Source organism: Leptosomus discolor, chromosome 7, assembly GCF_034619465.1.
Source record: "Leptosomus discolor isolate bLepDis1 chromosome 7, bLepDis1.hap2, whole genome shotgun sequence".
In the NCBI taxonomy this organism is placed as follows: Eukaryota; Metazoa; Chordata; class Aves; order Leptosomiformes; family Leptosomidae; genus Leptosomus; species Leptosomus discolor.
This window is the reverse complement of record NC_141397.1, coordinates 19,593,863-19,738,041: the sequence shown is the minus strand read 5'-3', so window position 1 is coordinate 19,738,041 and position 144,179 is coordinate 19,593,863. Positions and strand designations below refer to the sequence as shown.

General features: G+C 42.8%; 2 protein-coding genes across 7 annotated transcripts; one reads left to right on the top strand and one right to left on the bottom strand.

Annotated features, from left to right (window-relative positions):
• Positions 1 to 40,903: 40,903 nt before the first annotated feature.
• On the top strand, positions 40,904 to 97,739 carry TRIM71 (tripartite motif containing 71). The gene is made up of 4 exons (XM_086468398.1): positions 40,904 to 41,797; positions 82,456 to 82,623; positions 93,354 to 93,488; positions 96,288 to 97,739. Exons 1-4 carry the CDS (start codon positions 40,904 to 40,906, stop codon positions 97,737 to 97,739), a joined length of 2,649 nt encoding a protein of 882 aa, XP_086324524.1.
• Positions 97,740 to 107,018: 9,279 nt separating this feature from the next.
• Positions 107,019 to 143,812, bottom strand: CNOT10 (CCR4-NOT transcription complex subunit 10). Of its 6 annotated transcripts, none has more exons than XM_086467667.1 (20): positions 143,777 to 143,812; positions 142,237 to 142,290; positions 138,307 to 138,398; positions 135,377 to 135,538; positions 134,697 to 134,847; positions 133,517 to 133,662; positions 132,942 to 133,028; positions 132,162 to 132,245; positions 131,054 to 131,171; positions 129,168 to 129,317; positions 127,825 to 128,027; positions 121,764 to 121,885; positions 120,949 to 121,125; positions 118,307 to 118,387; positions 113,115 to 113,228; positions 111,121 to 111,251; positions 110,305 to 110,340; positions 110,079 to 110,206; positions 108,707 to 108,782; positions 107,019 to 107,324 (listed from the first exon to the last, which is right to left on the bottom strand). In XM_086467667.1, exons 1-20 carry the CDS (start codon positions 143,796 to 143,798, stop codon positions 107,170 to 107,172), a joined length of 2,289 nt encoding a protein of 762 aa, XP_086323793.1. In that variant the 5' UTR covers positions 143,799 to 143,812; the 3' UTR covers positions 107,019 to 107,169. The 6 variants fall into 6 exon arrangements, with proteins under 6 accessions (XP_086323793.1, XP_086323792.1, XP_086323794.1 ...); XM_086467666.1 differs by lacking the exon at positions 143,777 to 143,812 and adding an exon at positions 143,150 to 143,228; XM_086467668.1 differs by lacking the exon at positions 142,237 to 142,290.
• Between the last annotated feature and the right edge of the window lie 367 nt (positions 143,813 to 144,179).

Sequence of the window (144,179 nt, the reverse complement as noted above, 5' to 3'; positions counted from 1 at the left end):
ATGTTCATAATGAATCTTGAGAAAGACTTAAAAAGGGAAAATCTTGCAGAAGATTAGAGCTGATGTATCAAAGCATCAGAACTTTTCATGGAGAACATAAATCTCATCTAGCTTGCATATGTTACAGCTAAAAAGGAAACTCTGAAATTTTAGAGCTTATTAATTTAAAGTTGTCTTTCTGAGTATAGTATGTGCCTGAACAGAGTTATTTCTGTGATTCCTTGGACATATGCATGTACTGTATGTGGTTAATAGATGCATCCAAAGATGAGACTTTCCTAATATTTCTTTATAAGCTTAACAGTATACAGATTTGTAACAAAGCAGGGCAGTTTTAAAAAAAAAAAAGGCAGCCTAGCTGAGGAAGAGGAAAAAGAACATAGCTGTAAATACAGTAAAAATCGTAATCTGAAAAGTTCAGAGATGGAGATGATGCTTTTCTGTGGCATATAAATAGTAATTTGACTTAAAAATATGAGATTAAAAGCTGTGCATGGAAAAAATGTTTAGATATCTCCCTAGAAGGACCTGTTAAAATTACAGTATGAACAAGCAACAGAAAAATGATCTCATTTTGCAGTTTGTCCTTTTCAGCTACATATTCCTTACACGATTGCTTAAATGCTGAATAATTTAGTACTTCGTTTTTGCTAAGTCCTCCGATGGGGCACTGTGTGTCTATGTAGCCAGACTGATTTATTATGATCTCAATGATGTCTTTAAAACAAAAAAGCTTTTGAAGATATTTTATTTAGTAGAGCTGAAATTTAATATTTTCTTGCCAGCTTTTATATTCTGAAAGTGTCTTTTCTGTGATCTTCTATTTCCAGAACTTTGAGCTATTGTGTGGCTCCATATTTTCACAAGTTTAAATATTTTTTAACCCTTTTGCTTTCACTAACATGTTTACCAAAAGAACATAGGATAAATTAGCCCCATCTATGCTGTATCTAGTGCTGACTACAGACCCACCAAACATGCCTGAAATTGAACTGCTTAACCTCCTTGTAAACATCTCTTGGATTTTAACAGAGAGTAAGATTTCAGAAAAGTGAGAGTGGCCAGAGTTTGTGCCAAATGTAACTGCTGCAATGACAACATGAAATGGTGTTTAACTTCGAGGTTAGATAAAAAGAGCAGGGTTATAATTTTCTTCTTAATTTAGTTCTGACATCCCTACCTAGCTGCTTGGGAGAACACAAGGCAATTTGATGCAGCTTAAGATACCAGTCAGCTTTAATTTCTTTTTGATTGTTTCTCTTTAATCGTCTGCTTTGTCATTTGATTTTTATATGTTGCAGGGGCATAGTTGAGCAGTCAGCTAATGCCTGGGGTAGCTGTGTGCAGCCTCGCTCTGTAACGGGATATTCTGGGACCATTTACTAAAAGCAGCAATCGGATGAGAACCTGATGTCCTCCCTCAAGACTGCTCTGTGATCTGGCGGCCACAGTTCAAGATCAAGGTGTTGCCTTGACAGTGCTCTGTCCAACCCACACGTTATTTTACCCATTCGTTTGTCATGCTCCTGGGAACCTCGTTCTGGGGTGGTTTTTTAATGAGATGTTTCAGGTTCATTGAGTCAGTGGGGTCATAGTTGTAGACTTGAGTTTTTAAATCCTGCTTGTGTTATAGTCCAAGGGCATGGGTAATTCCCGTTTTCAGCTTGCATCGATTTCAGACAGTCCATCGAGATAGAGCTGTAACTTCTACCCAATCACACAGAAAATTAAATGCAAATCTCTCAATTTCACACTTAATTAAAATTACTAGAAAATACTTAACAAGAAGCACTGGATCTAACTTTCTTTTGATCTGCAGCCAGGGCAGTGTTGTACAGAGTCTGCATGATTTGAGGCTCACCCTGCTAGCAGGGATCTGTGAATGTGATGTTGGCTCAGAGAAGCAGACCAAAGGTGAGTCAGTGCTGTCTTCATGAGGACTGCCTGTGCAGCCTGAGGGAAGGACATCTGATCGCAGCAGCCTCTCTGGTGGTGTGGCCTGAGGAGCTCTGCTCATTTAAAAAAAAAAAAAAAAAATCCCCAAACCAACCAACTAAACAAAAAAAAATTCCCCAAAACCAAAAGTGAGGAATGGCCTTTCCGAAACTGCTACCTGGTTTTGTAGCAGTGTTGAGAGAGTAACAGCTCATGGTGTTATGAGCCAATTCTCTGGGGCAGTTTTGCACATTTCAAATAAGTGAAGATTCCTGGAGGAGGAGGATGCTGTCTTCAAGATGGACAATCCCTTTAGCCAGGTGATATTTAAACATAGGGCCACTGGTGTTTTGCATGATCAGATGCACATTCCTCTCTGTTTAATCTTTGAGCTTGTGAGACCTTTCTCCAAAGGTCACAAAGCGTTAATCTAAATGTGACTAACCAGTTTGGAAAGGTTTTAGCAACAGGGAATCTTGTCTTGGTCAGTGTTTATGCAATGCCTGGAATAGCTGGGTCTCTTGCACTCTGTATTACCACCCAAAAAATCAAATTAATTAATCAGAATTTAAAAGCCTGTATGGTTGCAAATGTTTTTTCACTGCTCAGATCTTTGCTGTCTTGGTATGACAAACTTTGGAGGGAAAACAAGCTGTGCTGTGAATTGGGGGATGTACGTGCATTCTGGTTTTAGCAGAAATCTGTGCTGTAGCCCAAGATCCCCATCTCGATTTTGAGATGGTGGAAACTGGGTGGGACAAAAGGCCCTGCAGGTCTGAACCCCTCCTGGCCAAGATCAGGACTTAAAAATATATAAATATATATATATATGCATATATATATGTGTGTGTATGTATCTGTCTCTATGTATCTTTCTTGCTACTGTATGTTTGTTTCCATCTTTGCTGGGTATGGAAACCATAACTGTAATATTCTGGCAAGAACCACGTTTTATCTACAGTTTATGCTTTGGTCTGAGAATGAGGAAAAGGAAAAACAAGCTTTAGGATTGCTGCAGCTTGACAACTTAGAGTTTCTGCCCACCTCCTTCCTAATGCAGTTTGTCATGGCCAATACTGACTAGCACACCTTAGGCGCAGGTTTCAGCTGAGATTTCTAGGTATAATTTAGAAGCATATCACTACCTGGGTGTCTGCCCTTTGAAAGGCATGGAGACCTTACTGCCTTTGCAGGTATCTTCATTACTGCCTTTGCAGGTATCTTCATTACTGCCTTTGCAGGTATCTTCAGGCGTCTTTAACAAGACCTAAGAGACTGTCTCAGCTCACAGGTCTCTCTTTGAAGCCTTGAAAATTAATTATGTCTTAATTTGAAAAATCGCTTGTGAAAAGATACTGTCTCATTCAAGTAAGGCCGTATATAAAAACTTCATTGGGCACAGGCTGTCACTCTGTGTCTTAAACCCTCATGCTCCATCATAGCATTACAAAATGCACTCTGCCTGCATTCCAGTACGTTCCAGCATGCTGCTCATCTCGGCAGTGGTCCGTAGAGATTCTATACAAATACTGAGTCATCCTTGGCACTGGATATTTGGTAACTCTTATGTTCTTTTTTGATTTAAAGTTTGTGCTGGTTTTTGTTATTCTTTTATTGTTACCTTCTTTTATTGTGTTCATTTATTCCAAAGATAAACCAGCGTTTCTTGAGGACAGAGTTAATAATAGGTGAAACAGTATTATGCAGCGATTAATGGAAGCCTAAGTGCAGTTAGCAATTACATAAAATGGGCTGGATTTCCTAATGATTACTTTGTTCTGTGCAAACTTATTTTGCAGACATCTTATTATACTGAATTCTTCTTGGATAATGAATTTGTGAAGCATTTTCAGCACCGCCCTGAGGCACTAGCAAAAATTGCCTCCTCACTGACCATGTATGATAAATAACTAAAATGGATAGGATCTTGCATGGACCCTGCACACTTGAAAGGCCTGCACAATTCCTAGCTTCTGGAGGGGGGAAAAAAAAAGGTGGCTATATAAGTGAGGAGAACTGTACTGGAGAATCTGAGCGTTGCCATCATGGTGCACTGTCTTAAAGTCCTGGCATATGTCTTTAGGTAAGAGGCATAAACAAATGATATGTGAAAAATGAATTGGAGTAGCTGTAAGCTCTCCTAATGTTTCCCTTTCTGCTTTATTATTCATTGTAAACCTCCTGCTACCTGGTTTATAACCTTGGGATTATTCTTTATACAATGAGCATATTTAGAGTGAAATTTTGTGTCCCATAACTTTAACCATAGCATATGTTATTAAAAATTAATTTAATGGTCCTCTAGGATCCAACTCTAGAGGTAGCAAACAAGCATCTCGGTTATATATTGTCTTCAATTATTCATTAAGAACTATGGGGATTTTGTAGAACATATCTCTAGTGAAGCTCAAAGCTGTTCTACTAATGCCAGCAACAAAGCTCTGCTACTTAATTTAACAGAAATGGACATGATTTCCCTGTTGGGTCTCTGTTTGAACTGTGTAATATTTTATTGCATTTAATAAAGTTTATTACAAACACAATTTGGTATGAGAAAAATCCTGGTGGGGAGGCTAAAGCATCATTTAATGGACATTTTGCCAACAAGAATTTTAATGTATCACCATGTGTGTCAGCACAATACATAGTTTAACACACACATTACACAGCATCAGTATGAATAATTTTCTTGTACACTAGAGCTGTTTTCTCACATTTTGCACTCCCAGTTGTGTTTCTTCTATCTTCAATGTAATTCTGGTTTGGACTTCGTAGTTGTTGCCAATTCTTTTTTAACTGTTCCAAAAGTGAGTTCCCAGTGAAAAATTACACCAGTTACCATAAGTTAAATGTATGCTTACAATGCTATCATTTTTGTGATGACAAGCCCTTGTGTGGCTTCAGTGAAGCTGTTTCTGATTTACACCGCAGCTGATGTGTTTTTAAAACATTTCCCCATTCCTAAAGGATTACATTGGGGTTTGGTGTTTCTGTAATCCCTGTTGGATGCTTAGCATCCAGAAATTGCTGTTCAAACAATAGTGTGCCAAGTGCCCTGGATTTCTTTTTGTAGATTTTTAATTGGTATGATGCAAGACAACCCACATCACCTCCTCCCATATGCATCTTTTTAGATTGGAAAGAAGTTTTTAATCTTCCCGGCCAGACTGTGTCCCTTCCAGCTTTAGAAATGCTCCTGCCCTTTGTATAGGGACACTTACCACCACCTGGGATTGTAAATGTCCTGCTAATGATAGTTCCTGTACTTGCTTTACTTGTGACTAATTCATTAACCCATTTTGAGATAAAACCAACAATTTTAGACCAAGTGGACCATCCAAAGTACTGGTTTTCCATCCACATATTTTCCAGATGTGCCTTTATATACCAGGCATGAGTGAATATGTGTGTATTTATTTGCTAATCGTACCTTACAAAGCCGTACAACCAGGGCAATGTATGTGTGCAGCATGCTCCTATCACTTGAGGTGAGGAAATCTGCTGAGCAGTCTCTGTGGGGACAACAGGGCTGTGCTGGGACTGTGGGGACCCCCAATCCTCCTTCCCTGGCACCACCTCTATTCTTGCTGCAAGGCAAAGGTTTTGATGATCCTTCAGTCTGGTCCTTGTGGGAGGACATTCATGCATATTATTAGGTTTCCCAGTCTCCATCATCTCTGCCACCTCTGGGAACAGCATGAACCAGCATCTGAAGGACCCACTGATCTGCACAGAAAAATCAAGAAAGCAAAGGCATTGCTGGTGGTTTCTGACCATCGTTCAGGTCATGAGCTCTGAGGAGAAACAGCGCTTGGTCCTATGACATACATACGGGGGAGACCAGGTAAGGATCAGAGTCTGTCTGCAGGACTTGCGGAGACCTCAGCGAAAGAAGACTCTTTCAGTCATCACTGCAGCATTTTGCTGGCATATTCCCTTCAGACAGCCTGGCTGTGAGGGACGGTGCTGCTCGCTGGTCATCTTGGTCATCTGCAACTCAAACACTACATCTGATGTTGCATCTGCTGCTGCTGAGGGTCACAGGCCAGCAATGCCTGGGGGAGCATGAGAGCACAGGGACCTGCAGTGAACAGGTATGTCTTGGTGAGGTGAGAGGTTGGCTGGTGCAAAACCTCTAACCCAGAGCCAAGGCTCCCCATGTGGGGGAAAACGTTTGTCTTCTGTGGTGAGCCCAGCCAGGAGAGCTGGAGGCTGCCTGGAGATGAGGCAAGGGCCACCGTGCGCAGGGAGCGCAGCACGGCTGGGGAGGGCTGCAGGCGGCTGCTTTGCACCCTGCTGTGTGAGTGGGAGAGCTGCAGCCCTGATGAAGCTGAGGGCTGTGGACTGCTGCCAGGGATGCCGATCCCTTTCTAGGGTGATTCAGGGCACATGGGGTGGCCAGGCCCCTCCTGCTCACTGCTTATAAAAACCACGTGTCAGTCTCCTGGCAATGCTTCTTATAATGGAAATGCTTAGGTTTGGTATGGGATAACTATGAGAATTGTAGCCATCCCGGTATGGAGGGGGTCACACCTGAAAAGACCACGCAGTCCCCACCAGCCTGAAGCTACCCCGAGCTCTAGGGATGGGGCTGCTCATGGGGCAGAGTTGGGTAAGCAGGCCCCCCCCATTCACTCACACTTGGTCTCCATCGGTTTGCCTTAACTCCAGGCCTTACAGGGTGCTTTTCCTTCCTGAGTGAGGGCAGTGATAGGCAGCAAGCAGCATCCCTAAGGTGCTACCAGTGGAAGACAAAAGGGTTTCAGAGAAAGCGTGCTGTAGCAGCAATGCTGGCTGTAGAGACCCTGCCACACTTCTTCACTGCCCATCAGGCTCCTCTCCGGACAGGCTGAATACCCCACCTCTCTGTCATCACCACGTACTGCTCTCCTTAAACGCGAGGCAGCTGCTCCCCGGTGCTTTCTGGGGCACAGATACCAACACCTTCTCGCACTGAGACTGCCCCATCCCCCAGGGAGCATGGCCGGGCCCCTCGGATCCAGTCCTTTAAGTTGCAGTGCAGAACGTGCTGTTTTGGGCTCCGTTAGCTGATAAAATTATTTATATTCTGTCTTTTTTTTTATGGCACATTCAAAGACACAAATATCCAGGTTATTTGTATATCCTGGGGGTTGTGGTCAGTCTGTCTGTCCAGGTGAACTCTTTGGGTCTTCTTTTTAATACAAAATAGGAAATGACTATTTTTAACTTATTTATTTTAAAGAGAAATCTACTGTGAGGTGTGATCTAATGCAGAATGAATCTCTAAAATATTTTAACAAAGGGGAGGAGGGTGTGTGAGACCTGGAGCTCTGTCCTGCCAGAGGAGCAGCCCTGCCAGCGCGATGAAAGATATTCCACCAGGGGATTTCTGACACACGCTGCCTCTACATTTCTGGTATTTATTATAGAGGGAAGGGAAAGACAAAAGCTCAAGGGAAAACAAAAATCTAGGTCTGCCTCAGGTTATTATAAACTGAGAATTGATAGGCAGTCTCAATTGCCTGTTGCTAAGCAGCCAAGAGAATTGGTTGACCATACTCTGGGCCTTTAAAAAAAAAAAAAAGGCAGAAAGCTCTGTGTGTGTGTGTGTCAGGGGTATATGAAATAACATGTAGATATCATATTAGCATACAGAGCCCAAATATTTTGTTGTTGTTGAATGTGTTCGTGAGATGCTGCTGCATGGGTAATGTGAAACAAGTCAGACCTTGTGTGGACAGGATAACCTTTGCTTTAAAATGAAAGAGAGGGAGAAAGAGAGAGGTTCTGCCATGTCAGCAAGGCCAAGCATCACTTCCTTGAGTTTTGAAGGGTCCTTTTAGGGCACGATCTTGTGTCCTTCTGAAAAGCTGCGTGCTGAGGTCAACAGGGACTGATTCCTGGGAATCCAAGTCCCTCCTCTCCCAGCCACTGTCACCAAAGTGGCCTTCAGCATTCGCCTTTTCAAAATGCCATTGTATAAAACAGTAAAAAACACTGGATAGGCTCCACCCCTCATTCCCACCAGCGCTGGTGCTGGCTTGCTTTTGACCAGAGCTGTGGGGAAGGCAGGATGCAAAATTCATACTGGGTGAAGTAACACCCACACACCAGGTGCTGGCAGCCCCCACTGCTGCCTCCAGCAGGGAAGGGGAGCCCAGCCCCACCTGGGGACACCCCCCACACTGACAGGTCCGACTCAGCTCCTGGCTTTCCCCCTTGCGCTCCTGGCAGACAGGTAGCTGGAGCGGGAGAAAACTGATGTCTGCCTGGCAAAATAGTCTGCCAGAAGGTTATGGGAGGTTTTTTGTTATATTCGTATTGTTCAATTAAGCAAAAATGGTAAAATAAAATAGTCATTCTGCTTCATGAAGGGGGTGTTGTCTTGGGTGACAGCTTTGCTGTCACCACCCATGATTATTTCACCCTCTTTTCCTTGTTTCTGAAAGTGTGATTTTGCCCATCTTAAAGAGAAAAAACCCAGAGCCTATGGGTGGTTTGCAATAATCAGTCTCTAAATCGATGATCTCTGTGTTCTGCCTCTGACATCCCCAAGTCCCTCCTCTGCTCTGGTACCTTCCTGGCAATCTCTCACTCACCAGCAGTGCACACGTGGTTATCTCAATACGGAATGGGCACCTGGCAGTGGGCCGTGCTCCTTCTCACCAAACCTTGTCTTTTCCCACCACCACCCAGAACGGATACCCTTGGAAGCTGCTTGTGGCCGGGTGCCACTCCCTGTCTGAACCAGCAGACGGGGTGTACATCAGTCTGCAGGGAATTTGGGGTAGTGAAAGTGCCCTGGTACTAAACTCAGCTCACTTGGCAACTCAGAGCGCACATGAGCACATGGGGCCATTGCTGCAACATGCAAACAGGGGCACGCACGGGGGCGGGAAAGCAGTGGAGCTGCGCTATCGGGCAGGGTCAGGCCACCACTGCCCCCCTCCTTCCCCAAGCACGGGCCTAAAAATAGATGTAATCAGGTTTCAAAGAGGAAAAGAAATGAAAAGGTCAAGTGTCACGACCTTAGACATGCTCTGAGGCTGTTTTTCTCCCCTCGTGGCTTGCCTTCGCTGGGCCTCCCGCCAGCATTTCCGGACCAGGAGCAGCCAGGGTGTGCGCCCTAGGCACGGCCATCAGCTGTGGCCTCTGGTCGGGGCGGGGGGTTCCCTCCTTTTTTTCCCTCCCCATCCACCTTCCTGCTGCCTGCGATCGGCTCTTTCCTTGCCTGGGGAAAAGCACTAGCAGGCGCCTGGGGCTCCATCCCTGTCTCTTTGCTGTGGGTGCCTCAGGGGGCCGACCCGCTCCACTGGGGCCTCTGCCAGAGCCACATTGATTTTGGGGTGCTTGAGCCCTCCCCGTGCTGGGTGGGCTGAGGGAGGCGCCCAGTGTTTTCGCTTCATGAGCCCACAGGCGTTGGGTTTCCATGGCCAGTCCACGTGGCTGCACTGCTTCGTCTGATTTTGTTCAAATCATAATAGAATAACGTGGTGCGCTTCATGCTGGGAACTCAAGACCCAGAGCGGGGAAGGGAGAGGATATGGTGTCTTTTTAATTACGGTCTCATTTTTCCCAGCTGGTGGGAAATCCCTCCATCCTCCTTTGCTTTTGCCCTGCTCACATAACTTACAAAAATGTTGGATAATGGTTTTTAATGCATATGTGCTCCGTGCTGGCATGAGCCAGGACTTCATACTTTGTCTTGTATTTCCTTTTGGAGAAGTGAGGAACAAACATCCTTACTCCAGGTCAAACCAAAGAGCCACTTAGAGCATCCTCTGTCCCTGCCAGCAGCAAGTCTGCATTTATGAAAGCTGCAGCAGAAGATACCATATTTCACCATTTATCAGTGTGTACCAGTACGGTAACAAAAACCTGCACTGTGTTCTCCGTTTGCAGATCTTCATGTTTCCTATGGGGAACATTTCACTCAATGGTTTGCTTTTCTTGCAGCAGGAGAATGTAATAGCACAGCAAACCCAATCCTTGGGTGCTTTCAGCTCGGTGCATCCTGGGTACAGACAAAATCTTGGCCCAGTGCCTGTGGATGCAAGAGCTGGTGAAGCGGGATCACTGCAGGCAAAGCTCCAATAACACATTTCTTTGGCAGAGGGGAAGTGGGGCGGGTCTGGGTGTCTGGGGATGCCACACAGGCAGCATCGGCATGGGAGGAGAGCCCCTCACTCTCTGCTAGGCATGCAAAGCGCCACTGCTCCTTCCTCTCCAGGGCTAGGGGCAAGAGGGAAAAAAAAATGACATATTAAATAAAGCCTCAACATTTCTGTGGTGTGAATGGTTATTCTAACCACTTGAAATATTTAGCACTGTAGTACTCTGTCTTCAGAGTGCTTCAGAGTACTTTGTTGTCCCCTTGCTTTGTCCTTGTCCCCTGCTTTTATCCCCAAAACCTCCAGCTGCTGCGTTCCCAGCTCTTCCCTCCTGCTTGCCGGTGGCTCAAACCCTCCTCCTGCATCCTGCATACCTGGGATCCTTCCTCATAAAGTGCAGCAGAGTATTTCAAAGCCAGTTGTCTCCATACCAGTCCACCCAACCTTGCCCAAAATAACCGTGGCACACAGGGAGGTGGTGGCTCTCATATAGAAAATGAGTGTTTTCCAGGAGCAGAGTGGCCGTTTGCAAACTTTGCACAAGCCATCCTGCCAGCAGACAGTGTCCCGGACAGATGCACAGGCATCTCACTGAATTTCCCCTTTTGCTTGCTCCTGCTAGGGCTCAGCTCTCTGCACAAATCCCTTTCCCCCCACTGAGGTCTCAGCTCCACTTTTGCATTCTACACAGCTGCCCCCATCCTCTCCTGCCATTCTGCTAAAGCTGAATGAAGTTCTGCGTAAGTTTATAATGAAAATAAGTAAATAAAACAGTTATCTCGTGTAAGAAAAGGCAGTGGAAAACAAGCCAAAAGAGTGAAGCTGACAAGTTACAACTGAATTTGTGGCTGATGAGCACAGGATTGGTGTGTTCTGCTTTTGAACTAAATATTTTTATTATATTGATGAAATAGATCAATACATCGATATAAATATATATTATACATCAACAATATAGGTGATACTTGTTTAAAATCCAAAATATTAATACTAGAAAATCACTCTGAAAGGGTATATTCAGAATAATACTCATTTTTCTTTACACAAGAAGAAATATCTACTAGAGAGGCATATTCGCTGCTTTAAAATGTTCATTAGTTCTGATTTTTCTGCTTCTGTACATTTCAAATCTATTCTGGGCACGTGCCTTCCTCTGTAATGACATGGAAAACCTGATGTATGTCATTTTACTGGTTATTTGCTCTATATGCCATACCAGAATCCACCATTTGAGGCTGGATTTGCCTCAGGATTCTTAAAAAAGCTCGGCAAATTAATCAAAGAATTCCTTTAAAAAAATTAAACCCAAGCCCTTACAGTAGGAAGTTTCCCTGTCCCAGAGGGGATCTGCAATGCAAACTGATAAAAACATTTCTGTATGAGACTGTCACAGCCAGGCTGGTGGTGCCAGGTGGTACCCGGAGATGTCAGGTGTTGCATGAGCTCTTGGCAATCCCAGTTAAGCTCAAGACAATTCATGGCCATGGGCGTCCTCAGACCTATAAGATGTCTCCAGAAAGCAAGTACCCATGCTTAAGGTCCAAAAGGATGGGTGTGGTCCATTGTCTCCAAAACATCCTATGTGACCTGGTGGAGGAAAGGCGAGACAGTGTTACAGGACCACAGGTTTAATGCGCTCGGTCCCTCTTGACCTGCGTTTTGTAAAATGGGATCCATCGATCATTTTTTTGTTCTTCATATTGATGAATTCTTGCTAGAGATATAGATGCCAATGCACCTTCCCCTTGCTCCCTCAGATTCACCTCTGGGACATCAGAAATAAAACCAGACCGCACGCAGCCCCAGGGAAGGAGAGGGAGGCTCAAGGGGGCTGTTCCCATGGCGCTCGCACAGCCTGTGCCTCAGCTGATGGGGACACTGGCAGCAAGATCCTTGCGGGCTCCCAGGGCTCCCCAGGGACAGCAGTGCTCTGAAGACTTTGATGACTGGTTTTATGGTCTTGAGCACTGCATATGCTGGCTTAGCACACCCTGGCACAGAAGCCCCACGCTGCTGATGAGTGGGGAATGCTGTTTGGGGGATTGAAATCTTGCTTTTACTGAGCTGGGGAGGCCTGTCACAGACGCAGTCTTCCCACCAGAGTCACAAGGTGGGGTGATCCACCAAACTGCATCTCATCAGCCAAATGATTGCTGAAGTGTGTGGGGCTGTGTCAGTGCTGGGAGTCACAGGATTACCTTGTGTCCAGTCCAAAAAAAAATCTATAAATTTGTATGAGCATAGATTGCAACTTCTCCTGAAAGTTGATGAAAACTTTTCCCAAATACTGACTTGTTTGTGTAAGGAAAACTTGACATCCATCTTGCTTGAGCAGCTTGACCAGGGGCACGAAGCCTACCCAAGGAGGCTGGACCAAAACCTTGTGATGTGCAACGTGACCTTTCCAGGCAGATGAAGAGCCACACTGGTGAGCCAAGCTCCAGATGTTTTTCTTGATTTTTTTTTTTTTCCACAATGTTGGCTGACCTTGGCTAGACCCTCAGGCATTTACCCACAAGCTGCAGCGGCGACATTGCAGAATACATGGCAGGGGAACAAGAAGATGGCAGCGTGTGGTGCAGTGGGTTCTGGTACACGAAGCATGTGCCAACGGCATGCACCAGCGTAAAACCTGTGTCAGGGCTTCTGACACATTCAACAGAAGCCAAACATGCTTGTGCCCCATCTGCTTCGAATTTCCGCTCCAAGTGGCACAACTACACACAGACAGGATCTGTGGCCTGAGCTATGAATTGGCTCCATGTACCCTGAAGCTCAGCCCAGGGCCTGTACCATGAGATTGTCCCCCCTCCTCTTACTAGCCCTGTGAAGAAAAATGTGGGCTGGAAATAAAAACTTCCTGAGAGGGGCCTGGTTTAGACAAGACTGAAATTACTGAGGGATAAATCACACTGGCTAAAGGAGAATTGGGCTCACTTCAAACTATTTCTCGTGAAAAACACTGATTCTGCATGGCATTTTGGCATGAGCTCCTTAAGCTCCATCAGCTTCCGAAACTAAGAGTTTTTCATCGTCTGTCCTTGAAAAACTTCATAGCCCAGCAGCCCAGTTGTGCTCCACAGTGTATGGCTGTTGCTGTCATAGATGGAGTTCAATTAGTTGATGTGTTGCAATCACAATTTTCAGGCTCCTGCTGCCTCGCACCTTGAGCAGGAGGAGGGTCAGGAGCCATCAGCCTGGGTGCAGTTTCCCTACTGAACTGTTTGCACTTGTAGAACAGCAAATTACAGGCATATCTCTGCAGCCAGAGATTTGTCTTCCGAGGCTATGACTACACAAAGAGCGGTGACCAGTTGAATTTCTCCTGGCTTGTCAATCATGCTACTAATCCCTCTATGCCTGATTTTACCCATAGCAAATATAAAGTATCATTCTTCCCAGTCTCTGGCTAGATTGGTTTTCTCCCTGGAGGGTGTATGAGACATGTCCATGGGTAGTCATCAGGCAGTGATAATCTGCACAGGTAGCTGAGCCATGTTTCATGCCTTCAGCTTTCTCATGTACCTAGACCTTTGCTCAGTAAATTAAAATGTGACTTGGTGTACTTAGTTCCTCATGTTGGATCACTGGTCAGAGGCTGGAAAGGATCTGGTAGTGAACTCTGCTTAAAGAGGAACCAGGGCCAAACATCCATTTTGTATGGGTAACTCTTCCCAATGCTTGATGGGAGGAATGTGATACTTTTGAAATATGGAGCTCACGCTTCTTTCTGCTGCTTTGCCATTTGGCTTAGACATGAGGGGACTTTCTTCCAGTCTGCAGAACTGGGATTATCTTCCCTAATGTCAGGCACCCAGAGGACAGCACTGGTTACCTGAGATCACAAAACAGTGGAGGAATCTGCTCTTTCAAGATGTGATTCCTCAGGACCTGACACCTTTGCTAAAGTTGAGAGCCAAAGCAGGGTCATCATGCTCTGGCTTTTTAATGCAGGCATGTTTGTAATCCAGGATGCAGCGAAGTAATGCCTCCAAAGTGTAGTCAATCCAGCCTGACATATTTTAACAAAAGATTTTTAATTACCCTCTGGGAAATGCTGATGAATTATCAAGAGGAAAACTCAGAACATGCAGAGCAGCTCCCAAGGAAAGTGTCAGATGAGCCTTGCTGGACTGTTCAAAGTCAGCTGGGGTTAAAAAAATGAACACTACACAGCAGAAAGAAAAAGAATGACGACAGTGGGTCAGATCTGGTGTGTATCCTCATCCCAAACCTCCCTCTAGCAACAACGAGTAGCAGATGTTCAAGATGAGAAACAGGGTAAACGCAAAGTGATCTTCTCCTTATACGTCTTCCTGGCTTTCAGCACACAGTGGTTTTGACGCATCTGTAATTCCCAGGGAAAGACAATATATGAGATACTTTTTCATTCTTATTTCTGCGATACATGACTATGGGATTTTTGTCCTGAATCCACATGAGCTCACTCAGCCACTGAACAGGCTTTTCAGAAAGATGGCATTATCGCAACAGCCAGATCTTCTCCGTGGCTTTCCACATGACTGCTGTGGAAGGGCAGCCTGCCAGGCTATCTAAATCCAGCCAGGGAGCCTACCAAATACCACTCAACAAGTCACGTCAACTCCAGTTTCCTGGTGGTTACATTATGGTTGCAGCACTGACCACAGGGGGAATAGTGTGTGCGGCATGAAAGCCAAGGCCATAATGTTTTATTGCTCAGTCCTCCAGGGCTAAAGGGCATTAAGGTCTGCCAGGATGGCTGCAGATTTCTCTGCAGCTTGGTGGAACATCCCAAAGGTTTTGTGAAGAAAGGAAATGCCTAAAAACTTTTTTTTTTCCTAGGGAAAGAGCATTTGGTTTGTGCAGGGGGCTCTACCCATGGTCTGATGGATGGGTTTTGAATAAAAGCTCCTGGGAGCCAGTTAATGTCCACTCCGCACCAGGAGCAGGGAGGACCGGTTTACAAAATGCTCCATTTTGGCCCCAGGCTTTGCATGGCAGAGGACAGAGTGGGCTGTGAGTGTAACCCCAAGGACCTCCTGTCCTTGTGCCCTCAGGGCATCCCGGGCCACCTCAAGATGCTTGGAGAGGCAGCAGTGCTCCAGGTCAAGGAGAGGACATGGCCACCCTGAGGGGCAGTCCCAGGCTGTAACCCACACTGGAGACCGCCCGCTTCCACAGGCTGAGCTGGTGGTAGGAGAAAAAGGGATAACTTGGGGCAGCCTAATCCAGCATTAAAGTCCTCACTAATTTGCTCCTTCCTGAGGACACCTGAGCTGTGGGCTTGGCTGGTGGCTGCCATGCCAGTTGGCTTGAGCAGCTGCAGCCATCTACAGTACTTGTCTCTGGCAAGGTATGGTTCTGCACAATGGACGCCCCAGGGTTGGATTTCTGCTCCTCAGGAGTCACTCCAGACCTGGAGAGAGAGGGATACAGCTTTCTAGACAAAAGGAGAGGGGATATGTCACATAAATATCTCTGGTGCCAGGTAGGAGATGCTAAACCTCTGTGTTTCTCCAGTAGCGTTGCTTGGGAGGAGGAGAAGTGGCTGCATGGAAGAGAGCTCTCCTCTTACACTGGTAGTCTGACTTGCTGGGAGCCAGGAGAAACACAGATGCTGTATGGAAAACTCTGCAAACAGCAGGCAGAGAGAAGGTGGGGAAGTCTATCCTATGGGTGGAATAGGGCTGGTTGTGTTGTAAGCAGTTCATTTAGAGATTTTGTCCCCAGTTGCTGCCAGCAACAACAGAAATTTTGGAGTCTGTGAAAAGGTGAGATGAAAAAACTCAAAGTGGTTCTTAAATGTATGTTTATAAAGTAGCAATGACCTGTGAGTTGTGGCTTTCCAGCTTTGCCTCTTTATAATGTGTGACACACCCAGAACCAAACTAACAATAATATAAACAGATCTGAAAAAAATTCGGACTGATGCAAACCCTAAAAAGGAGAAAAGATACAACGTGCTTCACATTTCCCTGTCCTCTTGGCTCGTTAGACCCACTGAGGCTGAAGAAACTTTCAAAAAGCATAAACAAATCAAAGAACTAAAAATAACACTATTAACTCATTCAGGTGTATATTCACAAGTGATGCTTACTTTTAAAATGAAAGGATCAAGATTGTATTTTTAAAATCTTTGCTACATTATTTAAGTACACCATAGACTGTGGTGACTATACATATCTATACGCTTCATCGACTTTGCTTTCTACCCTTCACACTGATTTTTTTTTTTCTTCTCTTTATTTTCTGCTGCTTGGAGAATGAAATCAGCCCAGCCAAAGAAGCTTTCTAGTTCTTCTGCCCTTGCACAAAGCATCTGGGCCAGTCTTCACCAGGGCATGAACATCCATCTGGGGGCTCTCATCAGCCGAAGGGGCAGGGGGTGAGGTCCAGCCTGGAGGACGCTGGCACAGGGCAAGGAAGGTAAGCATGGCATGGGAGTGACTCCCACGAGCTTCAGCACTGGCTCAAATGCAGTACTGCTGAGTGCCCTCGAGGAGGTCCTGGGCTGAGTCCTCGGTCACAGTCCCACATCTGTAAAATGGTAATAATGTTTTCAAAGCTTACATGGCTTTCAGGAGGGTTGTGACTATTAATGGGCATGAAAAGCTCCACTATGGCAGAGATGTGGCCCTTATAAGGGCTGCTGTTTCTCTCCTGAGAGAAAAGGCTTAATTCAAATCAGCTGTTCCCCACTGGTATCAAAATTGTTATCACCGTTCGTCTTTTGGCTGTCTTGGTGCAATCTTTCTCCTTTTAGAACTAAAACTGTATTTGAAAGCTTTAAACTGCAATTTGACCTCCACAGCTTGGACAGATTCCTTGAAAATAGGGGTTGGAGCTTGGGTTTTGATTTTCTTCTCACATTCCTGGCCATGGCTGGGCTTGAAAACATAAATAGCAGCCATCAGCATTCAAATAAAAATCATTCTGGAGTCTGAGGAAAAATGGTACCATTATTTGGAAGCTGCACTACAAAATACCGGCTACCCTCCTTCATAGAGATAAAACATGGATAGTTTTAGTGAAGAATCAGAACTAGTTCCTGAGTTTCTGTCCTGAGTTTCCTACCTCTGACTGCTATTCCAGAGTGCAGTTTAATTCAGCTGTTTATATGAAGATGCCCTATTGGGATAAGGCAGTGAATCTAGCCAATGTTGCAGAGATGAATGCCTTTATTCTTCTTGAAATAAAAATGGTGTCATGGGATCTTCCATGCCTCCCTGCAGACAGAAGCTTGATTTAAAATGTCATCTGAGGAATCACATCACTAGAAGCACATATTATTTCCTAGCTTGGTACTAGGGTGTTGACAGAAAGCAATGAAGTGTCCTCAGCCATGACGCGCAGTTAGATATTGCACTCAGAAGTGCAGCTCAGCACCGGGGCACCTACGCCACAGCAAGGGTCAACTGGGCTCTTTGGTCCCTCAAACATGATGGCAGGATTGCACCCCTTCACTGGAGATATTTTTCTATTCAATTTGGTATAAGTATGGCTTTGTAAGGAGCTAATGAACTTGAAACATCTGTGCTGCAGCATTTACTTAGCTCGGCTTTTGACAATGTAATTTATTTTTCCCCATCCACACTGCTATTTTCAGACATAGTTAATACTAGCATTTCAAGCGCAAAGATCCTTGCTAAGCACAAACTTCCCCATAATTTATCTATTATTTAAACCACTCCTTGAAATGTGTTTGCTTAACAGTGAGAGCAACTTCCAGCTGACATCACTGGACATCATGGACCCTCATCACCCCTTGAGGAGGGATGTGGGATGGAGAAACAAAGGTAGCTGCTCCTGCCATCAACCAGGAAAGATGGAGAAGTAGGCACCACCACGCCTTCATGCACCCGTCGCTGCAGGGCCATCTCTCAGTTCAAGCCTCCCGACAGAGCAAAGAGCTACAAAATCTCCAGGGGTCAGTTGGTCTTGCCACAGTCCCCACAGAGCTTCTCAATGGGGGGGAGAAGGGAAGCGTTTTGCAGTTAAGGAGGTAAAAGAGGGAGCGTGCAAAGGAGCAAGGCTTCACTGGCTGGAGTGGGATTGCCCACATCGCAGGTCTGTGATGGGCAGCCAGACAATGCCTGGAGGTAGAGGGCAGCCCAGATGTGGCCTGCTTGGAGAAGCGCTTTGAGATGAAAAGTGCCTCTGTTAGTGGTTCTGTGACTCCCCAGGCTTTGGAAAACAGCCAGCCTGGAGGAATGGAGTGCATTGAGTGGCCAGGTACACTTGCAGAAGCAGTGACATTTTCACTGAATTTGCTAAAATATGATTTTTGAGCCTGGCTTGGTGTCCTGCCCCTCCCATTGCCCAGCATGTTTAGGAGAGGCAGGCAACAGGCTGGAGGGCATTGGTTAACAAACACTTGGCCATGAGGAAAAAACTACTTTAGCCATGACATGGAAATCTTGACTGCACTGAGGTTGCTACCAGGAGTAGTGCTGTCTCTCCCCACCACCACCACCACACAGCATCTTGGCTTTCTGCACTGGGAGCCCATGTCCTCCAGAGCAAACCTCTTCTCTGCTCCTGCATCCATCCCCAGCCTCCTTGTAGGAATTTGCTGTGTTGAACACCAGCCTGGGGCTAATTTTTTGGCATGGGGCCTCAGGGTCAGCTCTGCTCTGTGATGGCTTCCTCAGGAGTCCCCCAGAGAGATAAATTCTCCTGAAAAAAAAAAAAAAAAAAGATTTGCTGTCTTTACGAAGAAGTCAAGAAGTAAATAAGATAAGCAAATAGGCGTATTTGTGAGGCCATTAATCTGAGAGGGAAGAAGTTGAGCTGATGGGGGAGTGACAACTCTGCAAGCGTTTCTCATGTGAAAGGGTTTAATGGCGTGGCACTGGCTCCTCAGAACACGAAATCTGCTTCAGTTTTTGCCCTGCTCAAATCGCTGTGCTGGTAGACACTGGCCTGCATCACTGCTGGCCATTGCTGCAAGCAGAGAAAACTTCTGGGCAACAAACTTGCATGTTTGTCTGCAGCTAGGCTAAGGGACAACTTTCATGCCTCTGCCTGCGCCTGCAGAGCATCGCTTGGTCTGAGGAGTAAAAGGGCAGCTTTTCCCCCAGGTCTGGTCCCAGGAACAGCTTCTGAGTCCACTTCCAGAAACAAGTCAGTGCTGGCAGAGGCCAGCCGAGGTGGCAGGCTCCCCTCTTGCAGTCCTGCAACTGCTGCTGCTGCTGAAACACAACCCTCATTTTAAATCAGCTGCAGTGAAACGGAAGGCTTTGAGAAAACAAACTCCCTCCAAACATATCTTTAACTTCATTTCCTCTGGTGGCCCTCCTTCTTTCTGGGCTAGGTTTCATGGGTCACTTTGTATTTTTTTTCTTCTTCTCCTTCTAATTGTAATTCTTGTCCCACCAGGGGTTGTTCGTTCATAGGATCCCAACCACAAATTCTCAGATGGCAATGAGAGCTGAGACAGGGACTTGCCTGTGTTCTCTCCGCTTTTTTCTTTTCTCTTTTTTCTAGGTTTTAAGCTGAGCTCTAACATATCCCATATTTTATTCATTTAGGAGGATTCTTTTATACCACAAGAAAAGCAGATTGTCTGCCTGGTCTATAATCATGCTAAAAAGATTAAAACCAATGATAAATACAGGTTTTTTCTTAAAATATTGTTTCCACCAAACTCCATTTCTATTAATGCAGCCATTTGAGCACCATTTACTTATCACATTTCCAAAACCACAGTTGGATCATCCTTATCAACAGTCTCTTCTTACAAAGACAGCAATGTTCAACACCCTAAACAGGGGTAGGGTTAAGATCTGCTCGCTCTAGGAGTTCAGCTGGAGTAAAACTTGCAGAGCCTGTCACTGTTTCTCTTGGAGCTGTCTTCTGGATCAGACGTGGAGGATGTGAGTGACGGGCTGGTCCTGCTGTTTGCTTTCTCCTGGCTGCGCTTGGTGGCCCGTGGGCTCCCATGGCTGCATTGCAGCAGACACCACCCGTGCTTGCTGTGGGCTTGGAGGTTGGTTCACCTGAGCATGCAGACCATTACTTGCTAGGCACAATTAACTAGGCAATGGATTAAATTATTTTTGCCAAAAGTCTGTTCTTAAGTGCTCTGGCAGGCTCAGCAACTCTACAGAAACACCACTGACTGGGACTGGAGTTAAGTCTGATGGATTCTCATCTCCTCTTAGCAGAGAAAGTTGAGGTTTGTCTCATGCAACCCAGCCCTGGAGCACCGCTGTCCCGTCTTGGGAGGACTCCCTCAGGACAAAACTGGTGGATGGAGAAACCCTGCTCCCTGATATTTGTCACAGCAAGAAAGGTCCCAAAGGGTGCAGCTCCCTTTCTCCCCCCGCCCCCCGCACAGCAGCAGCAAGCCCGGACCTTCCCTCCGGCTTCCTCAGGCCTCTGCCTCTCCTTCGTGTGGGTGTGTTTTATTAAAAAAAAATAATAATAATAAAATAAAATAAGCCGTTTCCAAGACCTTCCCAAGGCCGGGGAGCGGGTGGAGGGGAGCACCCCTGTGATGGAGTCACCAGCCGCTGGGTGCCACTCTTGTCCTGCCAAACCCCGCCGAAACCGCCGCCGAGGAGGAGCCGCTGCCGGGGCCGCTGCCGGGGCCGCCCTGCCCGGGGCTACGGGAGCGGATCCCCCCCCCCCCGCCCGCCTCCACCTCAGCAAACCGACCTGCGAAACGGGGACGCAAGCAGCCCCTCTCCTCGGGGGGGTGCACGGAGGAGCGCTTGCGATGCGGGCGGGTGTTCCCGCTGGCCGCCGCCCGAGGGCTTCGCCAGGCTCACGCCTCCTGTTTGCCTCTGATTTCTGCCTCCTAAGCGAGCCCGAGCTCCCTGCGGTCACTGACCTGCCCCGTGGTGGAGCCCACGATCTCCCAGCCCCACCCTCGGGGACAGGCGCAGGGGGCTCAGCCCAAAGAGCTGCGGCGGCGGCGGCCCCCGGTTTCCCACCGCTTCCCCGCCAGAAACGCCGGCTATGGCGCTAGGCAGTGCTGACCGGGCGGGAGTCACGCCGTGTGCCGGGGCTCTCACTGGGGTTGGGCGCAATGCAAGCTAGAGACCCTCACAGCGAGCTTCTGTCGTAGTGCTTAGGTGCTTCAGTCCCTTAGGATTCAATGAGAGTTTGAAACTCAAATATCCTGGTGGATCCAAGTGTTAGATTACACTAATAAAAGGCAAAAGAGCAAGAGAAGTCGGCTGACGCAGGTTTTGTAGCTCTTAATTTGGCAGCAACATTTTATGGCGTATTTTCGTGAAGTGAGTTCGTTTCATCCCTCTGGTAACGCTAGCCACTGTGGGTTTTTTCACGGTTTTTTATTGAAAGGAATCAACTTTTAGATGGAAAACACTGAATTGTTTAGCATCAGGATAATACTCTACTATCTTTTCATATTACTTGTGGATGTTTATTTTTAAGCTGGCAAAGAGCAGATGGGCAACTATCAACAAACACGGGATAGTGGCAAGAGCAGCTGGACAATGCATTAGCTCATCTCTATTTAAAAGAACATAATTGGGCCTTCAATATCAGAAGTCACTTAAAAATGGGAAACATGATCTTACTGCAAACATCAAACATTTTCCTTCACTCATCATTGGTGAAGTTCAGCAACCGGCTCTACTCATGGACATTTCAGTCTATTTAGAATATTTATACTGACAAGTTTCCAAAGACAAGAAGAATCAGGACATGGGAACGGCTCAGTAAGCACAGACTTCAGATGTAACATCTACTGAAAAATTTATTAATTACCTACCTATCCACCTATTGGTTTGACCTCAGGCCCATTAATCCTGGAGTGAAAGCTCTGACAGCTACCTCTTGGTGTGGGCTTTCGGAGAGGGCTGTCTTCCTGGTCCACATGGTCCCCCTACAAAGGAAGCCCCCATCCCACACACGCACAGCAGCAATGTCCCCATGTCACTTTTATATCCACTGGAGATTGATTGACCTAGGTCTCCACTGACTTGTGGCCATTAAGCTCTGAGATACCTTTCTGTGTGGCTGCCAACTATGTTCAGTCAGAGGAATTCCTCCTGGAAATGTGTATATTGAGGGCATGTGGATGTATGGGATTTTATATGCTGTAGGATTAACCTTTACTCAGCCTGTATGCTGGGGAGGAAGATTTAAGTGATGTGCTGGAAAACATTCCCTGAAGATACTAATCTTTTTCCCTTCTTTCTTATTTCACTTTAAGCCTTCTTCAGGAAATTGCTTCTGCTTTAAAGGTGAGATCTCTGATCTACCAGCAAATACATCTCCCAGGGGCCCAAATCTGCATTTCATGCACAAAACCCACTTTAGCCAGCTCAGGTGTCTGTCAAAGCACCAGTGTGTAAACCCCGGTAAAGAAGAGATGCAGAGAACGAAGAAATGTGCTCCTGGAGCCACGGCAGATGAAAGAGCCTGTATCCAGGACTCAGCAGGAGCTCTGACACTAGCGAAACAGTTTGATCGGCCAAAGAAACAATTATTTACCTGAATGAAAAATTGTTGAAGGTTAGTTATGCCTTTTCTTGAGCAAAACTGTGTGTTATTTTTTGGGTGGTTTGAATTTCTGAAGGTTGAATTTCCAGTATAGTCCAAATATAGCCTGAGTGGGAGTTCGGCCATTTATCACCCTGGGAATGTAAATCAGACCATGGACTAACCCTAAACTGCTCGTTCTTGTAGGGTAATCATGAATATGAAACAGGTTTATGTGCTTCAAAACTGAGCAGCCAGTACTCAGCATGGCAGGCCAAAGAGCATTTACTATCCCAAATCGTGCAATGAGCTGTAAAGATTTCAGTTGTATCCAAAACATATCATTAGGCCTTCTCCTGATTTTTGGTAATTAGAATCTTCCCAAATATCTCTACGCATTTTCATTACTTCGTAAATTTTCCTCAAATAGTTTAGACAAATTATTTTCAGCAGATGGCTTGTTATGAATAGCTTGTGAATTTTTCACTTTGACATCTGTACTGTGTTTACTGGGTGGTTTAATCAGTTCCTGGGCTGAATGACTGAAATGTTTGCAAGGGAGGAAAAATGAACACAGGATACTAAATAAGAAACAGTGCATTTCAAGGACAAACATATTCAGCTGACTGTACTCACAAACAATTTTGGAGATTTCCCGCGATCACTGACTACCCTGTGGATTCTGGATGCCACGATGTATATATGCCTGCAAATCAAACTTATCTCACTCAGCCAAAAATGTAATTGTGAACTACTACTCATTTTTTTAGCAGCCATGTTTTGTACTCAGAACTCACTAGCAGAATTTTTGCTCCAAAGAGTTATATTTTAACCACATGCCCAATCCTGACTGTCTCGACACTGATGTGGAGGTATTGTTAAGCAAAGCTGCATGTCCAAACAGGCTACTTTTATCTCCTTGCTTTGTATTTCTCGAAATAACATTAGAAGATAAGGTACACTCTTTTCTTTGATCACTAATCTCTGACTCTTGAATGGTGACCACAAAGGATAAGTATGCATTGAACAGAAGTCCTAATGATCAGCACATGATTACAGTTTCAAGGAATGGGAAAATTAAAACAGAAAGCAAAAATCCCAAACACGGGCAATGCTGGAAAGAAGGCAAAAAGGAACAGTATAAAAAAACTTCTAATATCTTCAGCAGAGCAAAACCACAAAACAAACATATGCATTTGCTGATGAGAATCCACATAGTCTTGCTTTAGTGGTGTCCTCTCCTACCTAAAGATAGGTCATTATTAATAAGAGAACTGCAGTAATAGGGAGCAAACCATTGGGATAGGGATCATCTCTGTGGTATGTTCATGTGGTGCACAGTACAAAGGGGTCCTAGCACTGTCATCATGCAAATATTAAATAAAAACAACATTGGGAGGAGTGGCAGGAGGTTGTGAGACTGCAGCACCTGTGGCAAAGCCATTTGCAGCAGCATAGGCTGCAACACGCTCCAGGCTCCAGCCATGCCTTTTCTCAAACCAGATGCTGCTGCACCCACCACCTCAGCTCACCCCTGAGTACCCAGCATGTCTGGCAAGCCATGGAAGGCCTTGGGTTTCTTGAAAGGCTTGTGATTTTCTGTGCTGAGTTGCCAACCAAATGGTAAGTAATAAACACTTTAATAATTCATAACCAGTCAGTAATATCTTAAATAATTTAACAAACAATTTGTCATCTTTCCTTGTGATAGAAGGCGCTGGATGAAGAGCAGCTGAGAAAGGTTTTCTGTCCACCTCCCCCCTTCTCAGGAGAGGGCTTTGCCCCAGCCTGAGCCTATCCAGGAGGATGCTGCCTGCAAGGGAGAAATGGGAGCTCACCCCGACCTTGGGAGGTGTGATCGCAGACCCGCTGGTCAGGGCAACTGAGGGAGCCACATTCAGCAGTCTTCTGTAAATGTTCGTTATGCTCAGAGACGTATTTCTGGAGCCATTCTCCTACTCACTGCCCTCCGTGACAAGATGTTGAATCCCCAGCTCGCCTGTCCCCACATTCAGCTTCTCTGCAGAGCAGCGCAGACCCTGGAAGCCAGAGCTCCTGCTTTGTCACCTAAGCTGCTAAAGGATCGCAGGAGGCCTAAGGCAGGCTGGAGAGTCAAACAGCCCTTCATTCCCATGCGGTTTAAGCAGCAAGTCCCAACAAGGTGGATGTTATCTTCCAAAGGCATGGAGAAGACCTTGGAGCAACACTTAGTTCAGAGAACCACCTCAGAAGATAAAACCCTGAGAGAAATAAGAGATAAAACATTCTTGAGTCAAAAATGGTAGTTTTACCTGGTTAGACTGTAGCGTATGTCTGCAGCATAACTCCGGCATCACATTAAAAACAAACAGCATCCAGTGAAGCCAGCCAAGCTCTCCAAGGGCTGAAAGTCATACAAGTGCCTTAAGATTGTAATTGAGCAAAGCACGTAAGGAACACAAGTGGTGTCAGCTTAGGCATAAGGAATATGTAGTAAGTCACAGAGAAGCACTCTTTTTATGGTATTTTGAAAGAAGTCTGTGCTCTTATTTCCAAGTAGTTCCAACCCTGCTGATGGATATGATGCCCTGCACACAGGCTTTTTTTAGGAGAAGATGCTGTACTGGCTCCAGTGAAGTTATGCTGGCAGAAAAGGTCGTTCCCTGCAATTTAGCTGTTCCACAAAAGGCCCTTTAGCTAAGGCACTTGCCATATCTAAATATGTATTTTCAATTAAGAGGTGTATTTTCCTTTAAGAGGTGTATTTTCCTTTAGTAACATTTAAAATGACCCCAACCTTGCTGTGAACATCCAGCTAGAGCAAACAGGCAGACAGCCCAGTGGAGCCCTGGTGAGCACCGAGAAGGATGGCAAGGGGAGCAGGACAGAGTATCAAAGGGCCGCACTGCCCAAAAACTGCACCAGAAGGAAATGCAGCCTGTTCCTGCCGCTACAACCTCCATGCTGTGCTATGAGGGTGAGACCTCGGGCGTTTTGCAGGGCTTGCTCTCAGGAAATGGCCTAGTCCAGAAAAGCATGAGAAACTCAAGCTGCGTTGTTCTTACCCTGCAAACATGTCTGCGGCTAATTGGCATGGCACAGCATTTTCAAAAGCACCAAAGCAGGGCTTAGGAGCTTTACCGGTTCCTGAACAGGTGTAAACTTCTAAGCATTAAATCACTTTAAAAATTCCCTCTGGGCTTAAAGTCACTTTGATGACTCATGACAGGAGGCTGCTGGGTTTGGGCCTTTTTAATGGCAACCCCAGAAGAAGGGAAAGCAGAGGGAGATAAGCCTTTCCTTGCACAGGAGGGTTCTGGTCCAAAACCTGCAGGGAGTCCCCTCACACTGAGATGTTTTTGCCGAGACCTGGCTGGTCCGGGGGACCCCTGGGCTCCTGGGGACAGCCCCAGCCCAGCAGGAAATGGCTGGAGATGGCAGGCAGCTAGGCTGAAGCAGTCCTGGAGGTTTCTTTGAAACGAAAGACTTGGACTTTACCCTGTAATGCCTTTTCCGTAGTAAGTGACACCTAAATTATCTCTCATAGCAGCTAGTATGTGTGTCAGTGCTAGCTCAGTGCTGGCATTTGCCAAACAAGAAATCTTCTCTGGGAATTTCTAAGTGATCTCATAAATATATGCCCTTGCACACAGGTCTGCTCAGCCACAAACACCAACACAACACTAATTAACTCCCAAGAAGCGCTCTCCTACCCCTCCATTCCTGCTGTCTCTCTCTAGCCCTGCTGATGTTTCTTCTTTGATAGATTTTATTGTGCTCAGGAGAATCCCAACGTTGCAGGTGCTGCATGATGGCAGGGCTATACCAAGAGTCACTCCCATTTGATGGTTGCAATAGATTTTGACTTCTTTTTGAAGTGGTCCTTCCTCTGCCTTACAGGTTTTTTCCCTCAATAACCCCAAAACCTTTTTTTGAAAATATATAAGCTGACACAGTTAGTTGATGTCAGGAAAACTGTCAGTTACTGTATGGGCAGAAATCAGCCTTCTGAGAGATGCAATACATTATTCATCATCTTCTGAAGATCATCTAAAGGTCAGGCTGTTTTGGCCTCAAGGTGGATAAGTTATGCATTCAGCCTTAAGGGCTGGCTAGGGTTCCTGTACCTGGAAGCCTGAGGTATTATGCAAGGCGCTTGCATCAGAAACCTGAAAAGCAAAGACAGCTTCATAGCTTTGCAGATCACTGTCGCTGGGATCAGATAGCTATTTACGGGTTTTTCGGAGACACCCTCAGTCTACCATGTTGGGAAAAAATCAGCACTTTGGGCTTTGCAAAAATGTAGTGCTTTTCTGTTTTGCTGGTGGGGAACTACAGTTTTTACCGGTTTTTCTCCTAACTTTTGGATCTGCGCAGTCAGAGAACAAAAGTCTAACAAAACTTCATCTTAAAAGACAAAGAATTGAATTCAGTTCAGAGAGGCTACCTGCCAGGGCTGACGTGGCAAGGTGCCCAAGGGCAGTCAAGGCAGGGCAGTTGCTCCTCAACTCTCAGCTTGTGCTGTCAGGGTTGAGTGTTTTAATTTTCCTGAGATGCTCAGTTTCCTAGGGGTGCTCAGTGCTCTGGGAGTTTTGTTTTGACAGTCTTGTCATCCCCCGGCCATGCTTTTGGCCAATATGCAAAGTAACTTTGGGAGGTGTTTAACATTACAGGAAGTTTAAAATATTTCTGTCTTAAAATCAAAATATAAATACTCAGGTAGGTGGAAGTTTTTAGGGTGCTGAATCAAGCTACATCAAGAAAAGATACAAAACCAATTTTGAAAATATAGGTTTGCCGTATCCAGGATTTAAAAAGACAATGACTGAAAGACAATCGGTTTCAGCATCCAAGAAATACAAAGCATTCTCTTGTACCTCCAGAAATACCATGGTATTTTCCATCTCCTCTGATGCTGCCTTTGTTTTTACTGGTGAAGACAGCCACATGAGAAAGGCTTAAACTGGACCAGATCCTCATATCCAAATTTCTGCCTCTTATTCACTCTGCAATACACATGCAATTAAAAGAACTAACAAGTACAAGCAGAAACACACCAGGCTACTACCTGTAGCAATGGTGTAGGATAATGTGTCATCTTCTTTCACTTGAACATTTGTAAACCAAATACACTGATTTTTTTTTTCAGTTGTTTGAAAAATAGATTGTAACACCATGGACTGGTCATTGGTCAAAATGCAAACGTTCTGCGATTGTAACTGCAGTCATTAACTGTCACTGTTCTGTGCTGTCCCTCATAAGCAGTATTTCAGGCTTTGCTGGGCTGCTGTTTTCCAAACTGCGCAGTGAGTGGTGGCTTCTACAGCAATAGCAATCACGCTGCACAGGGATCTTCACTTGCTCCTTTTATCTTACTTGAAGGCTGCTTTGTACATCTGTCACCTTCAACCTGGTCTGTGTTTGATCTGCCGATCGATGCCCAACTTGAGGTCTGCCATTAGTGTCAGCTCACGTACCATCCCGTTTGGATTTGGTTGGTGACATGTAAAACATTATATTGCTTCTGCTCTCTGCTTGGGTAAGTACAAAGCACACCTGGCCGTGATGGAAAATACAATACACATACACACACACCACTGGTGGTGAAGGGCATTAATCTGTTCCAAATCCAGACTCAGAAACATGTTGTGGAACATGTGGAATAGCTTGGAGTTATGCTGGGGACCACTCTGCTGTCCCCCACCATCAGGTGCACACAGCAAGACGAGGCTAGGTGCCAGAAGGAGACCTGATGCCAAGTCAGCTTGCAGTCCATATAAACTGAGATGTATTTACTCCCACAGCAGCAGCTTTATTTGCCATCTAGTCAGGCAAGAACTTTAATGAGCTGCTGTGTACTTAAATGACACCTGATTTCTTGGCTTGAATATACAACCCCACCAAGCTGTGATGTGCCCGGGCACACAGCATCCTACCTGGCTGACACCTGACGACAGGCTTGGAGAAGCCTCATTCAGCGCTTTCTTTGCCTCAATTTCATTAGCAAGGTCTCAGTCCAGTTCCACAGACTAGGGGAGAGAGGCACTCCCCGTGCTACAGGAGGGTCAAACTAGAGACCACAGAGGTAAGCTGCATACACCCAAGTCCATGGGAGCAGAGGGGATGCACCTCAGGGTGCTGGGAGTGATGACCAAGGTCTTTGCAAGGCCACATTCTCTCATCTCTGGAAGGTCGTAGCAACCAGGAGTGGTCCCTGATGGCTGGAGAAAGATTCCTGCCTTCAAAAAAAAAAAGTCAGAAAGGAGAATCTGGGGAAGGACTAGCTGGTCAGACTCAACCCACTGCCTGAGAAAATTGTGAAGCAAGTCCTGAGGGACTCTGTGTCCATGTCATGAAGGATGGGAGAGTAACTAGGAATAGCCAGCATGCGTTCTCCAAGGGCAAAGTGTGCCTGACCAGCCTGCCTGCTCTCCTGGTGGAATAAGCAACCTGCTCTGCAGGGGTGAGAAGGGCAGTGAATATTGTTTTCCTTGGCTTTAGCAAGGCTTTCACCATGGTCTGCCATAACCAAACTGAGGCGGGCTGCACGGATGGACTAGAAAGTGGGTTGAAAACTGACTGGATGCCCAGGCTGCGGAGGGAGCGGTCATGGATTCAGAGTCCATCAGGCAGCCTATTATGAGTTGTGCGTTTTGGGGTCAGTACTGAGGCCAGAACTGGTTTACACCAATATCACCCACGACCTGCACAATGGGAGATAACACTTCCTCAGCAAGTTCACAGACTATATCAAAGCAGGAGGAGGTCATTACCCTGGAGAGCAGGCCTGCCATCCAGAGGGACCTGAACAAGCTAGAGAAATAGGGCAACAGGGACCTCATGAAGTTCGGCATGGACAGACATCCTGCACCTCATCTGGAATAACTCCCTGCAACAGTGTGGACCTACCGCCTGGGCAGCAGCTCTGCAGAAAAGGACCTGAGGGTCCCAGTGAGCAATTGGTTCAACAGAAGTCACCAGTGTGCTCCCACAGGGATGAATGCTGATTCCAGACTGGGTTGGATCGGTAAGTGTGTAACCAGCAGGTCAAGGGAAGTGATCCTTCCTCTGTTTTCAGCAGTAGCTAGGCTGCACCTGGGGTATTGTGTCCATTTTGTGGATCCCAGTGCAAGAAAGATATGAATATACCAAACGAAGTGCAGCAGAGGGTCACTAAGATGGTTAGAGGACTGGAGCATGATGTGTAAAGAAAAGCTGAGGAAACTGGATTTATTTAGCCTGAGAAGACTGGAAGGACAAGAAGCAGCAGTCACAAGTCACAGCAAGGGAAATCCTACCTGGACATTATGGAAAAACCTTCTTTGTCCTGAGACATGGGTCAGACACAGAAGTGGGGGCACAGAGAGGCTGGGGAACCTCCATCCCCGAAGATTTTCAAAACCACTCTGGTAGCATTTTCTCTGCCTGCTGCCAGTGCAACAGCCACTCTTGCAGGGACTACAAGAAACAAACATTTTTACCTGGGTTATTCTTAAATGCCTAGCAGGAGCCAGAGCAACAAAAACTACCATACAGAGAGTGAAGATCTGAACTCCTCTTAGGAACAGAGGTGCTGTGGCTGGCCTGAGGGCAGCATAAGGGCAGGAAGGTGAGTGCCTGGGGCTGTGGCAACACTGAGTTCTCATCACCTTGATATGGTACTTCATGAAATAATTAAGAAATCTGCTAGTGGCCGCAGTTTAGTTGGAATTCGGCCTGTAGAGAAGTCAATGAGAAAGAAAAAAACCTCTAACATCAAAGCTTTCCTTTCAGGGTCAATTTACACTCTCAAATTTTCTGTTGTCTGAGTCAATCTAACAGCTCACTGCTGAACAGGGAGGGTTTGCTTACCTCCAAGGACCCCAACCCTCTCCTGCTCATCCAGCTTCCTGGGCCCACCACGTCCTCTGCTCGAGCACTCATCAGCCCCTGCTGTCAACTGCCCAGGGTGTCCAGAAACAAGCAGCAAAGAGCAGGAGCTAGAGGGAAGGAGCAGGACTTGCCCCTTTCTGAAGTGTTGAGCTGTTAGGTTGGCTCAGCCACCTCCTGTCACCTCTTGCCAAAGAGCTGGGTGGGAAGGAGGGAGAAGGAGCTAATGGAGCTGTCTTGCTGCAAAAGAAAATCCTACCATTGGAAATGCACAAGACCAATTTCCCTAACCTAGTGCTGGCAAGATCACTTGAATGGGCTCAGCGTGGAAGTGATTCCCTAGTACGTGGTGGCCGCAGATGTAGTATCAGTGGTCCTCCCCCAACACTCACCCTCTCATGCCACTGGCAATGCAAGGCAGACACTGGCTGCTCTGCTTGGTCTCTGCACAGCGGATTGTGGTGTGCAGAGGGGAAGTCACTGACTGTGTCCCCTCAAGTGCCCAGACAGCCAAAACCATGATTCCCAGGTGGATGTTTTTCCTCTGTCTGCCAGAGGCCAAGGAAGCAGGATCTGCAGCTATCTAATGTTGCCTGGCAGAGAGAATGGCAAGAGAAGATTACTGACTAACCATTTATTTTTATGTAAAAGAAGCTAGCAACATGTATGGGTCAAATTGTCTTTCTGCTTCATGCATCACAACCTAGAAGGCTGCTTTCCTACCACTGCTGCAAATCAATCCTTCAAAAGTTTCCTGGCTTGGTCTCCAAATCACTTACCTTTGATTATTTCCAGTTCCACTGCATAGTCCATTGTGTCTTGAGGCCACGGGACAAAAGCCAGGAGCCCTCCAGTGCAACTGCTCACTTAATTCCTTGGGTGTCTTCCCTGCTGATACATAGCAGAGATTGGCAACTAATCTATATATAGTACAGCACCGCAGCCGAGACACAATGGCTGCATTCAGCGTGCATACATGATGATGTCAGCAATGGCTGTTTAATTGCATCATGGGAAGTGAGGGGAGAAAAGAATTGGAAGAAAAAAAAAAAGAAAGGGGGCCCCTGGCCCCTCCACTTTACATAATTTCCTTCACTGCCAGATGGGAACGCATGGGAATGCTGGCCCCGCACCTTGGGAGCTCCCTCCCCAAAGCCTGGCATGGCCACATCTGTTTCCCTGATTTCCTACGCTTCTGATCTTCTTCACCTGCCCTGCACCCCACCACCTTGGGTGAGTTTCCTGAGATGCTGCTACCGCCATTTGATTTGGCTTCCTGAGGCTCGCTCCCTCCTTCCTTATTTTCACTTCTCTGGCTTGCAGTAGCATCCAAAGGCCGGTAGCTGTGAAACACCGAGGAAGGGTAGGGTCTGCACTGCAGAGACCACACAAGCCACTTGGCTGCTTTTATTTAAACAAATGAGCATCTGTACTGCCAGGCAGTGGTTCACAAAAGAGGCTGTCAGGCTCAACGTAACTCCACTGCTCTGCAACTAGCAAACAGAAGATATACAAACTTTTCTTCCCAGCAGCCATCCATCATCGTAAATGTACGTGGGTTTTATCTGAAAGGAGGGACAACACCCTGCTTTAGCAAAGCAAAAAAAAAAGGGAAAAGATCCTCAGAGTGACAGAGTTCCTCTCTCTAAGACCTACAGCATCTGCCAAATCAACAGCTTTAAAATTTCCCTGAATGCCTGCCTTCCTTTTAAAGTTCCTGCTCCTGCAAACAGTACCCATGGTATCCTCCATTTTAAGAAAGCTTCCCTTTGTCTTATCCTCCAGCCTATTTATAGCTCCATGGCAGAGGTATACTGGGAAGGATTTACACCAGCAGGCGCAGGGCCCTTCTGCGCACAGAGAGGAGGCATGCTGCAAAGGGACATTTAATAGCCTCCAAGAAACATGTGGCTTCTTAGGGCTTATTTTCTGGGAGGAGGCTCTCACCCAAAGGGTTTCAGCTGCCTGTTTTCCCAATGGCACATGAGAGGGGCTTTGGGCTGTGACGTGAGTGATAGGCTGTTTTTGTAAGTCCGCTTTTACGAAGGGACTGTAGGGATGCCATTGGGGTCCCATGTAGGAGAGGAGACAGATGCCTGCTCCCACTGCCAGGGAGAGATGCCCAGGCAAGAGCTTCTTCCTTCTTGGCTCCCTGGTAGAGCAGCAAGGGAGGGAAAGGCCTCTTCACGGGTCACTTCATGTTCCCAGAGACTTTGCAGGGAAGCTGGCATCTGAGACTCCAACCCCTTGCACGTCCTGTGAGCGCACAACAGCCTCATCCTGTAACCTGAGTCCAGTGGAACCTCATGATTCAAGGTAGCAAAAGCTTCCTCCGACTCCATCTTAGAGCTTTCCCTACAGGAAATGCAATTGCAACCACAATAAATATTCTCATGACCCAGAAACTTTGATTATCACCCTGCATGGCTGCTTGCTTGTTCATTCTCTCTCATAAAGGAGTGTATTACATTTGCCTGTGCTGTCCCTATTCAGTGTTGGTTTCCACATATAAACCCCCAAACATTTCAGGTCCAGATTAGCTGAAAGCCTATTTCCTGCTAAGGACAATGCAGAAATACCTCCACTTTTCTCCTCAGCATTTAATTTATACCTTTGTAACTGTCCTGCCTTGATCAGAGCAGCTGTGGGAGACAGCAGCACCGAATGCGGGTCAGGATTAGTGCTGCATGTAACAAAATCATTTGAGGGCATGTGCAGCTTTCAGAGAGTCATGGTTTGCCAGTGCTCAGGGAATTACATTGCAAGGCCCTGAGGTAGACAGTGGTCTGTCCAGGTCCCCCAGCGAGTGAGGAGGAGGCAGAAGGGGATGGGCAGCACTTGGATGTAGATAGCCTTGAGGCAGATGATGTCTCTTTGCAACCAGATGAAGAAATGGAAGGTACTAGTGTCCCTCTGAACAGGCTACACAAGCATTTCACCCTTCCTGACACAAGGTCAGCCATCACGGTGCTGCAGTGCGTTAGGGGACACACACGTCCCGGTTTAGGGACTGAACTGGGGGCTGGTAACAAATAGCTGAGGGTGCCAGGCTTCCCAGCTCCCACAGCCAGATCTGGAGGGGAACAGCTGCCGGCACCCAGAGTTTACACAGCTGTGGGGAAGCATTAGCAGCTGACAAGCCATTCTCCTTAAGCGTTAGCATATACCACCTCTTGCAGTTAAAAGCACTCCCCCAGCTGAGTAAAAGGATCTTGTGGATGTGAACAAGAATGAAGGTAGGGCGGACTTTTGAGTTAAAGCCAAGTTAACTGTGCGGAGAGGATAAATGCAAAGTGAGGTATCGGACCAGCAGCAATGTCAGGAAATGGGAGGCTAATAACAAAACATTTGCAATTATTAGCCCATAATGTTGGCACCTGCTTTCTACCTCCAGCTGCATTTCTTGACCTGCAGAGCATGTTTACAAGACATGTCTATTCTGCCAAGCTTTTCCTGAAGGGGAAAGTGATCTGATGGGACATTTCATTTGAAAGTGTGTTTGAGAGCTTTGATACTACTCTGACATCAGTTTTTGCATAAGTCCAACATCCAGACAGTGAAGTCACTTCCTTGTGGGCCAAAGTCTGGATTCAGACCATTCTTAATGGTAGGCATCACATTTGACAGCTGTGACAGGGTAAGGGTAGTTAGGGAGAGGAGAACAGATATTTGCATCTTCTGGCCTTGAGCCCATCCTGAAGGGCAATAGTCTCACTGTCACCATCAGAGATTAAAGCCAACACAGGTACTTAGTCTAACAAGAAATCTGACTGAACAGATGGTGAATAGAGAGAGATTTGAGACGTCTGGAAGGGGAAACTGGTTTTAGAGATGCAGTCATTGGGAGGTAAAGGTGCTAGAAGTCCTTGTGATGCTAAATCCCACTATGGGTTAGAAACTATTTTCAGTCAGAACTTCTGAAAGGAAGAAGGAATGAATCAGAATGCACAGGGAAAAAAAAGAAAAGAAAGGTGATTTAGCTTCCTCTCAGATGCACACCAAGTAGTAGGAGAGCTAAAGCAAGGCTTAAGCATAAAGGTGCTCTGGGAGACTCCATCGATAGAAGTGAAAAAACTCTTTCTTTACCACATTCAAAAATGAAACCTTTGCATCAGTTGTCTGTAGAGCTCAGCACTGTAATGCAAGACAGCAGGGGTTTGCTTCTCTCTGGGAATGGAGAGTAGAGGATCAATCCCTAAACCCAGTCATGCCTCTGGGGTTAAAAGTAATGTCAGCCATCTGAGTGCAAGATCCCTGCTTCCCAAAGCCAATCCTGGAAGGTTAGAGAGATGCGAAGATGCACACCAACAAGATCTATAGATTTCACTTACACTTGTGTATAGGGGAGGCTATCTCTGCTCCCCTCTGGATCCCATCACATCCTAACAAGCACATCTTTACACTCAAGGTGACCCTGCTGTAGGGGAAATGGATGGGTGGAGGAGGGGTGTCAAGAGCTTGAATTAATATGCTGAGCAAGCCAGTTCCCAATGATTTATACCATGGGGACAACACTTACGCCTCTTTGCTCCCCAACCCTCCACCCTGCTCAAGATCCAGCATACCATACAGGAAGCTCAGCAACACATGCAGAAAGTTGAATTTACTACTGTACTAACTAATGGATCCAATGACAGATACATGGTTGAGAGAGAGTCAGTATGCAAGAGGAGGCATGGCAAATTTGGAATCTGAGGCAAATTTAGAAGTTTGTGCTTGCAAGAGGAAAAATGAGGAAAGAAAAAAAAAAAAAAGAGCACAAATCAGGGCTAAAGTGGCTGGGCTTAAGTGGCACAGTTGTCCATGGAGTACAGTTGTGGTGAAAGCCAAAAAAAAAGATGGATATTCCTCTGAGTGTAATGAATAAGTTGCTAACAGTGAGCTAAAAACCAACAGTGAAACCTTCATCTTCCATTTATCTGGCACTATTTGACACATGTGAAATCCCCGAAGATTACACCAGCATCAAGGTCTTGCGGAAGCCTTTCCCTGTGGATAGACCGGTTGGAAGCGCTCCCTTCATACATTGATTTACTAGTTGAAATCTTGAGTGTGGGAGGCAAAGATCCAAGCAGGATGCAATGCTGTGTCTGTTGCCTCTTTGTTAACAAATAAAGAAGGAAGGGGATTCTCAGGTGCACCAGGACAGGGAGAGTTTTAGGTCTTTATAATCCCTGGAAATTACTATGCAGAACTTGAAGCAATGAACCACTGTCTTGGCTTTTTATGTCCACGGACCTCTTTGGTATATTAATATTGGAGATGGAAATATTTTCTGGGTCCTTAGGTGCAAAATAGCAATGACAACAGGAGTGCAGTCCTATATGTTTATTACCTGTGCACATTCAGGGACTTGCACCAGCTACTCAGTGACTTCTGCTCACAAGCCCTGCCAAGCTTTGAGCTTGCACACTGCCTTCGTGCTCAACATAGCAGGGCAAACAGTATCTGTCCGCTAGACCGTTTCACGCAGGTGGTATAGGGGAGAGTTCCTTATGTGAATGTTTGCCTCTAAAATTACAGTAAAATATCCTGAAACCCACAATTACTGTACCTGGTTCTATTTAACAAAGCTTTTAACCTCCAGACCCCTAGCTTTTCCAGCTGTATTGCTTTTGGCATGAACACCATTCTGTTTGTCCTGTAGTGCTGCTGGCGGAAAGCAGATGCTTTCCTTCAAGCAAACGAAGTTTCCAAGTACAGACAGTGGAAAGCACATCCTGACATTGGAAGCAGATGCTAGAGAATGACTCAGGTGCAGTCTTCTGCCCCAATGTCCTATTTTCCACTGAAATATAAGAGAAAAGGGAAAAAAAAAAAGTATTTTTGATGCGTACTTTAGCTGCAGTGGCTGGGCAGTTAGTCAAGGACAGACAAACGTTGCCAAATAGAGATTTTCCAGCTAGGTGGAAGTTGGCCCATATCTTCTGAGCTATTTGGATGCTCGTTAGGTGTCTCTGAAGATCTGACCAGTCATGCCCAGATTTTAGCATTGTTGGAATGCTTTAACAGTTAATGTTTTAACACAGTTCCGATGTGATCTGGGCATAGTTATGATTTCAACACAGTTTAAATGGTGGGCTTGTCTTTACTACAAACAACACCATTTCAAATTCAGACCAGCAGCAGGGTATGAATGGAGAACAAAAGAAAGATGAGAGAAATGGGTGTGAAAAATACTGGAGGGAAGGGAATAAATGCGAGAAACCTCAGCAGAGCGACACAAAAGAGAACGAGCAGAATGCAGAGAAATGCCTTAGACGCTCACGTAAGCAGTGAGATTTCATTTATTTGGCACAGAGGGACAATAGCCCCACTAACCAGCATAGCTATTGTTCTTTTGTTTTTAAGAAACAAAAAGGGTAAATGTGAAGCATTAGCTTCCCAGGGAAAAATCATAAAAATAAGTTCTCATCCTGCTGTCTACCAAGGAACCAGAAGTGTCTCGTACTTCACCTATCACCCTCACGCTGTTATTCACCCACGTGTTTGTCGACTTAGCAAACAAACAAAATATATTGAAGCCTGGCTCTATCTGAGGAGAGCTGAGGGGTTTGGGTTTTTTTTTTTTTTTATAGCAGAACAAGTTAATTGGATCGAAAACCATCGGGTCAATGCACTAAGCAGAAAAATGCACAATGCTATCTGCTGTGTAGTTGAGCACACAAGTGCTCCAGCATCTAATGTTTTAGAACGGAGTGTAATATTGGCGTATTCCCCTTAGCTTTATTTCAGCATTTTTCATAACAAAGGTGGAAATCAGAGGCATTCCTTTGGCAGTGGTGGAGGGAGAAGAAAAGGAGGATTTTGATTTAGAAAGACAGAGGTGCTCAAATACGAGGGTGACAGCTGGGGAAAAAGGACCCACTGTTCAGGGACAGTGAATTGCTTATAGCCTTTTACAAGCTCAGGGAGGGTGTAAGCTGTAAACGAGGATCAGGAGCTTTGGCACAAACACAGTGGATCCTGTCAGCGAAAAGGACCTTCTGCAGTGTATAGGTAGCCTCATGAACCCCTTAGAGCCATTTGAAACACGGACACACAGAATTCCCCTCTTCAGTCAGTTAGCTGGAAAGCAAACAGCTGTCACTGAGGAAGGCAGGGGTGTCAGATATGCCTGGAGACATGCATCTGGGAATTTCTGCCCAATTAAAATATTTCTGAATGCAAAAGATGACAGTTCCTACCGAAGGAGCTAGTGGAAAGCGTTATCTGGGAAACCCAAACAGATCAACCATGCATGTGTTGTTTGGGGAGTTACCGTTCTTCACAACTAACTGGCTTCACCTGGAAAAGGACAAGCTCTGCAGCATCATAACCCTCTGCAGCAACCACAGGACAAACAAACAGAGCTGAAGCAAGGCTGGAGGATTTTTTAACCTATGCTAGTCAAAGCTGTGGTGGGTTTCACCTGCATGCTCAGATGTGAACATATGGATACGTAATATAAAGAACACAGCCCCCGAGCCAAATCCTTTAGTGATATGTAAGGCAAGTTGCCAGCTGAATATACTACTGAGGGGCATAATAAATATTCATGCTTGTTTACAACTTAATGCACATTAGTTGCCCCATGAACTTCATCAGTGATTCCCATTTCTCGGTCTTGCATAAGGACATCAGCACTCCCGAGTTTCTCCGTCCTCTGCAAGGCTTTTGGTGAGAGATCGTCACAGGCATGGCTCATCGCTGTGCTCAGTACCTGTCAGGAAAAGACAAAAGACATTTTTATTTTTAAGTGGACAATTTAAGCTAGTGTTATTTGTGTGTCTAAGGCCTAAATAGTGTTAGTTATTAGTATGTCTAAGGCCTAAACAGAGGAGGAAAATCATTCAGCGTATTTTAATAGCCAGTTTTCCTTTTCTATGGTGTTTTTGAAAATTTAGTATCATTACTTAACACTAATTTGGTTTGAGTTTATTTTGCTTATTTACAGATGCTTTCAGTCACAAATCTGTCTGCATCTTTTCCTATTTTTATTCCTTTTCCGATTTTTTTTTTTGGCTTTCCAATCCCTAAGGCAGTTTTATGTTTTAAAACTTGCCAGCATTTCAAGTTTCCTTGTTAAGGGTGAAATGCCATGTGCCCTCCCTTGTAGCACAAGCCCCACCAAAGCAGGAGGGTGGCCGCTCCACCGTGCCGCAGCTGAAACTTTCTTGGTAGCAGTTGCTGGTTGCAAGGCGCTTCATTTACACAAAATAATTGTTGCGTTTTCATCGAAGTTCGGTCTCGCAGCTGTGCAAATGGCAATGCCGCTGGTTTTTGCTAGCTTCACCGCGTCAGTTTAGAGGAGAGGAAACGCCGGCCCCTGGCTAGCAGCAAACCCCGGGCTCGCCCTCCCGGGCACAGCAGAGCCGGCAGCGACCGCAACGGTGCGGAAAGGAGCCGGAGATCACCCCGAGACCGGGCGTAAGAAAACAATTAATCGAGCGACTTAATGTTTAAAGCTGCATTAACGCGCCGGTGCTTTCAAAGAAGGAGCCCCGCTCGCATCTCAAACCGAAAAAAGGGCGGGCGGGGGAGGGGGGGGGGGCTGGCAAGTCAAACCCAAGCGGGGGGGGGGGGGGGTGTCCCCAGCGCCGAAACCAGCGATACGGAAAAACCGCGTGGGGTGGGGGGGCGGCGGGGCTGGATGCGGGCGGATGGGGGCAGGTCGGGCAGGAGGAGGGCGAATGTTTCCTGCCCGCCGCCGCCGCCCCCCGGCCGCCCCCCGCAGCCGGGCGGAAGTCAGCCCGCGCCGTCGGAGCTTAAAAGGCTCCCGCACGCCGCGCCGCCCCAGTGCCGGCGGCCGCAGCGGGGCCGGAGCCAGCGCCGCCGCCAGCCCTGCCGGCCACGCCGAGGCGGGCCATGCGCTGCCCCTCTGCGCCCTGAGCTTTCCGCTCCTCGCCCCGAGGGCCGGGGCCGCCCGGCTCTGCCCCTCCGCACCCCGCCAGGCAGGGGGAAGGCGCCCGGCGCGATGGCTCTCCCCGGATCCCACGCCGCCCGGGACGGTGCTGCCGCATCAGTGAGTAATTCCTGCTAATTCACCCCCCGGGGCCAGTGGGCTCCGGCTCGGCAGATCGCGGGGGAGGTGGGCGTTTTAGGGTTTGCTGCTTTTTTCCCCTCCTCCCTCCCCCTCTTCGGGTTTTATATTATTTTTGTTTTCTCAATAAAACACCACGCGAAGAGGCGAGATGACAAAGGAAATGTGATCCTAGGCGCTGCAGGGGCTCGGAGCGAGCGAGAACCGGAGAGGAGGAGGAGGGGGCGAGCGTAGCGCGCTCGGATAGCATTGCACAGCGGCTCCAATTTGTGCAAGCGAATATAATACACCCCCCATGAATAATTCAGGGCGGCCGGCGCGGACCTGCCGCTGCTCCTCTGCCCGGCCGCGGCCGCCGCAGCGTGTGCGAGCCGCGCCGAGCCCCCGGCGCTGACCGGCCCGCCGCCGGCCGGGAGAACCACCCCAGCCGCCGGGAGGGGCACGGCGTGTGGCGGAGCGGCGGCGGGCTCGGGGCTACCCTCCGCGGGGAACCCCGCTTAAAGGAAGGCGTCCGGTGGGAGCCGGGACTCCGTGAGGAGACGGCTCCTCTTAGGCGTCCCCGGCGCCCTTTTCTTCCTCCCTTCCCATCTCCTCCTTCTCCTCTGTGTCCCGCCAGCGTTGAGTCTCTGCCGGTGGGGTGGGCACCAACGCCGCCCTCCATCCCCACCCCCCAGTCATGCGGTGGTGGAGCAGGCGTCGGCGGGGGAGGACTGGAGCTGGAGAAGTCTGCCTGGCCACTGTGTTTCAGTGCCTCTCTCTCTCCTAGAGCTGCTCTGGATTGCAAAAGTGGAGGGGGGAACTGAAACGAAATTTCCCCTTCCCCCCGACAAGCACAGGTTTAAAGGAAAAGAGGAAAAAACCCAACGCCCCAAGAAGAAAGAGCGAAATTTGAGTTAAAGCCCTGCCGCCCCCCACCCGCGTCCACCCCGCCCGGCCAAGAGGGACTTGCACTGCCGCCCCGACCCCGTCCTGCGGCCGTGGGAACCGGAGCCGAGCCTCGGCGGACAGAGGTCCGGTCCCCGCTGGATGCGGTGGGGATCGGGCAATTGGCGCCCATGCACTTTCCGTTTAGGAAGAAGACAAGTAACCAAACCACGTTGTCAAACTGCTGACCCAAGGGGGAAATGAGAAGACTGTGTGAAGTATTGACCGGCCTGGGAATCGATACAATTTGTCTAATGCAACGGGGGATCGGGGGTTAAGTACATGTGAGGGAAGAGAGGATCCATTTGCCGAGAGAGAACGGGACAGCTACACCTTGATACCAAAAATACCCCCGCAGCAGCAAGCCCGGCAGCGGCAGCAGCGAGGTACGAGGCGAGGATCCAGCTCCCTGCAGACCGCCGGATCGATGACACCGTATTTGCAAAACCGGCCAATCGATCCCACTTGGCAAAACGACTGATCGATGCCAGCTTGCTCTTAAGCCGCTTGCAGAACTACCTTCTCCAAACGCCCCACGCCTCCTGTGGTCCCGCCCCCCCCCCCCATTTTTTGTTCGTGAGGAAGGGGAGATACTTTTTTTTTTACACCCCACCCCCCCGTCGGGGAGTCAGGCCCATCGCAAATGGCTTCGTTTCCCGAGTCCGACTTCCAGATCTGCCCGCTGTGCAAGGAGATGTGCGGCTCGCCGGCTCCCCTCTCCTCCAACTCCTCCACCTCCTCGTCCTCCTCGCAGACCTCCAGCTCCTCCGGGGGCGGCGGCGGCGGCTCCTCCTGCGGGGGCCCGCCGCGGCGGCTCCACGTCCTGCCCTGCCTGCACGCCTTCTGCCGCCAGTGCCTGGAGGCGCAGCGGCACCCCGGCGCGGGGGACGCGCTCAAGCTGCGCTGCCCCATCTGCGACCAGAAGGTGGTGATCTCGGAGCCCTCGGGCATGGACGCGCTGCCCTCCTCCAACTTCCTCCTCAGCAACCTGCTGGACGTCGTCGTCGTGGCCGCCGCCGCCGACGAGCAGAAGAACGGCCGCGCCGCCGGGGCCGGCCCCGCCGCCGGCTCCGGCGCGGGAGGGGGCGGCGGCAACAACCGCCACCACGGCCGCCCGCCACCGCCGCACCGCACCGCCGGCTCCTCTCCCGCCGCCGCCGCTTCGGCCGCGCCCTCCTCGACGTCGTCCTCCTCCTCCTCGGGCGGCGGCGGTGGCGGCGGCGGCTCGGCGGCTCTCCTGCTGCGGCGGCCCCACAGCCGGCAGGGCGAGCCCCGCTGCAGCTCCTGCGACGAGGGCAACGCCGCCAGCTCCCGCTGCCTCGACTGCCAGGAGCACCTGTGCGACAACTGCGTGCGGGCCCACCAGCGCGTCCGCCTCACCAAAGACCACTTCATCGAGCGCTTCGCCGCCGCCCCCGCCGCCGCCGGCGGCCCCGCCGCGCCGCTCGCCCTCAGCCCGCCCTACCCCGCCTCGCCCTACAACATCCTCTCCGTCTTCCCCGACCGGGCCAGCTACTGCCAGCACCACGACGACGAGGTGAGCGCGCGCGCGCGGCGCTGCGCTGCGCGGGAGGGGGCGGCTGCGCTCCCGCCCCTCGCCGGCGCCAGAGGGCCCCCGCCCGCCTCGCACCCTCTCGGCGGGCGGGCCGGCCCTGAGGGGCGGGCGGCGGCGGCCGGCCGCGGGGCTTCCTGCGCCCGCGGCGGCGCTGGGGTCTTGCCGCCCCGCGGGGCTCGGGGGTGGGGGCAGGGCCGCTCCTCCAACGGCCGCGGCGGGGGGCGGGAGCCGCTAACGGGCCGGGGGAGGGAGGGAGGGCGGGCGGCGGCATCCCCGGTCCCTCCGGGCGCTGCCGCCCGCGTGGAGGAGGAGGAGGTGAGGCGGGGGGCCCGCCGCGAGGTGCGGGAGCCGCCGTCCCGGGAGGTGGTCGTCGGAGCCTCAGGCTGCCCGTGCGCGGCGGGCAGGCGCTAACGCGGGGGCGGCGGGCCCTGCCTTGTCGAGGGGGCTTGTCGGGCGCGTACTGGGGGGGGGGCGGGGCGGGACCGCGGGGATGCGAGCGGGCAAAGTCTGGGGTCCCCCAAGCCCTTCATGCTTCTGGCGCAAAGTTAAATTACTTCGCGGAGCCTGCGTTGTACCGTCTTCGGCGTGTAACCTCATCGAAGAAAGAAAAAACGAATAAACAGGGAAGGAAGATAACTGTAACGGAGAAGGGACTTTTTTTTAATTGAAGGTAGTCAGAAAGCAGACTTGCCTGTACCAGCTGCATCTCCTGTTCTTTGGTAACGTTTTAGCTGCCTCTGTGGTGCAAACGAGAACTTCACTGATATAAAAATGGGAACTTGCTTTGCGTGGGCTTTATTTAGAACGCTTTGCTCGCAAGTTTTGTTTCTGATGATCCTGAGTATTGTTTCACAGATCTAAAAGAGGCTACGGCTTCTTCAAAAATGTATTGAAAGTGTCTTAAGTTTCACTGGGACATAGTTTCTTGCTGTGATATTTTGAAACTTGACTTTCATCTGAAACTGGAAAATGGCGGTCTGCTGTCCCCCCCCCTTCTGCTCTGGGGGTCAACGCGGGGGATTTTGCTGGAATTTTCCAGTAACCTCAGTGTTGGAGGTAGTTTCCTCGCAGTATGAAATCCGTACAGCACAACAAGCTGCTTCAGGGCTTGTTCTATGCCTGAGGACAGGGTAGAACAAGCATCTAGCGTAGTGAAATGTGGTGATGCCTTTGTTTTCAGTTTGAAGGGATGCTTTTCCTATCTCCTCTAATGCTGCTGTACCTCTGAAATAATTTTCTAGAAAGCTCTGGAAGAGCTTTTCTTGTTTCTTAAAGTTGATAGTGTCAGAAAGTATGAGTTTTGTGGAAAAAGAAAAACCTTAAAATGACATTTGGGGTGGTGGGGGGGGGTGTGCTTGAGGGGCAAGGAAGTTAAAAACCAAAACCCAGATCGACTAATAACAAAAAAACCCTCCAAAAACCAGAAGCCTTCTGGCAGTTAGGCTGCTTACAGCTTTTAGTGTTATCCAAAGTATCTTCCTGTAAGTGGGCTTCCTAAAGAACATATGTAATACTGAACGCAAGAATGAAATGAAGCATGGTGCTCTTAATAAGCTAAAAAACCAATATTTCTACATTCGTTTTGGGGTTTAACTTTGGACTTGTGGTATGGGCTAAAAAGCTTCTAATTCTTGCGTTCTCAGTGTGACAAAAATTCTTGAAGTGTGTTAACAAAAACCCACCAAAAAAAACACCTCACAAAACACAAAAAAAACCAACAATGGAGGGCTGTTGGCCATAGTCTAAAGTATCCAGCTTCTAAAGCAGATGTATTCTCCATCACTTGGTGAAGAGTAGCTGGGACAGGAGCCTCCAAGATGTTTTGTAAACTTAAAAGCTTAAATTGCAAAGGGAAAAAGATACTCTAGCCTTGCTTAAACTGTACAGCTTTTCTAGAAGTAACTTCTAAAAAAGTTCGATAACTTATTTTACATGACTAATTTTATTTTCAACAGTGTGCTTTGAAAAGAGTACATGTCTCAGGATTGGGTTTGGGTGTCCCTGTGTCCTGTAGACCTAGGAATTGTTTTAAAACAAATTAGCATTTTCAAGCCTTCAGCTCCTGTTGAGAAAGGCTTTTATTCTGCAAATTAATGATCTACTACTGTTGTTGATTGGTGAGTTTTGGTGGTTTCTTAGTGTGGGTGTGCCTGATCAGTATTTGCAAGTATTTATTCACTCAAGGGGAAATGTTTGGGAGAATCTGTGACTGTTGGGAACAGTTGATACTGTAAGTCTTTCTCACTTTCACTGAATATGTGGGCGAGGTGTACAATTTTTTTTGAGAAAGGGTGGCTGCAAAACTGTGAGGGTTATTGCTTGTTTAATTCTAAGAATGCTATTTACAGCCTCATAAAAGGAACAATAATAGAAAGGCAGCCTTCCAAGAGAGTACTTAGGTGATGCACTAAGTACTTAGGCTGTCTAATAGTGTCAGAACAAACCTAAAATGCAAGGCAGGAATGGTAGCTTGAAACCTGAATAATAGTAGTTATAAACTTTGGTTCTGCTCGGTGTGTAAGTGGTGAAAAGCTGGTGACAGAGCAGGATATTCCCTCAGACTAATGTCATGCAGGTACATTTATGCACAGGCAGCTCTTGTCTGTAAGATGCTAGAATAGTAGTTCTCTTGGATGCAGAGTTCTCCTTCCCCAGGATGTTTCCTCCTTGCCCTGTTTGAGATCAGTTATAAGGAGTTTGACTCTGACCCTGTCCCTGAGGCTTTTCTTGGCCAAAGCAGCTGGCTCCCTTATTTTCTACCTCCTCACCTAGAACGTGATGCTACTCCTGTCCTTCCAGCATCACTACTTCACTTGTTACTTTTGGTTCTGTTCCTCTCTGGTCTTTCCACCCCTCCTGCTGGGAAGCACTGTCCATTGCCTGTAATTTTCCCTCCTTCCACCCCCATTTTGAGTCCCTCAAGTGAGGAGGGAAATAGCACTGTGGGTGGTTGCTTACTGGGTGTTCCAAGTCTCAGAACAAGAGTACAGATACACATTTGCAAGACAAGATCAATGTAGTTGCTTGTCCTTTCAATGCAGAGCAATGCAGATTTCAGCTCTTCACCTTTCTGCTCTTTCCTGGGATGGCTGGAGCAGGCTCTCTTTCATTCAGTTGTGCTGGTCTCAGTTGAGCTGTTGACTTGTGTAAAACAAGAGTAACCTGTTGTGTGTTGTGAGCACATACAGTCAATGACAACAGAGAACTGACTGATACTGTAATGGGCAAACGTTAAAGAAAGTGCAACTCTGAACGTTGCTTTCAGGGTGGCTAGTGCCTGCAGATACTACAATGATGCTTGAAAGGGGAAAACAAACGTTTCCTACGAACAAACAAAAACCCACAAAAAAAGCAAAAGCCAATCTTTGTCATAGACTGGGTTTCAACAGCAGCTCTGGGTTACCACTTGGAACTCTACTACTGTCTGCAGTAAAATGCTATCAGGGCAGCAAGGGAAATGCTTCATCTCAATCAGATGTTTCAAAGCATTCTACGAATGTAGCAATATTTGTGTTGCAACCCTGAAAATTTTCTTCTGTGTGATGATGTTGGTATGGATAGAAATATCAATGTTGTGGTAGTAACTAGATGTTATTGTCATAAAAGCCACTAGAACAGGACTTTAAACTTGAAATAGGCTTTACCTTAGTCTTATCCATAATTAAATCAAATATGCTAACTGATGTGTCAGAGTGTGCCTGATTGTCTCTTCTCAGACTTAAGGAGCACTTCTATTTTTCTTTTCATAGAATTCTCAGTAATAGGCTGCAAACCAAACCAGATGCTTAGAAAATGTTCTAATGTGTAGGATACTTGACTTGTATAGATAGACTACCTGGCTTCAAATGAGTTTGAGGAAAGTGGAAAAGGCTTCAAATCCCAAGTTAATGTGGGGTTTCCTTTATGCCAACTCTCAGCTGCTACGTGCTTTAGTATCACTTGGTGATAACGGTGGTGGATGGTCAAAACACTTCAATAGCAGACTTCTAACACATTCTAGGGAAAGTGCAGAGTTGCCAAATTCAGTCAACTTAATGGTCTGTGACCCCCTAGTTCTCATATTGCTTTCCAGATTCCATTTTAAAGTGGTTCACAGATTACAAGGCAAAACCCTGTCGCACCGCAGCTCCCTCCACTGCACGAAAGGATTTTAAATTTATTTCTCCCCTAGCCTTTAGCCATGCTGTTTCTTCCTTTTGCTTGTATCAGTTCTGGCTTTGGTTGGATTCTTCACTGATCAGATTAATTCACAAACTCAGAAGCTTCTTGCCTGATTAGTGAGTTGAAATGGCTCATGGGACAGGACTGTCTAAAATTAGACTGCTATAATGAATTCTGGAGTTGCATATGTTCCTGAATTTATTGTCCTTTAAGCTACAAAAAAAAAAGCTACTGAAAAATGCAACTCTTGAAGGCTTGTCGGAGAAGGGGAAGGCATTCCAACACATAACTTTAACTTCAGCTGAACTGAAAGCCTCTTAGCTGGTACCTCAGTTAAATTTGCTGATTGAATTCACACTGATGCTGCTCTAATGTAGCGTAAAGCTCTGGTCTCGCAATAGGGAGTGAGCTGTCTTAACATCTCATGGCTACTCAAAAGAAGGGGATCTGACTTCCTCCTCTGTTCTCACCAGGCTTGGTGTGTGCTCAGGAGATGCTTCTGTGAGCCAATTTAACTGATGTAACATGATAGAAAAGTTTGGGGTTTTTTTCCCTTCTTTTCTAGCATTTGTATAAGTTTATTTGAATTGCAGAGGAATCTGTCCCAAAGTGAATTGGTATGAGGAAAAAGGAAGAATAGTGTGGCTAGGAAGGAAGGGCAGGTTAGATACGGTCCTTTTTGTGTAATGGCTTGCCATCGGTGCCAAACACTGAGCTTTACTCCGTGGTGCTCTTAACACTGTCCACCCACATGTCTCGCTAAAACAGTCGGCTAACACAAAGGGAATATTTCTGTGTCTCTTGCTTGAGAGCTGTTAATATGAAACTGCAGTATATGATACAAGTGTGATGCAGGCTCTTGCTGTTCCTTTTTCTAATAGGGTTTTTTACCTCCGAACAAAATGATTAAAATTTCTAGGAGTGCATCCTTGAGGCACTGGTCTTAGTATGTAATACTTTATTGTGTTGCTGCAGCTGTTGTGGCTGCTATAGCTTCAGCTTTAGAGATAATGTGCACATAAGCTAGAGAAATTCATGCTTGCAGTATATATCAGAAACTGCATATACTTCTTTATACTGATGCATCCCTCATTTATTGTACTTAGTGTGTCTTTTCTCTTCTGATAGGAAATGCACATGCAGGTGCCCAGTCTGAAAACAGGAATTTGTATTCAGTTACTGACATTTGTTTTCCTTTTTAATTTTTTTCCTGGTGAAGAAAGCAGGACAGTGAGTTATTTTGTCATACGTGCTCTGTGTAAGGTGGACTTAACGTCTTTGGAATGATGAAGGGTTTTAATAATCTCTTAATTTCATACTTACAAATAATGTTCAGATATCTGCTGCTAAACAGGTCACTTCTTGGATTACTCTGCTGGTTTCCTTTTAGCTGCCCCTTCCCCAGCATACCTTTAGCTCCTGGCTGTTCCCTGTATGTAAAAGTATTTTATTTAACTGCTTCTTTTGTAAGAGAATGAAAACTTTGGGCTTAGAACAGCTTTAATAACATACCAGACAGAATCAAAGCCTCCCTTCCTTTCCCCTGCTTTGCTGTGACTGATGTTCAAATACTCTCAACATTTTAGGGTAAATACAGCAAAGTTTTGTTGTGGCTTTTTTTTTCTGGAGACAATCTGATATTGTTATACTACTGGCCTAATGAAACATGACTTCAGATAGTTTCCAGTCAGGAAAAAATGGAAGAAACAGAAATGTCTTGTCTGTTCAGGCAACTTTCATGGGCTGCTTTTACTTGGAGAACATCTTTTGAAAAAGCAACAGTATCAGTACAGTAGAAACTTAAATGCTGGAGCATAGACCTCTGAGGTTATAACTTGAGAAGACAGGACTGGAGATGTGCATATAAGAAATAGGCATGAAACTAGTCTACTGTATGCAGAGAACTTAATTTTCTTTAACTTCAGTTTTGCTAAAACTGGTGTCTTGAAGTGTATCTTGTAACTTGGAACAGGGTCTGACTGAATTTTTGCTTCAATTTAGTGATGAAATCTTGCATCATGTGTAGGACTTTCTCCTTTCAGCTAAATCTTCAGAGCATGTAAACATGTTTGCTAGCCCATGCTTCCTTAGAGGAAAACTACCTAGTTCCTCTGTTTTAAAGTTAAGAAGGTATCTTTCCTCTTTCAATACTGTCTTGACCCTGTCTCTTCCTAGTTCTCCTCCCATACTCCCTTCCTTCCTGCAAAGTTGTGTCTTTCCATCAGACAAAGAATGATGATGTGTTGAGAGCACAGATCTTAAGCTGTATGAACAATGCACTGAATGCAAGACTAAAGTTACCACATGTAAGATTTCACAGAAGAGGTTTATTGTCTTTAGCTGCAATCTACTGTAAATAGAGCAGTTCCAAATATAATCTCGGATTATAATTATGTAGTAGATAATTTTAATAAAGCTTTTACCCCATCATACTAAGTCTTACTTAAAGTGTGAAGTACTGGATGGGAACGAGACTATTGCTTGGCAATGCAAGTATTGGTTAATGCAATCAGTGGATGTCCCTGATCCTAAAATACATTAGGCGTATGTCCTTGTTTTAGCTGTTCTCGTCATGGGCTCAGCTGCAGCTACTTCCATGAGTTGTTCTCTGCTTTCCCTGGCTGTGCTGGTTCAAGGGCTATGTGGGTGGGATGGGTTTAGTCATCTTATCTAGCAAATTATGCTTGTGCATCAAATCAGTTTTGAAAGTCACAGGAATAGAACAAAAACATGTTAAAGAATCTGAGCAATACTACCTGCTAATTGTCTTCTAACTTAAATTCAAAAGCTTCTTTACTATGCAGTATCACTTTGGACAACTTTCTCTTCCTCTTTCGTCTTCCCCTTCCCACCTTAAAGAGGAGAAATTGTATGTGGCTAATACAAGAGTAGTACTTCTTGCCTAAAGTTCTTTTGACTCTAAGCTACTTATTTCTTCCTCTTCTTTATCAGCCTTCAACAAAACAAAATTTTCAACTGTGGAGTCCATAGCTAACAATCTTACTTAGGAACTAAAAATGCTGACCAGCTTTTGTTCTAGCTGTTTAGTATGAAAAGGAGGAAAATTCAATACCCACAGATGGGGCTCAGAAAGATATCTTCTGTGTTGTCCTACTGTGCTGCCTCTTGGATATGTGTGCACTACGGACACTTCCTCACAAGAATTAATTCAGTTACATGTTCAGCTGTAAGAAATAAGAGCTCCATTCCTGTTACTTCACTTGAGTGTATAACATGCATTTTTAAAACTTCAGGTGGTGAGCTTGTTGGATAGGATGATGTCTGATCAGCATTTTTCCTACATATGTAGGTGAAATATTTCTGAAGTGACTAAGACTTGAACGGGAAATGTAAATGAGAAGCTTATTGTTTTATGATTCTGTATACTTAGTGCTATATGCCTCTGCACTGGTGCTGATTTGGGAAAAATGGCTTACCTTCCAGCAGTAGATAGGAAGTTGAGGTGATCTCTAAACTTCTCATTAGCAGTTGGTGCAAGTCACTATTCATAATGGAATATTTAAAATTTTGGGGACTGTAAGGTATGTCTTCAATGCTATAGTGGAAATGAGCTCTACTAAACAAAGAAATGTGAAATATCTCCAACTAGTTTCTGAAATGGACAGATCAATCCAACCAAGGGTTGCTGTTGTCTTGTTGTTACCTCAGTAGTAATGTCTTACTCCTGTTGTTACTAGGGTATAATGTTGATTTAAGATCACACAGGTCGTCACCAAGGCTGCTCTCTGTCCCTGTACTTTCCAGGACTGTCAAAATAGCGACTGCCTAGCCTTCGATCTCGGCGCTTTGCAGGGAGAAGAGGGTCCTTTAGCTGTTACCTTTAGCTCACTAAACCTGTGTTGCATAATTTTCCCTTTAATGGTGGTTTCCATGTATAACCAAAATATTTAAAGCTATTTTGTCAAGTTTGCTAAACCGTCTGTTTTCTAGTTGTTTGCTTGTATTACTTATCCATCCCATACATTTTGTGGATTGCCAATGTTATAAATTACCATCTACTGCAAATATTTCTTTTCCCTACTTAAGGTGTTGTAAATATACAGAACTACCAAATGTTGTGTTTGGCTGGATTAAAAGGCTAGCAGGGACCTGAGATTCAGAAATCAAGCTTCAATGGGATTCTTGAATGGTAATGTTGGAGCTTGATGCTGTATCTTCCACTTGTCCCATGTCATCTTGGGTTTTGTGGGTTCTATTTGCATGTTTAGGTACTTGTTGTCCGGAGTGGCAGGCTAGAAGACTAATTTTATACAGCCCTTTGTTCAGCTGCTCTTAGTTAACAAAATGCAAATTATTTAGTTTACGGGAAAACGTTGCCTATTGAACTTAAAATCCTCCCTTTCTCCCTCCCCCTCACTTCAGTGGTTCTTAATACCCATGCTGTTCACACTGTCAGAAAGCTAAGTGTATGATATAAAAATCCCTAGCCTAAATCTTTGGAGCAAGGGAAGCTTGAAAGCTGTCTGCATTATGGATGCCTTTAAGCTTTGTAATCCAACCTAGTGCTGCATCAAGGGGCTAGAGAATGCTGCTGTCTTGTGTGAGGGTTGGTATTGTGTGAGGGTTGGTAGTGTGGTCTGCAAATCGCCAGTGAACTAGTCGGTACTGGTCCCTGTCACCTGACAAGGTTACTTACTATTCCTGATCTTCTGTAACCCTGAGTAATGCCATGTCTGGTGATTGAGGGTGTAAGAGATAACAATAGGGTAGCTTCTAGAGGCTTGCTGCTGCTGTGTCTTCTCTGTGGTTTGGAAGTCAACTATGTAATTCTAACATGTTTTAGTAAGTGCATGCGTATGTGAGGCAGAGTGAGTGTTGAGTTACTTTGAAAAGCTTGTTAGAGAATGGAAAGAATCGTCACTCCTCCAAGCCGCCTTTTTCCTTTCCAGGCAATGCTGGTGAAGAGTTAAATTTCACCCCCTGCAGCACACCCCGCCCCCGCTGCTATATATGGTGTGCCCAAAGGCGCTGGAGATTTAATACACTGAAGTTGGAGCGTGAAGGGGGTCTGCAGGCTGCTAGACAAAGTCACTCAAATTTCAAGAATACTTGATCCATACAAGGATGTTACTTGAGAAAGGCATGACTTCTCAGTAAGAAACTGGTTGCCAAATGAGCTGGCTGAGTGTGTCCTAAACAGTTTTTGTGGCTAGATGAGCAAATTGGAAACCAAATTTATCTTTAATTGATGACTGATAAGCAAGCCAGCTAAAGTTGTTGTGAGAACCATTGCTGTTTGGAGAACAATGGTTATTTGTAGGGGAAAATGAAAACTGTGATTCTCCCACTGAAGTGCTTGCAAATGTAGCAAATAACTACATTATCTATTGTATCATATTGAACTGACTGAACAGTAGACTGAACAAATGGCAAATACAATTTCCCCCCCTCTAAGTTAGTGTAGAAGCAGCTGTAATGTCACAATGGTGTCCCAACACAATGCTTTTGGTGCCAACTTCTGTTAAAGACTTTCAAATGGATGGACAAATATTTTTGGTAAGAGAAGAGACAGTTTATGAAAAAAAATAAAAACAAAAATAAAAAAAATCAGAACTAGAAATGCCAGTCAGTGGTCTGGTGTGGATTCTACCCTGGAAGAAATAACCAAACCAACAACAACAACAAACCATTAGGGAATTGGAGAGGATGAAGTACAAAAGTATTACTGTAACTCTGAGGTCCCAGTCTTCCCAGTGCTGCTCTTGTAATTAATAAAATGGGAAGATGTAATACTCCTCTTGCTTCTTCCCCTCTTGTACTTAATACAATTGTAAGTGAGGGGGTGGATGTAGTAATTTCACTCCCCTCCACCCAATATCATGGAAGCACTGATAAGTTTAGAATGAGATTAGCGTTATAAATGGTGGCTGTTGAGTGTCCCAAAAGGTAACAGCATGCCCTTTCTTTAGAGTGAGGGCATCATCTGCTTCCCGATTCTAGACAACATGTATTTTAATTGACAGTTCTGTTTCATGGTAGTCTTGCTCTCTTCTAGCATTATTTTTTTCAAGGACTGAGCCTCTTACTAGAGCAGAGATAACTAATTGTATGACCCTTGAGCTTTCTGTTGCTGAAGCATGGCTCCCTTACTTGAGTTTTACCCTCCGTGGTTGTTGGTGGGATGGTTAGTCTGGAGGTTAGTAGGCAGTCTAAGCAGGCTGGTGTGAGTGGGAGCAAGCCTTGGAAGGTCTTGAGCTGACTTCCTTTGCATAGCTGTCATGGTACTCTTCCCAATGACAGACTGCGTACAAATGCATACAAATTGGTATAATTCATGGGATAAGTTTTAGACAATTGTGACTTGTCAAAACAAACATGATTTTGTCTTCATGTTACTGCCTTTCTGGCAAAGGTGCTGTTATCCCATCTTTGCATCTTGTCAAAAAGTATAGTTTAGTAAGTACCTCTGAATCTGAACTGTTACTCTAAACAGTAGCAAGCCAGCCTAACTTCCTTGTCTCTGTACCAAAACCAACTGGAAAACCTCTAAGGCAATGTTTATGTGGGCCTTAATGGAGGGGCAGGGGGGCTGCTTCCATTCAGAGTGGCTTACTTGTGAAATTATATTTTTCAGGGAACAATTGTATGCTTTGATTGCTTGTGATGCTGCTAGCTACAATTAAAACTTCTTTATGATCTAGGAAGATGGGCCTTCCAGACAACCACTAAAGAGATTCTTCCAGAAGTTCTGAAGCACTGCAATTAAAATTAACATAGTGTACATTTGCTTCCCCTTGCATGAGCCTTTGGCCTTGACTGGATATAGGTGAGGTCAGCAAGTCTTTGCAAAGACTGGAGCGGTTGGGTTCTCTGGCTGGCCGCGTAAGCTTGTAGTGATGTACTATACACTCAGGCTTGGATTAGATCCAAGCATTCTTTCACCTGAACACTTCCTTGTCCATTCTTTCATTACTTTTCCTATGCCTCTGGGTCAGTGAAGTGAGTTCAAGTAGTATGTGATTACTGACAGTATTTACTGGTGTCCCTATCTTGGTTTCTTGGCAACAATGCCAAAATCTTTTTACATAGAGAGTAGAAATGGAAGAACCTTAATTTAAGAGTGCAAGTGTTAACATGCAGCTTACTTTTACAAACTGGAACAAAAAAAAATCACCTTGAACCATTCTTTCAGTTAATAGTTTAATTTTTATACCTCAGTCCTTAGGTGCTGCAAGCAATTGAATTTTATTTATCTACAGAAAGGACCATAATTTTAATAGTTATTGAAGTCATTTAGGGTGTTAAACCATTCACTAGCTTTACTTTAATTGGTTTCTGATTGGCTCGTCGAGCCACAAACTTTATGTGGAGGGCTTACTCAGCTGGCTCACTTGGCATCCAGTTTCTTACACAGAAGTCATGCCTTTCAAGAAACATCCTTGTAAATACAATTCAGGGTTAGCATGTTCATTCTGTACATCATGTCACTTCTGAAACCTATTCTTAATGCCTGCCTATGCCATTCAGCACAGAGGAGCTGAAGCTGATGAACACCCTCAATGGTGTGGACTTCAGGTGGGGTCCAGGCACAAAAAGTTGCGTTTATTATGGAGCAAGGGAAGTGACATAACATTTGATATGCAGATAGAGCAAGGTGGGTTGCACAAGACCCAGCTAGTTGTCTCACTAGACTTTACATAGGTATTTGTTTCGGCCTCCTTCAGACTGTCTGTGTTCACTGTCTGATCCCTTCACACATCAATTAGCAACAAGTAGCAGGGTGACTTGGCTCAAATCTAAGAGGAAGGAAGCCAATGCCAGCCTGGCTGAAATCATTGGACAATGGAGGTAGCAAAACCCTGCAGCTGAAGTTGCTGTAAGGAAGGAGAAAAAGTACTCAAATTCCCTTTCTTTTGTCCAAACATGTTCTTCTCTTCTCCTTCCCCAGTTCTGCCTTAAATCTAACAACCCAAACTTTGAAAGGGAAATAAATAATTTGGATGCTTTGAATGAATTTTTGGTTGAACATAGTTCCTCTTTTGATTATAAAGCATTCTTGGGACTAAACATCTCACTTAAGTCTTTTTTTTTGCTAGTGGAAGTCACTGTCTAAACATAGAGCATGTGTTCATTCCTCTCAGCTGTTTAGTAATATGCTTTTTCTGTTGCTATTAATTTGTCTTTGTATATTGTCAGCATACCTATATAAACATAATTTTTATATACTACTTATGAGGGTTTGGCTAGCGTAGTAAGACTGCCTTATTTTTTCCTAAATGAAAGATAAATCTTGACAGTTAATCAATCTAGGAATAATGTATTGAACCAGTATCCTGTCAGAACTGCTGTTTGGTCTCACCAATGTTCAATACAGCTGTTTCAGAAAAAATATGGAAAGCTGTATAGTGTATAGTTCTAGAATAACTGGTCCACAAGGTGTTCTTCCATTCTAATTCGTATCTAAAATTATGGGGAAGCCTTGAAGATGTCCTGTCTTATACTTTTAACATTAGTTTTCTAATATGAGCAACAGGAAAAAAAGACATGGTCTCAACTGAAAATACTATATAATGCATGAAAATTAATATCATCTTGGCTAGAGAAGACAGTATTTTCATCTATGTTTTTATTGTTGGAAGTTTAAATTTGTTTTAGTGCCATCCAAGGAGGAAACATAAAAGGAAACACTTCTCGTAAGCTAGGGTACAGATTGGAAAGAGAAAGTGTTGCATATTAAAACAAACACCAAAATAAAGAAGTGATGCCTTCCAGCTGAGATTAATATATGCTGTCCAACTATGCTATCAGCAGGTGAGAGACTTGCTGAAATGGTATGCTGTCTTGGGAAATCTTGTTTACTCTTCCAGGTATTCCTCAGCATATGAGAGAACAGTATTACCTTCTTGCAGAATTCAAGTGCATTTGTGTATGGCTTACCTTGGGATGGAAATCTAATGAACTATTCACAATGAGTATATTGTCATTATAACTCTGTTCTAGTTGTCTGTTCTTGAAGAATAGACACCTTGGTTTATTGCTTGCTTTTAAGAACAATTATCTCATTCTATGTTGTGGCTTTATGATTTTACTACAGAGCTTGCTGGTATGAATTTTCCTAAGGGGTGTGTAAAGAAATAGTTGCCCCCTATATTAATGGATTCTCATTTTGGAAACAGATTGGCAACTTTCCATTTGGCTCCTGTGGCAGAGATACTTTGACAGACAGCTATATAGTCCCTTGCCATAAGGAGGGAAGTAGGGGGAAATAATCCAAGGTGATTTCCACAGCTTTAAATCTAGTAACTTGGTTTGGATGCATGTATTCTAACAGAGTAGCAAATGTTTTTGAGAAGCATGATGTGAAAAGATAAAAAACACTATACTTGTGATCTAAGAAAGGAAACTCCTCTTCAGAGACCCCTGTCTGACCCAGGCAAACTGCTGCCAGGAGTTCACTAGGAGCAAATGGCTGTTGTTGAAAGATACTCTCCTAAGTCAGTGAGAGTCAGAATATCGTGGTGTGTGGGTTGTTTTTCTCCATTTCATGTATCTGTTTTTCTCCAAGCAGGGGAGACATTCCTGCCAAATATGTATGCCATGGCTCTTTTTCCACTACAACTAGGTAGAAATGCTTTCAGAATGAAAGATTTTTATAAATTGAAGTTTAAACAAACAAAGAAACAAAACCAATGGAACAAGTTCTCAAAACATCCAAGTCTCATGTTGAAGAAGCCACTTCTTGGAGTAAGCTGACTTGTTTCATGTTTGATCCCATATGGAGTTACGGAGGGAAACCATTCCTTGAGTGCTTTTGTTAAATAAAGCTGTTGCCATGAATTAAGCAACACTGCCCTGGAATGTTTCTGATCATGGTCTTGCAGAGCTTGTGACCTTTGCACTGAACATGTGAACTGAAACTTCATCTTCCAGTGTTCAATAACCATGTTAAAAATTCAGAGGTGAGGCAGTCTTGGGATTTCCTTAGGCTAGCTTAAATGCCAAGTGAAATTTAAGTACTGATTTATACAGTTACTCTTGGGTTTTTTTGTAAATCTAAGCCAAATTGAAAAAGCTAAAATATTTTATTCTAAAGCTGAGAATTCTTTGAGTTAAAAGAAAATTATCTTATGCTTTCATTTATTGGAGCCTACTAAACCACTAAAATATTGCTATCCTCTTGTCTAGAAACATCCAATTACTGTTAATCTGGATGTTTGTAGTATATACTACTGCTACATAAAGCAATTGCTTTAACCAAGAACTGGATTTAGTGCCTGAAGTTTAACTGGGCTGCAGCTGAACGGGTGAGAGGAGCAGTTTAAAGTCTGTGTGTCTTGCAATATTCTGCCGTTTGATACCAGTGGACTTCCTAACCTAGTAGACTGCTATAAACAAACAGTATTTTTCTTGTTTACCAGATAGAAACACTGCCACCTCTTGGCTATTCATTATCCTGACCTTTTTAAAAATACCTTTTCTAGTTTCTTGTGATGTTTTCTGATGCTGTTTCTGAATAATCAGGTGACTGAGTGGTGAGATTTTGTATAGAAATATTAATAACTCACTGATTCTACCCTGAGACAAAAGGAATAGGGGGTACTATACTTGGTTCAGTGACTCTCAACTCTTTCTGACCCATCCCTAGGCTAAGATGGGTTTCTGTCCTTGCTAGATTAGCTGACCAGACAATTTGGCAACAGTACTGCCATCTGAAAGTAATGTCTGGCAGAAGGGAATTCAGCTAAAAAGTGACTGACAAAATATTTCCTACTGATCTTAGTTTTGACTAAATTTGAATGAACAATGTTGATCAAATACAGAATTCTGAATTCTGCAGAGCTGCAGAAAGAGGGTCGTGTTAGATTCTGACCGTGTTTCTGATAGCAGTTTTAATGAAGCTGGCTTGAGGAGTTGTTTAAAATATTGCAGCTTCAGTATTACCTACATTCTATGTGGTTATAATAATTAACCCTTAATTCCAAAAGACTTCCCAATTGAGAGGGAAGCTATGCTTCTACCCAGATGCCTTTTCTTGCTGTAAGCAGCCTTGTCTTTCCCTATAAACATCCAGTGTTGTGCTGGCTAAATCTTTGGTTGCACAGTGATCCTTATTTCTGGGAATGCATAGAGAAGGGTGAGTTCTTCAGCCCAGTCAACCTGCTAAATACAAAACCAGCTTTGAGGAACACCCCTGATGCTGGCTCTTACTCTAATAAGCCAATCCAATGGAGTGTTGGGAAGACTTCTGCTTAAAACCTGACCAAGTGAGAGAGAGGTCTGGCTTGCCACTTCTCAGAGGACTTTTCCCATAAAACAGCTCTGGGGCAAAGCAGTAACACCCATATCCCAAAGGGCTGTAATACCAGTTATTGCAATCTCCACCACAAGCAGCAAGTTTTGGTGGAATGCAGAAACTTGAGAGAGAGACAAGGTGCTTATAGAACATGAGAGGATTTCAGTAGTAGAGTGGGATTGTCAGGATGCTAACAACATCCTGACTTCTGTATTAGCAAGTGGAATTAATTTCTTGATGTGTAACTCAAGCTCCATGATGGGGATAGAGGATCTGGTTTTCCAGCATGTGTTCAGAAGTTGCAGCTCAAAACCCTTTCCCAAAGGTAGCCTCCTTCTTGTGCTCCTAAACCAGCCCCTTCAAGTGTGGGGGTGGGAGGTCATGGTAAAGTGGCTTTGTTTGGTTGTGTCCCTATTGTATGTACCTCTCAAAAATGAGGCGGGTGTAAATCCAATTTCCTGTGAAAGAATTTTCAAGTCTTAACTTCTGGGATAGTGGTTTGGAGTCTCTTGTGGGAGCTGTTTGACTTTATAGAGCAGAACCTGAGTGGCCCAAGAGAGAGCAAGGATGAGCCTGGCTTCTTCATCCAATCTGTGCTCCAGTGGCTCTTGTTTCATATCACTAAATTCTATATCCTGAGTTTAAAAAAAAAAAAGAGGACTCAGATTCTTGTTTTACTGCAGTACAAACTAGAAAATCAGCTGGAGTTGCTTGAAGACATACTGTAGCCATAGCAAATAAGGTTTCACTGTGCAAGTTGTATGCTTCCTTTTTGCAGATTTTAGAGTGAGGAAATAGAGAAGGGTGAAAGGTACTATACAAGCTTTGTTAAGCCTTCTCTCACATCTTGACTTCTTGTGAGCACCTTAGTTGTCGAGCTTCATGACTCATAAGGTTTAGAAGAGCTCTGAAATACCATTCTTGGATTTAAATGGCAAGTAATATGACTATCCCAGAGGTTCCTAAAATATTTCTGTTTAGCAGCAAAGAACCCCATGTTGTGTTTAGTTTTGATGGCATACAGATTAAAGGTATACTGTGCTGATGCAGTGTCCTTAAAACTGCTATTTGTGTGTTTTCCAGCATCCTTATTATTGTAGAGTCACTCATACTGTATGAGCAGTGGTGACTGAGTTTTAAAATGGAGGCTTGCTGGAAGGAGGGAGTGGCAAATACAGTGCATCTGAAATTTTCAGAAGTATTTTTGTAGTAGCAGGTTCATTAGGATAAAATATTAACTGAATAGTTCTTGCTAATTTGTGGTAAAAGTGAACATAATGGAAACTTCAGAATTGTGTGCAGCTATTATGATGGCTAAGTATTTTGAATGGAAGAACAAAAATGTGTCTTAAGATTTTTTTCAGTCTGTTTGACAAAGCTTAAGAGTTTTTAACATCTCAAAACATGTTTGACCTCCCCACCCTTAAGCCATTTTGACACTCTTTACCATTGCATTTCAACAGGAAAGAAAGATCCTTTTTATAGCCAAATGGCTTCCTCCTCTTCTCCCTCTTTTCCCTTCCATCCCCCACCCCAGAGTGCTTTTCTAGTGCTTGGGCTTCAGCTGCTGCCTGGATACTGGCTACATCTGTCTTTAGATGGTTCTAAGGAAAACCAGCACAGAATGTGACTGTAGGGCCACCAAGAAGATATGTTTCTTTTCAAATTTGAAAGGAAGGCCTGCACTTGCTTCTGCCTGTTTCCCTAAACTGTCTTTAAATCAATCATGGCTAGGGCTGCTAAATGCCTTCTCTTCCCTACCTCCCTGAAATGGTCAAAATCCAAAACATTTGAAAAGTCTAATGAGTTAAATATGGTGGTGTTCACAGGGCTGTTTCTCCTTGTACAGCTTCCAGTTTGATGAAATGAACTCTTTATGGGCTCCTGCTTTGAGACAGCCATTGGGAAAAGTTTCAAAGAGGATAGTGTTGCTCTGGGTGGAATTTGGAGGTTTGCAACTCCATAGAAATGCTTGCACTGACAAGCAGACTGGGCTTTTGTACTTGCATTAAAAGAGACAGCATTAAAAACTGATTTGGGGTCTGAGCAGTGCTTGATGTTTTGTGGGGATTGTGGTGTGAAAGATGGTGACTGTCAAGGAAAGGGTAATTATGTGGGGCAGATAAAGGACAGTGTAGTTTGTATTTTGGGGGGAATTTTCTGATATTTAAGTGCAGGATGAGGGCTGGAACAATGACAGTCTATGCCAGACAAGAATGGTGTTAGAAACTGGTGGGGTAGGGATTCTGTCTTTTTTTTTTAAAGGTTAATCAGCTTTGGATGGGGGTGGGGGAAGCAATGTGACTTGATCCTGTTCATAAAATTCAGCTATAGCTGAAATGGATTTACCCTTGTGACAATATCTTGTTACACACAAAATTGGAGGAGACTGTCTTAAAACATCAGCATGTTCTCATGCATTTACATCACAACCTGTGTGTGTCTGGCTCTTCTGAGGTGCTAGCTTTTGGTTAGCAGTCCCTTTACCACCCCCCCACCTTGGATAATATGTATTATAATGAACTGCAGGGAACAGAAGAGAAACAAGTCGCTGAAGAAATAGCTCTTGTAAGAATTCGTGTTACCTCTTGTTTCAATAATGGTTACTACTATTTTTATCTATTCAAGAACTTATTAGCCATTTCAGTTTTTTAATGGACTTGTACTACAGTGAATGGCTATAGATGTATGAGCTCTATTGTTCATTGTAATGTTGTAGAGAGTCATGGAATAAGGACAAAATAAGTATGTAGGCTTAGGTGATGCAGCCCAAATAGTTTGCATGTTACTGTTGTGATAGTGTTCAAGAACTTGATCCTTTAAAAATTTTGTGGGAACATTGCTAGAGTGAGACTCCGGGTTTCATTTCAGCATTTCCTCTGTAGTAACAGTGCTTGAACTTTGGAATCCACTTTCCCAGCTTTTGTGTGGGGAGGCAGAGCAAAATGGATGTTTGCACTGAACTCGGCATGTGCACTGAGCTTCAGATAACAATTATTTTGCTTTGTAACATCCTTGTATCTGGCATGTTGAACCAGCCTCACAGGGTTGTTCTATGTATTCACCCATGAGGTGCAGAAAGTAATCTGGTCGGCTCACAGGTGCTTTAGCTTTCATTAACCATGTGTTCCTGAAAACTGGCTTGTGATTCTGTGCAGAAATGTAGAACCTAACCCAGCTCTGAGGCTGCTTTGGCTTGCATTGGGGAACAAAGATTCCTAGATCTGTCTAGAGTGTGTTGTAAAGACAGTCTCTACCTCAAGGCAGTCTCTCTCAATACATGTTGCAGAACTTGTAGAATGGGTAGCTTAGGCCTAAAACTAAAGGAATGCTTTTAAAATGTGTTTCCCTATGAAAATGTGGATTAAAGAGGGAAATGGATTTGCAGAAAGTGAATTTAATAACTCTGACTCGATTTCCTCCAGACTTGAAGGGGTAAATGTCAATTTCATTCACTGATTTAATAAAAATTAGTGGCCTAACATCTGTTGATTCTCAGCAGACCTGAAAGAGGTCACAAACTGGAATAGGCTGTGCCTGTGTAACTGTGCCTATACTGGTGGGATTTAACTGCTGGCATAAACTGATATGTAGACTAGATGGATTTTGTCTTAACCAGAAGAGCTGTGGAACCTGCTGAGTCCAAACATGCTTGTAAATAAACTGTAGCTTTGTCTTCTGACAGCTCTTGAGGTGTGGATTTCCCTGGCTGAAAGGACCAGCTCATGCCACGGACCTCCCTGTTTTGAAACCTGTGTATAGTTTTACAGTTTGTGCCTTTCCCTTGCAGAAAAATGGGGGGGTGGGAGAAAGGAATGCAGCTTAATATATATATAAATTATTAGTCTTTGTTTTCATTTTCAATTTAGTAAAAGTTGAGAGATTTTGAGGTTGTGATGCCATTGAGGATTGGTCTCGCTGCCAAAATCCTGCACTTGATCCATAGCTCAGCCAGCTCTCTTTCTCTGGTGTGGGGTTGGAGAGGGGCTCAATGCCCAGGTTACTGGGGAGGTGGACCTGGAGGATAAATATTCACACTGTACACAGAAGTAGGGTAAGACTGGGGGGGGGGGGGGGGGGGAGCGCTGCAGGCACTAACGATAGCCTGGGTTGGCGAGCGCTAATACGAATCTGCCGGTTTTATTCCTGCTCCTTGGAAGCTGATGTTTGGCCTCTCCAGACTGCCCTGAACGCCTCCAGCTCCTCAAAATGGAGGCTGTTTGCTGATACAAAGGCAATCGGCAATGCTGCCGGAGGGCGTGCCCTCCCCACCACTTCGCTCCTTCAGGCTCCGGTTCTGCAGTGGCCCCAGCGAGCGAAGTGCATGCTGCTGCGGGGAGGAGGGGCAGGCCGGCCCCTCTGACTCCCTGGCTGGCTGTTCCCACCACTTGCCTTTACATGGGCACCGGCTTTTACACCTGTAGTAGCATCCTTGTCACTTTCCCGACATCGGTTGGGGTACAATGAGCCATATTAGGGACTGAGCTGACTTGTGAGCAACTTTATTCTTTATAGATTATGGACAAGTTCAGGGTGGTCTTCAGCCAGATCAGTTCTCTGACGGCACTACAAGGTGCTAATGCTGCTTGCATGAGGGAGTTGACCAAACTGGGTGGATGCTGATTGGTATAGTGGCTCTTTAAGATTTGCTTGAGTCAGCCTTGAAGCAGTTGTGAAACCCCCGCTGCATACTTGCAAGCACAAATCTGTGAGGTTGTACTGTGTGCTGCATCATGGAATTGGTAAATGCTTTCTATGTGTTTGTAATCTCTGGAAGCAGAGCTGACTTCCCCTGACTGCTTCCACAGTGCAGCACTGGGGACTTTGTAATGATGAGTTAAACTAGAGGGGAGAAATGGTGTGGGACTGGGACAATTACCTGAAGCTGAGAATATCTCAGGATTGCATTGCTTCTGTTTGGCAGCATGAAACCACAGTACCAAACAGTTATCTCTTACAGTAAACCTTGAACCACATGCTGCCTTCAAGTCCAAAGTATGGCCTGCAGCAAATTTGCTTGTTCTTTTTTCTTTGGCACGTTGAACTATTCTGCTAACAGAAGAGCAGTCTTTATCAAGAAGAGGCATTGGTCCACTGCAGGAGCTGAATGCAAAGTCAGTGTTACAACTGAAATCTGTAATAGTGGGTGCTTCCCTCCTTCCACAGTTTACTGAAGTCTTCTGCTAATACCATCTTAAATGGAGTTCTTAACACTTTCAGAGTTGTTAAGTTGTAATCCTTTGTCTTTCAGATTTGCTGCTTGTCTGGCACCACAACTTTTCACCTGTCTTTTTAATTCAACGCTTGTTTCTTTTTTGTATCTGGCTTTAATGAACAAATGTAACTTTGGGTTAAGGGAAGAATATTCATGTACAGTGTAACTGGGGCTTCTGTTCACTGTAAGGGTCTTTTGACCTGCTTATTAGTGGGGGCATTGTTCTAGTAAGCTGTTCCAGGACCCATCCTGCCAGTCTTCTGCACAGGATTAATCATTTCCTCTTGACCTCCTGCTCTCTTTTCCTAACATGTTGCATTGATCAGAATCCTTAACTCGCAAGTTTGCTCCTGTTTTTAAAAAATGGGAGGAAAGGGAGGGGGGAAGGAATGCAAAGAAATTAGATATAATGTCTGCTGTTAACATTCTTAGTAAGCTTTTTTCCTTCTTGACTCCGCCCTTCTCCCAAGAAAAGAAATCCCTTCCTGGTATGTATTAGCTCCAGATCTCAAGCATCTTGAGTGCCTCTGTTTCACTGGAATTACTTTTTTTTGAGCATGCAACTTCCTGCAAGATCAGCTTTGCTCATAAAGGTCACATTTAAAGCTTTACCTAGCTGAGGCTTTCAGCTACTGATCTACCAGATTAGAGCACTATATTAATCTTTTTGATCTGCAGTGTTTCCATCATAGGTAAGGCAGCATCAAGAATACTGCATGTGACTCTTAATTTCCCTCTTTTTATGCCAACAGAGGAAGGTATTTATGAGATCATACAGGGTACCTCCTAATACAGAAGATTCCATGTTTGTCTTCACTGACAACTTTGTTATGCCTTTAAGGGAGCTGTTGACTTTAAGGTACAAGGGTCTGCTGCCAAGCAGTCCCAGATTATATCAGTTAGCAGAAACAAATACTTGTACTGTTCAAATCACCCATGGGTCCCTGTATTCTCTTACTACCTGTGGCTGGCAGCTGAACGGAACTTCCCAGGAGCAGACCTCTCTAGACTTCAAATTTCACTTCTGCCTGAGCTAGTTATGACCCTGTATGTCCAAGCATGATCTGGCTTTTGAGAAGGCTGCTGCAGCTGGTGCTTCCTCTTCTAAGGTGTTAATGGCAGCTCCAAGGAGAGTTAAGCTGAAGGAAGCCAATGGGATAAAAGCAAGTCTGTTTCCTCTTCTCAAAGAACTTCTTTCTTTGAGGCTGCCTGTCAGAGGTAGTCTTCCACTCTTGTCCCTTGCTTTTCTCCAAGCAGGAAAGAAACCAGCAGTAGGACTTAACATCCTCTGGAAATAAATCATGTAACCTGCTTTGTATCTCTGAACAGAGTGGTGTTGGATGATAAATTGTTCTAGGTTCATGGCCTTGCTCAGATCAGAGGAATGCTAGATGTCTGTGTGTGTTCCCAGGAGCACTTTGTGCTACTCTGGACTACCTGGCGATTCATCTTTGCACACTGGTTTAGGCTTGGAATGGCTCCAAAGAGGACTGAGCCATGTGACTGAAAGCACAGACCTGAACATGCATTTCTGAATGACAGAAATCACAAAGCTAGAAGTGGACCATGAGCTGGAAAGTAAAACTGGATATGGCTCTCCTGTCAAAAGCAAACAGAGTGGCAACTCTACCTCAAGTGAAACTCATAGTCCCATGGAGTGAGAGCTGACTAGAAAGCCCATCCACTAAGCCCATGGAGTCTGAGATTGAGACACAATAGCCCTTTGTTCTTCAAACTGTGAGAGTTATTAAACTTTTAACTACTAATTTGGAGGAATCTCAAAATTCCCTTTTTGTTTCCTGCCCTGAGGTAGGATTATGGGATCATCCTCCCACTAAGAAAACTATGATGTCTAGTAATGTCTTCTCACCTCCCAGAGCAGCACGTTAGGACCAAACAAAAAGACCACATCACAAAAAATGTCTTTTTGTTGTTTTGTGCACATCACAAAGGATTTAGAAGCAAGAGGGCCCTACACAAGAACACCTCTGTGGAGATGGAAGTGGGTCTGTTGCCGGCTTGGTAGTAGACAAAACAAACTACCTACACTGAAGGGGGGATGGTTCAGGCTGATAGTTCTGGCACTATGCATAGGAGGTCTGGGGCTAGGTGAGGGGAGCCATACATCTTTCCTGCTGCTCTTCTCGGACAGTACTGTGGGGTGGGGTTGCTTTCAGCTGTGCCCAAGACTTTGTGTGTAGTTGTTTTTAGTTGCTGTTGGCCACCACACCCGAACATCTAGGCTGGAGTCCCTTGTTTCTGCTGCTGGCTGTTGTGCTCTCCACTGGCTCACTTAGCATCTGGCTCTAGTGATAAAGAGACACAGCAAAGATGAGGAACATGCTGTCATTGAAGGGGGCCTCTTGGTTGCCCCGGTCTAACTCTAAAAGGTCTGTGTTACTTCTCCCCGTCCTTGTAGAATGCTACAAGGTCCCTTATTGTCATTAGGTGGTATCAAATGGGCCCCTTCAATTGGGGTGTGGAGGGGGATAGTGCAGAACACCCTTTTCATGTGCTATATTGATGGACTGTATTGGTGGTTATTACCCTATTCAGTCAAAAAATGGCCTATTGACTTGTTTCTAAAACTTCAGCTGTGTGGGCATACATAGGATTGTTTTCATCAGTGAGACTGGATGCTTGCAAAAATAATTACATTAGTGATTCTCTAGGAGTTTCTTGTGAATGGTATCTATAAAATTTTAGGGTGTTTTTCTTCTTCTGTAAACTTTTAAGTCCTAGCTCTAGTACATGTACAAAGATGAGAATGGAGGTCTAATAGAAAATATTTTTCTCATGTAAGCAGGGAGGATGTTTCTTGGCTTCACCTGGCAGACAGAATAGGGCTGAGGCAAGATCAGGGCTAGTCACCTGGATGATTCCCATCTTGTTCTACTCTCATGCCATCTTCTGTTGAAGAGCAATTGACTACCTGTAGTACTGGTCCAGCATTTCTGACTGCTGGTTATTGTCCAAAGAGTATACTCAAACACCTGAAGAGCTCTAGGGCATAGTCATCTTTTATTTCTAGCTCAAGCAATAAACAGAACTATTTTTTCAGGGAAGAAGGTATAAAACTAGCTGGATTTCATAAGTTTTTGTGATAGAAGCTGTGTCAGTGTAGTATCCAATTCTAGAATACCAAGTTCAGAAATAGCATTATTATCCAGTCTGAAACCAATGAAATTTGATGACTGGCCTGTTTAAGAACTATTTTTTTTACCAGAAGTGGGAGGAATAGCTATTTTTAGCAAGGCCTCTTTTTAGCTTTGTAGATTTTGTGCTCAGCACCATGGAAGGTAGTGCAGTAACAACCATGAGCATTAACAAGTTGTAGCTTACAGATCTGATGCAAGCTTTGGTCTTTCTCTCTGAGCAAAATTTGAAGTGGTAGAACCTATCCTCTATCTAGGAAACATTGAGCACCTGCAGGCTGCATGAAGTGAGCGTAACACTTCCATGGTGTCTCAGTAGTGAGTTTGAGCTTGTGCTAATGTAAGTAAACCGGAATGCTAATGAAGCAAAAAATCAGTTATTTTTTTCTCTGAAAGGTCTTGATGAGGAAGTATGTGTCTCCTGAGTCTCTGTAATAGAAGGCTTCTGATTACTTATTTTGTTCCTTCAATGCTACCTGAGTTCGGTACCTGCAGAAAGGATTAAGGTCAACTGCCCATCTGTATGTACCTCTTAATTTGCCAACTGGATGAACTTTGAAGTTGCTTCCCCTAAGAAATTAGTGGTGTGGTCTTTCAGTGTTCTGTTATTTGTTATTAAAGCAGACTTAAATATTCTTTCACTGGTTTTAGCATTAAAACATGAGGCTCTTTGGAGAGAGAAGTCTTGCTTCTTGTGGTCAGCTCTGTGACCTGTATATAACAGTCTGTGTGTTCAGAATGTGTTATGCATATATTGGCTGTGTGATCCTGAACCTTTCCTAGAAAGAAAGGGTGTGGCAAGAGAGGTGGTTCTGCTCATCTGTATTCACCAAGGTGTTTCAGGGTGGTGTGCTTTTCACCTTCCTGGTGAAAATACAGATTGTATTTAAAAAAAAAAAAACCACGGACAAAACCCACAATAACACACATCTGGGTGGCTAAGCAGCGCAGGGATGTATTCTTAAGTCACTAGTGCCTAATGGCAATTTCCTGAAAATACTCCTACTCTTCCTTCTCCTTCCCCCCATTAAGGGTTATGGATCTGTGATTCAGTCCATATCTGAAGTTGCTGCTGTGACTTTTAATTCTTAGTTTATCAGGTGGAGAGCTGGTAGTGACTAATCCTAGAACACTGGGGCATAGAATGGGGAGGGGGCTCTTCATGTTCTCTTTGTACAATTTGCTGCTCCCTTAAATACAAAGGAAAGCAATAGGTTTTAATTTTTTAAAAGTGTTTACAATAAAGTGTGGGCTGGCTGACCCTTTTAGAGTAAAGAAATTGCTTGAAATTACTTTTTAAAAGTATGGTGTAGAAATTTCTTAGACACAGAAATCTCTTGACAGCTGATTGCATGCAAACTGGTTTTGCATGTGTGCCTGTGCTCAGCTGCTAACAGGGGATCAAACGTGCTCTTCAAATGTACCTTGGTTACATCGGAAGCTCCTTTGATAACTGTGCTGTTCTTTGCCAAGCAGCAGTAAAACCAGCTCCTTTCTAGGAACTTGGAAGCAGCCAGACCAGAACTCGGCACGTACAATGTTCAGCAGGGCAGTTTATAAGGACCAGTTAGGAACTGTTACTAGAGGGCAGTGGCAGATGAAATTTAAGATCGTGGAAGCTCAAGAAAGACAAAATACTGGCCTTTGCTTTCTGTCTTTGCTACCTCAGCTATGTAAATTAGTGATCATTAATGGGGATACAAGTAGACTAAATGCAGTGTTCTGGTCCTTGGTCTGAAGAAGCAAGATCTCTCTCACATTGTTTTAAAAATATGTGACTAAGTAAACTTGAAAGAAGTAACTGTAACTTCTGAAGACTTAAGTCATTCCAGGAAGGAAAGACAATATTCTAGCAGTTTCTAAAGTGCATTCATTGTGTCCTTAAATTCTACTTGATCTCCCTGTTAGATGAATAAAAGCTATTTGAATGATTCAAATGGTTGAGTGTCTTTTGCTTTAAAGTTTGATAATTTCATATTCATTACATGCACTTACAGCTTCAGTGCAAGTTTGGAGAGATTAAAGAGTTTAATCTTTGCCTGCAAGACCATAAACTCCTCCTTCCCTCCTACCCACTCCTTTCAAGGATAATATTCCACTGTGCCAGATTGCCCATACTGCCACCAGAAAATTGCTTGGACCACTTCTTACAAAATCAAAGGTCAACTCCATGCCTTGGTGGCAGCTGGGAAACTAATGATTTAATGCTACTTTGACCTTTGGCTTCGAAGTCCGTTTGAGTCTGACCCAATGTTTTAATTTTCCAATACTGCTGGGCAGTTGGCTTTTGTCTGATTCCAGATGTAACTTGCGTATTGAGGCCTGTTACTGAAGTGAGAACAAAACAACAAAACATCTCAGCCTACAAGGGAAGGAAAAATAACAGCACCTAGATTTTTTTTATGCTACAAAATACAACTGTCCAGTACAAGGTCAGGTTTAGAAGATGTGAATATTTGTCCAGCATTTACATCTAGACTTAAAAGTATTTTAATGGCAGTCTTGCTGAAATGCTGCTTTTTTTACAGACCTGTAAAAATTAACAAAGTAAAACCAGTAGCTCTTTCCCCTTCTGCCCTCAATCTCTCCAAATCAGTATTTTTTTTTTTAATTGGAAAAGTCAGTGTTTGATCTGATACTGTGAAACTTCACAAGAATAACCAATTGGTTCTTGAAAATGCATGTGCCTGCTACTGGTAGGGGAATAGAAGTGTAAAGTGAGACGGAAAGCAGCGGTGGCTTGCAGTTCTAGTGTGATTAGCAAGTTTTTTGTAAAGCACTGCAACATGTGATCAAGGATACTTTTGTCATGGATTTTTGGTGTATATACAAGGTGAATATTGCATTAGGTTTTTGCAATACCGGTAATTTTGCAACCATTGCCAGCACAATTTGAATTGGCCATTAATGGTGTGGTAATGGTGGGGAAAGCACCCGAAGGTGGCTAGGCTTTTCTTAATGAAAAGGCTGCTGATTGTTTGGAAAGATTCTTCTTGAGTGCTGATGCATATGGAAACCCCCCCTTGAGTACTGATGCATATGGAAACTCCTCTTTCCCTGAAAACACAGATATCTTGTTTTGTCTGGTCTATCTGCCCGTCACAAGTACCCATCGGACTTGATTCCTGCCTGAACTACGCCGCAGCTCTCAAAGGTCAGCTCATACCCGGGCTTGTGCGTGAGAGGTTAGTTTTGCAGAGCAGATGGGCTCCTAAAACTTTTATGGTCTCCAGTCAAATCACCTCAAGCTGTAATCTCATTAAATCTTAAGTGAATCAGTGGGTCTGGTTATTACTTGAAAGCAATGTTACAGGAAGCGATGTTCCTGATGCAGCCTTGGGAGTAAGCTACCAGAGGTACTTGGCTGTGTGTGGCTCTTAAAGCTGCTCTGTTACTTTGATAGCAAAGGTGGTATGTGGGGTGCAGCAAGTTAACCTCTTAGCAGAGGACAAAAGTTAAAGATACAGCTTTTCCTGAAATCCTAACTGTGTTAACTTGCATTCCCCCTTGCACTCTCGATCACACACCCATTATTACCCTGTCCCAGTAAGCTATTTGTGTCTTAGAATAAATTAACCTAACTATTTAGGAAACTAGCAGACTGCTTAGCGCTATGCACGTAGTTTCTCAAAGAACTGCATAACGCTGTCCAAAAGCCCGGCCTTCCTCTCTTTTTAATTCAGTATAATTGTCTTTGGGAGTTCCTGTGCTAGAAAACACTACATAAAAGAATATTCTAAAGGCAGGCAGGTCGCTTCCTTGAAAGTCTTTTGACCAAGCAGATGACTCAATAGGTTAATTGTCTTGTGCTTGGAAATCTGGTTAAGCATGTTTTGTTGTTCTGACTGGATTGCAGAAAGTCTTTTTCTGTTTTAGAATAAATGTAATCTATGACCTTCCTAGCAGACAGGAGACATGTAGGACTAGTTTAGCAATACATAAAATTAATGATCATGGCTTAACATGCAAGACCTGTGTGTACACAAGAGTGTTCATAAAAACTTCCTGTTGGTTGTGCAGAGATAATAAAATTTCTTCTGCCTTGCCTACCTGCTTTGTCCCTTGGGTGGGGGTGGGCACCATACCTTGTGTAAACCCGGCCCTTTGGTGAACTGGTATACCTAAACTGCAGTCAAACTCCTGCTGGTGCTTGTCAGAAACAGCATGTTTCTGTTGTAGATGTTCATGGTGCATTTCACATGCTTTTACTGCAGGAGCGGTCTCTTCCTTAGAATTGTATTATAAAATCCACACTATCTTTTTATATATAATAAAGTAGGTGTTTTGTAGTAAGACTAGTGTGCGTTTTTCTCTTAAAAAATTGGCAAAGATTTAACCTTCTTAGCCATCCCTTCTCCCTTCTTTCTTCCTTTGTTAAAGTGAGTCCATTGGACTCTTCCCTTGTAGTTCAGCCTGGATAGCTTCTCCTTCCCTTCACTGATTGAGCAAACCTTCTATATTTACATCTATCCTGATTTAAAGCTCAAACAAGGGTACAGTTAAAGTTTAGGGTAAGGCTAAGTTGCCTGCGCAATATGGAAGCAATCTAAAACTAGTGTTATGTAGAACAGTTGATGCTTCTATTGAAAAGGCCAGGGCTTTCACTGAAGGTTTCAAAGCATTTAAGCATTTTAAAAAATCCAAAATGCTCTCAAATTCTCAAATGATCAACTTATCTGGTGGCTGTAAGAACACATACACTATATACTTGAGAGCCCCATGGAATGGGATAAAAACAAGAGTGTGTATATCAGTTGTAACTTAAACCTTGACTGGGATGGAAGATTGTTCTCACTCTCCCAAAACTGAGCCTACTACTCAATAAAGGTGTCTATGGCACAATGACAAAGCGTAGTTATTAGTGTTTCTTCATTGTCTGTAAGCACCTCAAATTTACCGTGCAGTTTGAAGTAGTAATTCTGCTCTCCTTCAGTTTTCAGTTAGACATTCTCTTCCTACCTCTCCTAAATTCAAAAGGAAAACAATCTTAAGTCCTCTCCACGGGGAGAAGGGCTATAATAGTAGGACACTGTGCAGCACTTAAATCTATGACAAAGGCAGAAAGTTCTTTTTCGGGGTGGAGGGGGTAAAAATAAAAAACAACAAAAAGGACCACTTTGGTGGGAGTGGGGGGGGGTGTGTAAACATTGACTTTAAACTCACATGTACCTCTATTTGGAAATAAGTGAGAGGCAAGCATGATTAATTTGAGTTCTGAAATGTGAGGTCTTGCTTCTGCTCCATTGCCAGAGAGGCAAACAATTAGAGATATATGAAGACACACTTAAATTGTCCATCAGGACTTGTCTTAAGTCTTTGGACAGAAATAAAAATGCCTCTCCTTTTGTGTTAATGGCTTGTAAACAAAGGTTTATCTGTTTTTCTTACTGTTCTATAGTGATGGTGAAAAAATTACTCTGAGTAAACACTTCTGACTTCCCAGAACATATCTCCTTATTCTTGCATATTTATCTTTTGTGATTTACAGTACCTTTTGGGGAGTAACTGCAGAGCTGTGTCATTATGTGATGGACAAGAACTTACTCATTCACTTGCAAGGGATTAAAGAGTAACCTGCAGTAGTTTGTTATATGATTATTGAAATGCCCTGTGGCTGTTAAGACAGCTAGGTCTTCCAAAACAAACACTAAATACTAAAGCTCAGTTGGAAGCGATAGTGCACTAGCACCCATAGGGTAACACTTCATGAGGAATCCTTCATAAAACACGATTGTATAATCCTCCTTAAAATTAAGAGGAACTGTAACAAGCGTGTTAATCTGACAAATCTAGTTTGGCATTCTACTATAAGCAGCAAAGCTTTGATCCTAAAGGACAACATTGTTTCTCTGAGTAAGATGCTCCAGCCTATGTGCCAAGTTCTATGCTGGGAGCAGATAATGATTATTTTTGACATGGATGGTACTATTTAATGGTGGTGGCTGAGGAGCCTTGATGTAGTACATCTGTAATATGCTTTTTAGAAACTACTGCCTGCGTCTGGAGCAAACCAATGTTCTTTCAAGGCAATCCGTTTTGTTTCTTTGTTTAATTAAGATTCCTCATTTATGAAGAATCCCAACTGAAACCTCAACATGTTGTAATTTTTCTTCCTGCTCTGAAACATGTGTACTTAGACTAGTAAAAATTTTACAGTTGCGTAATTTTAGTGGGAGCATTTGAGAGGATGATGGTATAAAGGGAGACTTTGAACGCTTTTTGAAAAGGTACCTTCCAAATGTTCATGTTGGCTATTTTTAGGCTTCAGTGAAGAGAAGTTCCTTCAAAGGCCTTATTCTGTAAGGACTTGGTAAGCGGGTATATAGTTGTTGTAAAAATAGTGTTTGGGACAGAGTAAGGCAAGAGGAGCAGGGAAGGTAAAGAACAGAGTGGGCCAATTCAGTGCTGCCTTTGTGCTTTTGGCCAAAGCTGTTCCACATAAGCAGTAACTAAAAACATTGCAGTATGTTGCAAACCCCACTTTGAATAGGTTTATATGTCAGTTTTTCCCAGACAACCATCTTGCTTGTATTTCCTAATAAAAGACTACAGTTGGTCATATTCACTTAGACCTCAGTTTGATGTGCATATGGCACTGGTGGTAACTGGGCTTGTTTAATAGGCAGGGATTGTTAAAGAAGAAGAAAAAAGTTAACAGCTCCTGCTGAGGGGGGTACAGTACCATGGCTGTTCTTGTTACAGCTTCCTTCTGAAGACAAAAAAGGTGTAAGGCAGAAGCGGGAGGAACAGCAGAACTGTGCTGTTCCCATTAGGCATCCAGGCTGTGGTACTAGCCAGTGCCTAATGCTGGGGTGGTGGTGGGAGAAGGAGAGAAGGATGACATATTTTCTACCTCTCCTCTGCCGGCCTCTCTTGGCCAACTGGGCAGCTTCCCACTGAGAAAATGTGTGTGAGGGAGGAATTCCTTCCCATGATATCCCAGCTGATCAGCTTAATGCATAAATTTCTGTTACTTGTTTTTACTCCACATAGTTTAAAACTGCCATAGGATATGGTTCTGTTTCTAAATTTCAAATGACAGATATTTAATTTTTAGTACATGTAAGAGGCTGTCTTACCACAAGGAGTCATTGCAAGCAGCCTAATCTCTTCAGTAATTGCTATCTCTGTAGGGATATTAGCTTGCATAATACTAGGTAAATCTGGGTTGAAGAGCTGATACTGGAAATGGGGGGAGGGACACTGTCTTGTCTAAGTATGTGGACTGATCTTGCCTACCAGGCTGTTACTCGAACAGGAATTACCAGAGTCCAGTAGTGGTGGTGTTAGATGTCTGAATGGCTTCATTTTGCTGAATGTATGTAAACAACCCTCTTTGTTAAAAGGGCTCTGCAATTTGTTAGTCTAAAAGTGGATATATTTTTTTTCCTTCATCCTAACATAAATCCTCATTTCTAAGAAAGGTATAAAGAGATGCTTTTTAAATTCTATAGAGATTATATAATGTTATTAAAATTATTTTAAACAAACAGTTGTTAGAGACAAACCTCCCCCAAATAGAGTATGCACTTGAAGGTGGAAATTAAAGATGTTGAGCTACCTTATACTTCTGGTTTTATATTAATGATACTTCCATATAAACATGGCTTTATCTGAAGTTTATTACTTCTTGAGCACTGTTCTCTGCTAGTTGTTTTGACTCTGGGCTCTTGTGCTCTTCCCCTATTATGGGCTGTAATGCCACATAAGCAAGGGGAAACAACTAGACAATAAAGCTGCAAAGTGGGCTCAGAGTTCATAATTACTTAATTTTCTAGTACCTAGTTCTCTGGCATTCTCTGGCTACTGCAGTTTCAGTTACAGATTAAATTCATGTGGTGGTTCAACTGTGGGAGTTTTCAAATATGTGCTTTTCAGTCTTTTTTTTTCTTGTAGCAAATAAGTACTTGAAGCATTACACTGTATGAAAGAGTAAGTGCAAACATGTTCTAAAGAATACTTTTCTGAACCGAGATTTCTAGTACTGCTTGAAACAAAAGAAAAAAACCCCAACAAAACCAAACTACCACAAAAACCCACCAATCCAGAATCCCCCATGAAACAAAAAAAAATAAAATGGGTGGAAGCTATCATGAAGTTGAAATGGGTAAAGGCACAGTTTCTCTGGATAAATGCATTCTTTCTCCTCATACTCAGTTTTTCCCTAACAATTGAGCATTATGAATTTAAAATGCCTAGCTTTACAGGCTTTCTGCCCTCCCAGAGACGCCCCCTAAAAATATTAATGGCAATCTGTTGCACCAAAGTAAATTTTCTTGGGTAGTGGTGGTTTGACTACAGGCTAGCTCTGTAAGAAAATTAATCCTACAAAAGGCCTGTTTGTGCTGGGATCAGGAAACCTCTCTGGCAAACTGCATGCAGACCATCAGCTTAAGATGTTGTTTCACAATTGGCTTGTCTTCAGCATGAGGACTAGTTGGCCCTTGAGTGAAATCCAGGAACTTTAGGGTTTGTTTCTATTCCTGCTCACATCCCCCATCAAATCAAAAGATTTGTTTCCAGTATATTAAGAGACAAAACATTTTCTAGCTATTTGTTTGCAAGGCATATAATAGCATACTTGCCGTCAGTTTTCCATGTGAATGTCAATAGTTGCCAAGGACCTGAATGGAGGTACTGTTCTCTGCAGTGGTGTAGGAACAGCCAGGAGTTGAGGAGTATAGATTTTGGGAGGCAAGGCCTGTACTGACATTAGTCACAGAGCAGGACGAAGGAGCCTTGAGTGCACCCTGACTCCTAGTCTAACCTTTCCTGTGCGTAGAAGGAAGAATTTCAAAAGCTCTAATGCTGAGCTCTGCAGCAAAGGGGGAAATGTGTTATGTAAGGAGTATGTAGAGATGCTGATGTTTGGTTCTCTCTAAAAAACAAAATGCCTTGTGCAACTGTCAAGCAATTGTCAACCCATTACAATTTACAGCATCAGTGAAAGAATGGCCAAGTGTTGGCTGAGAACTTTAAGACACTCTAGCTTTCAGAGAGATGAAGAGCTAGGGAGGCTCAGTGAAGGATTTGCAGGGACTTGCAACAGTGACTAGGACAGATGAGCTTGAAAGTAGAACTGGGTGCTGACCCACTCTAATGTCTGCTTCCACAGCAGGCTATTAGCTTGCTTGCTTGAACTGTTGAATATTTAGATTCACCTACTGTCTCCTGTGCCAAGACCACCCTGCTGCTACTCATGTCGTGTAGATTTGGCACAGAAGCTGCATTTAAACAGCTAATGAGTTGCACGTTGAAGCACGGGCTGGTCTGCCCTATTGAAATCTGTAAAAGAGCTGACTCATCACTGATTGAGTAATCTACTAGCTACTGATAGGACTGCATCTTTCCTTCGACTGGGTACTTTACCTGCTTTAGTGGTGAAGCAGGTGCTCTGACTTTTTTTAAAACAAAAGAAATACAGATTTTCTTTCTTTAAAAGAAAATTGTGGAATGTAGACTTACTGTTATGCATTAATTAGACAATAGCTTGCTGTGGGATAATTATACCTGTGCCACCTCAGTATTAAAATTAGAAGAAGATCAAGCCTTGCTTATCCCTGTTTAGGAAGAATTGAAGTGATGAATTAAGGTGGATGGATGGGAGATGTTCTCTTCAGTCCATCAATAACTGGAATTGCTGAGGTGGTGTGTTAGATCATCTGGTAAAGTTAACTTGCACCCAAGAGCTTTTACAAGACTAGCTGATGAGATGGGCAAAGTCCAGGTGAGTGGTGTAGTGCTCTCTCCATATTTAGAGTGGATGAACCCGGGGGGGGGGGGGGTACCGCAGCTGGCAGAGGTGCTGCTGAGAGAAACGCTTGGGATACTGCAGTTCCGGGTGTGTGGCTATAATTAGGAGCTACAGCTATCACATGAAGTTTTATTTACATGATTTTTAACTCAAAACACAGAGGATGCAATTCTTTAGCGTGCTGGAGCCAGCAGATCCTTAAACCAGCTTTGTCAAAGCTGTGACTTCCTGTCTGCTAGCCCCAGTTTGCAGCCTGTTGTCACACCATTATGGTGATGATGTGGCCTTCAGAGTGAAGTGGAACTTGATTTGTCACTTCTAACCAGAGTCCTTTTGAATTTGCAAATTATGTTTGCATTGGCAAAGGCAATTTAAATTGTCTCTGCTCCACTCCCAGCTAACAATACCTGCTGGGTTTTCTGAACTTGATTAATGGAACTATGTGTCTTTCAAAAAAACTTTACTTTTAACCTAGATGGTTTGACTGACCCAATGTTGTCATGGCACCACTGTCTAAAATATACAGCTGTTTTTGCTGGCTTCATGACATCACAGCAGGATTGAAGAAGGTAAACATCAAGAATTTTAAGAGTGTGGTGGTGTGCTTGGTTAAACATAAACAGCCTGTTTAGCTTATCAGACTCAACTCACGTTAAGTACCGTTCTTCCAGTTAGAACTTAAGATGAATGATTGATGAGAGGATTTACACTGATTTCGAGCTGTGAGGTTGGTGAAGTACCAGAGATAAACTGTGGGGCTTAATACTGTAGTTAGCTGATATTTAATAGATAGTTGTCATCAGATGTCTCCATATCCCTGGTCCTGGGTTCTTTTGCCTCCCTTGTGCTGGCCCTACTGCTTTTCTGATCCCAGGGTCAGCTGACAGAAAATAGTTTATTCAAAATTTAGTTTTCATTTAGTTTTCTGCTCCCTGTAAAGATCCCCAAATCTCTTCACTGAGATGGGGGGAGCAGTGAAGAGGGGAAAAAGGCAGGAGGTATAGGGCTTCCTTGTATAGGGTGGCTGTCAGTTTAACTGAAATGACAGCCTTGAGCTGTGTGTGGTTTCACGTTGGGAGCAGTGCTGATTAGATTGGGGGGGGTTATTAGTGAGCTTCCTTCCCCCTCACATGCTGGGCCAAGAGATACCTGTGTGGCTGAGAAAATGGAGCAAGGAACAGCACCCACTGGAGCATATGGGGAAGGAAGGGTGCTGGAAAATATGCATGTGGAATTACAGCTTTATTTCCTACAAACAGGCTTGCATGAGTCTTAAAGCCATCTGTTAGCTGGGCTTTTATTATATTCCAGGTGCGGTAAGGAAATCAGTCTTAATTTAGCAGAAAGGCTGAATGATCCTCTTGCACTTGATAACTTACAAATGGACTAAAACCCACCTCTGTTCATCTAAGTGGCAAAGGAAGGTAGTAAATAGCAAACTGGTTTTACTAATCCTACTTGGTACAACTTTCTGTGCATGTTGCATGCCCTGTGTAGTATAAGGCTGTCATGCTTCAAGGTGCCCATATTCTTGTAGTAATTTTATTATTAGAATATCAGCTTGAATTTTGTGAATTAACTCTTGTCTGTGGAGGAGACCTTCTGGAGTTGGTGTACCATTTCCCAATGCCACTGGTTGCTGTGAGGAAAAGTGGTGTTGGGCCAGAGCATTAAGTAAAAATACAGATTCTAAGAGTAATTTGATCATTAACTGGTACCCAGGAACAGGGGAGGTTTTCAAGTGTCTCTGAAAGCAAAACGTTTCAGGTATACTGGGAAGTAATTTTGATGTGTATTGCATGCCTTGCTTGTATCTTCAGTCTTTATATTGAGCATTTAAGTTTCAAGAGTTGTATCAGTGCAGAAGTTAAGGTTCCTAAAATGCTACTTTGATCGTGGTGTGAAGCAAGTCAATTGTCACAAATTGGTTTTAAAATGGAAATGAAGGACCAGCTCCATACAGAGTAAAAATATTACTTCTTTTCACTTAAACTTGCAACAGTTATCTTCACCGAACTTTGAAACAGTCATTCTGGGTGGTATATTTATATGCTGTTTGTTTGTTGTTTTTTGTTTTTTTTTTTTTTAAAAAAGTGATTGCTGCATGCATGATGCAGGGAAGCAGCTTTCTCCAGTTGTGGGCGGGGGGTCTAAAAACCAAAGCACAGTGCTGAGGGAGGAGGACCAAAATTCATTGGAAAATTAGTTTATACTAAATTCATAGTCATGTAAGTCTTACACACTACCTAACAAAGCCACTGGTGTTTGAGTTATTGTCAAGGGAACTAAATAATAAAACACCTTTAGTAATGGAAAAGTTTAGACTGACTATGGTAAATATGTTTTTTTTTTTTTTTTGGTCGTAAACTAAGTTAACTTACAAATGCCATACTGAAACTTTTCCAGAAGTAGAAACCAAGAGGCTACTGTTTTGTCTGCAGATTTTTTTAATTGTTGATTAAGATTACAGAGTAGCTTTCAGAGTATCAGACTTGTATTTTAAAATACATGTGACCTTATGTGTTGCTGCCTTGTACAAATTCTTAGCGCTGTAGGCTTAAATAAAATTATTGCAAGAGACTGAAATATCATGGCTGAAAACAAATACTTAAACATGGCTAGATTCCACATGTTTTATTGACAACTGCTTGCATATATGTTCCTAAATGTGCTCTGAAGTGAGAGGAATCAAGTGTTGGCAAGCTGGGAGGAGAAGGGCACTGTGAGTATTGCTGAAAGAACATTTATTTAAACACAGGTTAAGGATAAGCCTCCTCAGATGCTGTTTCTGCTGAATTCTCCTCTCTTACGGTGCCTACTACATTCCATTGCTTTTGTCTGGGCTTGGTATTTGGGAAATTTTGGTGAGGGTTGGAAGGTGGGGGTGGGGGGGCACGCTGGAAGCTGGTCAGCAGTAAGGAGGGGAGGGCTGGTGTGGGAATTGTGGAGTGGGGTCAGGGTTTAACTTTAGTGGCCATTCATCAGATGATGATTGATTGCTGTGCAGTCCCAGGGGACGTTTAACAACATCTCCGCCCATCCCCCTGCCCCCTTTGAAAGCAGATGGACCAAAAAATGGGGAGAGCGACACCCAGGAATTCCTGCTGTTGTAAAATGTTTTTACGGTGCACTGTACAGCCTTTCCTGAAGCAATCACATTTATGGCCTTGCTGTTGTATTTCTTGGGCTGCTGTGGCTGTAAAAGATGAATAGCCCTGTAATATGGTTCACTGATTCTGTTTAAATTGAAGTAGGCTCCCTTTATTGTTTTGTGTCTAAAATTGTATGCCACCAATTCAGGAAATATTTCCTGTTTGGGAAATAATCAACCCATAGCTGATTTATTTTAAAATAAATCACTTTTAACCATCTCTAAAACTATTCCCCTCTTGATTCTTGCTTGTCTCTTCATTTAATTTTGGTGGGAATTCTAAAATAGTAATTAATGCAGTGAAGCAGTTCTTTCAAAAAAATTATTACTAAACTTGCCTATGAATATCTTTTCCTCTTACTAGATACCAAAATGGGTGTTGGAAAAACACCCATTCTTATCTTAAAACAGTTGTATTTTTGCTTAAAAACAATTGTGTTTTTACTTAATTACTAGAGAAGGAAATGATTCATTAAATGCAATTTACCTAGTTCTGAGTTTCTTTGAAAAGAGAAATCTGTGTCTGCTTTCTTCTCATTTCTCTCTCTCCTTGCTGCCTATCAGAACAATTGTGTGGTTTGGAAAAACTTAAGTTTGAAGGTTTTTGCTTACAAAACAGGTTTTCACGCATTTGGGAAAATACTGAAGTTAAGAGGACAATAGTTAATGTACAGCTTGATGGATCTGTTGACTGTTATCAACTCTGCTTCTTCAGATAAGGCAAAGGTGGGGAAGTTTTGGGACTTTCTGCAAAGTACTGTGTTTTGGTGTGTGTGGTGTTTTTGTCCTTTTTTTTGGTGTTTGTTTGTTTGTTTTTCAGATGAGTATCATAAGTTGATCTCTGTTATGGAAGACTTAGTGTTATTCTTCCCTTCCTTCCCGCTACCGCTGCCCATCCACATTTCAAGACCAGTCTTGTTATTTGTCGTACAATGAGCATAGAAGGAGCAGTGTGTTGCAGTGCAGCTAAAATAGGATGGCCTTTTCACATGGGAGAAATTGGAAGAAGGGGAGGCTCTGCCAACCTTTTAAGTGCACTGCAAGTGCATCAAATCTGAATTGAGAACACACTTATATATTGTCCTACTTACACTGTTGGTATGAATTTTTTGCAGGGGGGAATTTGGCTTGTTTTCTCCCCCTTCTATTTAGAAACAGGCATAGAAACTTAATCTAGCAGTTTGTGACCTTTGTGGCCATGATCTAGGGACTGGGGTGTGAGCAGGCTTGAGCTTAACAATAAATGTCTGGTTGTGGTTGCAAGCGCAGGCAAGCTGGATGCTATGCTCCAAGCTCTGCTAGCCCGGCTGGCACAAATCCCCCTTGCTGTTGCACCCTGCACAGCTGGGTACTTTCCAGTTTAATTCTCTGGGAGTGTGGCCCCACAGCTGGGTAGAGCTGATGTGCAGCCTGTTAGGTGCTCCTAACACTTGAGTATGCAAGATTGACCACAGGAGAATTGCCCTTCTTGTACTGCTGCCAGGTTTTTGGGGGGTTCTGTTGAAGTCTTTGTTTCCAGAAAGGAGTTTCTGGGGGTTTGCTAGTTCACCTTAAAGCTGGCTGAATCTTCCAGTTCTCTTCTGGTGGCTAGCTCCTTTCCCCACTGAGAGCCATAGGTCTTATGTGTTCGTGCTTTCTCCTGTATTGTGTGTATTTAAGGTAACTTTTAAATAAGTGTAAGGGCGGAGATCAGTCCATCACTGTCTACTTCTTTTTGCCCAGTCCTGTTAATTCTTTTGCTCTAAGAATTAAATCTAGGTTGTTTTCACCATTTTGTTTACTAAGAAACAAATCCGGGGCTATACCAGTGGCTTTGTACTCTTTACCCAAGACTTTCCCCTGCCATGTCCTACATAATCTGAATATTTCGGAAATGAGATTTTTCACTTGTGTCTCTTCATTCTAAAGTCAGGAGTGATGTTTTCTACCACATTGGTGGATGGCAAGAGACAACTGAACAGCTTAAAGTTAGTTTTTCCTCTTTGGTTTGAACGGCTGGGTGACTTTACTGCTATGTTGCAGCAAGAGTGCCTGGGTGACAGGACTTGATCTGTGCTGGTTTACTGAGCTTTTGCTTCTGGTGTTGACTATTTTTGAGCACTAAGAACAGATTTAACTTGCTTCTGGACTTCTGTTCATATGGTGACCATTTTCCTTTCAGCTGCTCTGCTTGATTGAGGCACCAAATCCCTTCTGTATGTTTTTAAAGTATATCAGATTCATATGACTTAACTTGATACCCTGTCTTGGTTTTCATTCTCTCTCAACTTCTCAGTTGTTTAAGTGGAGTCATTCAGCAACATGTAATAAACATTCCCTGTAATTTCAACAGCAAAAGTACAGAACTGCATGAGCAAGTGAACATTGTATACGCATGGATTTAGAGAACTGCAGTGTAAAGACTGGGAACTCTTTAGTTGAGAAAGATGATGCATTTGAATAATGCATTTCAGAGCCAAGGCAGCTTTTTACTTACAAAAGACAGAGAGGATCTGAGACGCTGCCTGAGTGTATTTGAAGAGAAGTAAAACATAACTGTTTCAGTTTCCCTACAGCAAAACTTAACTTAAAAAAAAATCAATTTTAGTAAAATACAACATGTGTGCGCACACACACATACCCCTTTGAGAAATTAATCCACATACCACTTCAGCTGTTGTGCTTATAGGAGCTTAAAATGTCACTTTATGCAGCACAGTCAATCTGAGGGAATCACCTGTCCTGTCCTCCCCCTTCCTTTTGAGGGAGAAGGGAAAGAGATGTTATGCACCCTATCATGAACTGTTAACTGGAATCGGGAGTGGCTGGATGACAGCTGTGAGAAGACAAGCATATCAAACACTTGTCCAATCTTTGTTCTACTTTTACTCCTTGCTCCTTTCTGTAAGGTAGATTTCAAATAGCTGGTGACAGAAAAAAAGTTCGTAGTATGAAACCTCGTTTGCCATTATATAGTGGTTTTTTGACTCTTCCATAGAAATGTAGTTTTTTCTACCATGACACTCATAACAAAAATAGTGTGTAGTTGAGCAAGACTTTGAACACAGAACTTCCTTGTGTTGAAGTGTTACTCTTGCACTAGCATCTTTGAAAACAAAACAGCTGATTTCTGCTTGCCTCTAAGAAGACACACTTCCATGGAAGATGCTATTTCTGTGTGCTGCTTCCCTCTACTGGGTGGAATGGGAACAGTTATGGCTGATGAATGGATCTAACTTCCTAGGCTAACATCTTGGTGTAAGACTTTAATTGTGATTTGAGTATAGGCATTTTAAGTGCTTTGTGAGTAGAATGGGGTTTTAGTGTTACCCACAGTTCATGGTAGCATTCAAATGCTCTGATGGGCATGTCTTGTTTTCCAGCTCAAGCACATCTAAGTATCACTGGCGTAGAAACCCTATGTCATAGCAAAGGATTTTTGCTTAGCTGTTGGGAGTGGTGGGAGAGAATCTTTCCTAATATTGTCACTGCCCTGAACATAAGGGGCTTGCATATTTTAGAAATGCAGAGAATGGTTCTCAGCATGCATAATTTGTTTTCCCCTGCTGGGTGGTGGATGTGCTGGTCCTGCAGTTCTCCAGTGCATTGATTATTAAATGATCTGCTTAAGAGAATGTGGTGTTTGTGTATGCAGGAAAAGTCTTCACCTGAAACTTGTCATAGATGACATCTCCAATCTTCAAGTGTTGGCAGATGGCTTCCGCTCTTAAGAGGAGCTTGATGTGGACACTTTTCCTAGTATTGTATTGCAAAGAAAACAATGACACTTCCATCTAACTGTTGGAATACGATTTGGAGCTTACTGGGAAGGATAGCTCTTCCTCTGTGGAGAAACTATTGTGAAGTCTTTGCCTGTTGCTACTCTCTTTTATAGTTGAGCTGTTTGGGATTTTTTTTGGTGGGAGTTTAAGTCTTCAGTAGATAATGATGCAGACTTTTTTTTTTTCTAGGTACTGCATTTTTACTGTGATACCTGTTCTGTCCCCATATGTCGGGAATGTACCATGGGACGACATGTGGGTCACAGCTGTATCTACCTCCAAGATGCCCTACAGGATTCCAGGACTCTCACCATTCAGCTCCTGGCAGATGCTCAGCAAGGACGACAGGCTATTCAAGTAAGAGACTTCTAACTTGAGTACTTTATTTCCCCCTCCTTCTTCCCCCCGCAGCTTGTCTGTTACAGGGCAAGGTGTCAAGGCAAAAAGCTCTCTGCTTCTGCTGTCAGTCTTCTCACCCCTTCTGTTCTCTCAGATCTCTGACAGAAGTGGCTGTGGAGCTGAAAACAAAGTGTTGTTATATGAGTTTTGTATTCTTGCAGCATAATCCTGTCATCTAACTCACAATATATACGAAGCTCTACACACACATTTGAGCATGAAGCATTTTGAAGAAAGTTCTGATCTTGTGTAGCAGTGCTAAGCCTGGCTTTGTTTTTGCGACTGAGACTTATTTTCATCTTTCATGCCTGTACAGCATCTAACACTGTAACCACCTGTGACACCGGTTATGTCTTCAGTGTTGCCACCAAATGTAAAACACTAATCAGCTGTTGGATTAGTGTGAAACTTCTAACCTGCCTGTGCAGAGGATCTGGAGCTATCTCCATAGAAGGATTACTTTGCACGCACAGGTGCATACTATAACTGCCTGTTATTGCATTCTACCTCAGCTATGTTTTATAATGCAAATAAAAATACCTAGCAAGGACTGGAAGTAAGGTATACAGTGCTTCAAACTACACAAGGAATTTACATAGGGAATTAATGTGCTGGGATATGCAGATACTTACTTTTGCTAAGTAATACCTAGTAGTAACTATTACATGATAGTAGCAGTAGTTTTGCCTGTATAAAGACTTTGAATAGGGAAAGCATAGTGGGAAGCTTCACTCCACACTACTACCTTCTAGTTTTGTTAGCCTCAAGTGCTTTAGATTTGAGCTGGATATTCTGAAACTCAACACTTCTATGTGATTTAGCTAATAAGATTTTTTTTAAAATGTAAACATTGGTAGAATGTAGAAACGTTCTGAACTTAAAGTGCTTTCCTGGCACATGCATGGTACAAAAAATAATAATTAAAAAATCCCTGAACAAACCTGTCATCCACCCATCACTGCTTGTTTCTAGTAGATGAAGAAGTAAGCTTGTTCAATGGTATAGGAGCAGCTAACTCTTCTCTCCTCAAGTCTTCGCACATGTGGAATAAAATAAATATTATGATGGTATAGATAATAAACTGTTGTTGAGGTCTCCCTTTAGTTTGTGATGTTTACTTGTTACAACAGAACAGCAAACATCAGGTTTTTGGAGCTGGATGGCTAATTTAAAACTCTATCTTAAGACAGGATCCTGCAAACCTTAGCTTATTTCCAAGATTTGTTCTAAATTGGATCATAGTGCTCTTCAGCAGTACCCATACTGAAACATTTCATGTGTCCCCAAAGTGAGCAAGGAGGAAGGGATCGTACTAGTTTAAAGAACCTCACTGGTGCAGTATTCTGAATTTCTCCAGGCTATCCTAGACAAGGGCTTGTCTGTTAGTAATTAAATTACTGCTTTTAACCTCCAGGGCTGTTAATTATCTAACTGGTGTGGATAAATTGTCTAAGGAGGGACTGTCTCTTGGAGTAGAAACTAGCAGAATATCACAGAGTACCACTCTGCTACTATTGCATGAATGCTTTTGTGCCTGCTTGCCTCCTACTGGGTTTACTTTGCTCATTCCTCCCCCATTTTCTTCTGGGTTTTATGTTGGAGGCTCCTGCTGTTAGGCTGAGCTTGTTACACTTGACTACTTTATGATGGTACAGGTAGAAGGTAGGTGGTACAGGCTATGCTCATGTAACTTGAACAAGCAGCTGAACTGAACTTAGTATGTACAGTTTTGCCCTGATCTAGCTACAGCCCATCCAGGTTAAGAGGCTACCTTGGAAGTGTTAACTGGGCAGATTGTGTAAAGATTCTGTAAAATGAGCTGTGCTTTTCAAGAACTGAGTTGTTTTATTAGTTTAGTGGGCTTTTTAATCTGGGCTGCTGTACAGAAAAAGGGTAGTGAGTGAGCAGATAAGTGGTAAAGTTGAGGAGGTGGTAATCTGTGTGTGCATATGCAGGAATGGTAAGACTGTACAACTCAAGACAGCTACTACCTAGGCAACATCAGCAACAATTAGAAGAGCAAGTGATGCAGTTGAAAGCAGAGGTGCCCGACTCGGAGGCTGATACAGTGAGCCTGCTGCATAAAAGTTTTCATGGCGCAGAGCCTTCCTTGTTATTGGGATGATAGGGTTGTGAAGCTATGTGTTTATCCTAGGGAGGAGACAGCATGTCATGAATTTTGCAAAAACCCCTCTAAAGTAACTAGACTCTAAATTAAAGAAATTGTCTTCAGTGCTTTTCTTAAAGTTTGGGAACTGTCAACACAATTAAATACCAGTACAAGCTGCCGTATGAGGAACATAAACTGGAGCTCTAAGAGACTTGAAAAGTAATATGGTGTAGTAACACTTCTTAGTGGGACTGATTCGTACTGCTGTACTAGTAATTCTTAATAGGCTCTGAAAGTGGTAGCTCTCTGACATGAGATGTTGAGGATGGATGAGGAGAGGTATTTGAGAGTAAAGGGGAAAAGGTGGAATTCGAAGGGCGTTGTGGGAGAGAGGAAATCAAGCCATGAGTCAACTGGCTGGAGAGTATCTGGTTAACCAAAGTTGAAGGCTTTTAGGAAGAAATGTTTATTTAAACTCTTCCTGCGGCTTTGGAGGAAAGATTGTTTTTCAGACTTGAAAAAAAAAATAATGCTGTGAGTTGGGATACATTTCAGCCTCTTGATCCAATGAAGCCTGATATAGTCTGTCACTCCTGAAAAGTCCAAACCTCACTTCTCAAAGGAGTTGAAGTCCTCTGTAAGAAATAGTAAGCCTGGCAGCAAGAGGCTTGCTGTTTTCCTCAGCGAGGTTCTGCAGTAATGGAAAGGTTCCCCTGCTTTCCCTGCACTGTGGTGGTTGTGGCCTGGATAATGCATTTCTAAGCCTGTCCCTAACACAAGGGCTTGTGCTTGTGTACTTGAGTGGTGAGCTGATCCAGCTGAAAGGGTAACTTCTGTGGGATTACTTTCCAGCTGGGTCAGCCCTCTGGCTGGTTCACTGCAGTGCCACAAGGACTGTTGATGGTGCTGGGCAACAGAGCAGAAACACCCAACTCTGTTGCTTCTAGGACCTCTTTCTTGTCTCAGTGGAAAGCTATTCTCCTTGTTGGGATACTTTTCTAGCCTTTTCAGAGAGATTCACAGATGATATGATAGCCACAGTTGATACGGGATTAATGGGGTAGGGGCAAGCAGGACTGCTACCTTTCTGTATGGGGAGCTTATTCTGCTGCCTTGTTTTACCTCATGAAAGTGGACACTTAGCTGTCATCTTTCAGATTTTTTTCCAAGGACTGGGCCACAAACTGAACGTAAATCTGTTATGATGAAAGATAGATGGCTTCTTCAAAATGTCATGTTCTTAAAATACATCTATACATGTGTAATTGTATATATGTATGTATGTGTGTGTGTAATCTAATGCACTTGCGTAACAGTAAAGCACTGAGTGCTCATTCCCATTTACGGTCAATTTCCAGGTTGGGCATGTTAAAGTACAATTTGATCTGTTCACATCAGTGGTCTTAAAAGTGATTTTATTGGAAAACAAACAAATTCTTTCCTAGATAAACCTATAGTTGCTTTTGCTGGGATGTTTGACAGTGCAGCCTTCCACATTTAAATTAATGCAGTGAGACTGGTCCCGTGCAAAACATAGTGGGAGCACTCTCTTATCTACGAGCATGAAAGGCTTAGGAGTTGGTGGTAAGGCAGGTCAGCCATTAAGGCAATGCCTTTTCTCTCCCAAATTGTGGGGGAGGTGGTATGAAGTAGATTAACACCTTTATTCTAGGGGAGGGGAGGAGGGAGGTACTGTAAGAAACTTGGCTAGCCAGAGGAGGAAGCTGATCCATTGCCTTGAGCCTCTGCCCTTCAGTGGAAGCTTCCCTGTGGGCTGCCATATGGATCTGTGCTGCCGGGAGGCCGATACCTGAGAAGGATGGCACCGCGGTGCTGCAAGGGATCATTCTGGGGTTGTCACATTGAGTTAACTCAGGCACCCTCATGTGTGGCTTTGAAGTCAGGCTTGCAGGTTTGAGAATCTGAAATGAAGCTTTGTAAGCAAAATGGAGTCAATTGTTTTTTTCTAAATGTAGGACATATCAACAGAGGCTGAATTTCTTTGTACTTCTAGTTACAGTTTTCTGTTGTGTTTTAGTGAGTTCCTTAGTGTAACATATGAGCAGATGGTTATTGGGGAAGATGGATTTGACATGTGTCACTGTCCAAACTACTGTTCTGCCTAAAACTGTAAGCAAAAAGTCTGTTCTTGTAGTACACACCGGAGTGATTGTTTGTTGGTTTCTGACATGAGCTAACCTGGCCTCCAGGCCTTTGTCCATCAAAACTTCTTTTAAAATTCTCTTTACGTTAGAATCTTACTTTAAGTGAGAATTTTTTTAGTGCTTTGTACTTTTTAGACTGAAACCTTTAAATGGGTTCAACTACTGTGATTTGTGCTATAGCTGTACCAGTATTATTGCGAAGCCACTTGATAAACCTATGAATCCCTAGTATCCTTACTACAACTATACTTTGTATAGGCTCTTCCGGTTATTTTTCTAGTATAAGAACATTAGGCAGTTTATATCCAGTTCTCGATGCTGGAGAAAGCTGGCTGTTATGTCCTGGTTGGTTTATCCTGCTCTGAAACAGTGATAAGTAACTGGAAAAGTTCTGTGAAACAAGCCCTCTGTATCTTTTTATTATGATAAGCAACTGAAAACAAACTATTTATGAATGAAACACCTGGAAGTGGAGCTAACTTGAGATACACGGAAACGTTTCTGTAAGGTTTTTTTATGTGCTTTTAAAAGCTAGAGAGGGGTTTACCAGAGAATATGCATCTTGAAGCTTTTTTTCCTGTAAGTAGGATTGATTTCCTCTTAAATTGCTTAATGTTTAAAGTGTAAATGCTCCATATTGAGGTAGCGAAGTGTGTATTTAAGGTTCTTTAGCTGTTACCTGTGGTCCATTCACCCCTGAAATACTGAAGGATTCCTCTGAAGAAAACAAAGTTTGCTTCCAAGTTTGAATTCTCTCTCTGGAAGTTTGGACTTTCATTGGGAAAATTAGACTAGCAGACTTAAATATTGGAATTAATGTCTGAAAAACTATTCCCACCTTTGGATGGGTGGAATTAAAAATCCTAAGGACCTTTTTAAAAATGCTTATGCAAGCTGGTGGTGGTGAGTTGCAATACAGTTACCACAAGCAGCCTTCACATATCTCATGGTGTTGCCATATTGATGTGTTGTGCCACAGTTTATTCAAACGAGTAGTTTTCAGAACTAAATTGATATAACCTAATGTCAAGGCTCAGCATCTGGATTAATAGGGTCTGCTCTTTAGTCTCTTTAAGTAACTGCAGACATACTGATTTAATTTGGGTATCAGACTGTGGAAATCATGCAGTGAGGGCATCGACACCTTTACAGTAGCTCTTGTTTGTAGTCCATTGGAACACATGCTTTGTAATGGTTTTTCTTTCTCCTGGAGTGTTGTATGCTTCTGATGATAACTTTTCATTTTAAAAAGCTGTGCTAGTGGAAACTTGGAGTAGTGATATTTCTAGAACATTACAGTTAAATATGCCCGTGGAATATTTAAGTTAAGATTAAATTGTAGAACACTTTTTGTTAGCTTGAGGCTCTAGTTCCTAATGTCCCGTAGAAGACAGGAAGAGTGAAAAACGGCTGAACACTGCCATTCTACAAAGTGTCAAATGCTGATTTGGGCCCCTCTGCTAAGTTCTGATACTGCTTTGCTAGTTCTAGTGTTCCTTCATAGCTTTGTGTCGTAGCATCAGTTGCCATGTCAGAGCCACTGTAGCAAGCTCATTACTAGTTTTTCCCTGAGGTGGTTAAATGTAGCTAAAGGGGAGCTCACAGAGGTGCCCACCTAAAAGGGGGCTCATAAGGGACACCTGGGGTCCAGCATGACTTTGCTCTTCCCCTTTTATTCAAAACTGTCTGGAGCATGTAGGAACTGGCCAGGCATGCCTAGGTCTGCCACCTCGTCCTGGAAAAGGAGTGTTTGGTTTAGCATGCTGTGTGTACGTACTGGCACCCTGGGTGCCAGTGACACTTTACATAGAGGTGTGTTTGTGCAGAGCTAGGTCTAATAAGAGGTAAAATGCTGTATGAATTATAGGAAGAGCTGACTTGAAGTGTTAACAAAGTAGCCTTTTCTGTTTGTACAAAATGTCCAGAGAATAAAAACTGAGACATGCGCATTTAACAATCCTCATTAAATGCTTTGAAATCTGAAAGCGCAGGTAATACTGCATGCCATTGTCCTCTTCTGCCAAAGTGTGTTTTGAATGCTGTTTGTTAGTATTTGGGTGGGTTTATAGAGAAAAGCAGGAAATTCTGAAATGTGCTGGTAGCAATAGCTAGTGAAGGATATCTGCATTGCTTTGTTTCATGAAAACATGCATGCCTGCCCCACTGGAAACTCTATGTGCAGGGTTTCCTTTTGTTGTGGCCCTCTGGAACATATCACCTGTACACACACTGTTGTTACTTAAATTTTACTTTGAGGAATTGGAAGTACCAGTTTCAACCCTGAAGTTTACAAGATACATTGCAAAGTTCTTCATCCTTTTTAACACAAGGCACTGATGACATCTCTAATAGAATGGGGCGTGGTATTGGCCATCTTTGGGCCCCTGAGAAGTCACAAGTGAATAGGTACAGCTGCAAATAGGCCAACAGCTGGAAGCAAACCTGTTGTTCTCCATCTTAAATTCAGTAACCCAATGTGATTCTTTGCTAAACACAGGCCTTGTCTTCTCTTTTGCAAGCATGTGAACTGGCTGGCAGTCTAATTCACTAGCACCAGATAATTATGACATACTACGAGGAGGGTGCATCATAAAAGCTGCTTTTCTTTAAAAGAATTTATTGTTAAAAAGATTGTGTGCTGTCTGACCAGAACAAGAAATGCTGCTGCTTAACTTGTTTCCTAAAAAGCTGACCTCTTGTCTCCAAGTTCTGCACAGGAAACGTCTGCAGAACAGCAGGAGAGAGTTATCATGGCAGAGCTGTGATATCTTACAGTAATCAAAGGGAACAAGCAATTTCCATGTAAAGGAGGCTCCTGAAAGTTGTACATAGAGCTCCTGGATTTTGCTTCTCGTAGATAACTTGCCTATTGCTGTTTCCCCTCCACCATACACTGCCTGCTGCTATGTGTTTGATGCTGGTCAGCCTTCCCAGGCTGTTCTAGCCTTCTAGCCTGTATTGGCAGAGTGCAGAATCACATGAATTTTACCAGAACTTTACCAGTATCCTGAATGATATTCGAGCCTTAATGTTTTGGGCATCCTTCAATGATCTGAGCTGTTCAGGCTCAAGTAAAAATAAATCCAGATGATGATGAGAGTTGTGGTAGACAACCTTGTGCTATTGAGTATAGTTACTTGCCCTACCGTAGCCATTTTCTACAGATGGAAGACCACAGCAACCACAGGGAATTAATACCTCTCCTGCTATGATGGAGTTCTTGAAAGGTGGACTTTGGTTTTAGTGAAGAATTGAGGGAAGTTGAGAATGTTCTCAGCTGTAAGGTATAAGGAAAGCACACATGCAGACATGCTTGCTAGATTTGGAATATGAGTGGATAGCATAGTTTCCCTAACACTTCTTGAGGAGGTACCTGTTTCTCTTTACAACAGGAGGAGGATGTTTTGCTGTACTTGACAAGAACTCAGGTCTGTTTTGGAAGAAATACACAGTTTCACTGCAGTAGAAGCTGGTTCTGTGTTTGAATGGCAAAGTAGAGATGACAGAGGCCGGTGTTCTCACATGTGGACTCTTCCAGCTAGGACTGAGACTTACTGGCTTTTATGAAGCCTTGATCTGTGGACAGTTGTGATTTCATGGGTGCTTTGCTAATGGTTGTAATAAGATTTTCACTTTCTGTCAACTTGTCTGCCAGAAGCTTTGTGTGAAGGCAGGTCAGGTCTGCTTCCAGTGAGACTGGGATATTTAGACTGTCTATGAGTTTAAAGACATTCCCTGATAAAAATGTAGCAAAGGCAACTCTGACCTAACAGTTGCATGAAGGAGGAATGGCTGAAAGCCATGTTCTACTTACCCAGCCCTGTGCTGCAGGGGGGCTGCCAAGCAACATGCCTATTTTCTTTCCTCTGCCAGTTTGCAAGAAGCTTCTTTGGATTGAAGCTGAGAAACATTGGCTTGTCTCATTTTCTCAGGGATGTCTTCATCTTGACTCTGGAGACTGATCACCTAACCAAGTTAGTCTTCCTTTTCTTTTCCGTTCTCCTACATGACCTGGAAGAATAAATCTAATTCAGACTTGTTGTCTTAAAATAACTACCTGGCATTAAAATGTCCAAGTAACAGTACACTTACGTTTCTATGTTTTAGCATTCCCATTGGTGCCATAAACTAGATACTGTTGAACTTGCCAGATCACACTTTGAAAATACTAACAACTAATTCCATGAAAGATAACAGAAAGCCCTTCTAGACAAAGCTGGATCATGTTGGGTAGTTCATAGATTGTTGCATCAGGTGGTTCTTAGATGGTGCATACTCATACACAGAATTAAACTGAGGATATCTTCCATAAGGCCCTGAATGTACAGTAAAGCCTTGAAATTACGTTTTTGCTCACTTTATCAAGCCTGTATTTCTGAAGATTAAAAATGTTTTCTGCCAGAGCATTTCCTAGCTACCTAGTCTGAAACAGCTCAAGTTCTGAAATGGACCATTTCTTCAGACCAGAGTGAGGGAAAGGTGTTGTAAAGTCTATCTAAAACTTTGTATTTAAAAACAAATACCCATGGCTATTTCCTTGGCTTTCAGTGTGTAACATGGAAAACAAAGGTGAGTTTGAGTTACCTTCTCAGCTGTCAACACTTGTCAAGCTGCTACAGTCATGTGTAGTGAGTTGGTAAGGGTTTAGATGTCTTGAGTATGTTGCTTAATATTAAAATTCTAGGAATAAAATACTGATGTGCCAAGCTTATGAAAAGAGAGAAACAAGTAAATGCTTGCTGGTACAGTCACAGAACCACAGGATGGTCGAGGTTGGAAGGGACCTCTGGAGGTCTTGTTCAACCCCCCTGTTCAAGCAGGGACACCCATAGACAGTTGCCCAGGACCATTTCCAGGTGGCTTTTGAGTATCTCCACAACCTCTCTGGGCAACCTGTGCCAGTGCTCAGTCACCCTCACAGTAAAAAGTGTTTCCTGATGTTTAGAAGGAACCTCCAGTAGTTTGGTTTGTGCTACGTGGCTCTGGTCCTGTCACTGGGCACCACTGGAAAGAGCCTGGCTCGGTCTTCTTTGCACCTTCCCTTCAGGTATCTGTATAATATCTTCTCTCCGCCCTGCACCCCCACCCCCCCCACCCCACCCCCCCTTCTGGGCTAAATACTTCACATACCATCATTTTGTTCTAAAATTTTGTAACTAATAATCTAGTATGTCCTGGCTTGGCTGGGACAGAATCCCAGCCCAGCCATGCTGGGCAGGCCATGAGCAGTTTTGAGTCAGCCAGGGCAGCTGACCTGGGTGAGCTACAGGGGTAGCCCACACCGTAATGTCATGGTCATTCTAGAGGGGGAAGGTCTCCTGAGGAAGGGGAGCTCCCATGGGGTTCCTTCTGCTCCTGAGGACTAGACATCCTAGGCTGAGAATGACTGTGTACTTTATTTGTTTTGCTGTTTCATTAAATCTGTCTTTGCCTCAGTGTTTGGATCTCCTCTTCTTTTCCCCATTCCCCTTCTCAGCTGGTGAGTGGTCATCGGATGACAGAGTAACTGCTATAGTTTATAGCGCCAGGTAGGGCTAAACTGAGACATAGCATCTTTTTAACCTCTTACAGATTCATGACCTCATCTGTATGTTAATGCTGGTTTACTGTATGACAAAGATGTTGAAAAGATTCAGTTAGCTGATGCTGTTGAACCTTTTCCATTGGGAACTGTGATCCTTCAGATTTGCCTGCTCTTTATCTTGTTTGGTTCTGTAATATTTTGTGAAATTGGGAAGGATTTTTCAAGGAAACAATTTTTTCTTTGAGGGGAAGAGATGTGCTCCTTCCAGATGAGTTCTGTGTACTTGCAGAGTGCTACTACAGAATGTTCTAAAAATATGGTATTGCAAGGTTATGTTAGAAAGAATTTGGTCTCTCAAGGTGTGAATAACTATATGAATGCTTTTAAATGATAACCATCTAATATTTGTTTTTTCTTTTAAAATTTATTAAGTTTACATTCTGTTTGGGTATTTCTGTGCAGCTCAGATATGTAGATAAAATAATTCTCCCTGCAGTGTCACTTCTTAATAGAAGCAGAACCATCACAAACAAGTGTCGAACCATTTTGAGGTACAAGACAAACCAGGTTCTCTGTATATAGAACATGAGTATGAATTTCTGTGCGAGTCTCTTGTTTGAGTTCATACTAGATGCTTGCAGGAATTTCACAGGGAATTTAATTTAGTCCTGTGGTGCTGGTGCATGGTACAATGGAAGTGTAGACTCCATGTGATAGATGTATTAAAACATATGTCAGTTTTTAAGCTCTGTATGAAATGGGTGAAGGACTGGTGAAAAAAAGATAAACAAGTGTTCACCTGAAGGTATAGTGGAATGTAAGCAGCAGTTCTCTGGCGCATTTCTGATTGATTTGGTTGAGCCCTAAGTGTGTTTTTTTTTCTCCCCAGCTGAGTATCGAACAGGCCCAGGCTGTGGCAGAGCAAGTTGAGATGAAAGCGAAGGTGGTACAGTCTGAAGTCAAAGCAGTGACCACTAGACATAAGAAGGCCTTGGAAGAGCGGGAGTGTGAGCTGCTCTGGAAGGTATGCACCTTACATTTGTGGTTTGAACTGCTGACAAGTGCCTTTTTGAGCTGAAAACATGGTTTGAACTAGTACATGGCCAGATTCTGATATCCTCCTAAGGAATGCTGAATTGAAATGCTATAGTTTACTGTGAACTCATTTTTCTGTAGGTAGCAGGATGCTGGATTCTGGCCCTGGTTGGCTTTGTGCTGGAGGTATCTCTTAGTCTGAGGAACTGGTTGGGTTTTTGTAGGGACTGCTGTGTCCTCTGGAGCTTGGCCCCGGGAGCAGGGTGGGCACTCCCCCTGCTGGCTCTGCAGTGGTGCCTCATGTCTCCCTGCCCAGCCAAGGAGAGGTCGCCTTTAAACATCTTGTTTAAAGAATGGCCTTGAAATATCTTCAATAGGTTGCTGTAGAACTAGGTATATGGGATTTCTTACATGATACAGTTCTTGTAAATGGAGGAAAGGAGCAAAGCTGTATATGCTGTGTCCTTTTTTCAGAAAGACTAGTAGAAATTCTGCAAGACTAACTTTCAGTGTCCCCACACCTACAAACTTACTTTACTCTCAGTCAAGGTAGTGTCACTTTGATTTTTGTTTTTCTTCTAAACTAGTAGAAGAAAAGAACTCTTCAGCATGAGTATCTGCACAATCACAAACTCTTGCACTTGCTTCAGCCATGATGCATGCGTGCTATTTTGAGGGGAGGAAAGGAAGTAACAGCAAAGTTTCTGACTCTGGAAAACTAACTTAAAGGCCATGGTGGTTCTCTCCTTATTTAGCACAGCTTAGTTTGGATTAGCCCTTTTGGGTCCTGCTGTAGACAGAAACCTACTCTCTGCTGTTGGATTAGTTTTTAGATCAGTGAGTCAAACTCACTTGTCCTATGACCACATGGTTGCTAGTACTGGTATAGGGGAGCAAAAAAATGCGTGGTCAAGATGGGGGAAGTTTTTAGGGGTAAATTGAGAATGCTGCTGTAATATGCGACCACACCAGATAAAGTGTAGCAGGAAACCAGGTGCTGTGTGGCTGCTGCCTGGAGAGCCATGCAGGATGGCATGTGTATGTGGTTGGTGAGGCCCATGCTGCCAAGAAGCAGTGCCATCCTACTAAAGTGCTTCTCTTTTTGTCTCTTCATCAGCATTCATTGGAACAGTAATTTTCTGGTTTATTATCTGTTGCTAGCAAAATGACTGCTCTGGTAAGAGTTTGTTATATGGAACTACTCTAGTTACAGTGAGACTAATCCCCTAAAAGAGAAGTTTGTTTTTATGTAGTTCTTTTATAAGTGTCAGTGGCGTGATCAAAAATGCACTTTATATAGTTACTGTACTTCTGCTGCTTTTCCTGAGGTATTTGGAATTGAGGGAGTTGATTTCATTTTCCACTGTTAGCCATCTCTTGAGGTATTCCTAGTACAGGAGAAGAGCAAGCCCCTGAGATATTTGTATCCCAAGAGGCTGCATAAATGCACTTTATTGGAATGCCTGCACTGACAGCAGGTTCTCTTCAGATTATACTTTAGGAAGGAAACTTGGTGGTGGTAAATCATTCTAGCAAAATAAGCTTAGTGTATTAAGCCGACATATGAAGTGCGTTAGTGAATAATTCTGGGCACCAAAGCTCTGAGGCCAAGGATTAAGCTGAGACCTAAGATTAGTAACCTCTTTGGGAAAAGTATTGGAGGCAGCATCTCTGATGTTGTTGGCTTTTTTGGGTGGGTTTTTTTTTGGTTTATGGGTTGTTTTTTTTTTTTTAAAAAAGTCTTGTAGAACCTGCATGCCTTAACTTTAAATGAAATAGCATGTTTGTACATCTGTTATCTAGCCAGTGTATAACTAAGGAGTCTTCAGTGAGTTGTCCCTCATTAAAATACATTCCTGGTATTGTTCTGCAGCCAAGCAGGTATTCAGACATAAGGAAATGTATTTTTGCAACAATAAAGCAATTACATGTTTCATTAGTTTTACAAGGCAGGTGTCTTTGCCAGATGGTGTAAAATGATTTTTCACCAGTAAAGATAAATACAGGCTTATATAAAATAGTAGCAAACAAACCATTTTTGCTTGAGCTTCAGTCCCCCACGCAGGGACTGGCAGTAACCTTCTGTCATTTGAAGTGACATTATAAAGCTTCCTGTTGTAAAGCACTAGCTTGGCCTGACTACTAGTATTTGCCAGAAAAAATTAAAATAATTGGACCCTAAAAATCCTTGGAGATAGATGCCTGGTATTATTCAGTCACAAGAAAACACTTCTGGCAGATGGGAATGACCAGAGCCCATGTACATTAGCTGATGCTGACTCCTTGCCTCAGCTTTGTGTGATAACAGCCTGCCCTCTTAAATTGGTCTCAATTCTGGTTAGAGAAGCCTCAGCCTCTGCTCTTTCTTGAGAGCCCGTAGTAACCTCTGTCCTCCTGGAGTCTAAATGAGGTGTACCTTTGGATGACCTGTCAAGTACCTTGCAGCTAGAAAATAGAATAGCATTTGAGCATTATTACTGGTAAGCATTCCTTTCAAATGGCACTCTGATCCAGCAGATCTGCAGAGGTAAGAATGTATGATTTTGGCTGGAGGATAGGAGAGAATAATAATCCTGAATTTGGGTAAATGATTGCTTTTCCTCATTTCTGCTTCTCTACATCACAGCTTTTAGAGTCTTGTTCTGCAGTTCAGCATCAACATGCTGCAACAACTGCACAACCATTTTTTTATGTAGAAGAGCGACGTTAGGAAATGTTTCTGTGTTATGGGTTGTGTTTCCTGATATAAGTGTGCTTTTCTCTGCCCCCCCTGTCCCCACCCCTCCAGGTGGAAAAGATTCGTCAAGTCAAGGCTAAGTCACTCTACTTGCAAGTTGAAAAGTTACGTCAGAACCTAAATAAGCTGGACAACACCATTAGTGCTGTTCAGCAGGTCCTGGAGGAGGGTCGTACCATGGATATTCTACTGGCCCGGGACCGTATGCTGGCTCAGGTGCAGGAGCTGAAGAATGTGAGAGGCCTTCTCCAGCCACAGGAAGATGATAGGATCATGTTCACTCCCCCTGACCAGGCATTGTATATGGCCATTAAATCCATGGGCTTTGTCAGCAGCGGGGCTTTTGCTCCTCTGACCAAAGCCACTGGGGAAGGCCTCAAGCGTGCTCTGCAGGGCAAAGTGGCCTCTTTCACAGTGATAGGCTATGACCATGATGGTGAGCCTCGCCTTTCAGGAGGTGACATGATCTCTGCAGTGGTGATGGGCCCAGATGGAAACCTTTTCGGAGCAGATGTCAGTGATCAGCAGAATGGGACCTACCTGGTCAGCTACCGTCCACAGCTTGAGGGAGAGCACCTGGTATCTGTGATGATGTGCAACCAACACATTGAGAACAGCCCCTTCAAAGTTGTGGTGAAATCTGGGCGCAGCTATATAGGCATCGGGTTGCCGGGGCTCTCCTTTGGCAGTGAAGGAGACAGTGACGGCAAACTCTGCCGCCCCTGGGGGGTTAGTGTAGACAAAGAAGGCTACATCATTGTTGCTGACCGCAGTAACAACCGCATCCAGGTGTTCAAACCATGCGGGACCTTCCATCACAAGTTTGGCACACTGGGCTCCAGGCCGGGCCAGTTCGATCGCCCTGCCGGCGTGGCCTGTGACATTTCGCGTAGGATCGTTGTGGCTGACAAGGACAATCATCGCATCCAGATATTCACGTTTGAGGGGCAGTTCATTCTGAAGTTTGGGGAGAAAGGAACAAGGAATGGGCAATTCAATTACCCATGGGATGTGGCCGTCAATGCAGAGGGCAAGATCCTGGTCTCTGACACAAGGAACCATCGTGTTCAGCTGTTTGGGCCTGACGGTGTGTTTCTTAACAAGTATGGCTTCGAAGGGGCACTCTGGAAGCACTTTGATTCCCCCAGAGGTGTGACTTTCAATCACGAGGGCCACTTGGTAGTGACAGACTTCAACAACCATCGCCTTCTGGTCATCCATCCAGATTGCCAGTCAGCACGCTTTCTGGGCTCGGAGGGCACCGGGAACGGCCAGTTCCTGCGCCCGCAGGGAGTGGCGGTGGATCAAGAGGGGCGCATCATTGTGGCCGATTCCAGGAACCACCGGGTGCAGATATTTGAGTCAAATGGTAGCTTTTTATGCAAGTTTGGCACTCAGGGAAGCGGCTTTGGTCAGATGGACCGTCCTTCAGGTATCGCTGTCACCCCTGATGGCATGATTGTTGTGGTCGACTTTGGAAACAATCGGATTCTCGTCTTCTAATCTGTGTTTGAATTAGGAAGAAACTGTCTCAGGGAAATTCTTCTAAGAGAAAAAGAAAAAATACAACGTTAATTCAAACCTACCTCATCTTTAATTTTTTTACAGATGAATGTACTTATCTTTTCTGCAGGGAGTGAGCCTGTAAAGTTAAATTCTATCTACCTCATTGTCCTCCCTTCTCTCCCAGGTTTCTCGCCCCCTCCTCATCCCCACACACTCACAGTTCAGAACGTTTTACCTCTCCCCCCCAATGGGGTTTCATGCACAAACAAGTGTTGCTGTGCACATTAGGTGGTTTGTGTGGCGAGTTCTGTAGACTAAGCCAAAAAAGGCTCTATGTAACTTTTTTAATGGAGAAAATGGTAGTTTGTAGAGAATTTGTGTTCTTGACCATACTGCAGTTCTGTGGGTGGGGACATGGGAGGGGGGGACTTTTGTTTTTTTGAATTGCTGCTGCAGCAGAGAACTTCTTCCTGTTCTCCTTTTTATACCTCAGTGTGTTTGATTTACTGGTGAGCACAGCGTCTTGTTCCCAGATGACTTTGAACGTTTTGTGAAAGTGAGTGGGATTCACTCGCCGGGAAGAGCAAGTTTGCATCTTTTTGGCATTTCTGTGTATTTTTTTTCTGAAACACAGTAATCCAACAGCACAAAGTGAAGCTGATGAAAATGCACAAAAATTCTTTAAGTTTAAACCAAATTGTTCATTTTAGTGGCTTAGTTGTAAAGTTTAGATAAAAAGCAAGGCTTCCTTTAATGTATCTTGTCATTGAGATTTCTTTTTACCCTTTTCACCTGAAATCTAAATTAGTTTTTAAAAAGTTACTGTTTCTTTTCTCAGTGCACCTAATCTGCATAACAGAAGAGGTTACGAGGAGCATTGAAACAGGGGAAATCAAACCCTTTTAATTTACTTTTTTTGTGAAATGACTAGCTTTTTTTGCCCCTCCCTATAGAGAGACTTTAAGGGAATAACATTTGATGGATTTGTTAGAACTGAAGTGGTATCTTTATCCAAAAGTAAGAAATAAGCACAGCTTTGGAGATTCAGGGTGTGTTTTGGAGAAGCCAACATGGGTTTTTTTGTATTTGAAGAGGATTGCAATAACTTTACCAGTAACAATTTTTTTTAATCTTCTGGTTTCCCTAAAGAGCTGGACTGAAAAATTCAGGCCAGTCTGGTGTAGTTTTTAGGGTGGGGTGGGCCTGTAGCTCTGTGTATCTCTTGCTACAGATCCAAGTGAAAAGCTACTAGTACCAGAATAAGGCAAATTGAATCAAGATGAAACTTTGCTGCTTTTTTCCAGGGCAGTACCAAAGAATTCTGTGTAAAATAAATGTATATGATCTTTAAAAGCTTGGAGGCAGGGGGAAGTTAGCCCTTTCAGGGATATAAACACAGCTTTTTCTGAGAAGCAGAAACTTTTTGGGGAGAATAGAGTTCTCTTTAGCAAAATGTGACTTTGAGTCCCTGGAAGTAGTTTTACTCTTCAATTTCTTGCATTCCAGTTTAGCTGTTAATGCAGATATGGTCTCTGCAGAACTGTTGCTTCACCCTCTGGATAAGGCCTTTGGTGGCAAACAAGAATGGTTAAAGTAGGGAACAGAGGGCTTTTCTGTCTCTCTGCAATGGAAAAAATTCATGTATCAGTATTCTTAGGTTTGGAAATGTCAGGGGATTTACCTTACTGTTTGCAAAAAAAATCTCAAACATAAACATGGTCATTATCAAAAAGTCTGAAGCCTTAACCATCCTCCAAGGAAAGGGTTTGTGTCTTTGCCAGCCACCATGCACAAAAGTGACCTGAGATTGAAAGGCTCTTTACAAGTTTGTGAGAAATCACAAGGTGCACTTTCCTTCTTGCTGCTTTTCCCCTCCAAGGAGTGTTAATTTCTGGGTTTTGTAGAAATCCTGATGATGTGTGCAGACAGATAGCTGCCATTTTATAGGAGGCTTAAATTGAAGAACCGGAAAGAGACAGACAGATTCATGAGATGGCAAAACCTATTTCGAAAGAAGGGTGAGGAAAACCACCTAAATTAAATACGATAAAATCACTGTGCTGCCTTTCAGCCAAAGCCTTGAGGAAGCAAACTCTTTAAAGCAGGGTGTTTCAGTTGGGCTTAATCTTAGGATAGTATGGTTTAAAAGTAGTCTTTAAATGATAATCTCTTATACAGATGTCTGTCATTAAATTTCTGTGGCCACTAAAAATATGGGTATGAGAGAAAGCTAGTTTACCTTCAACTTTTTTAAAGTTCTGCTTGTGTACATGCCTCCCTTCTTGGGGGTGGCCTACAGCTGAGACAGATGTCCGTGTTTGTCTTGTATTATTCAGTCCAAGAATTATTTGTAACTTGGGCTGTGAAAACTAATAGCCTGCAAGATCTAGATACCAAAGAAAACTGGTTTCAAAAGCTTTAATCTTTAGTTTGCAGTGTCCTCGCATTTATCCTATCATGTCTTAATAAAAATGCCAGGTCTCTTAATACCTTGACCAGAGTGGCTGACAGCATTGGAGTATGCTAGAAATGCTCTTGTGTTTTAATGCTTGTTGGGTTCCCCCCTTCTCTGGGACTAGAAGGGAGAAGTTTTTCAGGCATTAAAAAAAGTTAAGTGTGCGTTCAGGATTGTGTTGAACTGCGGAAACCTTTTTGCCCTTCTCCAGCCTGCACCATGTAGAAGGTGACAGACACTGAAGTTGCCCTTTGCTATTTTGAATGGAGCCATTGCACAAAGCCCCAGTCCAGCTCTGTCAGGAAGAGGAATGACTTCAACTCTTTCTGAGTTGCTGTCTATTTAATACAGTGGAATTTGCTTACAAACTAAACCTCAAGTGTTTGACCTCATGTGTTGGGGAGCTTTTTTGTTTTAAAAACACTACTGTTTAGCTACCCAAAATAATTCCTTATCTTTCTCATAGATAGTGCTAAGCACACTTGATCTCATTGAAAAGTGGTAGTGTAGCTTATAAAATGGAGTGTTTTATATGCAATGAAAATAAGTAGTGATAACATGCCAACATCAGATGCCCCATAGGGGCTTTTAAAAAGTAATACTTAAACGAGATTCAAACCTTGCTCTGTTTTTCCATGTAACTTCTCAGGCTATGCATGTTCTCAGGTTAATGCCCCAGTATCATAATAATATACATGGTGCAGAGAGAAAAAACAAGGCTTTGAAGCTGGATAGCAAACTGAACAAGCATTCAGAGTAATTTTCTGAACTAGTGGAAATGGCCTGGAGAAGGGTGAGGTGAGCGTGTGCCTCTTTCTCTTAGCTCTGACATTGGGGAACAACAGATGTGGGCGACAGACCTGTCTACTAGAACTCCCAAAGGAATTTCACTATGCCAGGTTGAAACAGTGGCTCTCAATAAACTTACTGCTTGACAAAATGTTCTCAGCAGTCAGTATGGCTGTTTTGGGTTCAGCCCATGAAGCAGTCCTGTCCTTTCTCAGAACTGCTTAAGCAGGAACTTCAGTAGCAAACTGAAGCAGACTCAGTACTTGATAATGCGGGTCCTTGAGATAATTCACTCCTTTTTATTTAATGTCTTTTAAACATAACTTATTTAAGAAAGCCCATAAACCTTAAACTTGTAAAGAAAGCGAGGGAAAAACACCTGAAAGTTATTGATTATTGGGGCCAGACGTAACCAAGTTGGGAGAAAGAACAAGGTGCTTGGATGTGGCATTCCCTTGGAATTGTAGGAAAATGGGCCTAGTCTGTTATGTTGCAGTTAAACTAAATTAATTTCTGGAGAGAGCAGGTTTATAGGCTTATCTTGCCATAACTTTGATCATAAGATGTCTTTGTTCAGTTCTGGTCTGAAAGAAAATATTGTGCCAAAGTGTTTTGTTTGGGGTTTTTTTTTGGTTTTTTTTAAGGAGTGTAAGCCAAATGGTGCCAAATGGTAATAGGGTATTTAAAGATAGAGATATTTAGACAAACAGTTTGGAGCTGTATAAAAAATGAACACTGGTACTTGCGTTAGACAAATACTGTACCTTTGGTCTTTGAGTCCTTGGGAGTTTGAAACCCAGTTTGCTGTGGTACAGAATGCACAACTAGAGATGCCACTATCTTTTTCTTGAAGTTCTACCTCACTTTGCAGAAGTAAATCATCTACCTCAATTTAGCATCAGACAGGTTTGAGAAAGAATTGTGGATCTGCCTGGGGGAAGGATTCGTCCTGCCTGTTGGACAAGCATTTTAATTGAAACAGAGATACTAAGTGTGATACAATATGGTGACTTGCTTTTGTTTGCTTTTGGTTTTGCTGCCTGCCTGTGGACGAATTAAGCTGCCCTTGCTAGAGACTCTCTAAATAAAACCAAATGTTTGTATGCTCAGGCAAACAGGACAGAGGTACCCAAAACACTTTTGAGTTTGTTCTGTTCTCACTACAAAGTATGGAAATGTAAACTTTTTTCAGTATTATGACACTACTAGCTGACATGACATACTTCACGTTCATTTGCAGTGTTCTTATGTCCGTAAGACCTTTAGGTCTGCTCTCTACAAGAGAAAAAATTTTATGCATGCCTACAAATATGTCCTGGTTGGAAAGACTTAACGTTATGAATGCTGTAAACACAACGCTATACCAAATGCTTGAAGGGAATGAGATACCGATTTTTTTTGACTTGGTGATTGTATGAGTAGCTTTCTTGACTCAATGGGATTTTTTCCACCATGACAAAGCAATGAAGTTTCTATTCCTGGAGGGCAGTTTAGGTTCAGACATTCTCAGGAGAGGCAGTTAAAAACCAATATGTTGGGATTTCATGCAGCTTTAATAGTGACATGCAACATGCCCAGTGTTTTACCTGCGGGGTAAAGTTGCAGAAGCACATTTTCACATTACTATATTGAAAAATCTTTTTTCCTCCCCTGCTCAGATTAGGGGGTGAGAGAAGTGGGTACAGGAGACCCCTAATAAGGATAGGCTGTGTTGGGTTTGGTAAATGTTATGGTGGAAAATGTACATTGATGTCTCTAAGTGATCTTACGGGTTAACAAGCCAGACTGGCATCTTTTTCCATCATTGTTTAACCAATAATGGTTCTAAAAATGCTTTGTGTACCTGCATGGTCTTAGACCTTCTATTAATGATTGTATCAACTTACAAACTCAGGTAGATAATTTTTTAAGCTCTTTTCATAGAGCCTTACTGACTGAATGTTAAGTGTCTGTGTAGCAATGTAGTTAAGTAACTTGCTTTTGAACTACCAGACTAGTTTAAAAAAAAAAGTCCTTTTATAGGTTTGTAGAGTACTTCTCAGACAATGTAGTAGGTTTTCCTTCAGAGGGAGAGATGTCTGTTACTGGGTTTTGTTTTTAGTTTCTTTTCTAAAATTACTAAAAAGTTTTTAACTAGTTTGTGAGGTGTGCTTAGTCACTTGAGTTGGTGGGGGTTTCTTGCTGTATGTGACTCTTGTTCGTACTGTGCATTACCTGTCGTGCTGCCTGGTTCGTGCGCAATTCATTGGAGCAGTGAGGGTGTTGAACACATGCCTGCAATTTAAGTCAAATAGAAATGGGAAGCCTTGAACAAAATGGAGGTCATCCATGTGAAACCAGTGTCACAGATGTGCATTTTCCTCCCCTCATTTAATTGGCCGTGGATATATGGCCCCATCTTCTAAACTGCATTACCAGTGTGTAAGTGGCGTTGCCTTGATGCAGGTTTGCATCAGGATCCAGAATGACTTTGTCAGTCCTTGGATGTTGGGCATCTTGAGTTGATTTGGTTTTGTAGTTTCCTCTTCCGTTGCAGTTGTTTCTTTTCTACTTTAGTGATTAATCGTGCTGCTCTGCTAATAATAATAAAAATCTCTCAGCAGGACAGACAGTGCTCTGCTTTTAACAAGCTGCTCAGAGCTTTTATATTTAATTGAGAATGAGACAGGCTGTGACACAAACTTCCATGCTCCAAAAAGGGCATCACTTCTATTTGGACAAAAAGTGACATAATTTTTAGATGTCAGATGTTGAGTTACTGCAGAGAAGAAAGCATGACAGGTTATGTGCAAACTTTGATGTAGAGTAAGTGAGCAAAACGTTAGAACCCTTGTGTTAATGGAGGCTTCTGAATGTATCTTTGTGGTCCATAGGGAAGGCTGAAGGATGTAGCAAGGAGATGATGTATCAGCTACTGGCAGCCTTAAAACAAAGTCAGTGTCTCTCTGGACTTTAAAATGTTCCTATGCAGTTTATTTTATTTTTGTTTAATCAAATAAATGTGAGTTTTTGGTTGGTTTTTTTTTCATGGCAAATCTGTGTATGTGTGTTTGTTATTCAGACAAAGATTTCTCTTCTGTTGGGGTGCAAAAAAGAAAAAGTGCTTGCCTGAATTTGAACCTGACTGTCTCTAGTTGATGACTACTGAAAACTCTTAACTAGAGGCACCTGCTTTGAAAAGAAAGAAGAGAAATTCTGGGGTGCTATGGAGATAAGTGGGGGTGGGGCTGTGTTAAAAATTTTTTTGATGCAGTGTCAAACTCTTAGTTGTCTGGCCTATTAAAAAAAACAGCCTCACTCTCATGACTGGAGGAAATGGCTTTGACACTCACTGACCTCATTACCTGTACTCAATGGAGTTTTCCTAGTATTTTGCCAGAAATTTCCCAGTTTAACCTTGTTAGGTCCACTTCTGAGTTTCTATTTCTTCGCTGTTGCAGTAGTGTAAAGCAAAGCTACCCAAACATTTAACAGTGTATCTGGCAGTGGGGGTTAATGGTGCTGGGGTGGGGGGTGGTAAAGGGAATAGGATCCCTTTCCCCTGCCGTGGGGACAGGAGCCAGTGCAGGACTGCAGGGCTGAGATCCTGGAGGCAAGGGGAGGGCTGACTGTGCCTCTGTTGCAATGCCAGAGAGGAGATGGGTCCCTGGCTGCTCCTTTCCTAATGTTTTTTTGGTGTTTATTTTCCCCTCTGTTAATGGTAAACCCATGAAACCCAACAGCTGAAAGGCACCCCCATTCCCCCCGCTCTTCAAATAGCGGTGCTGCAGGGCGGGCGGCAGAGCGGTCCGCGGGAGGGGGAGCCGGCCCGGGCCGCCGCTGCTCCCAAGCGGCTGCGGTAAGATGCGGCTTCTGGGGAACAACGCCCGCATCCTTCATCCAGCCCCCAGGGACCGTCGGGTGCTGCCGGGGGAGGTGGGCCCTGCCGAAGCGAGGCATCAGCAGCGTTTGCATGTGAATGCCCCGCATTCCTGGGGGGGCGGGGAAGGGCAGAGAAGAATCTTCTCTATTCAGGGCCTGCGACCACACAGCGAGCATCTTTAACCTTTTTGTATTTAATCAGTCAGTCTCCTTTTGACTTGAGGGCTGCATCAGCTCCCTTTCTCTCATCGATCTGGAACGTGATCTCTGCACACTTTTTCCTGATTTTTTTTATTCCTAATGTTTCTAAACTGCTTGCCCCTGCCTGAGGACTGAGTGGGTACCACCTCCACCAGCAACAGAGAAGTTAGTTACTGAAAAAAATCAGCTACTTGGTCATTACTCTGAAAGCCTTGAGAAGTGAAGGCAGTGATCTAACAGAAGAGGGCTAGCAGCTGGTCTCAAGCTTTCTGCTGTAGTGTCATGTCATGGTGGCTACCTTCCTACTGAGGGGACATGCTTGTACTCATTCTACAAGGGGCACATTGTTTAATAAACTTAATATTCTTCTGTCAGTTGTGGCTTGTTCAAGATCTTGAGGGCAAACCCAGGAGTGTCCTGCTGGCTTCCTCTCCTATACACCTCTGCGCTGCCTAATGCTCAAGTGACAGAGCAGAACTTGCAGGCCCTGCATCCCAGGTGGCCACTTGGAAAAGCCACTTGGTGGTGGCTGGAGGCAAAGATCAATGCCAGCAGCACAGGGAGGTAAAGTGGTGTCCTAGCTCTACCCTGGAGGCTATCATCTGGGCTGAAATGGCATACAACCACGGAGGAGAAGTGAGGAGCAATGCTGCGGTCCCTCCTGGGCTCTGATTATCTTACGTGCCTGGATTAAGTCCCAAGGCAGGCTGGCTCATCTCTTCTCCTATGCTCACACTAAGTAACCAGGAGGTCCTTGGTTATGCTGCCTTTTTACAGCCTCTTGGTTTGAGCAAAAGGCAGAAAAATTTTTGAATGGAAGTAGTATTCCTCTAAAATGGAAACTGCATTTTAATTACAAAAAAAAAAATCCTTTTTTTTTATATTTAACAGCTAGGCACTTTTCCTTTACAACTATGGAAAACCAGGGGGAAGGAAAAAAATCAACCCAGCCCCCACCCAGAGCTACCCTTGTCCTACACCCTGCCCAGTCCCTGCCACTGGCTGTGAAGCAAGGAGAGGTTTAGCAGCTGTACCTACCGGGTTTTGTCCTGGCTGCCCTGTCACCTCTTAGACCATCCCTGTTTTGGCAAACTGTCTGCTGGCTCTTGTCCCTGCATTGCTCCGAAGAGGCAGGAGAAGCTGGCAGCACTGCTCCAGGCAAGGGTAGTGAAGCAGCACAGCCTGCAAGCCAACAGCCACACTCGGTCCACAAGACTCAGCACCAGCACGCTCTCCCTTATGCTAAATCTCTGCCATCTTGACCTGTGCACCTCAAAAAGGGCACAGACTGGCTTTTTGCAAGGGCAGCTCACCCTAGTTCTGTACAAGCTAATAACAAGACAGTCACTGCTGCTCAGCCCCGTAGTGCAGTGCAATGTTGGGGGCTGTTAAGGGCATTAGTGTGTCTTTACCCCACAACCTCTGAGGGCCTGCAACCCACTAACTCTGTCAGGCCAGCAGCACAGCTCCGCTGTTTGCACTTAAAATAACCTTCATGCAGTGACCACAAGAAACTGGGGACATGGGGGGGGGGGGCTAGAAACCTCTTCCACCCTCAGCTGTGACCTGCAGAAAAAAGCTCCTTTCCTTGCAGCTAAGGCTGTTAACCTGCATCTGCCCCCACAGCCACACACCTGTCCCCCTGCCTGAAGGGGCAGCTTCAGCAACAGCACAGACCAAGTTCCCAGCAGCTGCCCAGTTGGGCAAAAGCCTCTTTGAGGAATACAAAACCATAGCTCATCTGCATCAAAACACTGCAGCCAACACAACAGCTCAACTGCTATTTCAGCAGGACTGGAGTTCAGGTAAATGATAATTCTACTTCCAGTCACTTCCCTCCCCTATATTCTCTTCAAAAAGAGCAGAATTACACACTTGGTTAACGACTTATTTTTGGTAAGTAAACTGCCACTCACCTTCAAAACAACGACCAACCTCTCTTCCTTTATAAAATAACCCTTACAAACACCTCCAGGCATGCATTTTTATTTACTTGTTTTATTAAAAATTTACATAAATGAACACACTCCAGCAGTTGGGGTATGCAGGTGTCCTAGGTTAAAAAAATATACAAAATCCCAAGCCCTCATGGGCAGAGAAGCAGCAGGTTGAAGCACAACCTCACTTCCTTTGAACAGTGGTGAAAGCTGGCATCTGAATGGGCTGGATTGAGTGGACTGGCTGAAACACGGGCTTCTTCCGCATGTCGGAGAGTGTTTTCACAGAAGGGAGGAGCTGGTTTCTCTTGATGATCTGCAGTGCCAGCTGTGTATTACCTACAAGACAACTTTTGATTAAAAAAAGTACCTTTGTATGACTTGGGAATCACTGTTCTCTGAACAGAGCTGACATGCCAGCCTTGGGCCCAGGCCACATACACTAGCAGTCTTTCTAGTCAGTGAAATGCTGACATGGAAGGTATTGGACAAAGTAAATTTGAAACAACAGTACTGTTTGATTCTACCAATCCTTAGCTAAAGACATCAAGCTTTAACCTCAGAGCTTGAAGATGCCAAAGCACGTGAAGGGCACCTCCTCTCTCCCATCTGTGTAGTGAGACTAGACCTCATACAAGATGCCCTCAATGCGACAGTAATGCAAATGCCAAGGGTGTATATAAAACATGTTTTTAAAACAACAAATCTGATTTACAACTGTGTGCATGCCTCATCAAATAAATACTAACATAAATGGAAAAATTATTCTTTGTTAAAAGTTAAGACCTATAAAATTGTAGGAGAAAACCCACTAAGTTCTGAAAACATTTCTCCTTCTTATCAAATACTTTCCTTTCACTGAAGTTTTAGTTTCAGAAAAGATACACCTTTTCCTGCCATTTATAGAACAAAAAATGTCTTTAGCTCCTTTTGTTTATATACTTAAAAGGGGGTAAGAGATATAAATCCCACTTTCTACTCTCTCCTGCTCTGTACTACTTTGTTGCAGAAAGAAAAGTTTCCAAAATTCCAGCTTAGAAACATCTTTGTAAGGAAAGCTTTGTAGAAGTCTCAATTTGAATACAAATGCTCAAGTCCTCTGCCTGCCGGCAATGCAAGACAAGTGAAGGGGAACAAGCACACTGAACCTTTCACGCTAGGATGTATTAAGCCCCAAGGGGCACAGGTCCACAACCACAACCCACTGCAGAATTCAAGTGCAATCTTTCCAGTTTCCCATTATGTACAGTTTTTCTCCCATGCAAACACAGTGAACCTTCAGAAGGAAGGATTTTGGAAGAGAGTTATCAATATTACAAGCTATGTTGCAGTACTTGCTACACAGCCCTTGACATGGCTTCTCTGGGAAACCTGGACTGCAGTTGTCTTCTAATGAAAAGGCTTTCAAACCCTCTTTATAGTATAAATTTCATCAAGGGTTTTACTGAGCCTATCCAAGACTGCCCATTTCTGCACAAAGTATAGATTTCAGCTCAGAAGATGAATGTTTAGGAAGTCTGGAGTGTGTAAGAACAGGATGGCAATAAACTATGGAAATGGAAGCTGCAGATACATGGATCCACAGCAGTATAAAATGGAGTCAGGGCCTAAAGATTGTCATTCAAAATACTGGCACAACTCCGTGACAATTAGGAATGATGACTACGGGCCTCCTCCCCTTATATTCCAAACCTAGGTCAAGAGAACATTTCAAAACTTACCATTCTGTAATTCAAGATATACAGCCAGCAGAATCGCCTCTGGAGGGATCTCTTTGGGGTGGATCAGCGAAGCAGCCTTAATGAAAAAGACGGAGGAAAACTGCTTAAGAGAAATATCCAGCTCAAAGAAAGTGCCCCTTGACAAGATTGTTACCGCCACCTTAGATAACATGACCAAATAACAATTTGTAAAGTAAGATTAGATTTTTTTCAAACTAATACACTTCATCAGGTTTATGCATGCAAGGAGACTGAAAGATTATCTGCATTGCAAAATTGTTTCACGCTAATTAGCAGGACCATCTGCTGTATGCTTATGTTAATGTGAATCTGTAATTCTTGGGCCAATCTACTGTGGTTTCCTGGCGAGATGACAGGTGAAGGCGGCAACCTCCGCTGCTCCAAAGTTCAGAATACAAAGTTAACAAGGATGGTTCATTAGCTCTCCATATACAAATATTTTTCAGCTATGAAGTCAATGAAGTTATTGTGGATGCAGAGATCTAGTATACTTTACGTCCACAGATGGCCTTTCACTTCTTTGGGCTTTACACACGTGCTACAGAGCCCAAGCACAGACACCTGCCCAATCCTAAGAAGCCTCAGGAGGAAAACTAGCAAGACAACTGCCTTAAGCAGTAGAGAACCTCAGAGAATTTGAACCTCTTCACCTACACAACTACTACGAAGTAATCTAGAAGAGCGCTGTTTCAGTTTGCAGCTCAACAATGCATTTGAGTGCATTCCTTCCTGACAGACAGGAATGGCTGCAAAAAGAGACAAACATCATCGTTGAAAGAGGTGGGTCCCAGCCATACGTAAGACCCAATGACACAGGCTAAATGAAGACAGAGTTTCAAAAGTAGCACTTGAGAATGCCTGGGACAAGAAGCAGGCAAGGAACATACACCTCCAGCAGAACTGCAGTTTGTTCTCACTGCCCTAAAGTTGGATGGCAAGTTATTAACCGATTAGAGAGAAGTAAACTCAGGGCCCTCAAGAACTTTCTCCTCTGAAATATAACAACTACTATTGGACCATTAAAAAAAAAAAAGCCCAAAACCAAATTCAACCAAATGGAGAAAAAGTGAAAAGGCTTCCTAGTCATATTCCACTGTTTTGATACGATCTAGGGCAAAAAAAAAAGCTTCCCATAGTGGTATTGAACTATTTACACAAGAAAGAAATTTGGAATCTTTCATTTTACGTTATTAATAGAGATTGGTTTATAAAGACAGCAGAGAGCCACCGTCTCAGCACAGTCCACAAATAAACCTGGGCTATGAAATCAGCAGGATTTGCTGTGATCTAAATGGCACCTCGAAGGAAGTACATTTGTCCGTAAAGCTGTCTTGAGATTTGTTTTTCATACCTGATGAAGACACTTTCGAGCTTTGTCATATTCACTCCTCAAACAGTAAGCACTCCCAAGGTTAAACAACATCATTGTTCGCGCAGATGTGACCGAACTGGGGTAACACTGTGGGGTCTGCTTGCCAGCTGCAATTAAAAAAAAAAAATATTTTTTTCTTACACTTTTATTTCAAACTGGCCAAGTAAGTTCCAGTACTCTGCTGAATGTGGTGGCTGGTACTTACAAGATTCCATTGCCTCATTCTCTCCTTTATCAGACCCTGCAAATATAAAAACAAACCACAAAAATCCATCATGTTCCGTGAGCTTTTTTAAAGCTTATTACAAAAATAATACAAAGACACAAATTTGCTTCTTTCTTCACAGTCTGACATTAAAGAGGAAAACCACATCAGTTTGCTCAAGAGTTTATGTCACTTAATACTTCCTATCTTTACTGTCTTGCTTTTAGATTTGCAGAGGAGTACAGTGAAGTTTAAACTGCAGACATGTAATTGAAATCAGAGCTGCTGTAGATTTCACTATACAGATGGGCTCTGACGTATTTTTCTGTTACAGAATACACGCTCCCAACTGGAAGCACTGCAAGAATACTAAGATACAGATTAACTAAGTTCTCCCCACTCCTATCTCTCGCTAAATGCAATAAGTAAACTTCCCTGGTACTCCAAAGCCTGGGTTAGAGAGTAAAAAGCTGGAAGAGAAGGTATGAAAGCCCAAGCTTAACCATAACTGCTCATTTAACAAAAGCAGCTTTCAAAAGTTACCTTTAAACAAGCCAGAATGCTACACCAGATAGTTCTATTTATATTTCATAATTAACTGTCAAAGGAATGACAAACGTGCAAAAGACAAACCAAACACAAAGTAGAAACTAAAGCCAGAAAACAAAACCACACCACCACCACAAACAAAAAACCCCCAAACAGCCTACAGTCTTAAAGCAAGATGTCTTAATCATCATTGTATTTGTGTAGAAAGATACAGCAGGAAGGCAGCTGAAAGCGTAACTAGTTCTAATGAAGTGCGGGTTCATTAACCTTGATCCTGCTCATTTGAAGAGATCCCGAGGGAAACATCAGTGACATTCTCGGGGTTCAAGTGAGTGATGGCATCAGATATTCTGTCTAGAGAGATGAGAGCTTCTGCTGCATACAAATGCCCAAGAAACCTGCAACAGCAAAGGGTTAGGCACAAATGTCAGCGTAACCACCCCCACAATTTGTTACGCAAGACAATCAATGAAAACACATGAAAACTACTACTGGAAACACTTGCATGGAAGTTCGCTTGCTTATAAAGTATTGTCGTAATACCCAGTTCTGCCATTTACTGCTTTTAGGCACTTCTGTGGTGAAAAAATCTACACCTGAGTAATGACCATTCATGCACAGGAGCTGCCATTCCAGAAAGACAGTACCTTGGTATGGCTTTATCTCAGAGAATTAAAAAAAGAATCCTTACAAAAACACCCTAGGACACAGATACATCTGTAATTTGAGGTGTTAAGTGACTTTATGTTCAATTAAAAAAAAATAAAAATAAAAATAAATCAAACTAATTCTGTAAGATAGCTGCATTTCTAAGGGCAGCAACTACATGGGCCTGTCCATGGAGGACAAACACCCTTCCAGCTGCAGGTTTTGCAAAAGAATTAAGGAAGTCTGAGGTTTCAACACTGGTCATTCAGCTCAGCTAATCAGCAGCTTTCCTTTTCAACTTCGGACAGAGGGAATCCTGTCGATCAAGAGCCTAGTTAGTTTGCAAATATTTAATCTGAAACAAAAGTTGAGCAAAAAAGTTCACGCTTGTTCTATGCAGCTCTATGCAGTACGCTTTAAACTGGCTGTATAGTTGGTTGTAATGAATTACAAAACATCAGGTAAAATATCAGGCAATCATCCAAAAGAACTTCTGCACTTCAGATGTGAAACAGCAAACAACTTTCTACTTGCAATTTATTTCACTTAAGAAAACAGGAACAGTTCAATATTCCCAATCTGCACAAAAGCTTTGTTTCCTGGGACCAAGATACATGGCTCGCTCTATCTTTGCAAAAAACCTGTCGTCTAGCTTTTCTTGCATGACACAATGGTAACGCTGCCTTCACAAAATTATGTGTTACCTTGCTAACTCCTCTAAAATTTCGCTTATGCAATGACTGTGCAAAAAGAGGAGCTTCTGCAGTAGTCTGAGGCATGGGAGCCAAAGAATTTAATTGGCATGAACCATTTTAGCATATGCTGCCCGCATATAAAAATAAGCACAAGTTAGCTTGCTTTCTGCAAGTACATTAACAGTTTTGGAAAATATTACTACCATAAAAAACCTCTGCTATATTTTATCCTGTGTATGACATAGGAATTAAATGCACAAACAAGGTCAGAAGGATGGAGCTAAAGCGGCCTTTTTTGAATTTGCAGAGATGTATGAGAACAGGTGAGCAGAAAGAGAATGAGCTTTGAAAACCCTTCCAAAAAACAGTGCCAAACGAGAACTGAAAAAGAGAAGCTGAAGAATGGAACCTTTTTAAGCAACAGTAGCAGGTGAAGTGACAGTCCTGCACACCCAAGATCTGTCCCCTACTGATGGAGCAAACCTTCCACTCTGAGGCTGTAGTCTCATAAGCCAACTTTCAGCAGCATGCTGGCTTGGGGTGATGTTGTCTACCCCCAGCTGCTCTCTCCTGCCCCTTGTGCTGTGCCAACACAAGCACGTGCAGCCCCACAGTGAATCAGGACAGAGACCTGATGGTCCCACCACTGCATGGGACCCATCGCTGGAGATTAACAAATAGCAACAAAAGCAGCAATAGATTCTGAATTACATGGAACTCATACACAAAGGAGGGGACTCACGTTCCTGCGTGTCAATGAACATTTAGTCAGGGCTTCAACAAGAACAGGAGCGGGCCAAGCAATTCTTTGCATCAGATAGAGAATTGGCAAGCAGCTACAGACATTGGAAGCTTCAATTCAGAACTCTCCAGCAAAAAGCAGGGCTGAGAAAGAAGAAATGACCACATCAGACTTACTTAAGAGACCCTGACAGCTTTGGTTGCTGAAGAAGTTTATCTGCGTGATTCAATGCCATAAGGTTATCACCCAAAGCCAGAGCCACGTAAGCACTACACGCAAGTATTGAGCACCTGGAGGGAAAAAGAAAAAAAGGGAAAAAAAAAAAAAGAACAAAGGGAGGGGGGGAAAGCCAGTATGTTAAATGGAGAATGCTGTGATTCCAAATGCAGCTGTTGAATTTCTTTCTTATTAAGTGCTGAAGAAATAAATCATAAACTTTCAATAATGTCATTCCGTCAGACTATGAAGGAGCTAGTGTTTTGTTATCTATGGCCTCAATCGCATTCTCTGAATTCGGAGACACATACCTGGTGTTCTACCAGTATAAACAGAGGACCACCACAGTGTGCTCAGGAAGATTTTGGAGTTTGACCATAAGTAAGAGATTAAAAAAAGACTGACCTGACCACATGCATAGTTTTTCTCATGGACAGTTTCCGTTTCTCTCCCTCTTTTTATTCGTTTTGCCTTGGGCTCTCATTTGTACTTACCTGCCCTCCCCTTCTGCCACAGCAAAGGGTAGCAGATGGGTAGATTTCCATAACGTACAATCTACAGACATGTAGTAGCAATCCAATAAGTTGTACCATGTTTCACTCTTGTACTGTACTTGTACTGTTTGCACACAGGGAGACAATAAACACTGGAGAATTTGGCATTTCCAGTTTGGGGTTCAACTGAGTTGTAACCCACTGCCAAGACTCTGATTGATCTGTGGCATTTTGTTGCTGTCACAGACTTTCTTATCTTTCCAAAACCACAAAGTCTCTGACAGTTCCTGTAATGAAATCTGAACTACTCGCATTTTCCATCTTCAAACAACAACCCCATGTCAGGATGCCATCATTAGGCCAAGCTTCACATTTTGTAATAACTCACTCCCCCTCCTCAAACACGGCACTTGGGGATATTTTCCACTTCGTAAGACATCATTCAGTGCAGGCTGCCTTGTCCTCTGAGCACAAGCCTCTGCCCCTGATGCCTTGCTGTAAGCATGGACTCTGTCCTTCTCCAGGAAGGAAGAGCAGATCCTCTTAGCGGGGTCTCATGTTGGGAGCAATGGGAGGGGAGCCCTCAACTCTCCCGCCAGTGCATGGGCTATTACTGCATCAACCTCCTGGCAACTGTCAAGCCCACTTTCGGTCCAGCAGTAAGTCATGTAATTTGTGGCAGGACCTGGGGTGCCATTATTCTCCTTTCCCAGGAGGCATGCTCCTTAATTATGCACAAGCAGGGTAAGAAACTTCTCCAGTGTTTCTCCCTACCCCCCACTTCCTCTCCACCATGCCCATATGTCACATCAAATCTGAACACATACAAAAGCTTGAGAGAGGGAGAGGAAAGCTTCCCCAGCTCAAGTCCCAAACCTAAAATATTTCTGAAAGGTTGCAACTGGGGAGGGGGAGGGAATGGGGAGGTGTGTGGGGGAATATCTCTGCAATAACAGCCTGCTTCTAACTAGCCTCTTTTTGTCCCTGACTCAAGGAAGCACAGCTTTTAAACCAGCAGAGATGCCAAGCGCCACTAGCTAAGTACCTTAGTCACAAGTCAAGGCCTGCAGAGTTAGTTGCTACTGCCGTTCACATCAACATGTGTCTTCTGTTTCCCACAACTTTTTAAAAGCTATTTTTATTTCCTAAAGTGTAAATTCAAACATGTGTCACACTCCAACCACACAACAGGTAAGTCCAGCAAAACTGAAACCTACTCCTTTGCTCTAAGGACTCATCACTGTTTAAGCCACGTAACAGCCAGCAATATTTTTTAGCACCAGCCATCTAAAGAAAAGGAAAACATTCAGGTTTTCTTCCCTGCAGTACTCTTCTTGCGCACTTGGATCCATTGTTGAGCTGGCTAAACCAAACGCTCAGGAGACCTGACAGCTAACCGGAGCAGAAGAATTGCACCACAAGGGAAAAGACAAACTAGTTTTTCACCCCGGTCAGGATTCTGACAAAACTCCACAGGTCGCCTTTGAGCACGACAGACTTCCAGCATCACTGAGCCTTCGCATGCCCTAAAGAAAACTGCCTTTGCACTAGGACAAAGAAAAATGTTTTTTTTAAACTGCCAGATTATGTCAAACAGCCTCTTGTGTAGGTCTAGGCAACACGATTTGTCAGCCCACATGACTGCAAATTTACAGAACCCAAACTCCACATCTGACTTGGCTTCTCGGGCAAAGGGTGAGCCAGAACAAATCCAGTTCTTCAAAACTTACTATGAAGGCACCAAAAAGGCACTTCTAACCATTTAGAGAACATCACTAATCTGAAATAATTTCATATAGCTAGCTAAGCACAAGAGTGGATATAAACTATCTACTTTTTATGTTTCAACACAGGCAAAACAATCCAAAACATTAAATACAGAATGCAGACGGTGCTTACTCAATGGGGAAGTTCAGCACCAGCAAAGGGGCGATGGGGGAGAACTATGCAGTGTCCGAGAGTGAGGAAGAAGAGCGTGAAACAGGTACGGGTGATAATCATTGTAAACCTCCAGTATCGTGACAGAGCCAAACAGACCACTGCAACCTTTAAGTGGGTAAATGAGGCAAAACTGGGTAGGTGTGGAGAAGAGACAACGTACATTGGTGGGCAATGGTGGTCCTTACAGTATGACCTGTGAAATTATCAGCAATGTCAGTGATCCTCCTGGAATACCACATAGAGTATTAGGGTATGCACACTTCAAAAATACCAAAGTAAATAAAATAAATAAAGCATAATGATGGACTGGAGATGGCCAATGGAAGACTCAAGAGAACGGAAAAAAAGGGTAAAATTGGATCACATGCCTTATACCAAGGGCTTGCAGTTCAAATCTATGCAGGACAAAGCAAGTGATCAAACTATTCCTTCATCTCTAGGTGATTTGAAGAGGAAAATTAACATTCTCACACAAAGTTGTTCAACCTAGGCACAAAAAGGCTACAAGGTCTGTTGCTATCCATCTCAACTTTTACAATAAAATCCAAGAATTTCCCAAATGTAGCCCTGTGGTCTACCAGAACTCCTTCATTCATGACGTATCCCTAACTGCTGGGTTGTTCTGCCATGCTGGAACATATCACAGCTGAGAGGAAAGCAAGGGATTTGGCTTCTCAGAGGATAAGAAGCAGTGAGCAGCAGAACTCTTTAGAAGAAACTCAGAAGAAAAATCTGGAGTTTCTACTTCCTATGCATAAATTCTTAGCAACGTTTGGTGTCCTCAGACTTCTGCTTGTTTTGAAACCTTGGAATTGAATTACTGCTTATTATGAGAACAGTCTGCTCAACTAATTTGTGCACAAATAAGCACATAAGCCTTTTCTAGATGGTTTTTGATTTTTAAGAACTATTTAGAGGCAAAGTCAGTCAGTCATTTTAAACTCTTATCAGGATGTGCAACTGTACAAAATCATGCAAAAAAAGGCATTTAAGTTGCCCATTTCAGTTCTAGAAGCAACACAGGTTTTTCAATCCAGTGACTTAATAGGGAAAAACTGAATTAAATAAACACCTATTCCTCAGGAAAATCCTTGCCAACATTCAGAATTTTTTTTTTTTCTTAATTTTCCCTGACTAGACAAGAATGTTCATTTTTTCACTTAGCTCCTTAGCAAGCAAGACTACAGGAATATACTAACATTTGGGTGTTATACCAACATTTTGCTTTTCACAGCTATCTGCAGAAACTTAGAAATAGACTAGAGATGTCTAGTGCTCTGGATTTAAGCACCAAAGCAAGTATTGCAAAGAAATAAATCAATGCTTTTCCTTTCCTTATACGATGTTCTGTACCAGAAGCAGTATAATTCTTGCTAAACTGATAGGTTTTTCCTGACATGTTGTCAGGTTTTATCAGTAGATAATAACAGCTGATTGTGAAAGAAAAGACTATGTATGAAAAAAAAAAATAAAAATCAGTGTGACACCATGTAATTTTGACATGTGGCAACCACATTTTCAACACTCAGGAGGAAAAAAAAAAAAACAAACAACAAAAAACCCAAACCCCACAACCAACCCACATCACTGTTTTTAATCCACTGCTTTCTATTTTGAATAGCATACTCTTGTACCTCTTCAGAATAAATAAGCAAAGTCTCGGTAATATCTCCTCACAGATTCTTGCTAAATTGCTTTTAAATGAATACAAGTAGATTTGCTGCACATAGTGGAGCAAAGTAAAGGTTAAGCTGGTCATTATAAAACACAGCTTACCTGGGGTTAGGCTGGAACAGAGTGTTTACCTAGGAGTTTAAGTGGGAAATTACTGTATGCTTTGTCCATAATGGAAACTGAAAACAGATTTCTTTTTTCTAAACAGGTACAAGCTTTATAGTAAGAGAGATTTTTCAACGGGCTGGCAGCCACCTGAAATAATTAACATTGCCAGCAAATTATAATCTTGTTGGGGGAAAGTAAAGAGGTTCCAGATAACATGATACTTCTTTAGACACATGAGAGTTACTCTGTTTGGAGAGCACTCAAGACTGACGAACAAGTAGTTTAAGGATCTTTAAGAACACACATACACAAAAAAAAAAAGTCTACAGTCAAATTTTACCTATGTTCTTCCATGGTGAGGAAGTCAAATGCCTGGAGAGAGGCATTTTTTCTTTCTATTTTATGCAAACTAAGGATTTACTCTTGCTGAAAGGAGAGCTGTTCTCATTTGAAAGCAGCACAGCTGCTTTTACCTCTTTCATTTTTTTTCCCCATTCAACAAGCATATAATGCTGTGGGGGCTGAATTCCAAACTAGCCTTACCAAGGCCCTAAAGGGAAAAGGTACCACACAGTAATTTCCACCCCTTCCACCAGTCACAATAGCCATTGTTAGGTTTTTAGCTTTGTCGTCTATGGGACTTGATTTTTTTTTTTTTTTTTTTTTTTTTAAGTTTTGCCCAATACATAATGCCAAGCCTATAATGGTGGGATCAAACAGACTGATCTACCTTCTGAACTGAAATTCTAGATGGTTTCTATTTGTGCGGACTCAAAGCCCAGAAGAAAGGAAGCACACGCATTTGAAAAAAGGCATCCTTAGATTAACAGTCACAGTTCAACTTTGCAAGTGCCTAAAGAAGCTAGCAATGACTCCAGAATCAGCACAGTTTAAAAGGGGGCTCATTTAATGAATATTTTATATTATTTACTTGCCTTAAATTTTCTAATTCCTGTTTCTTCAAAGGCGAAGAAGGTGGAGCTGCAATGAATTTATCCCCTTCATGACTTTTATTGCTAGAATAAAAACAGTGTATTAATTATAGGGAGTGATTATAAATAATTAATTAATAAATTCTCAGTGTAATAAGCATTGCTATTTATTCACTCAATTTAAAAGACAGCAAAAATTCTATAGCCTAAAAACCAGGGAAATGAAGCTATGCAAAAATTGAGGCACGTGCTCTTATCCTAACCGTTTTGTTAGAGGAGGAGGAAGGGGGACATTTACTAGGAAGGATTTGACTGACAGACCAAACAACCCACACAATTCTCCACAGCCTCGAGCTATTTTTGAAGTTTGGTGTAGGACAAGAACTTTAAACTGGAGAGATGCAGAACTTGCTGCATTTGTAGCCTCTCTTCTTCTAGCCTGCAAGAAAAGCAGTAAACTAGTTATCTCCCTAGACATCTTAAAAACTAATTATATAACAAAGTGCTACAGCTTCCTTTAGACTTCTAGCTACCCTTTATTTTTATATTATTTCAAAATGTCTTTTTTTTTTTTTTCAAATAAAATTCCACTTAAAATTATGCTTGGCATTTTGGGGGGAGCAAGTATTCGCTCTATTTAAGAAGTATGCAACTTTGCTCTCCAATAAGCTGAAAGAACCTCCTTCTGGAATGAGAACTGAAGAGAAGGCTAACAGCTGCGCCTTGGCAGAGACAGACACTAAGGTTTAGAAATAGATTAAAAAAATATCAGAATTGAAACTGAGTCTGTCCACTTAACAAGAGCTTTTTAATTCATGTATTTTTATATCTGTTTATTACAAACAGGTGAGATAATTCCAACTTAAATCTTCAAAACAGATAGAAAAAGACTCCACAGAAACCTGTACTCATACTGTTGTAATGTATATACTTCATGCCTTTGCAAACAATTAGATTAAAAAAATACCATTAACCACTGAAAGTATTCACTGTTTTCATGTGAATAAGAGAAGAATCTGCCTCAGAGTCAGCCTGCTCTATTAGTGGGATTTGCTTCAAAACCATCCTGTTCAATTAGTGTGATTTTCTTCAAATGCCTTATACGTTTCACTGTTCTCTCACAGAGGATCCCTTGTCAGAAGGAACAAATCCTCAGAAAACCTTTCAGAATGTGACACACAAATTCAAGAACAGCCTGCTTTGTTGCTCGATATTTTGAAATCAACAAACGACCACTGCGAGATATGAGGGAGTCTTTTTTAATTTTTTTTTTTTTTTTTCTGAAGAAGCATCTGGTTTTGTAAGTGGAAGGTAGCGAAGGATCTTCCCGTACAGGGCATGTTTTCCTTTCCTCACTCCTACAAGAACAAACTAAAAAAAAATCCAAACCAAAACAAAAAAGGGGGTCTTGTCTGAGTAAGTGCCACCATTTTCTCTTCATCACTGGCCCTTAGTGGGCCCCGTAAGCTTAAAATTGAAGTCTCATTTAAACCACAGAAGCGTCACCTCAATGGGCTGTATACAGCTTGCCAGGGGAAATTAGTTCACAACCTCCAACCCCAGTAACGAAAAAAAGAAAGAAACTTTCTATAAATCATTTGGTCACTTGACAGGAAAGACTATCCTTGGGAAAAAAAAAAGAGTTCCAGAGAACAGCTTTCAAATATTGTTGCAGCAGTAGCAGCCACCGACTGCCTGCCCTCGTCTATGCCCAGGCAACCTCAGAATATACAGGGATGCACCTTGGGCCTATGCAACACAGTATCTGTGCAGTAAATGCTGACAAATGGATCTTAAAATTTGTCTGTACTTGGGTCTGACAAAAACATCGTGTTTTTTTACTACTCTCTAAGTAGTACAAGTTCTACCACTTTTTCCAGACCAGCTAATGTAACTCTTTGCTTCTCGAAACGGTCATGAATGAAATTGCATGCTACAGCCAGTAGTTACTCTTCAAAAGGAAGTTCAGAATGCATCAGGATTAATGCAAAAAGTTAACACACCTTCCTGCTATTTAACAGTTGACATACATTGTATACAAGTTACTTTTTCTGAAGCTTTTTAAGAAAAAATATTTTTCTTTAACTCTTTTGTAAAATGCAATTTATTAAGTACTAGCTCCATGCTGCTTTCCTACTTATCTTCTAAATCTAGTTTCCCATTTCTAGTCTAAGACAAACACAACAAAACATACTAGGGCTGATGAATGTCAAATCTGATCGTGAGGAAATGTTTACAACTGAGTTGCTAGACACTTATATATTGAATTGAGTAGATGGCGCACATGCACACACACAGAATCACTGTAACGTGGAGACTTCACTTAGAGAAATACCAATATGCACTGCAGGAGGGTATGGAAAAACCTAGCATTTGCAGCACTGAAAATAAGACGGCCAGTAAGAAAAAGATTTTCACTGTAATTTATTAGAGTTGGTAGAAATGGTAGCAATCAACTCAGTAACTTATTCTTGAATTAGCATACCAGCAGTTAAAACAATAACCAGCTAACAAGTTTCCTTAGATATCCCAACACTGCAAAGAGAATTTACAAATACGTTATTTTTTCTGCTGGCCAAACAGGATAGGTAGCAGACACAGACTACTTTGGATAAAAAGAAAAGTTTATATGCGATTCTGTTTACCTGCATGCTTCACTGCTTTCACTGTTTTCTGTATTTCCCCCCAGCTGATTACTAGTTTTAGATCCATTTTCCTGCTTTGGCTCCTGCTGATCTTCTGGCAGTAGCAACAAGGCATTTCTTAGACAAATCGCTGCAAATTCCATACTGGCTACAGGTATTGCTGAGGACTGCCCATCACTTAAAGAGACACAGAAGTTAGCCCGTAAGTAGCAATCCTACTAAATTAAAAAACAGAAACAGAGTTCCAGAAAGATCTGAATACAGAGAAAACTTTATCCTAAAAAAGTTAAATCATGTTTTAATATAACATATTTATGAAGACTTCCATATTTTGCTGTTCCTGTAGATGGGAAGTACACCACGGTGCCCAAATAGAGTGGGCAGATTCAACTATATAATTACAAGAAGTTCTGTTTTACTTGACTTCACTTCCTGAAGTTTCATGACAGACCAACTAGATTCTTCCTGCACTCTTCTAAAGTGGATTACTGAAAATACGTATTTTTAAAATGAGAAAAAGAGGACAGATTTAGATAATTGGCAATATAAAGTTCAGAGAAATCAATTTTAAGCTTTAATGGCCTTCTTAGTTACAACGAATACACAGTTAAGCCCTCTGCTGGCCACCAAAGAGGAGGCATCCAAATGATGTTTAGGACTCATCAAGCATTTTAGCACGCCTCTCTCTTCACTATATTAATAATTCCAAAATGAACAGTTATTTCATGACAGTTTTAAAAACTCCTGATAAACAGATATGTATCCTTAAGAAAGCTACGAGAACAAAATAAAGATCCCAAGGAAAACATACTTACTTATAAACAACATTCTGTATTGACTGGGATGCTAGGACTATCTTACGGTGGTAGCCTTGACCTACTATAGACTGCACAATTCCCTTCTTGCTGGGAAGACCTTTAGTCTCTTGTTCTGATGTCTAAAAGAAAAAAATACAAAAAAAAAAAAAAAAAGGACTAAAATATCAAGGCTGTGGAATGAGAGCTTGAGAAAACAAGTGAAAGCTGGAAAATGACTTTGAACCCTGCTACAATGTAAGAATTGATAGTTTATATGGGTACAATTTTAAATCTTAAGAACCATGAAGGATCAGGCACCTTCTATTGTCTTTGTGTTGCAGAGGGATTTTACTGCACACAGTGTAACCACAGATTAGTTCTGACAGCTTGTCTGATAGCCTACTGACCTAGTTTCTCCTGTTTTGAAAGCAAAAGAACAATGAACCAAGTTGTACTAAAAGAACTACTAGGATATCTAAAAAGAAATCATATGATCAGCCAAATAATATTCAGAATTGGCACTGTGACGCTGGCGATCTTCTCTCCCTCTTATGCAGCATTCAAAATGCTCTCGGAAAAGCTGCTCTTAAACCATCCCACAGGGAGCACGAAGCTGAATGACAACATGTGCAAAGTTACATTAAATTAACTTGTTTAACAGATTTTTGAGTATGCAGACATTCTGGTGGTCAAATGAACGTCAAGCACCCTAATTGTCAGTCCCAAGAATCATCTCTACACCAGCTTTACCGGGGTTTGTTTAGTTTACCATGAGTGATCTTAATTTTGTTGGTAAGTAAAGTTAGTGATGAGGAGTTGCAGTTGTAATGAAAAAAAAAATTATCCTAAATCTGTATTTTAAATAGCTATCACTTTTCAGAAAATTTGTCAGAATCTATTGTGAAGAATAATATTGACATCATAATGGCATTTACTGTCAAATAAAAAAATACATACAGTGAGTTTGGATATGAAGCACATCTTTCAGAAAAAGCGTTAAAAAACTGCAGAAAGGGAATCATCTTCCATTTATATAAACTAAAATACTAACATGGGTAAAAATTAGCTTCAGTAAAACTACTTGTCTGTATGATGTTCAGAGCATAAACATGAATCCATACTTGGATATCAAGGAATATTATTGCAAATTGAGTTACAAGGTCAAATTAAACACATTGTTGATTTTAGGGCCTCACTTATGTTGCAAATCTACCTTATAATTTAAAGGCAACTCCCCTTTACCTTTAATACTAACAGCATGGAAATTTAGGAAACAGCAAGCTGGTTTTATGACCTGAATTCTAGCTCCGTGGTGTAGAACACATCCTCACAACCGTAGGAGGAAGGAAGTTAGGCTTCAGGAGCCTGGCATGACCTACTGATTTGGCTAGTCTGTAGTAAATTAAGCGTCCCATGTCTTTCCCTTTTCCAGACTGCTAAACACCGTCCTTGTAAACGGAACCTTAGCTCTGCTTTTCGGCACAAAACCTATGTTAATCCTGTCTCCCATACCCAGCTTTCCACTAGGGATGATCAGCTGTGTCTTTATCAACGTGGGATTTGTAACCAGTAGGATAGACAAAGAAAATTGCAAAATCAGAAATCTGTTCTTCATGAACTCACTGTGCTTTATAAAATTCAGAACTATCTGACAACAGCCAGCACATACACAAAGTCAGTGTGGTTTTGACCCAACACTCTTGAAACTTCAGTGCTGTGCCTGTGAAATGGGGATATAAGCAAACCTCATCTATAATGCTATAAAGCTGTGACTACCTTAAATTTTCTGAAATAGACACACCAAAATAATGAGCACCATCAAAATTCCCAAGGGAAAATTTACGAATTTTGTATTTGGAAGGATTCAGATAGCATGCAGTAAAAAAAGGCACAGAGGCCACTCAAAGAAAGAAAACAGAGAGAATTCAGGGGCAGGGAAAGAAAAATAATAGAGTGAATATAGCTGTTTGTTCAATTAATACCACCCACCCATTCCGTGCACCAAGCAAAATGGGCATACTGTGGAAATAACTGCATGGGATCATGTAATTACCGATTACATCATCCTGCCCACACACAAGAGGGTCAATTACAGTTAAACAGGGAATCAAGTACAGCATCTCTTAATTTCACAGATGTACTATTTTGGTGCAGTCTTCCATTCAGAAGAACGAATGATCCTGTCCCTACCCCTCTGAATTTTAATATATAGGCTCATCCTAAACAGACCTGGATCAACAGGTTGAAACCAAGATGCCCCAGAGTACGTGCAATCTGTTTGCTGTCAGCAGGTTTCCAGAAACTTTGCCAGCAGAGGAACAAAGTCTCAGCAGTTAGGGATTCAGGCCCCAGCAGCTGTGATCACAACAGCTTCAGAATGCAGAAGTCTGATCTCTGCTTCCTCAGCCTATGCCACTTTTAGGCTAGCCACACTACAGTCTCAACCTCTTATGGCAATTGAGTGGGGAAATAATGAAACTTTAGATGAGTTTTGGCTGCATGAAGAGAAGGAGGATCACATGCAAAGATTTCAGTGGAAATCAGCGCATCTTATCTTCATCCAGTTTAGTCCTATAAAATGAGGCTACACCTGAATTTGGATAGTGGATTTACAGTAGACAATTAAAAAAAATAAATTTAGTAAGTTTATATTACTTGTACATCAAGAAAACTGTAAATAATTAAGAACATCCCGAGAAGGAAGCTTCTCTTTAACAAATACTTTCAGTAGTCCTTCACAAGAGTCTTTGCATCTTCCAATAAAGTTCCAGGACACAGTCCTATAGTCTATTTTTAAAAAACATTATTCACCAGTCTGATTCAATAACCATATTCATTAAAACATCAAAAAACTAGCCTTATGGTCTGATAAAACAGTAGCAACGAACTTTCGGTCATACCTTTTATACCATAGTGTCTAGCCTTAAAGTAGACAAAGTATACCAACTGGATAAAAGTATGTTTTCTCCTACTACTCCAGCTAAAATTTAAGCTAGAACCTCATCGTTTCAGAAGTGGTAATGCAATTCCTGTAGTCTAAAGATAAAAATACAAGATGTTTCAGTCATTTTTTTTTTTTAAAAAAAAAAAAAAAGGAAGAAAAACAACCCTTCCACCTCAAAGTATCAGCAACAAAAGTTATCAAAGTTGTGTCTGTGCATCAGGCCTCACAGTGAATATAAAACCTCCAAGAGCAGCCCCTAAAGTTTCCTTCCTTGGATACTACAAATGATCACTGACTATGACTTCACCTTGTTATTTCTGCAGTCCAGGAAAATAAATCCTTGGAAGTACAGAACCGAGAACAGAAAAAAGATCGTAGAATCACAGAATGGTTTGGGTTGGAAGGGACCTTTAAAGGTCACCTGGTTCCAACCCCCCTGCCATGGGCAGGGACACTTTCCACTAGACCAGGTTGCTCAAAGCCCCATCCAGCCTGGCCTTGAACACTGCCAGGGAGGGGGCAGCCACAGCTTCTCTGGGCAGCCTGTTCCAGTGCCTCACCACCCTCACAGTGAAGAATTTCTTCCTCATATCTAATGTAAATCTCCCCTCTTTCAGTTTGAAACCATTAACCCTCATCCTCTCACTACCCTCCCTGACCAAGAGTCCCTCCCCACCGTTCCTGCAGGCCCCCTTTAAGTACCGGAAGGCCGCTATAGGGTCTCCCCAGAGCCTTCTCTTCTCCAGGCTGAACAAGCCCAGCTCTCAGCCTGTCCTCACAGGGGAGGTGCTCCAGCCCCCTGATCATGTTCATGGCCCTCCTCTGGACCCGCTCGAGCAGATTCATGTCTTTCTTGTGCTGGGGCCCCAGAGCTGAACACAGCACTGCAGGTGGGGTCTCACCAGAGTGGAGTAGAGGGGGAGAATCACCCCCCTCAACCTGCTGGCCATACTTCTTTTGATGCGGCCCAGGATGTGATTGGCTTCCTGGGCTGCAAATGCACATTGCTGGCTCATGTCCAGCTTTTCATCCACCAGCACCCCCAAGTCCTTCCCTGCAGGGCTGCTCTCAATCCCTTCATCCCCAGCCTGTATTGGTACCAGGGGTCACCCTGACCCAGGTGCAGGACCTTGCACTTGGCTTTGTTGAACCTCATGAGGTTTGCACAGGCCCACCTCTCTAGCCTGTCAAGGTCTCTCTAGACGGCCTCCCTTCCCTCCAGCATATGGACCATACCACACAGCTTGGTGTCACTGGCAAACTTGCTGAGGGTGTACTTGATCCCACTGTCCATGTCGCTGACAAAAGATGGCAAACAGCACCAGTCCCAATACCGACCCCTGAGGAATGCTACTCATCACTGGTCTCCACTCAGATATTGAGCTGTTGACTGTGGTTCTTTGAGTGCGACCATCCAGCCAATTCCTTGTCCACCAAGTGGTCTATCCATCAAATCCGCGCCTTTCCAACTTAGAGACAAGGACGTCATGTGGGACAGTGTCAAATGCTTTGCACAGTTCCAGGTAGATGACATCAGTTGCTCTCCCCTTATCCATGAACCCTGTTGTAGAAGGTGACCAAATTCGTCACACACAAATTGCCCTTAGTGAAGCCATGTTTGCTGTCACCAGTCACTTCTCTGTTTTCCATGCGCCCTAGCACAGTTTCCAGGAGGATCCACTCCATGATCTTGCCAGGCACAGATGTGAGACCGACCAACCTGTAGTTCCCTGGGTCCTCCTTTTTTCCGTTTTTAAAAATGGGGGTTATGTTTCCCCTTTTCCAGTCAGTGGGAACTTCACTGGAGTGCCACAACTTCTCAAACATGATAGATAGTAGCTTAGCCGCTTCATCTGCCAGTTCCCTCAGAAGAGATAGATGCACCTCATCCGGTCCCATGGACTTGTGCCCCTTCAGGCTCCTTAACTGGTCTCAAACCCGATCTTCTCCTACAGTGGGCAGTTCTCCATTCTCCCAGTCCCCGTCTTTGCCTTCTGTGACTTGGGCAGTGTGGCTGGAGCACTTGACAGTGAAGACTGAGACAAAAAAGTCATGGAGTATCTCAGCCTTCTCCATATCCCAGGTAACCAGGTCTCCTATTTCCTTCTGGAGAAGGCCCACATTATCCCTAGTCTTCCTTTTATTACTGATGTACCTATAGAAGCTTTTTGTGTTGCCCTTGACATCCCTGGCCAGATTTAATTCTATCAGGACTTTGACTAACCTGATCCCTGGCTGCTCGGACAATTTCTTTGTAATCCTCTTGAGCAAGTTTAATTCTTTTGTTCACACAAAAAAGACAGAATTACTTGTGGGGCTGGTTTTTTGCTGTTGCTGTTTGTTTTCAATATATAACATACATTTTTTTATATGGTGTTTATGTATATATAAATATATATAAATGCCAAGATTTTGGAGTCAATATGAAATGAGAGTGGAAAGGTGAGGCATCACAAAACATCCATAAATAGCAAGTCAAACTACTAATGTTAGTATCTACACTTTAAGTAGAAAGCATTCGCTATAGAAAGAACATATTGCTTCATGTTATAAAGTGATGCCTCATTAGAGAGTAATACAAGTTTCTTTCCAAATAGTATCTTTATGTTTATTTCTGAAATCATTTCAAGACAAAGTAAGGTAAACCATCAGATGACTTTGAGAAAACTCATGTGCTTCAAACCAATTCAGGATCACCCATTCAGATTTATGAGTTGGAAGGCCAAAGGAGTGTGATGGTAAATTGCCAAAACAAACTCATGCTTAACCAGCCTTTCCAGCAAAAAACTTATAACTTTATAGAAGAGCAGCTCTAACAGCCACTTACGTGCTTTTTTTTCATCTCATACCAGTCTTGCTAATAGCCTACTCAAACTCTTCTGATCTTAGAAAAGGCGATTAAACACCAGGTCTCAAGACACTGTTTCTACGGTAGTTCTCCTCCACCTGTTGCAGCTTCAGATTAAACATGCGAACACACACATACACAAAAATAATTAATCTGGACTTACACAGAGGTGTTGCAACATTAGGCCTTTAAAATACGTAGTTCAGCTCAAGGTATTATTTCCCCCTTTCTGTGATCACATATATTTCATACTACAATCAAAATAAGGAATTTGCAAACCTACTTACCCCTTTATTGGCAGCAATGCAGCACTCTGCTATTCTCAGCCAAAGACGAGGGTTTGAATGATAAACCTGGACTGCCTCAATCAGGCATTCAAAGGCAGCTAAAGGTCTGCCAATATGCAAGAGCTGAATTCCACAATTGTAGAGCAACTCATACCGTTTGTTAGTCAGCAGTGTACACATGGGTCTTCCTGAAAATTTTTTACCTGCAGAAAAGAATTACCTCATATTGGACATACAGCTCAGGAGAGCAGGAAACATAACTCTGGGAGGAGGAGGGAAGCTGTGGGAAACACCCAAAAACTAGCAAAAAACCCTTTCATTGTCAAAACTCACTAGCTTCCCTCTGTAAATAAATTCCATCCACAAAGCTGACAACGAAGAGAAATTAATTGTATTCTTTAAGAAAGGCTGAATACATTAAATGTTAACCACTTATGTTCCTTGTCACTCAAGCTAAATGTTATATAATAATACTGAATCCCAGATTTGTGAGAATACACATCTTCGATACTCATATAAATTCCAGAAGAAAACCACCTTTCTGTTAACAAGCATAAAACATTTTCTTCTGTCTTCACACTAAGACTGCGCTTAGGTACAGGGCCAGGGGAGGAAGAAGAAAACCAATAAGATGTGTGATAACTACTAGATTTTAAAGAAAACAAGAAACAAAAGTTATCACTTCATCATAAAATCATTTACTTTTAAAAGGAAAAAGCCTTATAACTTATTAATCAAAGCAAGAAAACTTATAATAATGTTTATTTTCTTGTCCTTTGTACACTTACAACAGAAGTAGATGCATAAAACCATAAAACTAAACAATAGATGAACATTTCTCATACAAGTCTGAGAATTGTTCAGTAAGAAAGTTTGAGAAATACACCATCTTCCAAATGCTAATTTAATGGGCTCCACATTTTCTGTATCTTCCAAGTTAAAAAACAAAAGAAAAAACAACCACACATCCTTCCAAGTCCTGATGATCCTACCTATTGTCAGCAGGACTGTAAATAACATCTCTAATGATGCATAACAGGCCACAGAAACTTTATTTTGTCATATCTCCCTGACTGATGGTCAAAGACCATGAACGAGAGAAAAGTAACTGCCCCAGCCCCATGGCACAACAGCAAGAAAAGAACATATTTCATCATCATCATCTATTTCTGCCAACAGCAACTATACCCTGAAATCAAATTACCCTCAAAATTCTCACCTTCCTTATCCTGTCCTCTGCAAAGAACAAATTTTGCTGATCATTACCAACAGCTTCTATCCTCTATGTTCTTGATTCACTCACCCCTCTTCCACCATGTATCTTCATTTATTAAAAATCTTACCTGGATCTGAGCTGCCCGTTCCTAGCTGTGCACACGCATTATCATTTTCTTGCAAGGCTTTTTTAAAGTAAAAAATTCCTAAATTGTGCTTTCCCATTGCAAAGTGGATGCAGCCAAGATTGTTCCAGAACATACACCTTAAGCATTCACCTAGGAGAACCGCAAAAGACCATTTTCATCAACTGAAAAATGTCATTGAGCCCATAAAATGCTCCCACCACTCTCTCACAGGTCAGCATATTATGGTAGCCTACCAAACACGTTCTTCAGCAAGATGTTCATGGATTATGCAGTTACATCCCTGCCTCATAAGCATTTTAATAACCTACATTTCTGTACACCATTCTAGTTCTCTTGGACAGTTGACCTGAAATGTCCTATATATAAGCAGCCACAGACTTCCAGATCTTGTGCACCGTATTCTAGGAGAACCAGGTATAAAGTCAGTTTGACAGATTACAAGTTGAAGTAAGTTCACCTGGAGGTTTTCATAGAATTTAGCATGCAAGCACTTCAAGTTTTCTAACAGATAGCTCTCATAAAAAGGAAATTCTCAAATAATGTTACCTGCCTGAGTTTTATAAAATAAACAAATACATCAACCTAACCATACAAGCAGGAAACGCAATCACCTTCTTAAACATCATGTTCAGGTACACTATAAGAAGTTCCTTCTAAATAATAAAGGACAGAAAATTAAATTTTTGACTCATCTGCTGGTAACTGGAGCTTTACAGTGTTACCATTGATAAAAAAAAAGAAAAAAGAAAAAAAAACACCTAAAAATCCAAACAACAAAGAAATAGACCATTAACAAATTAACCAGACATTATTTTAATTGTAACCTAGGAAGACTATTAAGTGAACATTCTACTGTGCAAAAAAAACTCATGCAAAAAAGTTATATGAAAATAAAACTTCCCAGAAAGTTTTAAGTTATAAAAAGAATTTTAAGCATAAAAACTGTCAGAAAGGTAAGTTACAGTAAATTATTGAAAAGTGTCAAAATATGCTAGCTTAGACATTATGGTAAATATTTTGAATGTTTTCTAAGAAACTTATCCGTAAATACAGAAGTTTACAAAATTTTCAGAGGGCCAGCTCTGTGACTTCTATCATCTAATTGCAATCTATGCAGCAATATCTACTAGATTAAAGGTCTTACAGCACAAGAAATTAAGAGTACTATCACAAAACCAGCACTGAACGATGTAGTAAAGCAATTCACTGGTTTTACAGTACAAGTATTTTTTTAAATCCTCTTCACTGACACAAGACAGCTTTCTCTCCATATTTTTCAATCTCAAATATATTTCAATAATACCATATACAGTGAGTGCATATATACACAGCATATATATTTAGGTATATAAATACCTTTTACGTATAAAAAACTATACATATACATGCTGTTATATTTCTGTGCATGTCTACATATATATACTAGATAGATACAAAACTTAAAATGGCATCCAAAAAAGTCAAACTATAACACTTCATGAAACATTTCCCCCACAATCATCATTACAACTGCTATAGTCTCCTCTGAGTACAACCTGAAATATTCTAGATCTAGGATGTTGCCTTTTGTTTCACGTCTTAATTCAGAGACCCAATACGAGTCTTGCAAATACTATGTTTACACCTTCACAAATCCATTTTCATAGACAACTGCTGCATTGCCTAGAAGGATGTTCAATGAAAAACACAAGTGTTACATGAAGAAGCACAACAGGAAAGACGAAAACATATCTCAGCATATAAATCCATAACGTTGACAGTCTACTTCCTTAAGTAATCACTAATATGCTTAAAATTAATATCAACGAGTAGTACTCTTATACTACACATTTAAGTACTTGCAGGATAAATGTTTTCTATTTTACCTGTTTTCATGAAGCCTGGATGTTCAGCAATGTTTGCGCTGTTTAGAAGTTTGACCGCTTTACGATAATTGCCCCTCAAATATTCAAAATTGCTTTTAAGAAAGAGAGAAGGAGCTGACTGTGAAGGAGAAAATAATAATTAATTATCTCTTGTTTTATGATTTTTACTGCTAGTGTTAAATCACTCCACAAACAGCTTGCCTCTGCTGCCATTTAAAAAAATATATGGGCTTAGGCCCTAATACTTTCAAGAAGCAGCATTTTTTCATTGAGCACGTGATTAACACTCACCTCCTCTGAACCACAAAACAAAGCATACTCTTTGTCACTGCTCTAAAACCCAACATTATTCTACAGAACTCGGTCATGGCAATGGCTAAGTGCAGAGGATCTCCTTTTTTGTTTAAGGGGATCTTTCTCCAACCTGTCTTCTAGTACACTGCTCCCCACGCTTCCCTCCCTGTGGAGTTCAGCAACTTTCGCCTGGGCTGTGGTCTTCCTGGTCTGCCAACAGAGACCTCATGATCCAGAAGGATTTCTGTCAAACTAGCAGCTGTTGAGACTGGCAACAAAAGGGAAGTGCTCTCCTCCCATTCCCTGCTCCTCAGTTAATGTAGAATTTATCTGGGATGGTGGATGTAATTCCAAGATGAGAACTCCTATATAAAAAAAGAAACTGCTTTCTAGCAAGAGGTAAGCCTCCAAAAAATCTCAACAAAAAGAAAACACCAAAAAAACCCCCCAAAAAACCTGTATACCTCAGAATTAATCTTTTATGAACTGGTTTAAACCACCAATGACACCAGTTTTGCACTGCTTAAACTATAAAGCAAACTGAACCTGTTTATGATATTGTGTTTCACTGCTGTTTTGGTATCATTAACAATAAAGTGCATTTTTCTGAGCAACTAAAACCAGCACAAATAAGAAAATTCTACACTAATTACACTTGCAGAAAAGAGATTACAAACCAAACTGACTACATAAAGCATTATTTCAGACATCCATCCTCAACAAGACCTTTCTTCGTAAAGAAAGTTAGCAAATTCAGTTTTAAGATAAGAGAACAGATCTAGCTTAGAAAAACAATAGCGTTAAGAATACTTACATTCCCAGCTGTATTCATAACAGATTTGATCTCCCTTTTGCATGCTTTTAGTGATTTCATCTGGATATAGGCTCTCACCTTATACTGTTAAAAAATTAAATTTGTTAAATAATAAACAATAACTTATGCAGGTTTGCAAGATGAAACACACCTGAAGATTTGTTACAGAATATTCTATATACATCTTAAAAATAGGTAGTAGAAAGCTGTTCAAAATGCCTTCCTAAGAGAGAAATTCTATTCAGACTTTCAACAACAAATTTATAGACTTTGTATTTGCAATAAGCAGATGCATGTTTTGTTCAATGGTCAACAGCTACTCTGTACTCAAACAGCTACTAGCATTTAAAATGACAAACTAATTAAAATAATCTATCTTCTTAATCCCAGACATTCACCTACTAAACTGAAAACACCTGTAAGTGAATGCTGATAGAGAAGCATTTGTTTCTTCACATATCTTTCCACAGAACAGTAGAGTGAAATAAAACCTCAGCTGATTTAGACTGTTGGAGGTCTAACATATAAAATCAGCGCAGGTAACTGCAGTTTAAAAAAATGATGAAATAGGGGTGCTTTTTGTGTGTTAGGTCAGTTCTTCCTGTACATGGATTTTACAAAAAGGAAGAGTTAGATAAATTCATTCTTTTGTTTTACAACATGAAATTCAAGGAGAGAGAGCATCACAACTCATGCTGAACTAGATTTCAAGCAGACAGCACTCAGTTTTAAGAAAAAATTGAACTGATGTTCTTGTATAAAAAATATGCAGACACTTACCTGATGTATCTTAGATTTAGCAACTTCTATTAAAGCTCCACTTTCAGCTTTTTGATTTGAGGAATCTTTATTTGTGTTATTACCTGACTGAGTGTCAAACAAAAAAAATAAGGAAGCGTTACTGTTAGTGACCTTTTAAATTCAGTTTACAAATTCTTTCGTAAGCTATTTTTATCAGTCTCACATGAAGAAAAAACACAAGTATTTAATACTCAAAAACACCACATGTTCCACTAAATAGTGTAACTTGAGCTTAACAGTCGAAAGCCACAACCAACCACACCAGCCATGAAAACCAGAATTCTACATTATCATTAGTGTTACACTATGTTGCTCTGCAGTTGAGGTATTTTAAGAATTCTCTTACACAGAAGGATGATATACAACTAATAACAACAATTGCTTACTTAATTAACAATTAACTCAGTTACTAACATGTATAAGTTGCTGTCTGAAGTTACAGATGATCCAACATAGTTTTATAATTCAAAAGTATTTTAAAGGAGTAATTTTGGTTTGAGTTAAAGCATACTTCTGGTAAAGACTTACGGGCATTCACATAATTTTAAGCTTACCTCATTTTTTCCATTCTTGCTGTTATTGTTGCCCTGTGAAATCATTTTTTCCAGAACAGCAAGTAGATGCAAGGCTTTCTCAGCTTGGTAAGTTAGCAGGTATAAGTCTACAAGCAAGAAGCACACAGCCTGGGCAAACTTCTCTTCTGTATAAAGCAAAGGAGTAAAGACGATTTTACAGCTCAATTACCAATCCTTCCAAACATGACTGAAGAAAAAAAAAATTGACTAACAAAGTGCATCTATGCAACGTTATCAGAAAAATCAATATATTACATAAAAAAAGATGCAGACATTACACAATGTAGATAAGTATGTATACTGAAAAAAAAAAAGGTAATTCATTCAAACAGCATCAGCATAAAAGCATAGACTAAAGACAGCTTAACATGTATTTCACGTTTACAGATTTTGAGAATTGGTCTAAGCAGATCAGCACCAAAGATGCACTGTCTAAACAGACAGATGAAGCCATACGCATACGTAGAATCCCACAGAAAGGATTTTGTACAAACACATCTCTGCTTGGCTGGCTTCACAGGGTAAGTCACGAACAGGCATACTGAAAACTGGGGGGAGTTGAAGGAGAAACATGGTAGCATTTACTGAATTTATTGAGACACACAGGCACATATACATCCTTCAGCCTTGTCATCTCTAAAATCCAACGAGGATCATGAAGTTATTTCATACAAGTATGGCAATTCCAATACACAGGGTGCCATAGCTCATAAAAGCTGGAGACTTTATATCCAGATATGAACACATACAATCACACATGACCTAATGCCATACAATCACACATGAGCTAATGCAGGTATTTAAAAACGTGAGTGCCCTGACACATACATACTCACCCATGAAGCTGTACCATTCAAAATACTAGATTTTAAATCATTCAATTAGCTTGTATATATTATTCATATGAATATCTTTTAAGGTTGTTAAAAATCCATTTTAGTTTCATTATACTTGTCTGCTAAATGTTTCTGAAGTACCTTTCCCCCCCAATTCAATTGCTGTCCTTGACATAACTAAAACATATTCTTCGTTCCGAAGCCTACCTACTTTTTTATAACCACATTAGGCAAATTACAAATCACTTGTCTGATAATTAGACAGGTTGAATGATCCTTCTGTAGTTATGGCATGAACAAAACTCTGCCTTCTGTCTACATACCAAAAGGCTCTATAAACTGGTACAGCTTCTCCCCAACTGATATAGCTTCAGTGTACTGACGCAGATGATACAAAATAACAGCTTGATTGTAGTACAGCATACTATTTTCAACATCATCTAAACCATCCATTTCTTCAACAACAGAGTGAACCTGAAAAAAACCCACTCATTGCATAAACTTTCAATACCTATGATTTAAAAAAAAAGTGTCAAATATTTTAAAAAAATAATCCAAATACAACAAACTTCTAAATTTTGGTCAATAACAGTTACAAGCTAATACACTTTACTGTTGTTCCACATAAATCCAGCAAAATATTACTATTAACTAGAAAGCTGACAATTGAGTACTAAAGTAACATTTTCACTTTTTTATTATTTCACAAACTATTTCAGGTCAAGGAACTTTCTATTGAAAGAACATAGCAGATATTTCTATGGTGATAATCTCTGAAACATTTCAGCTTCATATCAATTTCAACAATAACTAAAAACACAACCACAAAAACAGTGTCCTAAATGATTAAACAAACTCAAAGGTTTAAAAGTAATGTTACTTTCTTATTCCTTGTATTGAATCTAGGGGACGAGGGCAGAAGTTCTATTTCTATTTCACTGGAAGATCTCACCCCCATTAATAATACCCAAAATCAAGTACCATGTCAGCATTTTTGCATTACCTGGTTTTTCAGCTGGTTAAGGGTTTGTCTCAAATTATCTGTTGTAGTCTGGTTACTTTTACAGAACTCTGCAACAGCAGTGTTCAAAGTTATTTTGTAGTCATCCTTGTTTATGTCTTGAAGGGTGTTTAGGTGTTGTAAACAAGCATCATAGTTTCCAGCCTGGAAATGGCACACGTACCAGAAACACGTATTAGAAGATACAAAGTTTAAACTAGCGAGCTACTAAGTTTTAATAAAAGTATTCTCTGTAAGTTTACAGAGCAAAGTAGTATTGCCTTTATCAACAGCAAGTGAAGCCAGCCAAACGTCTACACACATACTTCATTACTTATGCAGATTAATATGCACAAGAAGCAAGACTAAAAGTTGAGGTCATACCCAAACTTCAAAAAGAATTTTGTGGAGGAAAGACAAATGAAGTAGTCAATTACTATAAATGGATGTTTCCATGAAAAGTGTTATTCTGATTTCTCTTCATCGTATTATTTTTGAGTTTCAAGATTCTTTATTTCCTCAGTTTTCGTAATCTTCCTCCATCACATGTACATTGTGCAGCTGCAGTTGCTTACGTTAAGTCCCAGCCCATCATTTTATGTTAATTCTTCACTTCATCCGGAGAGACTTGAGAGTTACAATTTAGTCTGTGGAAGTCAGCTTAAAACAGTTTGGAAAAAGAGGGTATCACTTCCCCAGTACAGGTTTAAATAATATCCTTACAAGTTTTAGCTGCTGAATGAAGTACTCAATCATCTAGGGGTGCCTAAAGAGAAACTAGGACCCAAGTGTGATGCTCCTCTGAGGCATGATTTAATCAAGAAATCCCTTTAACTTCAGGAATAAGCAAGGCCTTCAGAATGGCTCACCTCTTTCTACTTTCAGTTTTAGTCTTTCCTGTATTTGTGCAGGAGGAATTTAGTGGCATTGAGGAACCAAAGAGAACTCCAGACTCTTGCAACTGTTAAACCCAAATGATCCTTCACACTCTACTGTTCAATTCCTACAGAGGAATAATCACCTTCACCTCTTCTGTATCAGGGTTACTTCCAATTTGGTCAGTCAGGCAGATTTGTTTCCATCTCTGTCAACACTTCACAACCAAAAGCTATGCTCTTGAGCACCACGACCACTCTCCACTTCCTCCTCAAGGGCTGTTCCATGGAGCTTCTCCTGGGCTCCTGCCTAACTTCCTCTATTAAGGGAAGAATTACAACAGAGAAAGGCTCTGAGGTCCTTCTGCTCTTCCCAAGAAAGTTGCCACTCTTTGGCTGCTCTCAACAGAACCACCCCAGTTCCTCCAGTCTCCTGCGAAAGCAGTTATACAATTTACAGAGAGATGTAGCAGGACATTGACACACAGTATTTCCACACCTCTTAAGTATCAACAGCATGGATTGCCTAGTGATCATGTGCATAAATACAGGGACTCAACTGCTGGCATGCTCTTTAAATGGGATAGTTCATCTCCCAATGATTTTCTTCATGTATTCACACTCAGAGCTGCTCTCCAACAGGATTAGCTTTCAGATCACAGCAACAAGGCTTCTAACCACAGTTGGACTGAAAACCTTAAATGCTCAGCTTATTTTGTGATGTTTTTCCTCAGCTAACAGTCCTTTACTCCACTCTACTGGACAGGATCTAGAATATAATATACAATTTTATAGTAATTCTATCAAGACTGAAATTGGAAGTGCAATACGACAAAGCAGCATGCAAGGCAGTCCACGAAGCTATTTACAGTCTCTCAATAGTAAGCAAAATCGGCAAACAAGGCACCAGATAATTCTGCTCATATCTGTCAGCTCCTCACAACTCCATGAACTCAGGGAGTTCTTAAAGCAAGAAAAAGATCATGAGATAAACAAGATACACTGGACCAGTACAAAACTAAAGATGAAGTCACCAGCAGATTAAAAGTATTCCAGGCATGTAGATCCATGAGCAAGGTGGAAACCAGACGATCCTTTCATGTGCCTTCAGCTCTTAGGATCAAATGCCAATGAGTAAAAGGTTATTAAAAGAGTAACCAAGATAGAAAGCACTCAAGATGACATCAGTGAACAACATAATCTGTAGTCAGTTCAAGGACCAACTACACACACTTCACGTAACAGCATTCCAGACAAAATAAAAGTAGGGACTGAAACATACAAGCAGGAATCTCAAAAGGCAATATTTAAATTCTTCCTCCAGTCTATTTAACAGATCCAAAACTGAATTATGCAAGGCATTGTGGGGCTAGAGATACAACAACTGAAAGGAAAAGCAATTACACTTCCTGTCATCTGCTACACTACATAAAATTAGGAGACAATATAAAGTAGTAAACTGAAAGATCTGGTACCTGAAGTAACATACACGAAAAAATCTTCCAAGAAACACAAAACAGGTAGTAAATACTGCCTGTAGGTGTATGTGTTGAAGAATATGTTTTAATGTAAAGTGACAGAACAGTATACAACACTTTTTGTTGTTGAACAAAGCATGAAAGAATATAGAAAGAGTCTACTAGAAAAAAGTCTGGTTGCTGTTTTTTAAATACATGTGGTTCCTTTTAACCCTTTAACACAACATTTTTAGCCTGAAGCAATTAATTTTGCAGAATGATCACACATTTCCAATACTGATACAGAATAGCAGGATGCTTCTTCTAATTAACTCACCATAAAGCTTTTAAGGCCACTAAGATTTAAGAAACAAGATTAAACGTGTTATTGTGCACTTTGTTCAAGTACCCCCTTCAGTCTCCTTGCATCATAGCAGACAGAAAATGCACATGCTGTCTTTATAACACAACTAGTGCTAATTTTGATATAATATCCCATTAATACATTTGCAACTGTGCTAAGAAAACAGGAAAAATAGTTCTATAAGCCCGTTTAGCAGCTACGTGGTAAATTAGAAGTCTCAGTTTGGCTTTGTCTTACCAGAAAAGCTTGTAATGCACTGCTTGACAATTCCTTTTCCTGATCAGTAATCCCAGAAGTGCCTGCTCCTTCGTGTTTCTCAGTACCTTGATCTGTAAAGTGGACAGAAGATTACAAGAAAGCTTGCAAACACGATGACAGTTATTCAGCTTAAAAATTTTGTTTCTTCCAGTTCTCAAGTACAATAAGTACAAGTAACTTCCCAGATAACAGATAACTGCAGCACTGTCTCCCTACTATACTAAAACGTCTCAAGTTACCCTATACTCCTAGTGAATTCCTCTCCATAAAATGTAAATGTAATAATCCTAGCCAAATTACTGTGCTCAATCAATAACCAAAGTCCTGCAAGTTAACCAACAACACATACATTTTAGATTTCCCTTTAAAGCTGCAACTATACACTAGGATTGTCTTTATTTGCACAAGAATTAGCAGTGAAGGCCATGCATCATCAAATAAGTACCACACTGGGTTAGATGAAAAACCCATGCATCCTGTATGCTTCTTCCCTAAACAGCAAGCAAGGGAGGCTTTGGGAAACAACATAAAAACCAGAGCAAACACTGGAACTTCCACCCAGCTCCCTGCTTTGGAAGAGTAAGTCTCCCTAAATAAGAGGCTGCAATCAAATTATCATTGTTAATAATCACTGACAGACCTGGTATTTTTTTTTTAAAAACCCCTACACTTTTGTACTCTTCAGTATAGTCCACCAAATGCTACCTAGTCATTCTACTGCAAGACATGACCAAATGCTGTCCATTTACTTTTTCAGCCTCACTCCCAATCTCACAGATCTTTCTTTGAACCATCTCTCTTCCGAGGTGAGCAGGCACAGTTTATTCTGCATGTTCCTCACATGTTGCTTCCCAGAACCTCCTCCAGTTCTACTATACCTTTTTCCGGATTAAGACAACAAGAACTGTGTGTAGCAGTTATGATGGCGGCCCCTTTGAGCATTTATATAGCAATATAATAACGTTTTAATTGTCTTCAATTTCTATTGCATAAGATTCCTAATGTTTTTTTTCAGTCACTATTGAGCACATTTTTCAGAAAAAGAATAAACTGAAGCCTTTTATCATCATACAATTAAAAATTCAGTGAAGATGCATTAAAAATCACAGTACAGACATTCCATGTTAAAGAAGCTGAAAAAAAACCCACCAAACTGTTCCTCGTGCTGAACACAAACTTCTGCAGGAAAACAAAACAAAACAAAACAACAATCCAAAACACCTCACAACCACTGCACCAGACAGTTTATTTCTACCACCATTACCTCATGTGCTAGAACATACAAAAATAATTTAATGTTTTTGAAACACAGACTTTATAAACCAGCAACAGTTTCCGCTTTTGCAGAAAATTATTTCTTGAATTTCACAGCAGAAGCTTTGCTCTAATCTACTCTTTGCTATCTTAGTAGGCTAGGTAGGCTTCATAAATTCAATGTCTTCTTTCTCTTCCCCAGAACTCACAGATGTAATGCAAACTGCTAAATTTGTTTTCACTTTGAACAAATGAAAACACTTATCTGTGAGCTCCACTGTAAAACCCATTCCCCATCATCAATCACCAATATATCTGGATTGTCCACTATTGACTATGAAAATTCACAAATATAAACCAAACGACAGTAAGGGGCAACCAAACCACAGAAGATTAATCAATTAACATCCACAGTAAGAATAAAGCAGTAATCTGTTCCTAGTTTGTGCTTGTTGCTGGGAAGATAGTGAGATCCCTTCCATTGCCCTATGCAATAACACATTTTAGGAAGAACTGTAAATATTTGATTGTGACTTTCATCTGGCATCAAGGTTGATTTTAAAATCTCAACAATCTTACACCTGCAAGTTACAAAGCAATCCACTGTGATTCAGATAAAATTCAGGATTCATCAATTTCAGTACTCAGGAGGGATGGATCCTCCAGGGGCTACAGAACTGCATGCACCTGCTATAAAATCTGACTGCACACGAGGCACTGATCAACACCACTCGCACTGCCTTTTCCTTGAAAAGGAAACATAGGACAAAAAACTAAAACACAAAAAAGCTCAGAAACGTTTTGATGCTCCAAGGTTTTCTGCAGAAGAGGAAAGGAACAAGGTGCACCTCTCCTTCAAGCTAAATATAGAAAAATAGATCTGATTCCTGCTCCAAATCTTATGGTTGTACAGCTGAAGAGAAAGCTATCACCCTCCAAGGGCCTCTAGAACAGCAGTGAATAAGCAAACGCATCTTCCCTCAAACTTTCAGGCCAACAGTTACATTACCTGCTTTCCTTGCTCAGCATGCCTTTCAGATTATGCTAGCAAAAGTAACCATTGTGCAGAGGCTTGAGACTCTGAAACTTTTGAAGTTGATAACGCTCAGTCTGGTCAAGAGGTTCCTCACATACAGGTTTGCCTAGCAGAGTGCCACCAGCCACCGAGTGCGTTACTGATTACTGCCTTTGTATGCAACTTCGTAAAACAAGCATCTCAAACGAAGGTGGGCTTATGGAAGTCTGAATCCTGAAGTAAAATGTCTTCAGTTAAGTAAAAGATCAACCAAAGGAACTGTCGCCTAAGTTGTGTAATAAAAGCATCACTTGTATAGCTGTTTGATGTATTTCCTAGCGTAAAACCAGGACAGGTCTACAGATCTCACTATGTCTCCCAGTTTGCCAGCACGTTAAAAGAAAACAAAATTAAACTAGGGACTACTTTAAGCAAAGAAAGAGCTGTCACTTCTCCTATAAAGTCAGTTTTATGGCTGTAATCCTGTCAACTGCACCTACTACGACTCAGTAAACAAAGCAGGTTTGCGAAACCTGAACTGGGAGCTTTCTAAGAAAGAATAAAACTAAAGGCCAGCACAGCTCTTTCCTTTGGAAAAAAAAAAAAACCCACGCCACTCTCTACCTTTTTGCCCAAACACACTTGAAACCTGTTAAAGAGCTGGACATCATTCTAATCTACTATAATCCTGCCACTCTTGTTTAGACAAGGATCTACTGCTTCAGCTGTTCTTTATTATCGAGAGTTCTCACAGATAGGAGTCACCTAAAAGCTGTCTGGTGCAAGATACTGAAAAGAACTCTCCAATTCCACTTAAATGGGGGGAGAAAAAAAGTACTCTTGCTCTCTTGGCTGCAAATGGCTATCAAGTGCTTGCAAATAAAACTGATTTCAAAATTTCTTGAGGCATTTAAAAATTAAACAGGTAGATGAACCATTCCCTGGCAAAACATACAGCATGCCACTTGCTTGCACAGATCTAGTGATCTCCAGAATTCTTGCAGAAGCACATGGTGTGGGTAACACAGCGCATCAGTCACTACTGACACGCTCCTATCCATACACAGCTGCAATTATCAGCTGAAATATCTGAAACAGTGCAGATTCTCTGCTTTTTAAGTGACAGGACTCAGATTTCTTTCTCTACATTGTATTTACACATGGACCTGTTTAACTTTTCATTCTGTCCAACTTTCACAAGTACAGAGCAACTCTACAACTAATACTTGTCAGGCTAGCGACAAGGAGCAAAAGGGGCAAGCTGGAAATAGATAAAAATTAACTGCTCAGATTTTGAGCTAGAGGAAGCTGCTGTACTGAGTGAAGTTAAAGCAGCAAGTCAGGAAATCATCTTCCTAGCTACTAGTTAGCAATGCTGGGGCTGTGCAGCAGAAACACTATGTCACAGAGGCTTGTTTGCTTTGCACAAGCAGGCAGCTGTTCCTACTGGAGAAGTTACATCACAGTGGACAGCAGGACTCTGGAAAAACTGGCTCTGTGAGAGGAGAGAGAAGAAAAGGATGAGACTGCCACCTGGAAAAGGAGATTGTTCTCCTCATTGGCTTGCTGCCACAACATCATATAAGCAACACACATACCGAAAGACACCTGGAGAGTGACTGCGATCATTAACCTCATACCTGTTCTCCATATCTCCAAGGACTGCTGTTCCTGAGCTCTCTCGCTTCTAGGCCCTGTAAATTACACCAAGATCCAGAGCATCTCTGGAATTATTTATTTTATTTACAAACTCTACAGGCAGGGGGATAATCTCTCCCTTGGAAGAGGAGGAATCTATCACATGTCTCTTGGTTCAAAAGCATTTTGAGTGGTATGAAGACCAACCAGAGAGTCCAGCCTTTAAGACAATGACAGTTTGTGTCACCAAGACTACATTTTCTTCTATGAAGCACTGCACTACTAGTACTAAACATAATATACTTTGTTAATGCTGTACAATAAAAAGCAAACACTTCTCACTGGAAAGTTATTTGTAACTCACTGCTATGAACAAGTACAGGACATAGAATATCTTGTCATAGCTCACACCTTTGATTCATTAGGGCACGTACTTTTCTTTTTAAAAAGTACAACTGAAAAGTTCCTTCAACATTTCCAAGAATCACAAAAAGTATAAAAAACCTAATGCCCATTTTTTTTTTCTTGTAGTTTAGGAGGTGCTTACAGTGCTTATAAACAAACACAGGATAGTTTAGTACACATCACTCAGTACAGTATGCTACTTTTTCAGTTACTGAGAAGTTTCATATTTAGCATCCAGGGAAAAAAAAAGCTTAAGGCAATTTTAAATAATGCTCCCGCCATGTAAAACCAACTGAAAAAACCCCCAACAAAACACAAGCAGATCCCTTTGGCTTTCCTCCACATTGCCCTCTCCTCCACCCCCACTGAGCTGCCACCTGAAGAAGGCCCTTTCCTACAGAGAGGACTTCTTGCACGAAGGGTTGTCTTATGGGAAATGGACGAGCAGTAGCTCATCAGTGCTAATGAGTTACACAGCAACTGTACTTAAGATTTATTTCAGGTGTTTACCAGATGATTTATTTTTTAATCTCGGCGATTTCTGTCTACAGCGTCTTTTCAGGGCCAAGTTTAGGCAAGACCCACTCATCCCCTGAAACCAAAGCAGCAACTCCGAGGGAATCAGACTGAACTCGAGACTAAGCAGCGACACGAAGCATTCACATCTCCCCAGCTCCTTCCGAATGCCCCAGTTTAACGAATTAACCCAGAAGCTGAACTTCTGCAGCGGCTATCAAACTCTGTGAGACACCCAGCGCCGCCAATACGTCCCTAACGCCCTCCCCGCCGAGCCCTTCCAGGCCAAGAGGGTGCAACAGCGCAGCCCCCCTCGCCGAGGGCACGGAGGGCCCCGTCCCCCGAGGCCCGCCAGGACACAGGCCCACAGGCGGCGGGCCTCGCCGGCGCCTTGCACCGGCCACCTGAGCCGCTGGCGGTCAGCAGACCTGCCGCCGCAGGGGCACTACTTCCCCGGCGGAGGAGAACAGCACTGAGCTGGCGAGGCGAGGAAGCCGTTTCTCCTTCCGCCCGGGATGTACCGGCTCTCACCGCCCCCCGCGCGGGAGCGTATCCCTCCGCTCGAGGCGGCTAAGGCCCGAGGCGGGCACGGCGGCCCGCAGCGGCTCGCCTCGCACTCACCCGCAGCCTTGTCCGCCGCCATCTCCGCTGCCGCGCGGTGCCGCCGCTCACTCCGAGCGCGCCGACAGGGCCGAGGCTCCCTCCGCCGTGCCGAGCGCTGGCCGCACCACCGCCGACCGGCCGCTGGCCCCCGGGACTACTTTGCCGCCGCCGCCCTCCGCGCGCCGAGCCCGCCCCGTTGACTGCGCCACTCGCTCCTATTCGCCCCCCACTTCCGGGTTCCCGGCGGCCTCGCGACGTCCGGCCGTTGCCGGGGGACCGCGCATCTGACGCCGGGGCGGGGGGGGGGGGGGGGAGGGGGGGCGTGGGCGCATGCGCATCCCGTCCCGCACCGGGGCCGTGGGTGTGCGGGAGCCATGTTGGCGGCTGCTTGCTGGGCGTTGCGGGGCCGGGTGCGCGTAGG

Coding starts and splice junctions, on each gene's coding strand:
- CNOT10 (XM_086467666.1), bottom strand. CDS start 143,228: ATGAGTGGGTCTTGCCTAAACTTGGCCCTGAAAAGACGCTGTAGACAG. Junction 133,029..133,516: donor GCAAGAATGGAAAAAATGAG/GTAAGCTTAAAA, acceptor TTTGACACTCAG/TCAGGTAATAACACAAATAA. Junction 110,341..111,120: donor TTCAAATGAGCAGGATCAAG/GTTAATGAACCC, acceptor TTATATTTGCAG/GGTCTGATAAAGGAGAGAAT.
- TRIM71 (XM_086468398.1), top strand. CDS start 40,904: ATGGCTTCGTTTCCCGAGTCCGACTTCCAGATCTGCCCGCTGTGCAAG. Junction 41,798..82,455: donor GCCAGCACCACGACGACGAG/GTGAGCGCGCGC, acceptor TTTTTTTTCTAG/GTACTGCATTTTTACTGTGA. Junction 93,489..96,287: donor AGTGTGAGCTGCTCTGGAAG/GTATGCACCTTA, acceptor CCACCCCTCCAG/GTGGAAAAGATTCGTCAAGT.